Raw genomic sequence first — 102,434 nt, 5'->3', positions numbered from 1 at the left:
AACTTCTTCATTTTTTCATAGTGTATGACGTGATTCATGTACTGCTTTATCTTGGACTCAAATGTAACTATTTCATTTGAAATTTTATTTTTTGCACTGGTAAAAACAGATGGCGAACAGTTGATTTTGCTGTTCGCAAAAGTACAGAGTTCAGAAGAAGCTCCCGCACACTGTCTCGTTTCGGTCACAGTTGTGACCAGTTGTGACCGAAACGTTGCTTTAATAAATTAATTGAGAGTGAGACAGTGTGCGGGAGCTTCTTCTGAACTCTGTACTTTGGGTTATGCCCTCCTCCTACGCACCTGCATCTTCAGGTGTGCTGAGACCCTTCACTCGCTGTTTGCAAAAGTAACATTTCAGATATTCTTCATCATAATCTTGCATAATAATCTTACTTTTACCAAATTGTATAATTCCTGAGACGACCTGACCTTTGTATTCAGCTACTACTGAACTGACAAACAGAAGTCGGATGCAGAAAAATCACACTGTCTTTTCGCCAGACCAAATATTTGAGATGCCTTCCATGTTGCATAAGAAAACACATTAGTATAAACTCCCAGGCCGACTGCACTGATGGATGTGAATGTTACAGGTGAGGTGAGTCAGTCTGCCTCCTGTCCCCAGGAAATCCTTTGTTTAACAAGTGTTTTTGGTCTCATGTACAGTTCAGACCTGGACACTCACACACCCACACCATGACACAAAGTCAAATGGGTACAGGGTGGAACTGGCTGTGCTCGAGCTGAATACATCCACTTCACATCTCAGGAGAGACATTAGTCAAAAGCACAGGAAACTGACAGGACAGAAACTAAAAGTCCCCGACCATTAGTCAGCTCAGAACGAAACGGAAAATGCATTGAGTCATGTTACAAAATTAAGATAAGAATTTGAAATTTCAATTTTCAGGTTCAGTTTATCTGTTTTATTCATGGAAGTACCAAGTTGTTAGCTGTTTACTAATCATTCGATTCGACTGTTCCAGGTTTGACTGATTTTTTTTTTTGCCAATTTCTAAGGATTTCAATGAGGAAAAGCTCTTGTTGACTCCTGTTTTATGTACAGTAGCACAAGCATAAACTGACACTAAAGGCTCCTAATGGCTGTCCTATGATAACATGCTCATGTGTGGAAATAATATTTATCATGTTATCTGTATTCATATAAAACACTTGCTTACAGGCAAAGCGAGCTGAGGGTGATGGGTATGTAAGTTAGTTTTGCAGCTATTTAAGAATCACCAAAGTAAATTCAAGTCTCTCAGGGACTGTGAATGTAAAACTTTAATAACAATGCATTTGTTAGTTGTTGAGACCTTTTAGTCTGGGCCCATAAGCTGTTCATTCATAAAGCCAAGCCGCTTGCAAGACAATAAACATGACACATTTCTGAGTATAAAGAAATGTATCTCAATATAAAAAATGTAAGGATTTTATTGGTAGTTAGTGTCCAGTGGATTTTGTGATTTATCAGTTGTGTCCACACAGTTGTGGTAAACATTGCTGTGTAAAGGATGTTGCACACAAGCTCTACTTCAAAGATGAACCAGGCCCCAAAATTTACTGCCGCTAATTTGTACGACAGCGTGCACCACATTTAGCTCGAACTCCCCCTGTGTTGTAATTAATCAGGGAGCACATGAAAGAGGACAAAAAGGCTGACAGAGCAGTGCGGAAAGAGGAAAGGTCAGGTAGCAGAGACGGAGCGGGGAGAGACAAAAAGACAGGGAGATGGGCAGCTATACTGGTGTACGACGGGGCGAATGTCGTCAGAGACTGGGAGGCAAGAAACCAACTGGGGAAGAAGGGTGAGGAGTTCAACAAGGAAACATAAATATTTGATCAAGGCCAGATTGACAGGCGAACAAAGGCCACAGTGCTCACTGCCTCCAAAAGCCACCTTTCCCACAGAGCAGAGAGGGGGCCTGGGTCGCTCTGACTCTCTCTATACTGTATGTTTGTTATAAGTTAGAGTGGGAGCTGAGCATTCACAATGGGAGAAAGAAGAACCAGCTCCTGTTGCCCATATACTGTGTTTGGTTTGTTACAAAAATACATATTATCCCACTGATTTCACATATTATATCCAACGGGACATTGATTTATAATGCGTGAAAAAACACATATAATTATAAATAATAAAATAAAGTGTGCTGTACAACAAATTACATAATTAGAGTAATTTCTCATCAAAATTATACAGTGATTTTGAGTTATCAGAAGTTATCAGCATTTGTGCATGCACGCATACAGGGAGTGGAACAGCTGAAATGAGACCCGCTCCAAAAAACAAATTCCTCATTGTCCTGAAGTACAAGTAAACATCCAATCTTTCAGTCCACGACCTTGCAGCTTTCTTCAGCTGGCTTCATTTTAAATGATCTTTGACTATTGTTGTTGTTGCAGCCCAAGAGCCCAATACCCACATATTTTCAATTTCTATTTTTAAGTAACAACTCAAGACGTGTCTAGCATATGAGGCCTCTGAGGCACCTGTCATCACTTCAAAATTATTTCAGTCAGTTAAAAAGCACGAACAAAAAACAAACATGTTTGTGTCTTGGGAGTGAAGAACCTTCTTCAGCCAAGAACACGAATATTTTCTTTTTACCACAGCTGTGCCTCGAAGCCTGGCACAACGCCGAGGCCGTCCCCTTTTGTCCCATTTTCTTAACTGATACTCTGGGACAGCACAAGAATGCAGCTTTCCTCTCAGAGCCATCATCGCATGTATTTCATGTTTTCACTCCAGCTCTCTGATTATTTTCCAATGCAGAAGTCTTTGAAGATGATATCCAGGATCTCCTCTGCCCCAACCCGTCCAGTGATCCGGCCCAGGCTGGTGAGAGCCAACCGGACACCTTCGGCTGCCAGAGCGAGGTCAGCGTCGCGGTACCGCTGGTACTGAGCCAGGGCTGCTACACACTGCTGCAGGTGGGCCCTGTGGCGGGCCTGGGTCAGGGTGGGAGCACCAGACAGAGGGTCGCCACACCTAGAGAGGAAGTAGGAGAACAAAATGAACCAGAGCAATAAAATTCTCATTATTTTGTGCTTTATTTGGGGTTTTTGGTTTGGAAAAGATGAACCTCCACTTTCCCACCGCTTTAAAACAAAGGCGTAAAAAAATCATATTTTTACAGAAGCACGCATCGTGTATTATTGTTTTGTTTCATTTAAAGCCACTCGGGGCAGGATTTCAACATTTATGACTGTATGATTATTATTAGTAGCAACGTCTTTTGAAGCTGCTACTAATAATCAGACAGAAATGCTCATTGCAACTGATTCAGTTTAAACCCACATCTGGGAGGCAGATGCTGCATTCATATTAAAAAATATGGAGATAGAATTTAATTCACTTTAAGTTAAAATGCACATTTGCATCAATTTCATACCACAAATTTCGTTGTGATGACTAACCAAGCACCAATTGCAAACGCTAGATACTTTTGAAGACATTTGTACCTCACAAATGTATGCTCATTAGCTTAGAACTGTAGTCGGAGAATGCCACCCTACAAGCCCCTGGAGGGTTTTTTGGCATTCCCCTTCACATTGTTTTGGATTTTATATGTTATATCTTTTTTAACTTTGATATGTGAAAATAAATAAACAAATAAACAAATAAACAAATAAACATTTCACAACCAATGGTAATTTAACATTATTCCAGAGCGTCATTCATTTCCATCAGATCCATCCCAGGAAATCAGTCTTTTGTATAAAACTTTTAGTCTTTGCTCTAACACAAGAGAAACATGACGATGTATCACTACTCACAGAGTTTTGACGCTGCCGTGCAGCATTGCAAGGAAGTCCTGCAGTCCATCATCAGTGTGACAGGAGATCAGAGAGATGGGGGGAAGTCCAAGGACCTGTCTCAACTCCCTGTCCAGCTTCTGTCTCTGACCTTCAGGCAGCAGGTCAGTCTTATTCAGCACCAGGAGACACCTGTCTGCAGATAACACTATCAAGAATAAAGAAAAGGTCATTTAAATAAGTGTAAACGATAAACATGCAAAACCTTGAAATCAAATTGTTGAAGTATTTTCTGCAGGGGTTTAAAAAGTTTTGAGTTAATTCTCATAACTCAACCTCTATAACCACCATCATGCAAGATGGAGCAATAAGCATGTAACTCGTGATTTTGAGCTACAACATGTAATTGTTCTACGTTTTATTTTGAAATGCCTTCAAGAAGCAAGAGCAACAAATGTCTAGAACTTCATCAAACACAAAAATGCTAAACAAATGAATATTATTATTATTAGTATTAATAGTATTACTATCATTTTATTATCATTTTTATTGTACGATACCCGTCTCAGGCTGTTCCTGTGTGGGCAGCACACTCTCCAGGTATCCCTGAAGGAAGGCTGCAACCTGCTGAGCCTCAGTGGGGAGTTGAGCACAGTCCACAACCACCAGGGTCAGATCTGCCTGCTCCACCCTGGAAACAAGACAGAGGCGACAGATGCACATCTTGACATAAACTATATGACACCAACTGTATTTTGCCAAGAATATTGTACTTTTTAAGTCAGCCAAGAGACTAGTGAACTGAATGGAGCATGAGAATCAAACTGATGATCTGAGACAAGGTATAACATTTAATCATTACTGTGTTTATGTGACAAATTGTTTAATCTTTTCCCTTTATTTTTGTTTTGTTTTCAACTGGGTAAAATACATACCTGCATTATCTAATTTTCAATTATACAGCAGGTAGATCAAATCCTATTTTTGGACCATGGAAAAGAATTCAGTGGTTGTCAAAGACCCAATAGAGATTTTTATATTGATTTGGGTAAAGTTTCAACTTCATTAAATCATAGAACTCCTCTTGTAGTGAGAGATGTTCCTGAGAAACAGTGTGAAACATGTTTTCAAGCCACTGCAGCAGCAAAAGTGCAACACATCTCATTTTAAGTGTGAATAATGGGATTTCATATCTTCTGTTATTTTCCATCAATATTGTTCAGGTTAAATACTCTGCACCTCAGCAGCTCCGTCTCGCTGTGAGGTAGCGTCTGCAGTGGCAGCAGTGGCAGCAGCGGATGCTTGTACTTACCATGTCCTTCCTGTAGTGACCCAGGTCACGAGCCTCTGACCTGCTCCTTGCACAAAAAGTTCCCTATAGAAAGCAAAGTGCCCACCCTTCCTACACACTTAACTAAAACAAACAGTAAAACACTTACAGAATATCTGCACTGAAAATGTTATATAAGAATAATAAGACAGCCATACTTTTATGAGTAAATGTTTATAATATTCAACAGCACCATTACCCGCTGAAAAGGTCGAGTCCCTCCACATCTCTGTTTTCTCCTGCACTATATAGATTTCAAGGTAACTGGGTTCAGTGCAGTAATTTAACACCTCATTGCTGTGTTGGATGTTTTATACTTGCCAGTGACACAAGCACTTCAGGAAATATTTGATATTTGCATTTTTGCCATTGAAAAGGGTTGAGGTTTCACAACTTTCATCAGTGAATCAATGAATAATCAGCGTGGGGTGGTGGTATTGTTAGGATCATCCGTTTCCCTCGGTTCCTCTATGTTTTCAAACATGTCGCTGCACATGTATGTGTCCAAAGTTGATTTAATAGTGTGTGAATGAGCCGGCTTGTCCCATCTTGTGCTTGTGTGTTGGCCTGTTTGTGTATGATATGAAGTGGAGATGACAGATCCTACAAGTTGTGCTATTCTTCCCTGGTGTAAACAGTGGAAGCAGCTGTTAGTGAATGACCATATATGTCCACTCTCCGCATCACACATGAAGAACCTCTCAATAGTAGAAACTCTACGACGAGGGAAGGTAACTCCTCATTACACAACCTCCTGAGTGTGTTTGTCCCATGTATTTATAACTATGGCTCAGCAATAATATAAACTATGGAGCTAAGCTAGACATTACAAAAATACAGCATGATGTACAGGGCAGAAGAAATGAATTATTTCTTCCTTTCTTTGTTTTCAGCGACATGCTCCATTGGTCAGCTGGGTCATTTGTTCCGTGTTACATACATGTAAACAGTTGCTGATGCAGCAAAGCGGTACTCTGCATGTACTGTACCATTGTTCTGTGCTGCTCTCATTTATCCATTAATCAAAGATTCACAATGTTAGACTTCATCTCTCGGGATTGTTAGTTTGAGTTATTTGAACCTTGAAAGAAACAAAAATGTTTTATTTGCTCCTCTTACCTTTCTCGAGCTCGGCGGACCCCCTCTCGCTCCACCAGGTCCAGGCTGTCTCTGAGGCCGGCTGTGTCACTTAAGAGGACGGGGAAGCCACCGATGTCAAGTGCTGTCTCCACTACGTCTCTGGTGGTCCCAGCAATGGGAGACACAATGGCAGCAGGTCTCTGGCCTGGATTTAAAACAGGTTAAAAAGATATTTCTGGAGGATATTCCTCTGTTATTAATAAATCCCATTAAAAGACCATAATCAGCTGTGTATAAATGCATATCTTATAACTTTATCACTTCACCTGCAGGCCTGTATTTGTCAGATCCAAAGTCATTAATTTCTACTAAAGGTATTAATCTTAAAAAAATACAACAACTTAATTTTGAACAAGGATGAATCATTTCCTAAAACAGCTGGACGCTCTTATTTTTAGAATATATCCGTGGAACAGAATTTGTTTGGGACTATTTCAGTCATGGAATAAAACACATTTTGTGCTCTAGTGGATATTTCCGGCAGTATAGTTCCCAGTGCAGCTATCTATCTATCTAATCACGTGCAGTTTCACTGGTTTGAAGACTTCCTTCCAACTTGTTTCTTCACCATGTTGTGTTTTCTTTAAAAAATCTGTATAGGGGATATTTTCAGTCAGCCCTTACTTCATTCATTATTCAGGACTTTAATGGGCGGACCATCCCAATGAATCCCACGTCACGGAGCACTAATGACTCATTATTACTTGTCTGTGCTGTCAGGAGAACTTATCAGAACAGGAAAGCATAACAGGATTTTATCTTACATTTGATAGATACCTCTATTATTCTGATAGGAAGCTGTGAGGGGCCACAGCCAAGCTCCGCTCTAGAGTAGCTTATATACAACGTGATTCTTAATGATTTCAGGATACAATATCATAAACAAACGTAACTTTAACAATAAACAGTGTGGGATTCATTAGGCTGAGACAAAACAACTCTAGAGTGAGTTGTGGTCCTGACTAAATTTTGAGAATGAAAAATACTGAGTGTGTGCTACTGTATTTATTTATGTGGATCAAGTATTAAAACACCTGTATCAGGAAGTTAAACTGTATCATGTGTGCAAGAGCAGGTCCAGCTGTTCACAGATAGTGTTCTGTCTTCCTGTACAATGAAGAGATTCTTATAACATGCAAAACAAACAAGACAGATGTCTTTGTCCACCCTGTCTTTTACTGTCCTCCGACAGTAACGTTTAGATAATACAACATGTTGGAAGAAGCAGTTCAACAAACATCACGTAGCACCAGAGTGTTGAAAAAGATGGACATTTAAACATTTAATATTCAAAGACAACTGGACAAACCACAACTGCCGGGGAAGATTATGTGATTTGACTGAAAGCTCCAGAACAACTACTAATGGGCACTGACGTGAGGTTGTTTTATTATAACCCCTCCGTCTACTTAAACACCGTCTTATTTCACACTGCTGCTTGTTTCTAGATTTGTCTCCGCCGTCTTGTCAACTACACATAATTTCACACGGTATTTGCATCTAAATGAATCACACACATTAAAAAAAAAAAATGCTATGGGTCCACGCTGCTTATGGTGTGACAGATGTTGCCTTCTTCCTCTTCCAAACCATGGCTGACAGCGGTATGATTCAACACTAAGGTCTGTATTAACAAGATAGTAAGTCATATTTTCAATATTAATCCCTTCAAAGCATGTGTGTGTGTGTGTGTGTGTGTGTGTGCATGTGTGTGCTGGTATTTTAGGTATTCTTACAAAGTGTGTTAAGGAGGCTACTTTTCCCTGCGTTGGTGCTTCCTGCGATGACCACCTGGACTCCGCTGCGAAGCCGCTCTCCCTTCCTCTCATCTTTTAGGTGTCGCTCCATCTCTGCCTGTAAATTGCGCACCGATCTGTCAACTGCGGGGGAGACAAAGACAGAGGAGGGAAAAGGACATGACGAAGGTTTCATGCTCAACTTCACTTTCATGGCCTTGTTAAAGGAATTTCTGCCCTTTGAAGAAAAAAAGGCCCAGTCCCCCGTCTGACACCATTCGTCTGTACGAAAAATGGGTCACGGTCTCGTCTCCTTCCGCAGACGACTTAAGCGGAAAAATGTTTTTGACAACTCAATACATCAACAATAAATCATTTCAAGTGAGTTAATGACTGTGGCTTCAGATAAACCTTAAGAAAACTTCAATTATGGCCTAAAATGTGGCATTTGCTGTGTCTTTGCAGGTGGCAATGGAGAGTTTTTGTGCCAGATTTTCTATTTTTGGGTTTCAGTCTATTATTATTTGCTGCGCGAAGGCGTGAGCCAACATTCCATGCCACCAAAACAAACTAGTTCCCAGGCTTTATTGTGTCAAAACTTCACAACATCTGAGGCTCTCTGAAGAGCTCTGCCAGTGCCAGACAGCAGGCGACAGACTCAGGGGAGGAGGACGTCTCCTCGTACACACTCCTACACACTCAACCTCACATACACTGAGCATGGGAAACCTGGACATACAGACATCAGTGGGGCTGCGGACAGTGCTGCTGACAGCACTATTCCTGTGAGTGACATGGCAGGTTGCCTTTGAAGGTAAGACGAATGCCTCTACTGTCCCCCCGGCCTTCTATCCACACTTCCTACAGGAAATTGCCTTTTGAGCAGTTTGATGCCTATGGATTCTCCCCACTGTGCAGCAAACGCACATGATGGCAGCTGAAGATCCAAACAGGAAAGCAGCCGGACGGCTCTCTCTTTAGAGAGAAACAGAGCCCTCGGACCCCAACACCTCCCCCTTAGACCCCAGGGAGGACGATCCTGTTATTTTTCTCCAGCAAAGAGGACAAAGTGCACACATACATACATACCTTGGTTTAAGACCCCATCCTCAATGAGCTCATCCTCACTGAAGTCAATGAAGGCCTCGACATGAGCCAGACACTGCAAGATGTGCAAAGCAGAGAGGAGAAATGAGAGGAAGCTGAAATCAAAGTCCTGAGCACTTAACAAAGTGGAATGATACAGTTGGTGCACAAACAGAAAAAATCCAAATAATATCTTATCAACAAAACAAGCTAAAAAAGCATGTTAGTAAAAGCTCTCATCGCACAAACTGCAGGGATGTTTCGTTGTGTAGTGTTGCTGTACAGACAATTACAATTTCTTGGATCCCAAGGTGAAATGGTCAAGTTGCTATATGTTAATGTTGTTTTCCAAAATGCAAATGTTTTCACTTTACAGTGATATAAATTAGAGAGAAGCAGCAACTCTTTTCAAATATTTCAAAATCTTAAACAAGCACATACTTCGTATATCAATGATAGATACCTGTTACCTATTCTATTCTCAAAATTGTTGACTGATCAATCAATCAATCAATCAATCAATCAATCAATCAATCAATCAATCAATCAATCAATCAATCAATCAATCAATCAATCAATCAATCAAACATCAATTGTTTTAGAGCTACTGATTAAGTATTTGACATACGTCTGGTCTGTTTTGGAAGTTTTCAACTAAACATGACATGGGGGTCTCCTTAGGCTGTCAAATATTTCACACACTGGCTTCATTTCATGTTTTCTGTCATTCTTCTCCACCAATAGAACAACTCATTTATATTTAAGGCTTTCAGATTGTGTGAATTTTAACAGTGTTTACCCATCAATATATTTGATAAATGTTAGATTACATTAGGTGAAAAAATTCAAAAGGCTTTATCTTTTTCCACAGCTTATCTCATATCATGTAAATTCAAAAACTCCTGGTGCTCTTTTATATCAACACCAGATTTTTAGATAATTATTTTCTAGTTATACTGGGTATTCATTTAACTCTAGAGTACACAACATAAGTCTATGAACCACAGCACCGATCAGTATCTTGATTGACAGTGCAGAATATAAACACAATAGTAGTATAGCCGCACAAAAACAGGAAGCGTCGGATTCCCATACTTTAATCCTTTCACAAAAGTGGGAAGCAACCGGTTAAAAAAGTGGCATTGTTTGGGTGTCGGCTGCGGGTTTTACCCATAGCATCATACAAATGGTATACTTCTGATTAACTGGATTCCCTGAAATCTGAATGCAAAAATAATGGCACATTCATATTAGTTCTAAGAACTGCCTGTAAAAAAAAAGCTGCTGACACGTACAGAGCTTCTCGAGGGAGAACACCTGGACATATTAGTCTGATCTGGTGCCAAAGTGTTGCAAGATCTGCACTGCTCTACATTCTCCAAAACAGTTCGCAGCAGAGGAAGGTGGAAGCGTTCACATTCAGTCAGTGACCTTCTGCTCTGAACTAATGTGAAAGGGAAACAGTCGAGGTCACAGACTTGATCCCTTCAGCCAACTCAGTCGTCACATAACACCAGTAATGACCTATGAACTTTCATAACAAATTAGCCATTAGTCATTAAGTATTTCAATAAAAAATACCAGGGAACAGACACAATGGTTGCATCTCCTGGGACACAAGCTATATTCCAATGCTCCCTGGAAGGGATGTAAAAAAAAAAAGGGGGTTTACAAATTACATTACCATGATCTTCAGGATATAAGATAAGTATCTGCATACATGCATATTGGCACTATGATTCTCAGTATTGAACAGAAAGTGCACGTAGCCTGCTACACGTGCAATAGTCACATCAAAACAGGAAGCCTCAGATTCCCATAAGTTAATCCATTAAGAGTGAGGTTCCAAAAAACAGAGCGCATTGTTTGGGTGTGAAATGACTGATGCCTGACCTACAGCACAGAACAGACAGGCTCTTTCCTAACACTGTTTTCAGAGAAGTGTCAAATGTGAACATGGACAAAATCTCTCCTGGGAGGATTCCAGGATTTCAGCCTGTTTCTGCCGTCAAGCAAATGCAAAATTGTACAGAATGTTGTTTTTCAAAAGCAACATCTAAATACCTCCTCTGTTCAAAGACTAGATCTGGCAGGGTTAGAAGTCCATGTGATTAAAGGTCTAGACCAAAAAGCAAGCAGAGTGTTGATAAGACAGATGAACGGTCATCAAACATTTAACTGAACCATTCAATTGTTTGAATTACTAATGAAAGAAAACACCAAACATCAATAATATATTATTGTTGTGTGTAAATCTGTATGCAAATCAGAAAAATTCTTACATCTCTTGGCATCAAACAACACAAACACCACAAAATGTAAGAAAAAAGCTGGAGATCTGGAAAAAGGACACTCTCAAACTTTTTTCCTTCTAAATCCAGTCCAGCCCAGATGAAAACATCTGTTTGTTTACTGCCAATCATGAACAGATACCTCTGTCCGCACCACCTGTCTCTGTACAACTGGTCAACCAACCCGTTTCAGTTTGCTGGTCCAGTCCTGGTAGAGGCGTCCCAGTTCTCCTGACATCTGCCTGAGAGCTTGTCTCCTCTGGGCTTCTGTCTCAGCGTGGATCAGATCTCCAAGTCCTTCCACCTTCAAGCAACATTATAATGGTTTATATACCAGTTTGCAACAACATTTTAATTCTGACAACTGTAAAACTCAAACCTTTATCCTGATCATGTGTATGAGTTCTGTTTATTCCTATGAAAACATGATTTTATTTGTGCCACGGGGCAAACGCACCGAGACACTGACCTCTACAGGTATGAAATAGCTGCAGAGGTATCAATCAAACTGATTCCTATGGTGACAGAGGTGGCACCCCTGGCAGCGACCCCCGTGGCACTCTCAAAATTTCTGCAAGGGAATTTTCTAGTGTTCATTTTTCGATCCTGAATTAATTCTTTGTATGTGGGCGAACGGTGAGCTCTGTACGCAGTTTGACTATGTAAGGGAGCACGTTGGTGTTTTGGATTCACATTGGAGGCTGGCTGTGTCATTCTGAGGTTGGGGTTAGACCAAGAAACCTTAAGGTTTGGTTGGGAGAAATTAGGTTAGATTAGGGTTGTATTTGGTTAGAAAGGCCTTGTTGTTGGGAGGCAGGAACTAACCACTGCACCACTGTAACTAATTTTCCTTGAGTTTATTGTTTTCACAGTAACCATTAATGAAATTGTGCTTTATTCAGACCACTCTCTCTAAAGTTCCCATCACTTTTCTTTATAGTAGTGAAACATGACATTGCTGAATAAAAAAAATTGATGATTTATTTCCTACTCAGTAAAAATTTTGTTTGTTTTTAAGATTAAAATGATGGCAGGATATCACAGGAAATCAAACACATTTAAACTGGAGAAGCCGATATAATGACTTCTTGTCCTACATCTGACAGCTGTTTTTTAAAGACTTGACTAATACACTTACAAGCTACTCAATACAACATTCTATGTAGGAAGAACATCTTAAAGATTTTTATTTTTTTGGTTTTTATTTTTTTTTAGTAGTTAAAAAGAGAAAGAGAATAGAAATACAAGAGAAGAGACGATTAGAGAAGAGAAGAGAAGAGAAGAGAAGAGAAGAGAAGAGAAGAGAAGAGAAGAGAAGAGAAGAGAAGAGAAGAGAAGAGAAGAGAAGAGAAGAGAAGAGAAGAGAAGAGAAGAGCAGAGGTGAGGTGAGGTGAGGTGAGGTGAGATTTTTAGTAGTTAAAAAGAGAAAGAGAATAGAAATACAAGAGAAGAGAAGAGATGAGATGAGGTGAAATGAGGAAGAGAAGAGATGAGATGAGGAAAAGAAGAGATGAGATTTTTAGTAGTTAAAAAGAGAAAGAGAATAGAAATACAAGAGAAGAGAAGAGATGAGATGAGGTGAGGTGAAATGAGGAAGAGAAGAGATGAGATGAGATTTTTAGTAGTTAAAAAGAGAAAGAGAATAGAAATACAAGAGAAGAGAAGATTAGAGAAGAGATGAGATGAGGAAAAGAAGAGAAGAGAAGAGATGAGATGAGATTAGGAAAAGAAGAGAAGAGATGAGATGAGATGAGGAAAAGACGAGAAGAGATGAGAAGAGAAGAGAAGAGAAGAGAAGAGAAGAGAAGAGAAGAGGAAAAGAAAAGTTAAAGGTGTTCAGAAATGGCCATTTGTCCTGTTCGTCGTGCCTCCTTCCGTGAGTTTTCACGAGTTTACCCGAGTAAGGAAAATAAATTTGATTGGTCGTTATTGAGTGGGTGGGATATTCAATGTTTGGGGCGAGATCGAGCTCAGTGTGTGTGTGTGTGTGTGTGTGACTCAGACGTTTGATTGACGGATGACGGATCCAACAATTTCTCATGTCGGGGCTTCAATACAAGAGGGACATTACAGACGAGCAGTATGGAGGTATTTGGATGTTTTTTGGTGTGTCTTTTTGGACGAAGAAAAGTGAGCCCCGTTCGCTACCGTCATATGGACATGCAGTGCTGCGCGGACCCACCCTGTAACTCCAAGAAGGCACGGAGGACAATGAAACTTCTCCCAACCCTTAGGGCGCACTCACACTAGGCAATCGTACCGTGCCCAAGCACGTTTGCCCCCTAAAGTCCGGATTCTATTGCTGGTGTGAGTGCAAGTGTTCCGTGCCTGAGCATGGAACACTTCCCTGGCTCAGCACGGCTGGGAGAGGTGTGCTTGGGCACGGTACGCTTGGCCAGGAATGTTCACAAGCAGGGTTACTACGCGACGTGTGGAACGTAACCATTACGTATTTATAAAGGGACTTTCACATCACATAATATCACATCCAGCACAACAACATCAAAAACAATGGCAGCGGCTAAGGGATCGCGTTGGTCAGAGGAGGAGGACTGGTCAGTTCTTACCTTTTGGCTGGAGGATGTGAAGTGTAATTCGCAAGAAGAGCTTTGAAAGCCTCCCCTTTTTCCTGTTGCCTCCGCAAAAACCTTTTAATTCGTGCAGCACGATTAACTGCGAATCGCCGCCTTGCAAAGTCAATGAATCCAGACGCTGGTGAGGGCTGACTATTTTGAAGATGGTTCAAAAAGAAAAGCAATGCCATTGCAGCCGTGTTGTCGGGTTCGCTCTCCATCTCGCTGCTTAACCGCAGATAAACAACAGTCACTTTATGATGACGTAGCGCAATGCGTATGACGTATATCAACGTGATGACGTACGTGTCGGAGGCAACCGTGCTTGAGCACGCTTGGGTTCGAGGTAGTGTGAGTGCGGGCCAGCGGGGGACAGAGGAGGGGGGCATTCGGGCTTCAGCACGGTACGGAACAACTGGCCCTAGTGTGAGTGCGCCCTTAGTCAACATGAGGGTGAGTAGAAAATGAGTTTTTGAAATTTGAATTTTGGGTGAACTATCCCTTTAAGAAAAGAAGAGAAAACAAAAGAAAAAAAGATTGGAGAGAAAGTCAGTTGGATGAGGCCGCACTGCTCCTCTTCCACCTCGTTGGCTTCCTCAGCCCCAGAGAATGGCGGAACCTGGTCCACATAGACTTCCTCTTCGGTGTGGGGGCGATGTCTTCTTGAGGAGGCTGGTTTTCCCTCCTCTCTTCCTCGAGCTCTACGGTCAGCTCATAGTTTCGTAAGAGCTGACTAGAGAGCTGAGATCTCAGCTCCTCCAGATCTTTCAGGTCCTCGTCCAATGTTTTTTGCTGAAGTAAGCTGATCTCTGGGGTCATCTTCTGTTGGAGGGTGTTGATCTCAGCCCTCAGGTTTTTCTCCAGGAGCAGGTCTTCTGTCAACCTGGCAGCATGAGCCTTCCTTTCTTTCTCCAACTCATGCTGCAGGTGCTCAGTCTGCTTTCTGGTGGTGTGGACTACAACTTCTTCTTTCTCCAACTCATGCTGCAGGTGCTCAGTCTGCTTTCTGGTGGTGTGGACTACAGCTTCTTCTTTCTCCAACTCATGCTGCAGGTGCTCAGTCTGCTTTGTGGTGGTGTGGACTACAGCTTCTTCTTTCTCCAACTCATGCTGCAGGTGCTCAGTCTGCTTTCTGGTGGTGTGGACTACAACTTCTTCTTTCTCCAACTCATGCTGCAGGTGCTCAGTCTGCTTTGTGGTGGTGTGGACTACAGCTTCTTCTTTCTCCAACTCATGCTGCAGGTGCTCAGTCTGCTTTCTGGTGGTGTGGACTACAGCTTCATACCTCTGGGCTTCTTGGTATGAAACTCTCAGTTTCTCCAGTTCTCCTTGGAGAGTCACGTTGCTCTGTCTCTCTGCCTTGAACTCTGTGGTGAGCTCAGAGTTGAGTGAGAGACGAGTGTTGAGCTGAGATTTCAGCTCCTCTGACTCCTTCTTCAGAACCAGCTCCTGCTCTAATGTTTTTCGTTTAGCAAGGCTGCTCTCTTGGGTCATCTTCTGTTGGAGGACGTTGATCGCAGACCTCAGTTTTCTTTTGTCTTCTGTCACCCTGGCAGCATGAGCCTTCCTTTCTTTCTCCAGTTCATGCTGCAAGTTCTCAGCCTGCTGTCTGGCCCTGAGGACTTCAGCGTCATTCTTCTGGGTGCTGGCTTTGCTCTTCTCTTTCTCCTCTCTGAGCTCCATTGTCAGTTCAGAGTTGAGTGAGAGCTGAGTGTTGAGCTGGGTTTTCGCCTGCTGCAGCTCTCTCTTCAGAACCAGCTCTTGCTCAGATGTTTTATGTTGAGCCAAGCTGATCTCTTTGGCCATTCTGTCTTTGAGGGTGACAATTTCAGCCCTCAGTTTTTTCTCCACAAGCTGATCTTCTGTCACCCTGGCAGAATGAGCCTTCATTTGTTTCTCCAGCTCATTCTGCAGGTTCTCAGCCTGTTGTCTGGAGGTGTGGACTTCAGCTTCATATCTTTGGGCGTCTTGGTATGACACTCTCAGTTTCTCCAGTTCTTCTTGGAGAGTCATGTTGCTCTGTCTCTCTGCCTTGAACTCTGTGGTGAGCTCAGAGTTGAGTGAGAGACGAGTGTTGAGCTGAGATTTCAGCTCCTCTGACTCCTTCAGAACCAGCTCCTGCTCTAATGTTTTTCGTTTAGCAAGGCTGCTCTCTTGGGTCATCTTCTGTTGGAGGACGTTGATCGCAGACCTCAGTTTTCTTTTGTCTTCTGTCACCCTGGCAGCATGAGCCTTCATTTGTTTCTCCAGCTCATTCTGGAGGTACTCAGCCTGTTGTCTGGAGGTGTGGACTTCAGCTTCATACCTTTGGGCTTCTTGATATGAAGCTGTCACTTTCTCCAGTTCTTCTTGGAGAGTCATGTTCTTCTGTCTCTCTTCCTCAAACTCTGTGGTGAGCTCAGAGTTGAGTGAGAGACGAGTGTTGAGTTGAGATTTCAGCTCCTCCAACTCTTTCTTCAAAATCAGCTCCTGCTCTGATGTTTTTCGTTGAGCCAAGCTGATCTCTTCTGTCAACTTTTGTTGGAGGGCATCCATCTCAGCCCTCAGGTTTCTCCCCTGGAGCAGCGCTGCAGCATGAGTCTTCATTTCTTTATCCAACTCACACTGCAGTTTTTCGATCTGCTTCCTGGAGTTGAGGACTTCAGATTCGTTGTCTTGGTATAAGGCTCTCAGATTCTCCATTTGTTCCTGGAGAGTTGTGTTCTTTGCTTTCTCCGCCTGCAGCTCAGCTGTTAATTTCTCTTGGCTGATGAGATTTGCCACTTGGAGCTTCTCATTGTCCTTCTGCAGGAGTTCCTTTCTCTTCTGCAACATGTCTTTTCGCACCTGAGTGGTGATTTTTGCAGTGCGAAGGATTTCTGTGTCAATGAACCTCTGGAGCCACTCCAGTTCCTTCCTGGTCTCCTTCTCCCTGTTGATACACATTTGTTTCAGGGATTTCTGTCTAGCCAACTGCTCTTTGGTCTGCTCCAACTCTCTGGAGAGTTGAACCGCCAAATGATGTTCTTTTTCGCAGTTGGCTTTCTCGTTACCCAACAGGACATTAAGGGTGAAGATTTCATTTTGGCGTTCCCTTGACGCCATCATTTGGACATGAATCTTGTCCCTCAGTTGTTGGGCTGTTAGCTCTTGTTTCAGTTCTGAACTAGTAACCGCCATTGTGTTGGTTTTAAGAAAGTTCGAAAATGTAACGTCTAAGAATCACACTGTGCGCTCGGAGCAGACTGTCTGTGTGTGTATCAGCAATGTGTGTGTGATGAGCTATCCTGTTTTGTATTGTTTTGTATTGCCTGATGATGTCACAACAGACACTTTGACTTTGAAGCTGAGTGTTCCATTTTGTCATCTTTGTCTGATGTCACTGATGATGTCACAACAGACATTTTGACTTTGAAGCTGAGTGTTCCATTTTCTTTCTATCAAAATTATTAATTAATTTACTTACTTATCTATTTATCGATCTATTCATTGGTCCATTTATTGATCTATTTTTAGTGCCATAGGGCTAACACTCAAATAGCTGTTGATAGGTATAATAGTTTTTTATCAATCACTGTTCAATGACCATGATCATTTTTGGAGATATTTTGAGGTTATAATGGGTGTGTATACATAGAATGCTCAGGCTATAGTGGGTGAAATCATCAGCAAGAGTAGGAGAAGTTTTCTGAAATTGTTTGAATTTTTCTTCTTTACACGCTGCTACCAGCCACAAATTACACTATTACACAATTACACCGGTATGCTCAAAAAAGCAGCGAGACTTATAGAATTTAAAATATGAGCCTCTGAGTGTGGCCAGATCCCTTCCTTCTGCCCATTGACTCCAATACAAAGATTCTCTGAGACAAGCAGATGGGACCCCTGCTTTTAACTCGCACGGGTTTCCAAAATATTTGGCACACTCAAAAAATTTTGCAAGGGACTTTTAGTTAAGTTTTGTACACTTTTTTTTAATTTTTGGGGTGCCGTATGGTGCAGTGAGTTGAGCGGGCGCCCCAAATGAGACTACAAATGCCTCATTGCAGTCGGCCCCGGCTCAAATCCTGCATCGGGCAGGCAGCCCTTTGCTGCATGTCATTCCCACTCTCTCTGCCTCCGCATTTTCTCTCTCTCTCAACTGTGCTACAGGCAATTTTTTTGTTGCATTTTTATTATCTTGGGTAATTATTTAGTATCCAAGTATATTTTGAAGTAAAAGTATATTTCGAATTCAAAATGTGACATTTTCCACCACTGATATGTGAACTTGAAATCCCTGAGCACGCCGGCCCCCGTTTATTCGACATTTACCCTGTGAATTTCCTCTGAGAAGCACAGAGACCACAAATCTGCACAGATCTGTCTATGTGTTTTTACATGTTCTGCTTGACCTACCTCTGTTAAACCCAGCTTCCCTGCTTGAAAGGCCCTTCGCGTGAACTCTCCAGCTTCAGCAGGCCTCATGCCAGGCACACTTCCTGAGAAACACACACGAGCAGCATACAAACATGGAAAAATGTTTGAGGTACGAGGAGAGCATGCATCATACAAACAAAGAACACACACACAAACAGGAGGGACAAACGTGGGGTCAAAGTGTCACTCAGGGTTCAATAGAAATGAAAACACGCACAACTGTGCAGGTTACAGAGGTTACAGTTTCACTGTTTACTCAACCATTTTTCCAAGTCTCTTCAGAGGGAGACAATGAGCACAAAACCATTTGGCAAGCAGAGGTCATGATCTGTTAAGTGGAGCAAAATATCCTATTTCACACCCTGTTGGCAGTTGATCATCACACCAACAGAACTATCCTATTAGTTTTAATACACAAGAATTACTCAGAAAATGTCTTTGACTAAACTCATATACTCTATTATTTAACTACCAGTATTCCTGATTAGAGATAACCTTATTTTATTTTGTTGTTGTTTTTTGTAAATATGTTTTATTGATTTTCTGGAACTTTTTTAGATAACCTTAATGGTGATGTGATTTCATTTCCATTTCTGGTTTATACAACACTGCCCTCTAGTAGGTCAGATGGAGAACTGCAGTAAAAAATATTAAGAGTCAATCACAGGAAGATTGTCATGCTTGTCACATTACATCTTAGAAATAGGAATGCATGTGTCAGTTTTCTCTTTTAAGTCACAGTGACGGACAGTTACCCAACTCTTCTAGCTACTGTGTGCTTAGATTTTTCATGCAGGCTTAGAGCTTCTGAAGTCAAGACTGTGAATCCATAAACAGAAACCCTGCAAAGTAATAATGCATCAAACGAGACTGTGTGTTGTTACTGACATTATATCAAGTTATACTGCACTATATTATTGCTATTTATTAGAAACTGTTTTTCTGTACATTAGTACTATTAGTGGTGGGGTCACTCCATAAGCCCCTTTGGGTTTCTGACCTCACCCGCACACTTTATTTCTATAAAGTAGAAATCAATGTATTTCTACTTTATATGAACTGTTTACTGTTTATAATATATATGTACAAATAAATAAATAAAAAACCAAACAACAATCTCTGTTTGGCATCTTGATGTTACCTAGAGCCTGCAGGACGGCAGTAACGACAGCAGGGCCACCATGGATGTGGAACTCCACACTGTCCTCCCCTGTGAAACTGTGAGGAGCTGATGGGATGAAAACACAAAAGAGAAAACAACAACATCTGAATATTGTTTAGTCATTTAAATACATACAAGGAGCAACATGTTGAGGAATACTTTAATACTTTAAACTGCTTGTATTAGCTTGCAGGTTGCAAAATGGTTTGTATTTTACTCCTAAAGTATCACACCATATATCACAAAGTTTCTAGGTCAGTTCATCCCCTCACTGGTGAACAGAACTTTTACACAATTTACTACTAATCAAGCGTGTAGGACCAAGACCTGGGAACCAGAGGACAAGTCCACGATCCAACACTTCTTTGGACTGGGGGTCTGTGATGCTGCGTAACAGGGCGGTGCGTGGAGGAGGCAGGCTGCGTGTGAGCCCGGCCATGTGCTTCAGTGCTGTAGCTGATGTTGGACCACTGACTCGAACTACAGCCACACCACACCTGCCATGGCCTGACGACAAGGCGAAGATGGTGTCAGCATCAGCCAGTCCAGCTGGGACGCCATCACAGGTGGACAGGGGTCTGCACAGGGGCACTCCTCTGCTGGAGATAAGGAAACAGCAAGGAACAGCATACGATATAAGGACAAATCTGTATATTATTATGGCAAAATAAGACTAACAAGGGCAGTAAAAGCTTAGAAGACAAGCAAAAAAACATAAATGATCATAATAAGATGTCCTAAGAAACAAAACAGACAAAGTTGGACTTACAGTATCTGCACTAAATGTTTTTGTTACTGGTGTATATCTTAATACGAGGAAAAGCTTAAATAAACAGAAACCGAAGCAGAAACAAACCTCATCTTAAGTGTGTGGACAGCAGCTCTCCACATCCCTCCATAGATTAATGGAAACATTATTAAAGCACATTAACACCAAACGTTTCTCTTGTAGCTGCTTTTACAGACTAAAACACTGCAGGACATGCTCTGTCCTTGACGATGTCATAACGTCAACCTTTTCCCCACAGACATGAGTCTATGCCGGGATAACACGTGAGCGTAAGCTCAGCTGGCTAAATGGAGGCAATTCATTATCCGTGAATATTTTTAATTCTCTGTAAGAGCTTCCTCGTTAGACTCATGCCTGTTTCTCCCCACTGTCGTTTACATTCACCACCATGAGTCTGTTGCTCCCTCTGCTGTTTGTGATTGGTTAACGGTTTCTACGACAGCAGCAGCTTCTGGAATCCTGTTTGTTTTCGACCTGTCAATCTAAACTAAGACCCGCCCACTGTGCGCAGTTGTATTAAGTCCGTGTGGCAACTGTTCTTCACTGAATATCGGGTTCCCTACCTCTATCTCTCTATCTATCTATCTATCTATCTACCGTATCTATCTATCTATCTATCTATCTATCTATCTATCTATCTATCTATCTATCTATCTATCTATCTATCTATCTATCTATCTATCTATCTAACCAGCTTTAGGTTTATTTCATTAAATAAACATTAAAATAATATTAGTTTCAGATACGAATGTATTATTATTATTATCATGATTATTATTAGCTACAATTATTATTCAATTATTACAGTTTCAACATTATTTATTTATTTTAAAAAAATCTGATATGCATCTCATTAACATTTTCTGTCAACATGCAGATCAGTGAAAAATACATAAAGTAGGAATTATTTTTATGGTTGGATTTGTTTTGGTTACTTGAAATCCATTCAGTATACATTCAGTACATTCAAGGCTGTTTCTAATATCATCCAATTTATATTATTAAGGGTAGACAAAAATATTAGAAGTAGCCAATCTCTCAACAGAATACAGTTCAACAGCATCAATCCAACATAATTATACAAATCAACACCTCTCTCAAACTGTTTCGACAGGACTGTACAGGCCAGGGCTGTATTTTGATATATAAGAGTCTCTTAAACTTCCAGGATATTAATTTTTAATATGTTAAATGACCACTTATTGTTGCTGCTGTTGTTTGTTTCCATCTTGCAGTTCTTAATAGACTATAAACACAGACAGGTTATAGATGTGCAGTGTTGTGTGTGTGCCCCACTACAGTTTCTTGCAGCTGTCAGCCCAGAGGGTGGTGAGTAAGCACAATTTCTGCTCGCATATGAAGTGCTTCTGAGCTCTGAGCCATACGAAGGGGGAGGGCTGCCAGCCTGCCTCTGTGACTGCACAGCGAAACGCAGCATCCAGGACGGCCAGCCGGCCAAGGAGATGGATTGTGTGCATGGGGAAGCGCCATGGCCTCAGGCCTGGGGAACAATCTTTAACCTGGGATCTCAATAATTTATAGACCGCTCACTGTGTTCACAAAGGTTGACAGCTGCCACCTCACAGCTGTTGAGCACCATCCAAACACATTTGTCTTGTCTGACCAAAAAGGCAGTTAATTAGGCCATGGATCTAGTTAGAGATGATGACGTTATCTTTGTAAGGAACACACACACACACAGCCATCAGTTCAAACTCTTCCACTTGTTGTAAAACTGCATCCTGTTATTTTATGAAAGTTGAGCATAATTCACCAGTCGAGGATGATCAGACAAAGTTGCACCATCAGTGTTTGTTTAAAAGGTTGTAAGTTTGTGTAGGGTGTGTCTTACTTTGGAGTCAGTCGACTATTGTTTGGCATTTTTAAAGACTTATGACAACTGGGAGCGGTGGACATGACAGTTTGCACTTTAGGCAATTGTGTTTTTAAGATGTTGATATGCAAGTGACAGTTTAAACAATGAAAAATAATATTATACAGCCGCTGCACACATAGTGTGTTTTGTGTCCACTGGGCTGTCACTTGTCCCTAGACCTGAGTGTCACTAAAAATTTAATCTAAGATATTTTTTGCATCAATAAATAAGTCATAGTCTATTTAATCTTGGAGGACAGGGCATAGTGCAGTCACACTCACAGGAGAGCAACAGTCCACCTGCTGGACTGCAGAACCCTGCCCCGTCCGACAGCTACCGAGAGGATGACTATAATTTAAATTAAAGGTAGGTGCAAACTGTAGTGATAAATGAAGAAGAAGAGAGGGACCATGTGCATTGGGCATATTGCCACTTAGGTAATGTAATAAGCCATGCATTTGTTTGTCTGAGTTCTTCCAAGCGGATTCTGTTTCTGGCATATTGAAGGCTGGCTGATGGTAGAGGTCACTGCAGGACGATACATGCACATTTCTCCTGGAGGCTATGGGACATGCATGCATGGAACATTTTTAGTATTTTTTTATTACTAGTTTTCATGAAACTCCTCTGGGATTTTGAGGACTGTAGCCTACACGGGACTATAATAGCTACTGTCTGATCTGACTTATTCAAAGCTTTTGTATCTCTCATTAAGAAATTTCCCCAAAAGACAAATCCTAATTATGCTGAGGCCGCAATCTTGATACAATTATTAGACTAACACACTGGGTTGTTGTAAGGTGTGTGTGTGTGTATGTGTGCGTGTGGTGTCACCCAGCCCCCCTCCCCCGCCCTCCCTCTCTTTGTCCCTCCTCTGTAGTCGTCGGAGGAGCGCTCTCCATCTAGCCGCGCATCCTACTCCAGAGTACCGACAGGATGATCCGCCGCTGCACCGTCACCGACAACCTTCACTTCACTTTCACACTCACTTAACCCTTCACTCAGACCCCCGCACCACCCCCAATGCTTTGCCCTGCTCCTGAGATGCGATACCGCTGCACGATTTCCCGGACAATACCTTCATCTTCCGTCGCTCCTCGCTGATAGAGAGCATGCCCGACGCGGGGACGGCAGCGGCTGGCGCTGCAGCCGCGGCGGCCGCCGGTGGTGCGACCGCGGCCGGCGACGGCCCCGAGAGCTCCCGGCACCGACACCGAGCGCAGCAGGGAGACACGGAGAGGCCGGAGCCGGGCGCTGCCGCACCACAGACCTCCTCCGGTGTACTGGGTGAGTCTAGACTGCCTCTTTCCCCCTTCTGCACGATGCGGGTTTAGGAGGAGGAAACACAGAGGACAGGTGAACGTGATGCTGGGAAACGAGACGCGCACCGCACCGTCAGACACTGTTCTTTTGTCTCCACGAGGGCGTCCCGAAATCAACCAATTGATCAGACCTTAGGCCTGTGAAATGTGGCTTTGATTTATGTTGAATATTCGCATGGCGGCGGCTTTTCTTAATGACTGATGTGATGAACATCTCTAGAGGGAAATGGCCACATTTTGGCACAAACCAGTGTCCAGTTTTGACCTTATTCCCGGTCATTGTAGCCTGTGTTAGCCTATACCTGCCTACATGAACCACAGAACTGTTCCTCTGGGTAGTTGTTGTAGTCATTGCTGCTTTAGTTTCCCACAGCATCCTATGGGCTGCTCGTAGGCTATGATTGGCTGTTAGTTTTGTTTTATTAAAGGGCTTCCGTCCAGCTCTGTGCTGTGTTAAGTGTGAGATCTGCCAGCCTTTTTTTCTCCTGGTAACCAAATTTTCAATAACTTCATGATGTCATCCAGGGATTTCTAAACTACTGAGGCCAGAGTGGACCACTACAAGCTGCTGTCTACTTCCACTTTATTGCCTCAGTAGCAGTTGCCATGCAGGGCAGGTGCATGTTTCCTCAGTTTGATGAGGGTTAGGTCATAAAGGCTGCCCTCCTCATAATGATAGGCCCATATTTTGTTCCTGTGTGTGTGTGTGTGTGTGTGTGTGTGTGTGTGTGTGTGTGTGTGTGTGTTGTGTGGTTAATGCCTTCCTACGTTTTTGTTTTTCCTGTGTGATTACCTCGGGAGCTCTGAAATTGTGGCATTAATAAGAACAAACATGTTTTCTGTTGACACTCCATGACACTGATATGAATAGATGAATTGGCCGTATCATAGTTGTGTGTTGTTGGAAGAGGCTATTTTTTGCACGAGGGTATTTTTGGAACGGAGCACAATATTAGCCCGGGTGGAGAGAGAGCCTCAGCTGCCGAGCCAGGGTTGTTTTCCTGTGCTCCCTGCGAGTACTGCTGCAGAGTGATGCAGTGGGCTGTCAGCGGCTGAGCGCTCCTCTCCACACTTGGTCGAGGTAACCTGAGCAGGCTGCTGCTGACTGGCGGAGCAGCCTGATGTCATCCTTGTTGTGAGGCTGGCACCCAGTCCGGGTCCTTGAATGGGTTACAGGGTTGGTGGGTCAGCAAAGATGAGATGATGAGTTTAATTTTCTGCTGTTAATTTATTAGACACGGTGCTAGGGCAAAGAGAGGAGCTGGCAGTAGAAACCAGGCACAAACAGTCCAACGGTACCAGACTCTTAATCAATGGAGGTGAATCATATGCAGATTTGCATACTGACCATCAATACTTTTCTTATTGCTGACCGATCAAGTATTCATGCTGAAATCTGACATTATGACTGATCACATTCATGATATTCTTCCTTAATATTTTATCAGATTTGAAATGAGATTCTGGAAATGGTTTAGTATGGCTGCATGTGTTTTACATCTGTAACCTCGGATAACTTTGGTCTGTATTGAAAAGCATGTTTATATACTGCATATGTTAAAGTGCAGTGTTGATAAAGTGACGCTTTAAGAAAATGACCTCACACTCGCTCTATTCAAGTGCAAAAGTTAAAAAGCTGATAGTAGGTTATGCAGCTACATGATAGCCAACATTCATTAACTGCACACTAATCCACTTCAGTCACACACACACAAACACACACACACACACACACACTCCCAGGCTTTTGGACAGTGTCACTACAAGCTTCAGTCTCATGTGTGAGACTTTTCACACCCACATCTGGCAACCTGACTGCACCTCTAATCATTTAATGAATGCACACATATGTCACATCTAGTAGCAATGAAAACATGTGCAGTTGTACAGAGCCAAATCTGTCTGTGATAAAATAGAATAGAAAAGATAAAGAAAACACAGATGTAGCTACTATGTTTTTATGTTTTTAATATATTTGATATGTTTCCGCTCTGTGGCCAGTGCCCACCCATGCATCACGACCACCTACTTTGTGTTAAATTGCTGTGAGACCCAAATAGCACCTCCTTTCATTGCATTTTGTGTTGTTTTGTTTTTGACAGTGAATGTGTAAACCATAACAACTGACAGTAAGGGGCTGCATGGATCCCCAGACAATAAAGAAAATAAATTAACATCACTCAACATCGTGAGTATGGAAGCCGGGGCTGTGTATGAGAAATGTTGAGCACTGACTGTCTTGTCCTCTTCGCTCCCACTCGACTGTGTATTTTTCTTGCATGGGTCATGACAGAGGAATTGGGTGTGTGGACGTCAGTGGGATTACCATGATATCACATAACCACCCTCACACGTGTCTGTGTCAGTCAGCTCGCACAGCAACAGCACGCCAGGGTGATTTCTCCAAGTGGTTGAGATTTTGGTTGCAGCCTATGAGGATTTTCCTCACTGGAGGCTCGGGATGCTCGATTGTCTCCGTGCCTCCACCATATTTTCCTAATCCCCCTCCACAGTAGACTGGAATGACTTTGATCCTCTCAGCCATCTTCTTTTATAGCTCCAACACTCACCAGCCAGTGTTTCAAAGATTAATTAAGCGCCCATCATTAGAGAAAGCAATGTAAAACTCTCACCAATTAGTTTGCGTTCTCTCAGAGGACGGTGTTGATAAGATTCTGTGTTACAGAAATCAGGTCATGTAATTTGTGGTTGCTCAATCAGCCAGCGCAGAGGTTTAGGATTTAGGACATCTGTGGATGTATACGGCAAGATTCAGTCTTAGTTTGAAAAAGATATATATATAATAGCCTGCAGTCTGAAAATGTGTGTCTTTGCATACCTGTGAATCTGTTCTGATACTTCAAATATATTTTTACCTTTATTTTATATTTTTGCAGGGTTAAGAGTTTTGAATGTGCAGGAAATATGGAGCTTAATGACAACTGAATGGTTTCTGGCTTCAGGAGATTCTCCACAATACATCAGAAGGCAGTGTAATGTAGTATCATATGGGTGTGCTTAACAACAGCTATGACACTAACCCATAATTGCCTTTTGCACAACATTTCATGTCATTGTCTAATTGTAGTTTTTTAGCTCGGTATGTGCTACAGAATACAAATTAGGCTTCACTGCAGGAAACATGAAAGAGTCGACGGGCTTTGTATCTAAAATCAGTCTGAAGCTGGAGTTTGAAACACTTTTTGCACCCCTGTTCTGATCTGAAAGTGCAACTCTGGTTCTGAGACGGCGGTGAGATCTGAGGGGTCCATTTTTATCTATGTAAACTTATTTAAGTCCATCCTTGATGCTCGGCTTTAATAAATGCACTCCACATTCTGCAATATGGATGAGAAAAATGTATTAAGCAGAGATCTGCACTCATCCTTCGAATCTCGGCCAGGACTCTGCTCTGCTCTCGCTCGCACTGCCTCTTAAGCAAGTAGAATACCTCAGCTTTGCCTCAGACAGATTTAGTCAGGTTCAGTGTCACACAGGTTGCTTTAAATACAGCAGCGGAGGGACACTGATGAGAGGAAAAAAGCATAATGCTGAACTCAGAGACTCAAAGACAAACTCCTTTTTGCAGCAGCAGCAGCAGACAGATTGAGCCATTGGTTCTGTGCCCTCCCACAGCTTCATAAATGAAGGGGCTGATGAATGTAATGCAGTATGGTATAATGACAGCAGTGTGTTGTGCCTAATGACTCCAAACTTAATGTCTCTCTCTCTCTCTCTCTCTCTTTGGATCACACTTATTCATTGCCGGCTCCACAGGGATATATTTCCTGTTCTCCCCTTCTCCTTCTCTCCTCCGTCTGGAGTGAGTGCTCAGCTGCACATTAGCTGCATTAGTGATCGCAGGAAATCGCCTCACCGTGAGGTGACCTTGCTGTTAGTAATATTGGAGCTTTATTAACCTCCCCTGATCGGTCAAACACACAGCTGACAGATTACTGTGGTGAACCAGCCTTTGACTCGGAGATGACATTTCATGCTAGAATTAAGCGGACCATCAGGTTATGAAATGAAGTGGTCGGCTCTTTACTGCTTGAACACTTAATATTTATTACGAGCTACTTGGTTTAAAGTTGAGATGGTAACACAGTGAAGTGTCAGCTGGTTAGATGCTGGTAGACACTGCAGTTATTGCTGCAATCATTTTCATTGATTCGCCCTTGATGATATTTGTGTGACTGGCGTTCGTTTCATGGTCTGTTTGCGAGCTGAGTGGTTTTATTTGCTCATGCAAACCGCCCAATCTGATGTTGTTTATGCTGCATCTTATATTGCTGTGAGGATTAAGGCTGTATTGATTCAGTACTTCAGATTTGATTTTATAAGAATACGTTGAGTACCAGACGTAAATACTGTTTTTTTTTTTCCATCAATGCCAAAATTCTGTGTTTACAACATTAAGTCAGGGTCGGCCGAAGAGTTTTCAGTGCCTGAGGAATCTCTGGCCTGATGTTACCCTGCATAAAAATGATCAGCGAGTTGTGAGGTTGGATCCCAAGAGCTGCTATCTTGTGTTTATTCAGTAGTTTCAAGGAAATGTGTCTCACTTAAGATAATTTCAAAAACAAACTGAGAGCAGCACAATTTTGTTCCGTTTTGCGACGGATCCGTGTGGCCGCCACAAACCCCCTGTCCAACAGCTGAGCCCCTTTTTTTTTGTTGCCTGTTTTTTTTTTTTGGCTTTGTGGTTCCACATGCAATACTGTCACGCACATTCAGGGGATGGCACCGCTCCTGTAACTGTGCAGCTGTGAATGTCTATGTCCACAACCGTCGGACGAGGGATGTTTTTCAAAGTTCCAAACACTCCCCGAGTTGCGATAAACCATCTGCCTCGCAAGTGGTGATTCACTTGTCCTAGATTCTCAAGTTTTTAATGGCTTAATCATATCACCCATAATGCCTCTTTGCCTCCAGCCAACCATCTTCCAAATCCCCATTCAAGCCCTCTGGAAGTTTACACTTTTCCATTTATAGCCATGAAGATTATCAAACTGTAAGCAAAAAATGATAATGCACACTCCAGAGCTTAATGCATCTCAAGCACAGAGAGAGAGAGAGAGAGGGAGAGCTCCTGGTGTTGCCTGTCTCCCGCCTTGTGTGGAAGCAGTGACATGTCGCAGAGACCTTATCGCTGAGTTGAGGCTCCTTTCTCTGTGATCAAAGCAAAGTCAATAACCACCCTCCTCCAGTGTGTAACCGATATTGCATTCCTGAGGGGAAAAAAGTAGGATTGAAGTGCATCCGGTCACTCTGTCCTTAATACTCTTTGACTGTACTGACTAGGCCTGGATTTGGTTTCCTTTTTTCTTTTTTTTCTCCTTTTTTTTTGGGCAGTTGCTAAGCGAAGCCCGGAGAAATACAATGACCATGGCGAAGAATGCTGTTTTTAGCCTCAGTCGTGGGGAATTGCTCCACATTAGCCACTCTGCGGCCTCCGGAGAAGACTAAAGGGCTATGAAAGTGTAACGTACAACACATGGGGGAGAGAAGCTCTCTTCTCCTGCAGCTAATAACTTGAGTTATCATCCATGTCAGTGTTAGCACAGAGCCAGTCAATGATAAGCAAGGGGGTTTTAAACCTCCATCTGTCCACAGTAGGTCTTTGTCCTCACTATCATCCTTGTTTTCCTCCTTATAACTCCCCTGTGACTTGTTTTGTGGAGCCTTACTGTTTAGATTAGTTTGGTAGGTGGAGGTGTGCAATCAGTCCTCCTCATCTTCTCCTCATTACCCTCCATAGCCGGCTAAATGGCAAAGTTAAATAGAAAGCAGCATGATCTATTTGTTGGCAGTAACACACACACTCAAAAACACTGCAGCGAACTCTGATGACTTCATGCTTATATCGCTTTTCTCATTTATGTACTTGGCTCCGTGCTTTTATTTAGTTTGGTGAGAGTGGAGGACAGGAAGAGAGCTCATTTAGAGACAGAATACACACAGGTAGTGAAACTGAACATGTGCTACGAAGAGCTTGGAGAGCTTTATCACCACTTATGACTGCTTAAAGTGGAACTGCAAGACTGGTCGCTTTTCCTCTGTTTTGCTAACCCTCCGCCTGGCCATGTGCATTTATTTTTAACAAAACTGGCAAAAAATCAATACATGGAGCGATGGATAATGTTATATACTGTAACATATACAATGTTACAACGTGTATATTTGTGTAGTCTTATCTGTCATAAACAAAAGATTGCCGGTTACAGAGCGCATTTGTGTCGCGGTGCCAAGTACTACACTGATGTTGCAAGGTTGGTTTTCAGCCATGAGACGCCAGGTGGAAGGCAGAGCCTCCGTTCTCACTCGTAACAAGTCACAAGTCATGTAGTTAACTATTACAATTACTCTTTTTAGTTGAGGTAAAAATGTAGCATAGCCAGGGGAATAATCCTGCTTAGTTCCTCTTTAAAGCCGGTATAAAGTATCCCTCCAATTTGTATATTATTCAAAATAACTTCAATGTCAGAATTAAGATGTTGTTCATATTCAAACGATCCTGACCTCACTGTGATCAGTGAAAGAGGTGACGTTCCTTCGCTGTAGAGTAGCACTTTTTAAAATCCAGTTTTCCCTCTTTTATTTCTGTGTCATGTTTACACACTGAGTGAACTGTGCAAACCTCAAACTCAACTCTGCCAAAGGGAGATATTTTTTACTGTCTTGTGCATCATTTCATACAAATTTCCTGCTAATCCATGCAGCCTGACGAATTTGGTATCCTCGAAAACTGTGGGATCCTCACTGGAATTTAAAACAAAGTTCTGTGGGTTTAAACAAAGTCTGGGAGTGTACTGGCAGACAGCTGACCCACTGGGGCCCTAACCCTGACCCCTGGCTGCTGGGATGAAGAGCCTGGAGTGTGTCATTAGCAGCGAGGTATAGCTTCAGTTCTCCCTCTTCTCCTATCTTGTGTAGTTTTGGTTGTCATCCTTTGTTCCTTGTCTGAAAAGCCCCGTCAGGTCCTGTCTTTTGATAACACTTTTTGAATGTGGTGAAAGTCTGTCCACAGCTGAGCAGGAACATTTTGTTCCAGCTCGTATATTTGCGCATCGCCAATGTTGACTGATGAAAAAACTACAGGCCTTTTATTGTGGATCCCTCTCATATATTTTCTCTTGCCTTTAACCTGCTGTGTTTCCTGCACAGTCCACACCATCACGTGGAAAAGAAATGTACAGCAACATGCCTGTTTTCAAATTGGTCAGAAAATCATGGCACTGCTGTTCTTCTGTGTTATTCAATGTTTTTGCTCCTGCTCATTTCCCTTGGCAAAGTGCTATGAGGAAGCTGTGCAGTGTTTCTGATGATGCCTGAGGAAAATTTGCTGTCAAGGAAAATAAACTGCATTGCCACCGCCGCCATAACATCCATATTTGCATTTTGTGAGCGAAAGATCTCCAGTTTTTCCACTTTCCTCCTGATCTGTGTTTATTGAAGCATAGGAGTCAACAGCCTGTTGTTTGCGTGAAGGTCTTTGAGGGTGACTGTCTCCATTCACACGGAGAAAAGTAATTAATTTGCCTCTTTTTTTTTAAAACCTGATGAGGCTTCTCTGACTTAAAGAGGCAGTGGCTTTGAAAAACTGTGGATTCAGCTGCTCCAGTTGGGTTGGATTTGCCCAACCCTGCACTAGTTACAGATTAATCAGCCATAAACAAAACAGCTATGTTACATGCTTTGATGAAAAACCTTGTGCAGTTTGCTACATGTTGTGTGTTACTGACATTTCCCCTGTACAAGCCCTGAAGCTCAACAAATCAAGATGAAATGCTGCATTGATCTTCCTCAAGTTTCTTTTTTTGAAAGGCAACGAGAAATCGAAGCGGACTAATTAATAAATAAATGTCTTCCTCTGCTTGTCATTGAGCAGGGAGGAACGTTGTCGTAATGCACAATGATCACTGGTTCCTCTGGGCATTGATCTGACTTGGAGCCTCGCTCCCATCTATCCTGTCCAGGAATAGAATATCATACCACTGCACAGATCTGTTAGTCCAGCTCCATCAGACTGACCCACTGATAAATGCACCCCTCCATTATCCTCTCTTCCACAATTTGCATAGTGCAGTTTAATTTTGTATGCAAGAGGAAAAAAAAACCCAGTTCACCTGATGTTTATTGGGATGTCTCACCACACTAGAGTGCCATATTATGAGGAATATTATTATCAATGACCTCCAGAGACACTGGCGCTGGATCCTCTCAATTTTGATGAAAGCAGCCTCGTTCCTACGTTTCCTGCCATAATTCAATTAACCTCCACAGAATAGTGGGAGCAGAACTTGCCTGAGACTAAGGGCTGAGTCTGTCTGAAATGACAGCGAGGTTTGAGCCTGGCACAGTCAGTCAGATGTACAGTAACAGGGCTGCATTTGATGCTAATGCTCTCTGTTAAAGCTGCTTAAAAATGTATGAGTCTGTTTTCTCTGAACGCCTGAGTTGGTTGGTCCTCCATGTGACCCTGCGTGTGTGCTCTTTGTAAGAAAAACACTTGTGCCATAGTGATTAAATTTGCACTATAGTACAATGGGGCCCTCCCCTGTACCTGTTTTAGAGAAGAGTTTCAAGAAGTAGTGATACATTTTGGGGAACATTTATTTGCTTTTTTTGCCTCAAGGTGAATGAGTAGATATTAGGGGTGCAAGAAATTGATACACTGAAATATCGCGATATTTCGTTTCATAATACTGTATCGATATTCAGAAGCACTGTAATGATTTTTTATTAACCTGCAAGTATTCACCGCGGTGGTTCATTTTTGTGTTGCATTTAAATGTTAAACAGTTCATGCTCAAGAATTACCTAACTTAGCACCGTCAAAATGGAAAAAAATTACAATAAATCGTCTTGCTTGTAGTATTGCAATCGTAATATATTGCACCGTTGCCCCTGTATCGTGATACGTATCGTATTTCCAGATACCTGCCAATACATACCTCCATGGCTCTCACCAAAGGTAACAAAGTTCTCAGTAAGTGTAAGTCAGCGAAAGTGAATAAAAGTGTTTCCCAAAAGTGGCCCTTGTTGCTATTTCTATCGATTTTCTTTTTTTTAATCCCCAAAGTAGCATCAAAGCTGTCAAACAAACAAACGGTGTGGAGTTGCAGCCAGTGACCTTAAGTTCTCCCCAGACAACACAGAAATGACCACTTGTGTGTGTTCACATTGTTGCTGTGTGTAATCCGTGTCCCTTTGTTCTGCATGTTTATCAGAAAATCCTTTCTCCGCTCTGGCAGTTGCCCACTGCTCAACAAGGAGGTCTGTTCGCTCCACAAAGGCAGCTATTCACTCCACTATATTCATCATCACCACTCGCTTATTCATAATTCGTAATCCCCCCCCTCTCCCGAGCCTTGACAATGCTCAATTCAGCCAGTTAGATAACCAGTCTGTGGTTGTCTGAAGGAGTAGACTGCATCGACCGGGCATGAGAGGATTCATCACTGGCTTCCGTTCATAATTATTACCTGACAGAATAGCACACGGCATCGTTTTCCTCCTTTAACCCCAGCTCGATATGACAGCTGAATCCCTTCCTCTCACCCAAATTAACCAGCTAACCCAGAATGAACCACCGATTAGCCCAGTTGGCAGAAAGAAAGCGAGTGGGAAATGAAAGAGTCAGATTTAGCGACTTAAGTTTGGGGAAAGCAGGGAGACAAAAAAAAGTGATGTAAAAGAGAGAAAGAAGAACGTATGGGGAAAAGTCGTACTTGAACTATTCTGCTGTGGGAAGTGGGAACACTGTGGCTTTTTTCTTCCTACATCGTTTCTTGCCTTGTCCCTCCCTTGGCTCGGGGCCACGGGCGGCTCCGGTGTCACATGTAATCTTTGTTATTTTGAAGCCAAGGACGAGTCTCTATTATCCTCCCTGAGCCTGTTAATGAGAAAACCAGAGTCCTGACATCCACCAGCATTGACATCTCCATCCCATTTGTCACAAAGACAGAACAGACATCTCCTATCTCTTTCTTGTGGAAGAAAACACACTCCTAATCTCAATTGCATCACATATCTTAAAAACACATCTCGAGTAATGTTTTTTAGCCATGCAGCACTAACAGCGCGGCTCTGCAGATGCCAGGTCTGTCAGTCCACCACTTTCATCTGATTTGAAGTATGTCGAAACCTCTTTGATGCAGTGTCACAAAACTCACAATGTTTTTGTACAGTAAAGAAGTTCATGTTCTCCAGAGGATGACTCCTGCAGACTCGTGGATCACTCAACTATTAGCTACGTTGTTGCACCAAACTAAATATGGTGCAGACTAAGGATGAACTGTAATAAGTTTGGTTTTTGTTAAGCATTTTCTCTTAATTTTTCATTCAGTGCCATCATTGGGTCAAATTTTACATACTGATTTGTCACAACTACATTTTGTAATTCAGAGTCTGAGATATGAGGTATTCCCGGCAGCTGTGATATCGGATAATAACAATATTAAAATTCAACATCATTCATCTGATTTTAGAGGAGCTGAACTTTGTTTTGTATCTGAGTTTACTGCTCAACAAAACACTGCAAATATGTTACACAAAAAAAAGAGACGCCAATTTTGGGTAACCATATTTTAATAATACACTAACACACACTAAAGCTGCAGTCTTCAGAGGTTTCCCTGTTCTTCCCTTGTGCTATATGAATGCATCGTGCACATTCTCTTTAACATTTTAACTTTTAAACATCATCATAGCCTTAGCGCCTCTGACTTTGCTGTTAGTCTTGCTTTTCTTTCTTTTACTACTCTAATTTAGAGATACACTTAAATTGCCTTTGGAGGACAACACTGATGCTGTCCTATGTCTGTTATTAATTGGGATGAATCAATGTCATGCAGAGGCTGTCTCAGCAGGATTTATTAATGGCCGGAGAATGAGGTTTGTTAATTAGAAGCAGGCCTTATTATACAAGCTGATTGGGATTACAGTACAGCTTTGAAGCCAACTGGAAACCACTTCTGATTACATTGATTTCAAAAACGCAGAACACAGCTGGCTAACATCGAACCTTTGCTGTTCGTACCTCGCCTTTGAAAAGAAAAGTACAGCCTGATTGTTTACCTTGGTTTACCTTCAGATCTCTCAATGCCAGTATTTACCATTGAGACATCAGCGCTGCGTTGGCTCTGGTTTATTTCCCCCCTCTTCTTTGCCTCTGCCTAGTTTGAAGACATCATCCATAGAAGCAACACGAAGATGGCAAATACCTCTTGAGACAGTCTGAGTGTGAGGAGAGAGGAGAGAAAGAGATAAAAAAGAGAGTATGGAGAGAGGGAGAGACTGAAGGATTCTGCCTGGGGGGGGCTAGAAGAGAGGATTTTGAGAGAGAGAACGAGGCAGGGATGGTAGCGGCGAAAAAAGAGATATAAAGAGAGAGAGGGAGAGACTTATAGGGCTACGATGTGGAAGAGAGGAGCAGGCTGAGGTGGGGAAAAAAAGCAAAAGAGAGAAACAGGAGGAGTGCTGTGATGCAGTGGGAAGACTGGGCTTTCATATCATCTAGGACTCATCTGTCTGTGCAGCTGCCAGCCAAGGATGCAGTGTGCAGTTGGAGACGTTTGCACCTGATTTGGTGCCTTAATGTATGCAGACAGTGTGCATAAAAGCGAGGCGGCCATTACGACGAGCAATAAAGTGAGTCAGTGTTTGGAAGTTGGAGAAAGCAGGAGAGAGGAAATAAGTGGCATAAAGAGAAAGGGACAGATAAGAGGAGAGGAGGGTTATATGGTTTGTATTTTTTCCCCCTCGAGACACGTAGGCTGCTGTTGCAGAATCCACGGCTCGGTTCACATAATCTTCGCAGGTGGAACGGTCTGATTTGGTGTTTTATTTCAGACGTTTCCGCTGCATGATTTGATGACTCAGTGTGCGACCCGCTGTCACCCTCCTCTATACATACTGTATATACATTTGCAATGATGTGATGGTTTTGTGTTTCTGTTTGCATGTCTGTGTCTGAATCTCTATGTTGTGTGTGTGCGTGTGTGTGTTTGGGCATGGAGTCGGGCACAGCTTTGAGCAGGGCCCTGTTTGTCACTTGTATGTGTGTGTGTGTGCAGGATGGAGATGAGTCTAATTAAGGAAATTGTTGGGTGTTTGAACCTGATTAGGCTTCATGTCCCACTTACTGATGTAATCGTTCTAATAGGGTCATTTATATCATTCACACACTCGGTTGATGTGACAATGGACATGTTCTCTGCCTGTCCTATTGTTTGCGATCCGCCCTCTGTGCCTGTTGGGAGCTCTGTCCGTCTCTCCTTCTTTATTACTTCATGGCGGTGCTGTGTTTGTGTCTGTCTATGTCTCGCTCTGTAAGACTGTAAAAAATAAATCAGTGAAAATGACTCACTGCTGTAGAGATACCATCCCTGCTCTGGTGTCCAAAACTCACTACTACCTGGTTTATGTAGCAAAGGTATCTTTTTTTGCTAGAGGTGCATTTGGAGAGACAAATCCTCAGCTTTATATCTGTTGGTAAATCTGCAGTGCAGGCCTCAGAAAGTCAAAGAGGGAAACATTTTGTCTCTAGTGTGCGAGCAAGTGTTTAGAGCTGCTCCACGACAGGCAGCAAAGGAAAAGTATTTTAGTCCTTTTGTTTATTTTTACCTGAAGTGAACCCGAAGTTGAAGAGATAAAAAATCTCATCCGCCTTTGCTGTTCTGTCTGTGTCGGGCGCAAATCTTTTTTTGTTTCACTTTAAAGATGCGTGCTGCAAACCATAAAGCCCTCACTGTGCTCATCACTGAATCTTGCGGGTCATCACGTTTTTTCCTTCTGTTGCACACAATACTGCATCAGACTTTCACTTGTGCACCATATCTCCAGGAATCACATTAGTCTGTAGGTCCTGAGACTCTGTCACACAAAACGCTGCCTGCTACTCAGTTATACAGTAGTTGAGGTCTTTTCTTCATCGTCTTATCAGTTTTTGGAGACTGATGCATTTTCATCTATATAATAGGAATAAAGAGACACTAAACAGGCTAAAGAGAGCATTTACTTATATTTATTTTGATATTTCAGGTATTGCTCAAACAATACTCCTATGTTAAAGGATCCATTAAGCTAATTCATGAGTCACGGCTTGCCCTCATCCATCCGCAAATCACTGCACATAGCCCATGACCCCCACCACCCCTAACATCCGTACTTTACCCTCCTCCCCTCTGGTCGAAGGTTCAGTCAACTGTCCCGCAGAACAACCCACTTCTGCAAAAGCTTTGTCCCCTTTGCCATTACAGCTCTAAACAGCAGGCGGTAGATGTGCCGGTTTTTGTTTTAGTTTAGTTTAGTTTATTGGTTTAAATATACAGAGACAATGCACATTAATAAACATTTCTGTAAACATGCCGGTTTAGCTAAGTTGGCTAATTTTCAACCGTAGTCTCTGGGGCAGGTGAATTGAGCACTACAGTCAAAGAGGGAAACATTTTGTGTTTTGTTCATTTGTATATTATAAATTTTTTCTGGTGCTGGATGTGTGTTGGTGTCTTTGTCTGGAGCAGAACTGTGAAAATGAATTTCCCCTCAGGGACACAAAATCATGAATCTGAATCAGAAGCACAAGATGTCTGTTTGTACTATTCAGAGCTATAAACCTCAGCTGAAAGTGTCAACAATGTCACCGACCTGTTTGACATTACCGGCTCCAACATATATTCAACAAACTTGAGTTCCCAAAGATTCAGCAGAAAACTTTAAACAACCTCTACCTGACTGAGTAAAAATCTTCAAAGCTGACCCAAAGCCGCTCCAGCCGAGCATAAAGAGCAGCCAGTTATCAAACACACTCGCACAGCCAGCGAAGACAGTGAGTGCATCATCAAGTCTTTCCTTAAGTGTCTTTGACCTTCATTTTTAGTGCTTCGCCTGAGTTTCATCACTGACTTGCACCCTATTAATCTCCTACTTTTTTATATCTCAGACTCACACACTTGCACATAGACAAATACCTGCACAGTCACACACACACACACACACTCACACACTCACATAGTAAACACCCCACAGATATGCTTCAGAGAGCGACTCAGATCAGAGAAAGAAACTCTGCATGTTACGGCGGTCTGGCTGCTGTCTGATAAGCTTTAGCCCTGGAACAGGCGTCTCGCTGCGAAGGCCGTGAGTAATACAGGCTTTATCTGTATCACCCCTAGTCCTGGGCCAACCTGCTCTACACCACCCTGATTTCTGTTACGGCGGGCCCAAAAGGGGCATTCAAACACGAAAAATTCAGATTTTTGCCAACATAAACAACTTAGGGGATCCGTTTCTTGTGTAGTTGCTATAGTACAGTATGTGCAAAGATATAACACAGATGGATAAAACTGTACCTCGACTTAAAATCAACCTGTAGAGGATGGTAATCCACAATACACTTCATGTACTAATCATCTGACACTCTGTTCATGGTGAGTGTTAATGAGGTAAAATAAGGTGAAAGCTGTTAATGCCCATTGATTATCCTTGTTAAATGAGATGGAGAGAGGATTGTAACTATATAACTCAAAATGAGCAAAGAGGCGCCCCTGATATTGTGAGTTTTCACCGCACAGCTTAAGTGGGAACATCTATAATCAATATTTTTGTGATAACAATAGATCACATGATTACAGGAACACGGAAGAGGTCGTTTGTAGTGAGGTACCGCAGCTGACTCTGCACTCTCCCTCAGCTATGAAGAGCTTTCCAGCTTTTTTTTATCTCTTTTTATTTATTTTTTGGGTTGTTTTTTTTCGAGCCTGCGAGTTTACTCCTCTGACTCACTGTCACCGCCCTGATCGGTGTCATCTCCAGGATGCAGCAGGCGTCTGCACACCACTTCACAGAAAATGACAACAATATTTTCCATGGAAGCTGAGAGGTTGTTTCGTTTGTGCAGTGCAAAAACACGCTCTTACGCAGACATGGAGGCACCAATCTGCCACACTGGCCTTATCTTTGATGTACGGAAGAGGATTAGGACCACATCTGAAATTTTTTTGAAGTAATTCCTTGAATAAAGTCAAAATTCTTGGAAAGAAATTTGAAGTGTGGACTTAATCCTTTTCCTACAGAGCTGTGATGTCTTGATGGACAGTGTGTGAACTGCCATTTATGTTCATTGACACAACAAACACACACACACACACACATGCATGCATACCATCTGAGCACACGGTCACAGAGCTTATAAATCAAAGTACTGTGGAGGTGTTGGGCCCAATCTGCTGGCTGGTCCAGGACTGTGTGTGTCTATGTGTGTGTGTGTTTGTGTGTGTTGCCCTTAGCAAAGAATACAGGACTCATTAGAATTGCTGTCATGTCGCAGCTCTGCCTGCAGCCAAAGCACAGCAGAGCGTCCAGTCACATTTCAGTGTCTAGAAGTACCACTCAAGATAAAAAAAAAAATCCCAAATACCTTTTTTCTGTTTCCTGCTTGACGGCGTCGTGATGATTGAAAATGTTTTTCAGAAGGGAAGAGCGGTGTGGAACCAGATAAAGTTGTCACAACCTGTTTGTAAGTACTGAAGAGACATCCTTTAAATAGTAATGCTACATCCAAGTCAAGTTGTGTTCAGCTGCTCTGACATGTTTTGAGTCATCTTGACAGAAAATATCATCTTCAACAAAAATACTGTACTGTATGTTGATAGTTGGATTCTTAGAAGAGTTTGACAAGTCCTTAGATACAGTACCCTGGGTAAGTCTTTTATCGTGCTGTGTCGTCTCTGTGTCTGTTATTTGTAGTTTTGTTACACAGAACATTTTTGGTGCAGACTTGGAACAAACCAAGCGAGATGAGGATGTAAAAAGTGCAATATTTGCAGATAAAATATTGCTCGAATATGATTATGGAAAAAATATAAATTATATAATTACACAAAATTAACAAAGAACATACTAAAAGGTGACAAATGTGACTTCTGTGCAGCATTTAACTGCTTCTATCAGATAATACTGTAAAGTTGCTTTGTGTCACCACACAAAGCAACATCAGCATTCATTCTGGCCATGCGATTGATGCCAACTCGACATTCACTCTCCTTTTTAGCTGCTTTTTGTCTCTCAACCAACTCCTGAGAAAAACATCAGTCTCCTTATCAGGTAAATACCTCACTCAGTTTAATAGCTGGTAGCCGACTTTGCCATTTCATACAGGACAGGCATCTCCATTCTGTATATTTACAATGAAAACTGAAACAGCTGAAAACTGCTGGCTGGCAATAAGATGGAGAGAGTTTACAGGCCGGCCAAAAACCAAAACAGACACCCAGCGTGTGCTACAGTACAAGACTGTACAGCTGCAGGGTACTACAGAATTAGAGGAGAAATCTCTGTGGGTTCATCACTAGAAATTACTCTCTTCGATCACACTACATAAAAGTATAGAGTTAATGGCATAGATACTATGCTACATCTGTATGTTGCACACTGATGCTTTAATGTGCATACACATATGTAAACATGGAAATACAATTACATTCTGTGAAAAGCACCGACGGCCTGGGCTTGTTTCTGGGAATCTCCGCTCGGTCCCTCTCTGTCACCGCTGTGCTTCCAGGAAGTAAAAGGGACACACTGATGCCTTTATGTGACAGGTGTTTATTGGCTGCACAGAACAGGGATGCAGGGTGATTACATCATGCTACTGTAGGAGTGGTTAAATTTACAGCCTGCCATGGCTCTGACCTTCATGAGTGTGGATGTGTGTGCATTCACGGTTGTAAACCATATTAGCAGCAACAAAACCAGCAATTGGATCGACAGTAGCAGCGTTGTTTGTGTCATTTTCCCCCGAGTCTTTCAGTGGTGTCTCAAAAATATAGAAATATATGAATGTGATGAAGGTTGTGATACTACAGTAAATGTATCTGTGTGGTAGTGGCCCACTTTCTACCTCCTCTCGCCACGCCTCAGCGATCACAGGCCTGTTGTGGGACGGGCCGCTGTCGTTGTTATTCAGGACCCAGGAAACGGCTCCTACAGAACAAACGGTCCTCTGACAGCTGAGCGGTGTCCGGGTTCACACTGGTTACAGAGTCGCTCAGTCCTGCTGAAACTGTTGGCACCGCTGAACTACATATCAGTGGGAATATGAGACTCTAGAGGGTCAGTGACAGATAAATGAGGTGTGAAGATCCGGGAGTTGTCTTGGAAAATCTAATTTTTCCATGACGTATCAGCGTCCACTCTCAGAGGACATGCAGTATGTATATATACTGTGCATTGTTTACCCACAGTCTGCTGCATTAAGGGGCAGACTGTGTTATAATGTGGCATTACTGTTTGGCTTCAGTGGAGCTATTTTGGGAACTGCTGTTGACTTCAGGAATAGAGACAAGGTAATTCAACACGAGCGCTGACTACACACGTCTGTATGTTCAATAGACTTGAAACTTTTACCTATTGTGCTGTGAAACCTGAAGAGTGATCTTTTATTATTGAAGCTTTGTATGTATGCACCCCTCACAGCACAGTGGAGTGGCTGCAGTAACGTGTTGAGATGATTGATATAAGTGTCTGTGTATGTGTGTGTGTGTGTGTGTGTGTGTGTGTGTGTGTGTGTGTGTGTCTGTGTGTGCAGTGCAGACAATGTGTGGCTTCTGGCCCCGGCAGGGCACGATTAGGTCTGTCAGTGTCGTGTTGAGAGGTGAAGGGGGTGTGACATTTAAATCTGTCCCGTCGAGAAGGACGACTTTGTGTGAGTGTGTGTGCGCTGGGGCAGCAGGGGTAAGATTTTTGGAGGAGGTGGGGGGTTTTCGCAAAATGTTAGAAATGTCATTGCTCTTTATGCTGTTCCACTTTGAAAAGGTGACTCTCTCCCTCTCTCCCCATCTCTCTCCCTCTCTCTCTCTCTGTCTTTCAGATAAGTTGTTTGGAAAGCGGCTGCTGCAGGCTGGGAGACACATCATGTCTCATAAGTCTTGGATGAAAACCGTGCCCACGGAGAACTGTGATGTCCTCATGACTTTTGCAGGTCAAGCGCTCAACACACACAACACATGTTTGTAAAATGTTTTCATGTGAGGAGGTCACTGACAGCCCCAGGCCTGAACCCCAACCATAGCTGTGTAATACATCTACAGGCCTGCGGTGAAGCATCATAACAATATAATGTGATTATTTATTAATGAGATAATTGTTTTGTCTGTGTGCAAATATTTGGGTTAGGTTTAGGCAGATTTTCTACACTAGATATATTAGGGTTAGTGACACTTGATTGGATAAAACAAAAAAAATGCTGAAGATTAAAAACTATGCATCCCTAAAACAAAAATACAGATCACAATTTGCCAGAGCCGAAGGAGCCACATTCAAATTGTTTTGTTTTGTTTTGTTCAACTAACAGTCCAAAGCTTAAAGTGGATCAGTGAACTATCTATTAAGGAAAAGAAAAAGGCTAATCCTCCACCTCCACTGGGAATCTGGAGCAGCTTACACTGGGCGTTTTATTGCTTGAAAAGTGACTCAAACAAAAAACAGAATGGCTGCAGGATAATTCTCTGTCCAGTTAATGAACAGTTTCAGTGCTGGTAAACATTTAATACAGAGAATTAACCCTGAAACCGGATTATAAAGGAGTAAGGGCAGACTGTAATGTCCTAACCTTCCAGCCTTTTTCACTCTCAAGGTCTAAATATTGTTCCTTAGAGAGACAGGGCACACTCCGACTGCTTTTTATTCCTTTAATCCCCTTCATTTAAATGTTTTATAGATTATTATCTGTCTCTTAAACCCCCAGCAGCAGAGAGTTTTCTCAGAATCAATAGCATTACACTCCAATAACAAAAAGGATGATTATTATATTGCTGTATATTATATTCAGCTCTCCCAGCCACAGCCTAAAGATTATAGTAGTAGTTCTCTGATCGGCTTCTTTGAACCAGTTAAGAAAGCGGAGATGAGAAGTCAGTCTCCAGCGTTTCGAGTGTGTGACACTTCACCTCCAGCTGCTGCTCAGGAATAAATAGTACAAGACTGTGGGAGTACTCAGCAGCTCCAGTGTGTACAGAGATGTGTGGGTACGGTTGGGGAAAAAAAATGTATTTTTGTTTTTCGTTTCCTGCTACAGACACTACAGATGACCACACGTTGCTATGGCTACTGAACCACATCCGGCTGGGAATCCCAGAGCTCATCATCCAAATTCGACATCATAAGCACACACGGGTCTACGCGTTCTTCGTCACTGCTACATATGAAAAGTAAGAGGACCAACAACAACAGTTATTTCATTTATTTATTTAAAATGTTTTTTTATTGAGTTTTCAAAAAAAACTATTGAGAAACACAAAACAACTGGAACTGACAAAGAGCCAAAAGACACAGTTGCATACATGGATACAATCTCCTTTGTGCATCGGATATGATGTACATACGTACATACTTCATAGACACTAGTTTTTAATTTATTTGGTCTGATCTGTTATTCACTTAATCGTATGCGTTAAAGACGTTCATTGCAGTTTTCCTAGAGCGCAGGGGGGAGAAAAACATCTGAAGTAGATGGAACAAGTAAATGTTTTAGAACTTAACCCGATAAATTATTCAAAACTGCAATTAATTGATCAGATTCGCTCTAATTGAGAGCCAGAAACATAAAAAAGGGATCAAAAACAAGCACATTACCAAAGATCTCGACCTATCCCCCCACCCCCAATCATAGTAAGTAGTCTGTACACGTATGAAAATAACCTACAGTGTGATTTCTGCGATGTTGCCATCACCCACTACAGGTAGGGTTGTCACTGTAGCTGTGTGAGCGAATTATCCCGTCACCCTGGACAGAAGAGACAGGAAGGCTACAGCTGTAACTTTCCTCCACTGAGACAAGAAATGAATAACCGTGGTGATGAATAATGCAGCGTATCGTTTCCTTGAGTAGTTTGAGGTTTGGTCTATTTTAAATGCTACCACTGGAGTTACAAAAATATCCCTGTTGTTCCGCGCTGGTGTAAAAATTATACCTTCATTTATCATGGTTTTATATTTAGCTGCAGCTATAGTAGGCACAGCAGTTTAGCTCATACACAGTGACCCATTAGTGAGGCTGTCGCGATGCCTGGTGTTATCAGCAACACTGCTCTTCTTCTGCTGCTGCAGGTTATTTAAAGTTTCGCAGAAGGTTGGAGTCGAGCTAAACGGTATGGATCGTACTCGCTCTGATTACGCTGTCCAGACACAGTCTCTTGTTTTGAAAGAATCTCCCTCAGGGGAATGTGCGGACGAGCTCGGGGGTCATTTTAATCTCAGCGATGACTTTGGTGTATAAATACTGAGAAATACGATCCAGCAGATCAGGGGAGCACTGGTCGTTCCATACCGTATTTCACCGCTTGACAAATGTCGAGTCCTCTCTGCTGACTGTGCATTTAGCTTATACATTAGAATAAAATAAAATAAAAGTGAGTCTACACAAAACCTTTTTGCCCATTAATGGATTGGAATTGGAGAAATGACCAGAAGGAAAGACAAAAGAAACACAGAGAGAGAGAGAGAGAGAGAGAGAGAGTAAATGAAAAAGAGAAGGATGGAGGAGCAGAAAGGAAAAGGAAAGAGAGAGGAGAGGAGAGGAGAGGAGAGGAGAGGAGAGGAGAGGTGATGTGGTGGGAGGATGGCGAGAGTGCTTTCTGAAACTGTGCCAGTGGGTTTTTAAAGAAATGCTCAAGGAAAAAAAATGATTCCTGTGTGACATGAAACCACCCCCCACTTCTCTCTCTCTCTCTCTCTCCACACACACACACATACACACACACACACACACACACCTACTGTTGGATGGGATGACCTACATTTTCCACGACAGAAACGATAACCCAGAAAACACACCGTCCTCTCACCTTGGGTAGTCGTTCCCTTTGCGTACTGAAAACACAGTGAGAGTTTTCCTCCCCTTTATTGGCCGGTGTGAGAATAGCAGGTTCTCCAGGTGCGTCATCTACTGCACGCACCGTTGTGTTTTTATTTTGATAAGGTCTGCAGCAGCAGCAGCAGCAGCAGCAGCAGCAGCAGCAGCAGCAGCAGCAGCATTGTTCTCTCCCCTATGTGCTGTGTTTTTGAAAGGGCTCGGTAACCAGTGCAGAAATTCAGTGCTGTGAAACGGAGATGAGACCAGCATCTGAACAGCTGGAGACGTGCGTTTGGTGCTGTTTTTGTTTGTTTGTTTTATTTTCAGAACGGCTCCATTTGTTGTTTTGAGGAAAAACTCGAGCAGAAAACACAGTTTTGGCAATTAGCATACCTGGTGTGACATCCTCTATTCCTCACCTTATATCCAACCCATTACTCATTCCTCAGCTCTGACTGGGCAGTTTTCAGCATGTCGGCCTGTTCTGCTGAGTTTCTACATTACACCTGATAGATACTTTGCTAAATTAGCATAAACCTTATGTGCAGCGCTCCCCCCTCAGCAGTTTGCTGCTCCTTCACAAGGTTGGCTTTGTCCACACATTGCTTTTGACTGCATTGCCAAATTAAGACTGCTTATATTTAGCCAGAGAATGGAAAAGGCAATAAAGTTTTTGATTAGATAAAAAAAAGGGGGGGGATCTCATTACGATTCTTGGCAGCTGCAGAAGCTGCACACCCCTGAAAGGGCCTGTAGTTATTAGCTTAGATTACTAAACAGTTGGTTTCAATAGATACAGCGTTGTTTTTCTTCCGACAAGGACTTTTATTGTGATAGCGCTGCACACTAAGCAGTATTCAGAAGCACGCACCTCGCGTTTCTCCTGCAATCCATCATAGTGCTGAACATACTTCGCTGTCCTGCTCCTCAAAGTGCCCGGAGCTGCATGATGGATGGATGTTACGGGCCCACCAAGGCTGGATTCCTCTACGTGTGTGTGTGTGTGTGTGTGTGTGTGTGTGTGTATACATGCACATGTAGAGAGAGAAAGAGAGAGAGAGAGGTGAGCTGTCAGCCTGTGGGGAACAGAGGGCGTGGTGCTGCATTATTACTGCGATTTCAGCACAAAGCCGCTGGGAAGGACGGCGGGAGAGGAGAAAGGAAGGATGGGATAAAGGAGGAGGTGGAGTCTGGGGGCGTGGGGGCAAAGGAGAGGACTCTGGGAGATAAAAGGATGAAGAGTGAAGGGAGGAGGGAAGAGAGGCAGGAGGATGGAGAGGATGCAGGGGAGAGGAGACACATTGGCTGGAGAGGAGGAGGAGGAGGAGGAAGAGAGGAGACATGGAGGAGGGGCTGATGGGAAATGAGAAGATGAGAGAGAGAGAGTGATGAGGTTAAGACATTAGAGGAGAGTTGAGCTGACTTTAATACTACAAGGGTTCGTTCATCTTTGCTGGTTTCTATGGAAAACAATAAAAGTCAAATAACTGTAATTATTTAGAGTAACATAGCTTAGTAAATAATTCTTTTTTGACAAATTGATCAATGGCTTTATTCTTTCTAGTTAATTCCAGAGAACGAGATTACATTTTAAAATTGCTTGTATCGTCCAACCATCAGTCAAAAGCCCCAAACAATAGATTTTTGATGATATAAAACAAAAAACAAATGAATTTCAAAGTTGGAACAAGATAATATTTAGAATTTTTTGCTTTATAGAGAATAATCGATTATCAAAATCGCTGTTTATTAATAATGTCAATAATAAACAGGAAAGGTTGGATCCTAGGCTCATAGTCAAAGAACAATATTATTAAAAATTGATTATTTTCTTACAAAGATCCACAGTCAAGCAGGAGAGCCCCAGTAGACCAGAATGCATTGCTTTCTACAAGAGATGACCTGAATACCGGGCATGACTGCATCCTCTTGTCAGCTGGGAAAATAACACACTCGTGCTGTTTGCCTGCAATCACTATCAATACTATAGTGCTCTCTCCACCTACATGCTGAACGGTGGAACTGTCAGCCGAGTGCAGCAGCTTCACTTTATATTTATCTGTGGGTTATTTTGAAGAGAATCATTGATGCAAACATCAAGCGGAGGTAAAGAACAGAAAACTTGAGTTTACGTTTTCTGTCCTGCAGTTTGTTGCGGGGCGCTGAGGAGATGGGACTGAGAAAAGCAGTGAAGCCCGAGTTTGGAGGAGGAACGCGAAGCTTCTCCTGTGAGGAAGACTACATCTACGAGAACATCGAGAGCGAGTTGTGCTTCTTCACCTCACAGGTCAGAGTCATTCACACACATTTTCTTTTATCATTGTATTTGTGTATTTATTTATCCTTTGTTATTTTAACTACTTACATTTCTATCATTATTTAAGTGCTTCAACTATTTGCCTTTTTCTGCCTTTTTTTTTTTAACTTTAAAGCACTTACTGGTATAATTGCATTTTGATTTGTATGAAAGGTGGTCTATGCATAAAGCTTGATTGATAAATTGATGGATTCCCTGACTTGCCCCTCTTGTTTGGTTCAGGAGAGGCAGAGCATCATTAAGTACTGGCTGGACAATCTACGTGCCAAACATGGGGAGGTGCTTCATAATATCAACTTCCTGGAGGGCCAGCCAATCAGTAAGCTGCTTCTCTTTATCATAACAGTGTGATGAGACAACCTGATGACATTTCCCCGACAGGCTTTTTAATGAAATCATGTCTCAGACGTGATGGATCTCATAGTTTACTGGAGCTGATAGTTTTAGTTTTGTCTTTATACACTGAGTAACTCTGCGGTTCTCTCTGTTCCTCTCTTTGCATAAATTGAATTTATAGTAATAATTTTTTATTCTCTGCAGTCCCGGAGCTGAGTGCGCGAGGTGTGATCCAGCAGGTGTTTCCTCTGCATGAACAGAGGATCCTCAGTCAACTGATGAAGTCCTGGGTTCAGGCTGTTTGTGAGAAACAGCCTTTAGGTCAGTACAATCAAAACACAACTGGAGACGCACATTAAAATTGATATATAGTACCACCACTAATCTGCATGTACACTCACTAAATATTTTTAACATTTTCACTCGTATGATCGTATTCAGTCTGATTTCTGCTTTTCATTTGTACTTACACAGATGATATCTGTGACTACTTTGGGGTGAAGATTGCCATGTATTTTGCCTGGTTGGGTTTCTACACCACTTCCATGTTGTATCCTGCTGTGATCGGCTTTGTGCTGTGGATGCTCACAGAGTCGGATCAGGTGAGGAGAAATTCTGTTTTTTTTTTTTTGCTTTCTGAAAAATCACAATTCCAGTCCAGATCACAGCGTTGAAGATCTACTGTATGTGTTTGTGTCTTGGGGGTGGTTTCAGACCAGCCGTGACATCTGCTGTGTGGTGTTTGCACTATTCAACGTGGTGTGGGCCACTCTGTTCCTGGAGCGGTGGAAGAGGAGGGGGGCCGAGCTGGCTTACAAATGGGGCACTCTGGACACGCCCGCTGAATCCTTAGAGGAACCACGGCCTCAGTTCAGGGTGAGAGAGTCTGGAGCCTCCAGTCCTTCTGATGTCGTCTTCCCCTCTTCTCTTTCAAGCCTTTTCACTCTCTCTCTCTCTCTCTCTCGCTTTCTTTGGGCAGGGAGTCAAGCGCTGTAGTCCCATTACAGGATGTGAGGAGTTCTACTATCCTCCGTGGCGGAGGCGTGTCTTCAGGTGGCTGGTCAGCCTGCCCATCTGTATCCTCTGTCTCTGTTTTGTCTTCCTGGTCATGCTCATCTGCTTTGAGCTGCAGGTCAGTCAGCTGCCAGCCTCAGTTTTTGTGGTCATAATCACTTCTCCACGCATCTGTTCTTTGCTGAGGGTTGAATTGTCTTGTTGTACTGTTGGTGATAAATGTGTCTCTGCAGGAATTTGTGATGGGGATCAAGGAAATGCCTCGGCTAGCTCGCTTCATCCCCAAAATTATGCTAGCTATCACTGTGACTGCATGTGACGAGGTGTACAGGAAAATTGCCTGCTGGCTCAACGACATGGGTAAGAATCCGGCCTGCAATCTGCATTCACTTTCAGAGCAGAGCAGCCCTTTTAGAAGATAATAACCAATAAAAATGCGGGTTAACGCTTGTAATTGATCTGCTGTAAACTCTAATTAGTAGTATACTTTTAATTTTACAGTGTATTATATTGTTTATGAGTGAATCCAGATGTTCAATAAGAGATAATTTCTACTCCACAGAAAACTATAGACTCCAGAGTGCCTATGAGAAAAATCTCATCATCAAAATGGTTCTTGTGAGTGCCTCTTCGTTACATAATATCTAAAATTCCCATGTCAATTTAGACTCTTATTATTTTTCAGACGACTCCTTTCATAATTGTCTTCTTAATGACGCTTGGCTTTTCCTTCTCTTGCAGTTTCAGTTTGTAAATTCTTATCTCAGCCTTTTTTACATTGGATTCTACCTCAAAGACATGGAGCGCCTGAAAGAGGTAGGCAGCACCTTCGCTCTAATGTTTTCCGCTGTCACGCATTTGCCTCAGAGATTCTCCTGGCTTCCAACGTGTGTTTGTTTGTTTGTTGCAGTCTCCCACCCTTAAACACTTTGCTTTCTCTGCTTACATCCATTGATTTCCATAACCATCCATCCACACATCCATCCATTTGTCCATCTGTGGAAGATGCTGCTGGTCTTGTCTCTGTTAAGGAGTCTGCAGCGGCAGATCCGGGTGAATGTGCTGCCTTCCCTCTTCATCAAGATCCAGATGCTTGTGGGCTCTGTGCCCCGGTCGCCCAGGGCTTTACTCAGGTCTAAAGTATGACCCCTGTTCATCCTCTGGGTCGGAGGTCCAAGGTCCATTTCTGACCACCTCTGTCATGCCTTTGCATGCCACGCTTGAACCACACAATGCACTAGCAGCCTGCATTTTGATTGTTACATTCTGATAAGAGTTTGCAACTTTGGTGGTTTCCATGGTTTCATAATTGTTGGTACAGTAAAGGATCACATCTCTCTCAGCAGCATCAAAGTTTAAAAGTTAATCGTTAATTTCACAAAATCACCACAAGATCAATCAAATCAGACTGTCCCACATAATTTGGAGACAGACTTTCATCAGACAGACGGGCGGCTTCATGCATTGATATTTTTTTAATTGTAGCTGGGAGATAATGTCATTTTTTTATTTTTTTTGCACGGTTGGTGATTGACTAAAACCTCACAGTGAATCCTTCCATCATCCCTCCATTAGGCCTCTTCACCTGCACAGACAAACGTAATTCATTCTTTCCCTTAAGTTTTGCATTGACACGGTTATGTGGGGTCTGTGTTGATTTTTTTTTTCTTTTTAATTCATCACTGGTCTTTTCCTTCCCTGCAGTGGGAACGTGTGAATTTTTCAATACAATTCTCGCAACTCATTCCTCAATTTCTCACTCGGTCTGTCAGTTTCTGCTCCACTCTCAGCTGGAGTGCCACCTCACTCATCTTGTCGTAATCTGTTAACATCACCTGACTTCATGCTACAGACTGAAACAAAAAGCCTCTGCAAATATTTGAAAAAGTAGCTATATTTTGATTTTTGCAAAGTGACCTGCATTAATACATACAAGAAAAATAACCTTAAGATCTATAAGGAGCTGTAACTTGGTTTCTTGGATCCAGTTAATCTTGATAATGTAAATAAATAGTTGCTTCTGAAGGAAGAATAACTTGGCTAAATCGTACAAAAGGACTGAAATGAAAACCATCTGGTGTTGTCAGCTTGATTCTGCCAGAGTCTGACTCTGACATATCTGTGCTGACTGTTCCAGTAGGTAGCCGTGGGAGAGCAGCATCTCATTTTTTCCATTTCCGAGGTCTCCCATCATTGACTGAAAATAACATTGTGTCCATGTCCTTGTCAGGCATTCATTGTGGCTTTGTGTTTGCATCCTGTGCGTCAGCATTATTTGACTTGGAAGCAATTGCTTTTAGATTAAAGGGCAGTAATGTTTGTGATGCAGTTGTTGAAAATGTCTGTCCTCTGGTTGTATAAAAGACACTTACTGCTTGGTTTTTTAGTGTGAAAGGATCGTTCCTGTGCTCTGTTTCCATCATTTTGGCACAAATGCTGGAGTAATTGCTGAGATCAGGGAGCACCTCACCATCACCACAACAAAGCTTTATGAGGCAGGAAATTGAGCAGGTGGTCACCAACAATTTAACTAAAGTGTTTTTTTGGCTCAGCTAAAATGGTGCAAATTGCACATGAAAAAGTTTTGTTAGAGTAGTTCAACAGCAGTTTGATTTTGAAAATGTCTTGATTGTCGATAGTTTAAATTATAATTGTTGTGTTTATTTTGCAAATATCATTAGTTTGAAAACTTTGAATGAGGGTCTGACTGCTCATATTTCTTGCACAGTTGTCCCCTCTCTGTTGTGATGTATAATAAACTAGAATACCCTTTAAGTTAAGCATATTGGTTCTTCCTGCTATGATTTCTAATATGTCTTACATTTGTTCTTCAACATATGAGAATCATTTAGCGGCTTGACTGCACTGAAATGTGTCTTCACAGTGAATGAGTTGGAGCATAAAACTGCATCTGTACTGCTCCCTGTTGGTTCCTTTAAACACATTACACCTGTGGAAACATCCCAGTCATGAAAGTTTTAATGTGCTGGGGAAACGCTCAGCAGCAGTTTTTTTTGTCTGAAGTGATTTGCCTGTGCATAAAGTCTGCATTTGTAATTACGTTTGGATTGATTTGTTCTATAACGGTGTATCCTGCTGCGCTCTCAGCCTATTATTATATCCTCTACACTGTCCTGCCGGTCCTCTTTCTTCCTGTCCTCTTTCCTTTAAACATTTCCACCTGAAGCTGTTTGCATTTTATCCAGGGCATCGTTTATTTTAAAATGTTCTTAAATTGCGTTGTACAAATTGTGTGCGGCAGCTGATTTCTGTCTGTTCTCGTCAGATGCTGGCCACTCTGCTCATCATACGCCAGTTCCTTCAAAATGTGAAGGAGGTGCTGCAGCCTTACCTGTATGAGCGCCACAAGCTGGGCGAGCTTACACTGCGAGCCGTGTGGGACCTGCTGCTCTCTGTGCTTCTAAAATACGCCCGGCTGGCAGCAGGAAAAGCCCAGGTTTCTCCCACGGACCAGGCCATGCCAGGACCTGGACTGAGGGGCACCAGGCCCGGAGTGGGGCAACCTGAGAGAAGGTGAAACATCTTATCTAGACTCTCATTCAATGCATAAATGCAGAAACGTAGTAAAATGCAGTAGAGGCAGTAGAGTAGGTATTAACACTTTGATGTTAAAAGGTGTGTGTGTGTGAAGTGAATCCTTCATTGATGAATTTGAAGCGTGCTTTTAGAGAGTCTCTGCCATATGATCAGTGTGATGAGTGACATTTCTGTGTTTGCTGTTCAACACTCAGAGTGTTAGTCATAACAAACAGACCTGCTTTGGTTCAGATGAAAAGCCACTTAATCTCTCTTTGCCTTTGTGTGTGCATTTACATACGGTCCTGATTGACGCTGGTCAGACACTGAGTGAACAGGCCATAAAGGAGCCGCTGTGCGCTGTTAACGTCCAGGTTTTGTTTGACGACTGTGTGTCTTTTCAACTCCTCTCACAGGGAGAAGAAGTGTTTGAACGGGGGATGCGGGGTGCCGGATGAAGACGAGGGAGGCGAGAAGGACGAGGCTGACAGCGGGAGGTTCAGTGAAGGAGAGACGGAGGAGGAAAGTCTGATCGACTGTGGTCTGAAGCTGAGGAAAGTCAGCTTCATAGAGAAGGTACAATACAGTGTAATGTGTTTGTCAGTCTGTCTGGTACTTTTCTCATTTGTTGAGAAAGAAGATATGCAACTAAAGCGGTACATTTGTTATTTGTAGTTGTGGGGTTTGCTGATCCCTGATGTTATTGCTCAGGTGGACAGACGGCCGGTCTGCAGCGGCCCGCCCATGGACCACAGTTTCCTGGAGGAGGGGAGCCCCACTATGGTGGAAAAGGGAATGGACCCCGCCTCTGTGTTTGAAATGTGCGACGACGACGATGACAACGGCATCCATGATGTGAAGGAGGCGGGTGGGGCAGGGGCGGGGGCGGCCGAGGGAGTCGGTCCTGCTGCTGCTGCTGCTGTCGGTGCCTCTGCTGGTGCCGCTGCAGCCGCCGCCAGCAGCTCTGCTCCGCTTCCCTCCGGGTCTGAGAGCAGCACGTCGGTGCGACACAGAAGAAGAGGCCGCAGCGTAGAGAGACCTGAGCCCAAAGCCAAAAGGGAATCGTGGATGGACCCACCTGAGGAGAGAGAGAGCACCACGCTCACTCAGGCTGAGATGGAGAGCTGCATGCAGACTTACGCTGTAAGAATGAATGAATGAATTTATATTTATTTGTCATGCACCAATTAAGGCACCAATTAAGACACATTTCATATTTAGACAAGAACAAAATCATCAGAGCACAGACAAAACAAAAAACATATGGAAGTCACATAAATAATTCACTTTTTCTTTTTGACCAGGCACTTTTTAATGAAAGTAACTATAGTAAAGACTTCTTTTCTGAAGAACCATTCCAACTTTACCTCATCATCAACCCAAAACAACTCAGGCTTCACATTTTGCATTTTCTGAAACAAAAACTGCCTGGCGTCGTCATATAACTGTAAGAAGGACAGGACACTTTCAATGTGTAAACTGTGCACAGAGTGTTAAAGGATGACTTTTTGTTTTCTTTGAAACCTTTTGGAGATAATTTCGGTATTGTTCCGCCTGGGTCATATTTTTGTCTTTTATGACTATTAGTCATGGAAACAGGTTACTCATCATCTCTGTTGGGAAGTGCAGACTCAGGAAAGAAGTTAATCAGTTCAAGGAGGCGCCCACAGCTTTTCAAAATCCTCTCAAACACTTGTTCTTTGAGCTAATAAACCAGATATCCTACTGGAGAATCCATTTCATGTAGAGTGGCAGGCAAGGGAAACCAAACAACCTTTTCATTTTATATTTGCAATTCAAAAACTTGCCTCATCTCTCATTTGTTACTATGCCTCTAGCGCACACACACACACACACACACACACACATGCTAAATAGAGAGTCAGGTTCTCTTACACTATTGTAAACAAACCTCTGTGTGTGCATGGATTTAGCAGCTGTCAAGTTGACCAGGATGTGGATCCGCTTTTCTTTGTCAGTCACACCAACATTGAAAGGGACTTGTCTCTGTGGTTCATTATGTATGGTCTGTTTCAAAAAGAGATGATTTCAAAATCTCTATAATGGATGAGATGAATGATCTTAGTCATAATAGATAAGAGCATGAGGATCTGCGTCAGAGTGAGTCATCATCGACAGTTGGAGATGGTTCAGCTTCAGTCAGAACAGACAGGAAATGGCTGTACAGTTTTGTGTAATAGAAGATAAACAACTTGGCTACACACGTTCCCAGCTGGGGATTACATGAATGTCTGCATATACTTACTGTAGGGTCATCAGAGTCCTCACAGTTAGACAAAGACTTTACAAGTGCCAAGAGTGACGGATCTAAATTCGGTCATAAATTACCACATGAGTTATGACTGTTTTTTTGCATGTGGATTTACTGCACAGAAATGCAGTCTTTTCCTCTAGCTGCAAAAAACGTAATAAATTAATACTGTACCATCCATTTTGTCCCTCGCAGGACACCTTCCAGGACTACCAGGAGATGTTTGTCCAGTTCGGCTACGTGGTGCTCTTCTCCTCAGCCTTCCCTCTGGCTGCCATGTGCGCTCTCATAAACAACATCATCGAGATCCGCAGCGATGCCTTCAAGCTCTGCACTGGTCTGCAGCGGCCCTTTGGGATCAGAGTGGAGAGCATCGGCCAGTGGCAGGTGAGTGGTGTCCGCTGTGCAAGGTAACATGAGCTCATGAGATTGTTCAGCCAGCCTTTCTCTTAATAGTTGACTGAATTCATTCAATTGCAGCACAAGGAAACCTAAAAATACTGTAGTGATACAGCCAGAAACATGCACTTTGAAAGTTAGTCAATGGTCTTGTAACCTTAACTGCATTAAGTAATGGTGCCATTAAATCAATACAGTCAACTGCTAATATAACAATAACTGATAATAATAAATAACAAGATCTGAACCTAATCTAAATAGTTAAAAGCATAAAGCCATGTCTAAGAAACAGCCAAGCTGAAACCTGTTCCTTTTTTTTTATCTCTTGCCCAGACTGCAATGGAAGCCATGGGCCTGATTGCCATCATTGTGAACTGTTACCTGATTGGTCAGTGTGGTCAGCTCCAGCGTCTCTTCCCGTGGCTCAGCCCTGAGATGGCCATCATCTCCATCGTCATCCTCGAGGTTCGTTCCAGTCTGAAATGCTTAGAGCACTGCCTTTTTGTTAAACTTTTTCTCAGGGCACCAGCATTTTCAGCTTCACCCTCTTATTTTTGTGACCCAGCACAACATTTCTGCTAGAACGTGTCTGGTGCAAACACATGAACATTCAGCTGTTTCACACAAAAACATGTTGTCACCAGTTTCTCTGTAATAGTTAAAGTAAGTTAAGCACCTTGTCATCATCCTGTGATCCAGAGGATTCATTAGAGAAATTATTCACAGGAAAATTCTTACAATAACTTTACTATATTCACGAGAAAACCTTAAAAGATGATACACATCAAACTGTCTTCAGTGTGCCAGTCTTCTTAATCTTAAATAAATAGCTAATCCTCCCTCTGTGTTTCTTCCACTATTTGCAACATATTTTGTTGTTGGTTCTGTCAGCCATGCAGCTGTCTATGTTCAGAAAAAGGCCTACAGCTCTGTCTTGGCCTGGTAAAGACGTCAGGCCCATCAGAACGAAAATTTCACGGCTCAAATGTTTTTTTTTCCACAAGAATTAGTTCAAGTAACATACCCTGAAAGAGTTTTCTGAAGCACTGTGTTCTTTTTCTGACTGGGTTTGTACTTTCATCTACTCATTGTTTTGTTTTTTATCTCTCCTGTCTGTCTGCAGCACTTTGCCATTCTCCTGAAGTACATCATCCATGTGGCCATACCTGACATTCCCACATGGGTCCGAGAAGAGATGGCGAAACTGGACTATCAGCGCAGGGAGGCCTTTAAGGTACATTTTCAAAGTTTCTTCCAAGAGGGCTGAAGTTGCAGAGCTGCTTAAGCAGTTTGAGCAAACCCCCACTAGACTCCCTGTGTAAAGTAATATAATAAAAAATCTATAGCCAGTCTATGAGCCAAACGCTCTGCTGGAAACCCACTGTGCTGCAGCACTGCAGCTTTCTTTTTGGACATTATTTGCTTATTTTACACTGGTGATACTTTAACAACATTGCTTAAGAGGAATACACGTTTTAGACATAGAACATGGAAAAGAGAAGGAGCTGTAATGCACCCTGCATTACTAATGCAAAGTAAGGCGTTTGTTAGATGGGTAGCACTGCAGTGTAGAAATGTTTAGCTGGCTTACTGCTGATTCTCGTAAATACATTGTGGGAATGTTTCCCTTCCTCTGCAGAAGCATGAGCGGCAGGCGCAGCAGCATTACCAGCAGCTGCAGAGGAGGAAGAGGGAGGAGGAGGAGAGGCAGAGGCAGGCGGAGCATATGGCTCGCAGGGAAAGGGAGCGAGACGACAGCAAGGGCGACTCCTCTGGGGATCACCACCACGATAAAAGTCACGGCAGCAAATCGCGGCCCGGGAGCGGAGGAGGGAGCGGCGGGTCAGACAAACCCAAGAGGCCCAGCTCTCTGCTGGCCAACAATAATGTGATGAAGCTGAAACAGATCATCCCACTGCAGAGCAAGTTCTCCTCGGGTGGCGCCCGCTCCCCGCAGTCGCCCACCGGCAGCGAGCCGAAGCTGCCCGGCTTCCTGAGCTTCAAATTCCTCAAGTCACCTGAGAACAAGAAGGAGGGTGCTGCGGCCTCTATGGCTGCCGCCGCCGCCGCCGCAGCCAGTAACGCCACGGCAGCAGCGTCGTCTTCATCCTCATCTTCATCTTCATCATCAGGTAGCAGCTCTCAGGAGCGTTCTCAGTCACCCAGCAAAGCCTTCAACCCTGGGAAACTGTTTAACTTTGGGAAATCCGAGGGAGGGACGTGTGTGAACGGGGCTCCGCTGCCCAGATCCGGAGAAGGATCATCATCACAGACATCAGACAGACAACCAACCAGGTCTGACTTGAACGGCGTTCCAGATGAGATCCCCTCGCCTGGAGGGGAGGAGTCCCAGAACGGACATTCAACAGACTTGGACTCGGCCAGCTCTAAAGTCCAGTAGCTCCAGAGAACAAACTTGTCTTTGGTTTCGTCTCAACTGAAGAAGTGATGTGTTTACTGTGAGGAAAGGCCTGACCTACCCTCTGTGTTGTCGTAGGCCGTGTGTAGAAGTACCGGAAGCAGAGAGAGGGAAGGATGAACCTGATGAGAGGTGACCGTAGTTTGGGTTTGTTTTGTTTTGGCTGAGAGACAAAAAAACAGGCTTTATAAGAAAGACGTAAGCCTTCCTATTATGACCGCATAAAAACACACACACACACACACACTCTCTCCCTTACACACACACACACACACACACACACACACACACATTCACAAACATACAAATCCTTCCTTGTCTGCAATACATGAAGAAATGCATGAGCTGCGTTTCTAATATTTTTAAGCCTTTAAAGCAGAGAGCTGTGTTTCTTGATTTCTTCTAGTCAGAAATTGTAAGAATCTCGCCGGCCTCCCACTAAGGACACAACAGTTTGTTGGGGAAGTAAAAAAGATTTTAAAAACGAATACAGTGGTATGAAAAGATCACCGATTGTACATCGAATAACTACTGAGAGTGTTCTTTAGCTGTCACAACACAAGTGATCATTAGTTATCGTCTCATTTTTAAACCATGAGGAATTCTTGGGCCCCTCACTTTTGTATTGAAGTAGAAAAATGGAAAAGCAATATCAATCAGTGTTATAATTATCCTTCTCAATCATCAAATAACAACCCCTCCCCCTCCCTTAATAAGCATCCCTGATTTATCACCAGCTTTATTTTCAAAGCAGAGGTGATATCTGAGCTTTGTGCACTTCCTCCCACCCTGCGGCAGAATCAGATTTGCGGGAAAACAGAAAAGTAATAAGCTTACAAAGTCGAGCTGTTACACGCCAGTTTTTTTTTTTGTTTTTTTGCCCCAAGAGGAAGAGACAAGAGGGGGGGAAAAAAAGCAAAAAATAAATAAATAAAAGTAGAAATAGACAAAGATGATTTTGAAAAAGTGGAGCATGGAGGCCTGTTGAGTGCTGTTCTCCATCCAAGCCCGCAGAGCACCTTGTAAACACAGATGGTGCTCCGTTCCACACACTCCAACCAGACTTGGCAAACGAGCGCAGAGTTAAAGAAGTAACATTTGCACTAAACCCTGACGCCCTGGATAGAAACGCATCCCTCTCTGCAGGAGAGAGAGCCGACACCAGCCTGCCTCATAACATTATGCAAAAGCTGGATGGTTTTGCTTTCCTCCCTCCTCACAGTACATGCTATCTTCTCCTCACCGCGTCTCTGCTCTCGGCAACTGTGGGATTTTCCTAAATATCCAGATGAGGCTTTTTTTTTTTTTTTTTAAAGAGAGAAGAAAACAATAGTTGCTCTTATTTATGTTGAGCTCCATATCTTTTTTATACGCACCATTTGCTGACGGTTGAGATTTCAGTTTTTTAACCAAAGTGTTATTTTTTCGGACTATACTCTGATCCCGAGATGTCTGCTCTGTATATTCTGTTAATTATGTACTTAAGCGCTGTTTATAAAAAATATGTTCCCCTCAAGTAAGCCCATCACCATCATCATCATCATCATCATCATTATTATTATTATCAGCAGCAGCAGCAGCAGCAGCCATTAACTGGTATATCACTTCTGCAGGGCCTCCAGGAGGTGGCGCCACAGTTTACCTGCACAAGAAAAACGTGGTGAATCTCTATTGACTATTTGCCCATAACATCAGTGTTGAGTCATCAGTAAACAGCAGGGGCAGTGACATCAGTGTGTCTGGCTGCAGCAGAGTAGGAGCACTTTGAAAGGGAAATGCATTATGGGATAAAAAAGTAAACGGTGAGAAAAGTTTCAAAAGGCCATTGCACTGCAGGTTGAGAGACAGGAACATTAACTATGCATTTCCATACCATCACCTTTGGCAAGGATTTTGGCAATAAGATGTAGGAGACTTACATGTACATGTACTGCTATAAGTCTAGACTAACCTGCCCACCCGCAGCACCAGACTGCATTTTCCCCAGCCAGACTCTATGCATCTTTTCTTTCTATCTGCTCACTTTTCAGTGTCGGTAACAGCTCCCTCAGCCCCGTCCGGTCTCATATTTAACGTGAGAAACCTCCCCTAGTTGACACCCAGTTAAAATAATAACCACGTTCTCAACCCCATCTACTACTTTAATCTGTCTCTTCTAGGGAGCTTCAAACAGGTTTGTTTATTTTGTTGCTCTTTCCCATTGTGTCTGTAAGATCCTCACAGTTTCATAAAGTCCACCTTTTGAGTCACATGCCTAAAGAAAATACAAAAACGTACTTCCACAAGAGAGACAAAAAGATCTCACTGACAACAAATGCAATAAGGAAGTAGGACGTTGGTGTGGTCACAGTGTCGTTTTACTGGCATCTACAGTACGTTTTTTTAAATATATATATATATATTTGGAAGTCTTGTTCATTGTACATTTTAAAATGAGAAGTGCAAAGCTGACGGAAATGTAAGACCTTCAAGTGTGTTTGTGTGTCGCTCTCACAGGCAGGTCATTGTTAAGAGGAAAGCTGACAGCAGAACAAACAGCTTAGCAGAGACGGAGATGGTGCAGCGTAGCCGAGCACAGTCTGCTCTAAAGCTTTTTTATTTTTTCTTCTTCTTCTTCTTGCAGCATTTGGATTTCAGGGATGAATGATGCCATGATGCAATAGTCTGTTCATCGTCGTTTGAAAGCGTTTGTCGCAGGGACAAGCAGGTGTCCCAGTAGATGAGACTGTAGAGAGAAGGCAGAGATTCTGACACTGGCATGTCACAGAGTTTAGGTCATGCCTCCGTGTATGTAGTTCCTCCTTATTCAGGGAAACTTTGCTTACTTCGTAGATTAGAAATGGATACCATTAACCAACCTATCACTTCTTTCATCCTTGCATTCTTGGCAGCAGCAACCAATTTTTTGCATATCGTTACAATGGAGGTCTTTAAATAAGCATTAACTCAAGTTAAGTAACAGATGTTGAATAGTTTTGGGTTTCATCGAAAACTTAATCCCACGCCAGTGACAGCAGCACCACCAGTTTTCTCGGGCCAAGCACAGGCGTCCCTCACACAAGGACTCATCAGCCGTCTTTAACTCACTCTCACTGCAGCAACGGTTCCTTCAGGAGTTTAGGCTTACTGTATCTACACTTTCAAGTCAGTCCAATGTGAAATCAGTGGGAGAGGAGTGAGTGAATTTAGTAAATGTTCTGTCCAATGGTCTTCAGGTGAGACTCTCACCACAGCTACATTAAAACCCGACCCTAACCTCAAAGTTTAAGATCAGTCATCTTCATGGAAGCCTCACTTGCTGAACATCATTTGCTCTTCCAATGTACCACTGTACAAAAAAATCTTTTAAAGAAAAATACTGGGAAATGGGACTATTTATTTCTTTTAATTTATTTTGTCATATTTTTGTAAGACCTGAAAAATAGTTAATAAAACTATTTCAAATGCATTTTGTGTTTTGACCGACTTGTTCCTGCATCACTGAGTATCACTGTGCATGTTTTCCTTTCTCTGCCACAAATCATCACCCTCAAGGTTTAGAGAATCGCAAAAAGCCAAGAGAAACATAATATTTAAAATTACCACATCACAAAAAACCCAGTTTCAGTCCAGTTTTATTTCAGCAAAGCTAAAAAGAACATGTCTTATCTAACACACATGAGATGGGGCAAGGCTTAGGGTGTAGTAGAACAGTCTATCTGAGCAGAAGCATAACATGGTTTCACGCTTCAAAAACAGACGGGGGCTTTTTCACTGTAGGTAGGGAGGTGACTGACCACACTGTCGACCCACGCTGCAGCATAGACCGGGAAAAGGACAGAGGAAGGACAGGAGGGCTTTGATGTGACTCTGATGGGCAGTGGTAAGAACATTTAATAATAAAAAGCTTTTTTTTTTCTCAGTATTGTACAGTATATGACACCAATACAAACTGAATCTCTGGAACAAGGCAGGATGGCGACTGCACTTTGCTGTGCATGCTTATTGTGCATTCTATGGCTGAAAATATAACACCACTGTGAACCCCCCACCCCCCCCCTGTGTATTCATCCAAGCCAGTTCTCAGACAGAAACCATGCGGGGCTGCCACAAAGACGGGGAGAACAGCACAGCTATCCCGGGCCCTGAGCTGAGGGAGCAAAAGGGTCCGAACCATGTTGACAGGTTGTTAAGGCCTCTAGGCTAATACCTTCCACAGTCGTACGAGATAACGCCACAATCCCAAACACCCCTTAAAGTTTTACTACTGGTCCAGGAATATGAGACCCACCAGCCGTGAAAACATTAACATGCAAGGCAGGATAACATCCACTGGACATGGGGCTCTTGTCTTTTCTTTCACAGGGGTGATTTTTCTATTGTATCCACAGGCATGTAATATTTTACAAAAAGGCAGACACAAAGTATTTCATTGGATAAACTAATTCTTGTATTGGTAATTATTTACACACAACAATGTATTTGTTTTTTCCCTTTTCCATACATTACTATACATATTTTTCGTCATTATCTGTGCTGTTACCAAGTTGTGCAACTGAAAATCCAACAATATGATAAACATTTTCATACTTGGATGCACTTTTTTTTTCCTGTCTTCTTTTACATCCTTGGTTGACAGAGAAGCTAAAACTCGAGGCCAAACCCTCTCTCACTACCTTCGATCGGCCAGATGGTGGTGCTAGATGTAAAAATATATCTCGGAGACACCGACACAACATCAATCCTACAAGCACAAGTCCCGGAATAAAGTGAAGAGATATGCATATTCACCGTACACACACATCTAAGGGGAAGAGTTGCTTCTACTTTGTGCTGTTCTTCACAGTGCATTGTTGGTTCTGTTGATTCAAACAGTGTGGAGAAATGTTGCAATGCCCCCATGTGGTTGCAGAGTGGGCAGTGAAACTGAGAGGGCGGGCACTGTGGCTGGCAGGAAGCTCGTTGCCATACATAAACAATAATAGTTATAATAAAATTAAAACAGTAACAAAATGTTATCTTTGCACATTATCAGGACAGACTCTCCAGGAGACAGAAGGCTACACATGTCATGTACCAGTTATGAGACTGATTATAAGGGTAGTGTCTGACTTAATCTGTCAAGTCCATCTCTGATCTTATATCTACTCTGACAACTATCCACTCACCTCGGCTCACGCACGCACACACACACACGCACGCACAATACAGCACACAATAAACACACACTCGAGGCTCAGCATGCATACAAACATAGACACGTACACTGACCCACAGAGGGAATAGCCAATATTAATTAAAGAAACACCAGTATAAAGGGGTCCTCCCTGGTGATGGCTCCGTTCTGCCAATGCCAGTGCCTAACACTGACTTTGAGCTCAGTCTTCTCATTAATAGCTGCTTTGTTGTTAGGGATTTCCCTAATTCCTTATGAGTGACTCTCAATTTCAAGACAGGAAAGGCATCCTGCCACAGTACAGAATGGTCACACGTCTTTATTTGGGTGGGGATTGTCCTTTGTTTTTGGTAGTTTCTGTTGGCTACACCCTGTATATGCAAACACACACACACATTCACACACACATGCACGCAAACACACACACACACACACATATTTATGAGTCCTCATGCATTTCTTGGCTATCTGTCCTGGCGATCTTCCTTGGGGGTGCTGGGCTGTCCCCCTCACCTTGTTCCTGTTCCCTTTTCTTTGCTGCGTTCTGTTTGACACAAGGGATTATACAGCGGTCAGTAAAAACAGTTTCTTTCTTTATAATAAAAACATGCACCAAACACAACCATACACCAAAGATTATCGCTGATGATACAGTGAGACCTGGCTGAGACTAGATTACAGTCAATAAATGAAGCTGGGCTTAGGAAATCAACAGAAATGCACACCCTCACCTTTTTGTCCCACTGCTGATGGAGGTAACGCAGTAGGATGTTGGTTTTCTCTGTTACTATAACTGTAGAGCAAGCACACACAGCTTTTTACTGACAGATTATGTTTAAAGCTAAACAGTTCAACAACAGAGTGATGTATTCATTGATAAACGCTTCTATTGATTGATAAGCTTGGCACTTACTTTGTTCAGAGGGGTATTCACGTGTTGGAAGGTAGACAGAGGGCCTCCGATTCTGCAACAGAATAGAAACAGGTTATAAATATGGTCACAGCAGTCTTGATCTTGACATATGAGCATAACTGTTAAACATCCATTCATTGATTAGCAGGTATTAAGTGGGATGCATGAGGAAGTAAAGATGCTCTACTCACAGATGCTTTACAAACAGAGTCTGCATGAAACCTGCTGAAGTTTGTTTTATTGTAGACAGGAAGTCCTTTCAAGAAATCCGCCTGTAGGAAGAGAGTGAGGGTTTATCAAGTCTATTTTTTTTCTTTTCATCTTGCCATGTATTGCAACCTTACAGACTGAACTCCACAGAGATTATACCTTTCTACAAACAGTCTGTCGTTGTACACCTGTGGCATTTCATGACAGCAGTGTTAGTGTCATGTAAGCATTTACATATATATTTTTATGATGACCTTAACATGATGCACTGATTCTCTTCGCGAAATATGATGTGTTTGTCTACTATTTGAGTGATGTGTGTATGTTTTGTAACCCAGAAGATGATAATTTTTCCTTCTTTCTTTTTTTTTTAGTTTAATGGACGATAAATTAGTCTGAGTAATACCGATATTACATTGGCAGAGGTGTCCCCGCATAATGTCTGTGTATTCAAGATAACATTGACTGGGTCGCTGCTGCTGCTGCTGCTGCTGCTGCTGGGCGTTCCCACCATCACAGCAGCTCCTGTACACGGGCCTGCGACTCTTCCCTTAGAAACGACCCCGGTAACCTCCAGTCAACAGGAGGGGGTGATAGTGGTGGTATCTGCTGAAGTGAACGGCAAGTGGGGTTTTAAATTAGCGAGTCAGAGCTGAGCACAAAGCGATGCCGGCTTGGCCTTGGTGGATGAATCCCAACAGGAGGAGCAGGTGTGTGTGTGTGTGTGTGTGGCTAACAGCAGCAGCAGCCACAGCAACAGCAGCAGCTAACTACTACTTAGCAGCCTCGCTATGACTGAACTGTGGTGCAGCTTGTTGAGTTAATGTAAGAAATGTGTTGTGTATGTGTGTGTGGAGTAAGTACCTTCTCCATGATAATGGTAGAAACGTCGACACGCCGCGCTGAGGACTTGGCTTGGAGCAGCAGCAGCAGTGTTGAGTGTGTTAGCTACGATTAGCCGCGCTGGCTAACTGGCTAGTTAATTGACACAACTTGTCCCTCTCGGCTCACGCTCAACACAACAACCGCCTTCACACGAAAGTTGTTTCCATCCTAGATCCCAGTGTCCTCACGACAAAAACGATACCACGGTGACAAAATATAAATAAACGACCCACGTTGTCATGGCATGAGTTAGCAAAGGCTAGTTTCACAGTACTCCTTCTTCTGTTAGCATGGTGGTGGTAGCGGTGCTGCCTTTTAGGCCACGCCCCCCGAGAGAGCGCCCATTGGCCAATCCTGGAAACCACGTGGTAGCAGCTCGGCCGGAGAGCCAATCATCAGGCAGAACACAGGCGAGGTTTAATCTGCTCTGCACATGATGAGCTTCATTATTAAAAAAAAAAAAACATGAGCAGCCACTGATGAGTTTATTGCCCTTCTCTATTATTATTATATTATAATATATATTATAATTCTTTATCATTATTATATATTTATTTATTCTATGCTATGAAAAAGTACAGTTGAACAAAATATAATTTCTCTGAGGCTCAGACAATAAAACTCAAGTGTAGTAATATGAGGCAAATGACAAAATATGTTTGTTTTTTTGTTTTTCGTTTTTTAAGATATATCATTCCACTACAGTGTTAAAAAAAAAAAAATCCCCAAAAATGCTTTTGCTGTATCTCACACATTGAAAAATACAGATTCTATGGATTGCCAAATACAACGGAACTCAAAAGTTTATCTAATGAATAGCTACAAAATGTCTCCTACATCATTCCCAGTGTAGAATATGTGCAACAGGCTTCAGGTTTGCACACCACACTTGTTTTAATTGCATATTGGACCAGGACTGGGCTCAAAACAAGTTTCAAGGTCGATCTTGAAAAACATTGTTTTCACCGGTTCTGTTCTGTCTTCATGAATACCACTCTGCAATATGAAGGCCAAATGACAAGCAAATACACATTGCAGAGGGTGACTTTAAAGTTGTTTGTCCTTTTCAGTGACTCTCTGTCCTGACCTGATTTTCTTTTATGCCAAAATCTATGCAATCTCACACTACAGCACACTAATATCAATAAATCATACTTTCTGTCAATCATAGTATCTATAGATAAACTATAGGATGGACCTTAATGTTCTGCAGTTGGTGGAGACCTAATTTATGCAGTCACCGGCTTTTGGCTTCACTGGGTCTTGATTTCTGCTCTTACCTCACCCTGGCACCTGCATCCTTTGGACTCCTAACAAGTAGTTACCTAGCAACAACAGCCATGGCAACCGCCACAGCACCAGCTTCTTATGATGCTGCAGAAAAGAGAGCTGTGAGGATGGAGAGTTTGTCTGTTACAAAAAACATTGAAAAATATAACAACATATAATAGTAATATATTACATCAGTAGTTTTACATTATAAGTCAGACTTTATATATTATAGCCTATAAAATGTAACCCAACAAGCTGTTTCTTTTAAACCGTTTTCTTCTTATTTTTCACAACCTGGCAACCCAAAAGTTGCTGTCATGTAGGTAGGCTACAAGTGATCTATGAAGCTTATATTATTTATCCAGTTTTGATAAACCATTGATCTCATTTAGACGTACATGCTGCCTCCTTGGTTGTGGTCAGTTTTCTGTGTAACAGCCACAACTTTTGCAGTGTACCTGAGCTCATAAGATTACACATGTATCTACACTGTGAAACTCACTGAAATCAAGGGAGAGGAATGGACTTTAATGCACCACTGTACCTGTGGTGTGTAAAATGCAAATGTGGGGTAAGACTCATTCATTAGACCACCATAAGAAGACTTTTTGATTGGATATAATGTGAGTAGTCTTTACACTATACTTCTGACACTAAAACATTTTTTTATGCTGTTTAAATACATTTATTCATAATTTATTGGGTTTTTTATTCCACTGGTTGTCTCGCGTCACATGGCAGCAGGGGGCAGCTCTTCACATCCACGAACTGAGCCACAGTTGCCGGATAGAAAACACCGTGACATCCCGCTGAGCTCCGGTGAGTCTCCTCCGGACTTTTTCACCGTCCCATACAGTAGTAGCCTACCACGCACCTCCGTGGAGCCGCAGAGCTGGACCATGCAGACACACGGATCTTCCTGTGAACCACAGTCAGACGTCCAGTCCTGTCAGGCTGGCAGTGGCCGCCATGTGGAGGCCACCTAAAGGACAACCGAATCCAGATAAATTAGATTATTGGATTGCCTGCAACAGATTATAGCTCTCCTACTTCCTCGATGCTTCATAAGAAAACCACATCAATCTGATCATATTTAACGCGGACTTTTCGGGACTATAGAGGTAGGTATTTTACTTTACTCTTTCATATTTTAGTTTTTTCTTGTCCTGAGATTGTTTTGATCTGCACAGCCTGAGCACTGGCAGCAGACACGAGGGAGTCCGCTGCTTTGCACCAAGATAAACATGTTGCTCAGTGTTTTAGTGTTCAAATCCACCATCAACTTTCATTTGCCATTCATCTAAACTTCACTAAAAACGAAAACATTCTGGCACTTGCCTCATTTGCTGCTTTTAGACGACAGTGAGTGTCCTATTCAACGCGCTTTTATTGTCATTAGTGAATGGATGGGGCCATGAGCTTCACCTGCTTTTCCAGGTAAACGATGTTTTTCTCCATTAAAATTAGCTCCTATTATTTCTTTTGCGAAAAGTTACTTTCCATACTGCTCAGTTTGGTGACAGATTATCACAGGTAGCCTAGGTGATGTTTTTGTATAATTCGGTTAATTATGCACAAAATATGTACTTGTGTAAATTTTTTGAATTAATGTCATTGTGCAGAACTTCATCGAAAACCTGGCTAAATGCTTTCTAAATTACTTATTTCTTTCTAAATTGCATTATTATTATTATTATTTTATTTTATTTTTTAATCAGCTCTGGCTATACAATTTGTCCTCATACAAACAGTATCCTGGCAGTGAGGGTTTATATGACTAAAGATGTGTGTTACAAAATGCTCTAATTCATCTCCTCCATGTTGCATTATTTTTCCATGCATGAGAAAAGATGCATGTCTCAGGTGACTCTAGGGAGCAGGTGCAGTAGGTAAGGATGTTTAAAAGTCAGACATAGTCCTAACTTTGATGTTTAGTGACAAATAATTCAGCAGGCTGGAGCAGGCTGGCGTCTCTAAACAGTGAGGCTGCAGCACTGTACTTGTTTTTAATCTCCATGACAGAATCTGCTCTGCGTTTCTGGGCATCCGCTCCCACTGTGATTGTGTGTGACATGCGTGAATCATTATATAACAGCTCCCCTGCAGCCGCCGACAGCAGAGGCCATGCACACAGAGACTGCAACAGGAAGTAAACTCACACATAGATAGTGATAACAGTGCATCACAAGATGTCTGAATGGAGGTAGTTTCACAATGATGACATTCATGTTTGGGATATAAGGATAATTCAGTGTTTTCTTAATGTATCATTTTGTTTTATTTTAATATTTAGTCAGGGCTTGTTATGATTGGTTGTCACTTTTGACCTGACAACTCTGAATGTTTACTCAACAGGAAGCACTGAGGTGTTTTATAGCAACACTGCTCCAGTGGCCAACAGACAAAACACTTGTAGTGCTTCCCAGTAGTAGTAGTTACTTCCAAGCGTGGTTGTACAGCAACTGAAGGAGAGTGCCAGTTTGGGGAGCCCACAGCTTTGTGTGTGATTTTCTCTGGTTTGTAATGGTAATTATTATCAATGATCTGTTGAAAGACAAGACTTTGTGTTTCACCGATGAATTATGATATGCAACATTACAAGTGGGACAAGCAATTACAGGGCATGTTTTTTCGTTGTGTTGCTCTGTGGTGTACCCGCCTGCAACCCTCTTACCCATACCCCTGCTTCTCTGCTTCTCTGCATATTAAATAATATATGCAGACTAGATAGAAAAGAGACTGTGTGGAAAATGTGGCGTGTGACATTCATGGCAGGACTGAGTCTTATCACACAACACCATCTCTGTATTTGGGAACTGTCACAAAGAATCAGTGTGTTTTCAAGTTGACTAATATTTGCAGCATTTTAAAATTGAAAGAGGTTTTCAGCTGGTTTAGACCACATTAGTGATTCATTCATGCCTATGTTTTCAATGGGAAGAGAAGCTATGAATTGTAGTATCACTAAATGGCATAAAACAGGACATAGAAAAGAATTGCATTCATAAAGGTCCCAAGGATGCCCTTTTGATGCGAGAGCAACATTACAGATGAATGCGCCGTCCCCCCGGTGATGTCCAAATGACCTGCTCGGCCTCCTACAGCACTGCACAGCCCATGTGGTTCGGATAGAGGATGTGCCACTATAAGCACAAAGGGCATGAGAATAGCCAGCAAAGCAGGAGCACTGTATTACATTGTGTCGATAATCCCCAGATGAAAGCAGTGGCTGATGGGCAGCAAGTACAGAAAAAGATGCAACAAATCACACAAAGGGTAAAAGTGTTACTGCACAGTGTCACTGTTTTCACCGAGAGATAGACAGATTGTGTTGTGTGGACGTGTATAATCCCCTCCAGCAGGGAGGGGAGCAACAGGAAGGTAGGATAATGCCACCAGTGGAGAGACTTGCAGACCCTGCCTGGCTGCTCTGCTGTTGCCATGGCTGGTAATCAACTAACAAGCTAACACAGACTAAATACTGTTCCTGAAATGTACACTATAGCCTACACAGTCTCAGCCTGGATATTAACCCGTCGAATTGTATGTTTTTCAAAGGAAGTAGTTTGTAGTTGGTGGTTGTTACAGGGTAATCATTAGTAAATCAATACTTCTCGATGTGCACATTTGGCATTTCTCCACTTTCTCACACATGAACACTCCTGTGACGGAGATTTGACCAGCAGTGTTGCAGTGTGTGTGTGTCTGTATGTGTGTGTATGTGTGTGTGTGCTGCTGCAGAGTGATCACATGGCAGGCAGCTTTAACTCACAGAGCTATTACTGTCCCCGGCTATTAATACCCCCAAAGGCCACACTGAGGGCCGGTGCTGCTCCGTTACGTCTGACAGAAAGTCGCAAGGGTTTAAATTGTAATTAGACGTCAGATTGTAAAGGCACAAGAACTTGTTTACTTCTCTGTGTGATCAGGTTTCCCACATGGACATTTGATGTAGTAACTTGAAGTTCTTATGGGCAATTACACAAACAGTGTGATAAATTATACACTGAGTGATGTTCTTTTAGCATACAGTATAGGCCTACATAAATGAAGAGTAAAGAAACTATCTCACTGAAACAAAGTCATGCACTTTAAATATTATTATCAGGCTCTATCACACATGAACCTTTTTTGTTATTTCAATTGTAGGTATGTTTGCTGTCTTTAGGTAGTCTTTTCTTTTTTCACGCATTTTGTGGTGATTTCTTATGTTATGAAGCATTCATGATGTATTTAAACACCACTATAAACTAAATTCATTGTGATATTTTTTATATTTATGATGACTAGCTAGCTAGCTAACTAGTATTAGCCAGTAGGCCTACTAAGATATGCTGTATCTGTTATTTTGGCTCAAAAAACACTAAATTAATTAATTGATGAATACATAAATAAACACATACATCACCTGATGTGTTTGCAGATGTTTCAAAATAAAGTTTGATTTAGTTCTTCTAATTTTAGGCTCCACATATTTTTTTCATCTCTTACCAAATTTACAGTCCATATAGCTTTAAGTCAAATAGGATATGTGCTTGTAACTGAGCGTCCTGTTATAATTTATGTACCTTTGGTTTTCTGTGACCTTGTATCATTCACATTTGCGAGTTGGTGCTGATTTCTGTGTTTTTTTTTCTGTGGATGTGTTAGCTCCAGCCTGGCAGCCATGCTGACCAGCTTTATGGAAGGCCTTTTCTGCTGCCTGACCTCAAAGTCTGCCAACGCTGTAGTTCCCGTGGAAACCTCTGAACCTGCTGATGGCTACGAGTTTGTGGAGGTGAAACCAGGCCGTGTCCTGCGGGTTCGACACATCATTCCTGACCGGCCGGTGGTGGAGGAACCCACCGGGCAGGGAGGGAGCGTCAGCTGCAAACGAAAGATCACAGTGTATCGTAATGGACAGCTGTTCATCGAGAATCTGGGCGACAGGGCGAGCGCAGAGCTGAAAAACTGTCCAAACGGAGAGACAGAACCTAACTGCACTGTAGAGGTTGAACTTACAGACTGTGGTAACTCCTCACCGCCCGTCAGCATCCCTGAGGGCAGGTCAGACTCCATCTCAGCTGGGAACAATGGGGCATCTCAAACGGGAGCAGGAGGAGAGGCTCCTGCTGCTGGACAGACTGACCCATCCCAGCCGCCCAGGAAACGCAGGCGGAAGCCCAAGCGCACAGTGGTGATCGACTGTGAGAGGAAGATAATGTCCTGCAAAGGGACGCACACAGATGTGGCTCTGTTCTTCATCCACGGGGTGGGAGGCTCGCTGGACATCTGGGGGAGCCAGCTGGACTTCTTTTCTCGCCTGGGCTACGAGGTGATCGCCCCGGACCTGGCCGGTCACGGAGCCAGCTCAGCGCCACAGATATCTGCAGCGTACACCTTCTACGCCCTGGCTGAGGATATCAGACTAATCTTCAAGAGATATGCGCGCAAGAGGAATATTCTCATCGGGCATTCTTATGGGTATACATTTAAGATCACATGACATGACACTTCAATGAAAGGATCACTAAACAAACAGATAAGATTATCCTGTTGGTGCCAGTCTGTCCTGTAACCAGATCTTCTGTTCTCCTGCCACAGTGTGTCCTTCTGCACGTTCCTGGCTCACGAGTATCCAGAGCAGATCCACAAGATGGTGATGATCAACGGAGGTGGTCCCACAGCTCTGGAGCCCAGCCTCTGCTCCATCTTCAACCTGCCCACCTGTGTGCTCCACTGCCTGTCCCCGCTGCTGGCCTGGTGCTTTCTCAAGTAAGACAGACTGCAAATAGGCAAAACAAGTTTATATACTGTATTACATATGATGATAATCACATGATGCATCTTGTGCTTTTTATTGCATAATCAGTTATAGCTTGTAAAGTAAAACTCATGTAGCTCATCAGTTAACTGTACTTAAAAGCTGATGCATGTAACTTTCTTGGATTAACATTAATTTGGAAATAATGAAAATAAATGTTTGAATTTGGTGGAAAAACAAGGTGCTTGATAAACATGTTAGAAGACAGAGGCACATCTGTGTTGACAGGATGCTTTTAGTGCCAGATAATGTGTGTTTATTTCACCCGCTGTTTGGTGTCAACAGATTATTATTATTTATTTTTTTTAGCAATTTGTAATTTCGCTAAATCTCCTTTGCTGTGTTCCCTGCAGGGCCGGCTTTGCTCGGCAGGGTGCCAAGGAGAAGCAGCTGCTGAAAGAGAACAATGCCTTCAACGTGTCGTCCTTTGTGCTGCGTGCCATGATGAGCGGGCAGTACTGGCCTGAGGGGGATGAGGTCTACCACGCTGAGCTCACAGTGCCCACCCTGCTGGTTCATGGCATGCATGACAAGTTTGTTCCTGTTGAAGAAGACCAGCGCATGGCAGAGGTAACAGGGCTTGTTTGGACCCCTGAGAACCGGATCCAAACGAGGAAACTGACTCAACCTGAGACACTGCTGTCACAGAATGAGACAAACATTTGGTCACATGGACCTGAGAGAATCAGATGGTCGTAATTAGTCTAAAAAGGATTTTAAAAAGGAATATGGATTATATGAAATAACCCAAATCGACACTGACCCTAGATATAATTTTATTTTCAGACATTTTAGACCGTGAAGAGTGATGCCATTTGACGGATGATATTTTAAGACATTTACAACAACTACTGTGGTTAATAAGAAAGTAGAGAAGTGTGGCCAGCTAATAGAAGTAAAAAAAAAAGTCCCCTATAGGCCAACACACTTAACCACATACATGCAAAGTAAATTTGTGGTTTGCCATTTCCCATCACTCTCTCTCTCTCTCTCTCTGTCTGTCTGTCTGTCTCTATCTGTTTGCCCTAAAAATGTAGGTAATGGGTTACTGTAAAACAGTGAAAAACTACCTATTTGTTTGGAGTTACTGTTTAAAATCAATTGCTTAGAGAAAATAAAAGACTCCGGACTTAACATGCCTACTGAACTTAAGATGTCTCCCTCTAAAATTACAGGGCTTAAATTGACATGACAGGTCATACTAACTCAGAACATACGTAATTTCCTCCTACTACATTAGTACTTTGGTGGCATGATAATTAGACAAAAAAGTATATTTTTTCCACTTTATAATACTATGCTACTGTATTTGAAAAAATCCGTGATGTGGGCAGAGGTGCAGAGGTCTGGGACCAAGCTGCTGCTTTGGCACAAAATATTAACTATTTTGTTGATGACCCCGAAATTCAATTCAACTTCTTTTTTTATTTGCTTTCAACTTTTTTTTGTCAGATCCTGCTATTGGCCTTCCTGAAGGTGCTGGAGGACGGCAGCCACATGATCATGATGGAGTGTCCCGAGGCCGTCAACACACTCCTGCACGAGTTTATCCTCTGGGAGCCCGCCACCCCTCCACCGCCAAAGAAAGAGTCCAAAGCGCGTCCAGAGACTGCCAAAGCCGTATCTGACAACACCAAGGCATCGTCTGAACCCGGCAAGGTCCGACCTGCAACTGCCAGGCAAACCTCATCAAACAGCGGTGATGAGGAGACGCCAGACAGCAAGGCCAAAAAATGACTGAAGATTAAAGCCGACTCAGATTAAAGCTGAAACTTCCAGTGGTTGTTATGCTAAATCATGGCTGGCCATGCATTCTGTGTGTCCTGGGGAAGTGGGCTGATTGGAGCTGTTGAGGCTGATGATGAAAGGAACCGGTTTATCGGAAATGGTCCAGTTGAAGGTTGGATTTAATGGAAGTGCAACACAACAGGGGGTTCATATTTGATTCCAGTTATGTCAGCTACAAAGCTGAAGGACAGAGGAAAAGGATTTCCAATAATGGAGTGAGACAAAGATGGTCCATTCTTCAGTACACCTCTCCCTGTCCCTGTTCCTGTCCTACATGCAGGGAAGATATGGATGTGCCTTGAAGTGGTGTGTGAGGTGGTGATGACAGGGTGGGTGGGGAAAGAGGTGGAAACACGAGGCTGAAAATGAGCAGTTGTGAAGCAGCAAACGTGGTGGTTTGACTTCTGAGGAGACGAGCCGGCCGCCACACAAAACATACATTTTCAAAGGGATGATGCTTGAATGACTGCTCAGACTTCTGCCACGTCTCAGATGTCCGAAGGAAAAGCAAGACGACCTGTTGGTGTGAACACACGCCTCAGGTTGGCTACCTGTGTAAAGCAACAGCAAGAAGCGAAACTTTATCAAAACTAGCTGGATGGAAACAAGCCTCATGTATTTGCCTCCTTGAGGTTTGCAACAAAATTAAAGTGACACTCTAAGCCAGGTGTGAAACGTTGATCTGTGTGCGTGTGGGTCAGGGGTTGTTTTGCAGCAAGGCTTTCCATTGCACATAATGATAATTGCAAACCTCAACTTTTAGAGATGAATTTAAAAGGACAAAATGAAATGTTGAATGAAAATAGCACTGAAATCGAATGCAAAGATTTATTGATTTTTTGTTTATTTATTCTTGAACATGTGTTAAAAGTGAGCTACTGTAGAAGCTGTAGACGTTTACAAGATAAGGAGTAGCCTTACATCCGATTGTAGTTAAGGCATTTGTATAATTGCCTCCGATAACAGAAGCAGATGTTTTGTGTGTGTGTGTGGGGGGGTTGCTTTGTGACTTGTCAAGCTGAAAAAGTATGACCAAGTGACAGAAGTGGAAGTCAATGTGCTGCTTCCTAGAATTCAGGTAAATATGTGTTCAGTCAAGTGTATCCCTGCTAAGTAGGCTAAGCAATGAATCATAACATAATGTGAACAGAAGGAACCAAAGATTTTGCACAAACCAAACAAGCATAGTGATGTTAAGCCCATAATAAGAAGGAGTAGTATTGAGATACAATCTGCGATGTGCATGAAATGCACATGAGCTGATGCTACTGTATATGACACTATAGGAGAAAACATAAACTATTTTTTTTAATGTACAGTAGCTATGTGCTGTAGCATTTTTAATCCACACTATACAGTATATTACAGTACTTATTAACTTTGCAGTGTTAGAAAGCACTTGTTTTACTGGTTCCTAGTTACTGTAGAGCACATTATGTATGCAGCTTTTGAATATACCATAATAAGTAATAATTTATTAGCCTGGGTGAAAATTTGGCGAGAGGTTTTTGATTATTGTGTGAACGATAATCATTCTTTTCTCATCAAAACTACACACAATGATCAATTCTACCTTGAAAAGTAAAGCAGTATGCCTAGTAAATATATTAGTATATAAGTACAAAACCTGTATTTTGACACATCTGTACGTATTGCTGAGTATTGTTGATTGCAGAGCCAGAGAGCCAAGAGTTGGGCTGAGGAGAAGTGTCCTCATGCAGTGCTTTGATCGCATCCATGTGTCATAACACTCTGCGTATTTACAGTTTATTATGAAGATCTGTGACTGTTTTTTCGACCACTACAGTAGCGTGTGTGTACGTGTGTGTGTGTGTGTGGTGTGTGTGTGTGTGTGTGTGTGTGTGTATCTTCACATTAGCTGACATGTTCTCAGTACAATCAGTGGTTCAGGTATTTGTAACATTTACAAAACCTCTCTGAGCCACTTACATAGAAAACACAGAAGATGTGGGTGAAGCACAGATCTCATCGTCTTCTCTCAGTTCAGTGTATTTGATGTTGTTGTTTTTTATACATAGAATGTACTTTTTATACATTGTACCTTGATTTGTGATGGAAAATTAGATTGATAAGAAGCTGTAGCAGGGAATTCATTAAGCTCCAATCAGAGAAATGCAACAGGCTGTTTGTTTATGACTGTCCTGAACTTGTGAAAACTGTCCATTTTATATCTTGTGTGTCTTACATTTTGTAACTGTTTGCCTTTGACAACTATTATATAAACACAACTGCTTATTTAGAAGTTGATATTTAATTTATCAGAGTAAATTATTATATGTTGTGAATTTTTAATAGTTTTGTTGTCTGTTTTTTGTTAACTACTTTTATTTCTTACTTTTATCTATTTATCATACTGGTATAAGACTGGAAACTAATATTAGTCACATCCTCTTCTTTCAGTGAATGGAGTGAGAATAAGATATGACTGATGACTGAGACCCTGTTTACTTATGAAAGTAATATACAGGACACATATTGATACTTCACTGCCCTTGAAAACGTGAGCTTAGTTTCAGATCTCCCATGACAATAATTATTTTTGCCAAGTAAATAAGCAACAATTAAAGTGGAGAAAAAGAAAACTTACGGGCATCATTCATTAGGAGTTATACTCTCAAACTTTGTTGGCAGCATTTAAAACATTTTTGACTTTAGTGAATCAAATCGAGCTTACAGCGAATCTTCAGTGAAAAGCAAAACTTCATAATAACAATGCTTAATAACTAAGTACTCTGCGTAAGTAAGACTTATGTAAGCTTCTTTTAATGAAACGACAGTGTCACATGACAAATGTTTGAGCTTAACAAAAATATTCAGTGAAACCATATGTGTGTACAGTATGTCTACTGTAATTCAAATAGAGATATATATAGCATTTTTTTTATTTAGCAGGAACAACATAACATAAACTAACTCAAACTCAACATGCACTCATAGTGGGTTTCAAAAACAACATACCTAAGTATTGTATATTTAAAAGCTAGTTTGATGACAGCATCCAGTAAACTTTGCTCACAGCAATGATTATTTGCATCTTTGCATTCATACACATGACCCACTGAAATATTTATAACTTAGTTTAAATCATACTTTTGGATATTGACATAACAAAACATTTGATCAAATTCTTAAAGCATGCCTCAAATAGGATCACACTGTGTTAAAGCTTTACAATACATTTATACATTCATAAAGAAATGAAAAGAAAAGCATTCAACCGGGACACTTATTCCAAAATGTAAAATGCGAGGCCATGCACCTGTTGCCCGCCTCAAACCTCCACTGTGACTGTGGGGCCGTTGCTGGTGTCCTCCAGCGGCGTTGTCTCTGTGGGAGCACTGGACTCTTTTGCAGCCTCCTCTTTTTTGTCTCCGTCAGCCACCAGAGGGGTGTTTTCTGCCGCCCCCTGCTGCTCGCTGCTGGTAGTGCTGGCCGGCTGCTCAGCCTTCTCCTCTGCCTTCTCCTCAGCCTTCACCTCAGCCTTCTCTTCAGCCTTCACCTCAGCTGGCTGCTCCGCTACTTTGGTTTCATTGACAATCTGGACAGAGTCAGCTGCAGCGGCTTGTGCAGTTTTCACTTCCCCATTCTGTACGGGGAAGAGACCCTCCAGAGCGTCATACAAGAACTGGTACTGCTCCTGTGGGAGACGCAGGCAGATATGAGTGGAAACGTGAAGATATGGTTCATTGGTGTAGGTTCTAATCAGAGTAAAGATTTCTTTTTACACATTTCGTTCACATTTTCACACATAAGTAATGATGCCAGATAAAAAGCTTTAAATAGGAAGCGAAACCCTCTGATTCCTCTGACCTTGATCAACTTGGCACTGTCATTTATCTTGAGTCAATCACACATGGACCCTCCTGCTGCTGTGAGCTCACCAAAGCATAAAACCTAAAGCCTAAAATAGCCCAGAGAAGGTGTCTGTTTGAGTGTACTGCTTATTTAACTGATTTAAAAATTAAATTATATGTAAATTACTTGTTTGTTTTTTTTTGTTTTGTTTTTTATAGATTTCTATGTTCAGCAGGAACTCATGGGCTTAGGTCTGAGAGCCACAAACAGGGTAAGAGGAAGTCATGAAGTACTGCAGTGTTACTTTTGGTACTTTCACAGCTTATTGGCATAAACTGAAATGTAGAAAACCATTTGTTTAATTCTTTCTTAACACTATTATGAGCAAATAAACTGAACTGAAGTAGATGATTTTCTTTTACAGCAGTCAAAGTGAGCTAGAGTAAGACTAATGTGTGGAATAACATTAACAACACATTAAAAAAAAAATCCTTTGATCTTTGTCTCTTGCTTAAACCAACTACAAAAAGCCTATTACTGACAGACACTGAGCTTGTCTCACGTACCAGACTGGTGACCATGTTCTGTCTCTCCTTGCGTAAGCTCTTGACCACCTGGAAAACATCCACCAGCTTCTCAGTCTTAGCGCTGTCCAGCAGGTTCCACATGGCACAGAAAATACCTGAACGAGACGAGCCATCGCTGGAGGAGGAGAGGACACACACACACACACACACACACAAAGGTTAAATCCCTCTTACTACACCTTTACAGGTTATATAATGTAATAAATGGTTGAACAATGTATCTTGTGTTCCAATCTGGTTTTCTTTTGTTTCCAGATTGTCTTTTTTTTTTTTTTATCAGGGAGAAACATACAAAGTCATTTCAGTACCATTACACTCATACAGAGCAAAACAAAACATGTATTTGGACAATTGTGTTAACATATTCTCCAAGCTATTACTCTCCCTTTAATTTTACAATGTTTTAAATAAGAACCATATTGTCATTCTTATTATATATATATTAGATTGCTGTTACTAATTGCTATTGGAGATCTTAAGGATTTTGCACACATAAAAGTAAAGTTATTATATATTGGTCATAGTCAGTAATCCTCCAGCATGATCCTCCTCCCTCAGCATTATTCACCTTTTATTAATTAATGAGAATGACAAATGAGAAATGACAGGTTTACTTAATTTGTTCATATTTAATTGAGCTGGTATCGCTCAACGTGGCCTGGTCAAATATTACAGGTTAATATAAAAACCTCAGAGTATTTCTCTCTGTACTGTATACTTTGATTCCAGAAATCTATGTGTTTGTATAGCCTGAAGTGTTGTCATCACAACATGAGTCTGCCCTGCAGCTCTGGGAGGTGGGAAGTTTTTCTTTTCTTCTTCTTGAGATTTGAAAGCTTTGAAATACGTGTGATTTAAAATGAAAAAAAGTGAATAAGATGCCGTTGTAATACACGTTGCACCTGTTAGATTTCATTTCACCATGAAGCTATCTTACTTGCAGTGGACGACGGCGGTCTGTGACTTGCTATGTTTTATTTCCTTCATCATGTCTGTGAGATCCTGAGCTTTCTCCGGCACCTCGCTCTTCCCCCACTTCAGGAACTGGAACTGCTTCACCGAGCGACTGTCTTTCCTCTGTTGACAGAAGAGGGTGTGTGTGTGTGTGTGTTTTGGGTTAAAGCAGCTTGTGATGTCGAAATGACCGGTAATGTCATCATAGGTGCTGGTGCTGACAAAATGTGGGAACAGAACAGGTGGCTCTTGTGTTACCTTGACATGACGGATTAGCATGTTGCGGCAGATGAAAGACGGGGTGATTTCTGTGCTCTCAACCTCCACCTCAAAGTCCCCGAACGTCTTCTTCTCTTTATCCCAGTACGCACAGTCAGACTCCTGTGAACACAAGGAAACAGGAGCATTAACTCTCTGTATGTAATATACATTTATAATATAATAGCATTATATGTGCATGCCAGGCTCTGCAGGTACCTGATCTTCCTCGCTGCAGTCTGAGAGCATGACAATAGTGGTTGCTCTCTTCTGGTAAACCATCAACAGGAAGTCAGACATGGTGTCTGGCAGAGGAGTCTGTGCTGCGATGAAGGCACGTTGGCCCCAGTAGCCCTGTGGAGGCAAGAACACACACACATCCAGGCAAAAAGAGATGATAGATTCAATATGTTAGTCACAGCTTCTTCAACTGACTGTATTAAAGATGTTAATTTATGTTGACTTACATGACATAACATTGACACGGTTTTGACTCAGTTCAACCAAGCTCACTTTGTTTTGTTCTGGTGTCTTGGTCAGTTTTGTGCAAGTAATAAAGATGAAAGCAAAATAGCATACGTGAATGTAGGAAGCATTGATGTATTTAGTGGCGTCTTCGTCCTCCTCATCTGAAGACTCTTCCTCTTCATCTTCATCAGGTTCACTATCACGACTGTGTCCCTCGTCCACTTTTAGCAACACACGGTTGTAGTCATCTGAGGGCGGCAGGTTGGATTTGTTTCAACGAAAGTGACAGTGTGAACACACATTTACTCTGGGACATGAAAGCACGTACAGAAAACCACTACACACACCAGTACACTGTAGCTGCTGCTTCTGTAATGTAAAATATCATTTGTTGAACTGAAACTTACATGGCATGACAGCTGAAGTGCGATTCTTCTTCTTGTTTTCCTCTGTGACACCAGTGTTGGACGTCCTCCAGTTTTTATAAGAAGGGAGTCGCTGAATTGCAAAATAAAGATTTTTTTACTATTATTAATTTATAGTAATGAATAAAGGTTTGAGTTTGAGTTTGAGGTTGTTTTTAAATGTGTTTTTATATTATAAACCCCTGTGATTCACTTTGGTTATATCAAACATAATCAACTTTATTTAAAATGGCTCCTTCAGCCCCAACAATGAATCTAATTAATGATAATAAGAGAAGAAAGTGACTGTACCTCAAACTCATCCTCCATTAGCGTGGGTTCATCACTTTTCTGTTTGAGCGTGCTCAGTGTGCTGTGGAGCTCGGACAGAGAAATCTCCGTCTCTCCAAACTGGTTGTGCTCCACCAGAGCCTGGTGAATCAGGATGTACTGGGCCTAGGTGAAAATAAAAATACTTACTAATAAGTACGTACAAAAGAAACTGCACAAACGCATCAATTTAATGTAGGAAACAGTGTATTGCTCCTGCTATGCATTTTTATCTGTTGCATTTTATGTTTATCATCAGCCAGAACATAATCGTGTAAATACAGCAATAAAAGTAACATACAAATAGTCAAATAATATAATCTGAACTGGTATTTTACCTCTACTTGAACCATGAGACACCTCTGTCTGCGGAGTCTGACTACGTAGCCGTAGACGTCGACTCTGCCCTCCGCCTCCAGACCCTCCATCATGGCATCAATGCCAATGTAGGTGCCTGTTCTACCCACGCCAGCACTAGACGAGAGAGAATGACATCGTGTTGATACATTTGGTTTGAGTGGTCTAAGAATAACTTGAAACTTGTAACAACATCTCTGTTTTAACCACTGCTTTAATCTTTTATAATGTACTTGTATGTTTTATTTAATTGTGAAAAGTAAACATTAACTCTGTTAGGTAAATATAGCTGATTATAAAGTTAATTTATGAAATGCTTCAATATGACATGCAAGCACAGTACCCAAGTAAATGTGTTTAGTTATGTTAGTTTAGTTATATTTTTCATGTTGATACTTGGGAGAGCTGACCCCGGGCTGGGACCGCGTCTTTACCTGCAGTGGACGACGATGGGGCCGCTGAAGAAATTCTTGAAAGCATTGACACGACGCCTCAGCTTCAGGAGGAGGTGTGGCTCCCCCGGGACGCCATGGTCGGGCCAGCTCATGAACTGGATGTGGGTCACCTCCCTCTCTGTGCTCTTCTCCCTCTTCTGCAGACAAGACCACATATATCAAAAAATTTTAAAAACAAGGAGCGCTTCGTGGACTCCTTTCTCAAATCTAGAGGTGCTAAGGGATGTGAAAAACAAAGAAAAACTCTCTCTTGAGTAAGTAAAAATGCCTTTTTTTTTTTTTTAAAACAGCTTTTTGCCTTTATTTGATAGTACACAGTAGAGACAGACAGGAAAGGGGGAGGCAGCGAGAGGGGGAATGACATGCAGGAAAGGTCTGCCCGACACGGGATTCGTGCCTAATTAAAATGCCTTTAATTAAATTTCATTTAAATCAATTAAAGGCATTTTTACTTACTCAAGAGAGTGTCTTGGAGTTTTTCTTTGTTTTTCACAAGACCACATAATATATTATGGTATGTAAACGTGTATAAAAACATACACATCTGATATCTCATTAAGTTGAACTCCTTAGACAGGTCTCTTAAACTTTTATCCTCCTACAAAATGTTTAGGTGTGGTTTGGTGAGGAATCTTCTGTCCAGGCAAAAATAATACTCATGTGTATTGAAATGAATTTGTAATTGTATCGATTTTGTCGTTGTTGTTGTTGTTGTTGCCTTTCTTTTATCCTTTTTTGATTGATTTTTTTGTTGTTTATGTTATGTTGTTCCTTGTATCTTTTCCTTTTCTGCTTCTTTTCCTTTTTTCTTTTCCTATTGTTTGATTTTGTATTGGAGGGGAGGATTGTATATAAGCCCCTTGGGCTTCTTTTCCTCTCCTTTTCCTCCTCTTATTTGCCTTTGTATCATGAAATATAATGTTTGTTTTTATCATTGTGCATATAAAATAAAATAAATAAAAAATGTATTTGTTGAGATAAAGATGGTCTTTGCCACACAGCCATGCAAGCACACAGTTTTATCTATAGAGTTGTAATGGAGACTCACATTAATGAGGGTGAGGTGGCGGATGGTGTAGTCTGGGCAGTGGTCCTCTGACGTCAGCTTCACTATAAACTCCTCAAAGATCTCAGTCTCACGGTCTGGAGACGGCCAGTACTGCGCACACTTGACCTTTGACACGACACATGGGACAAGATACGGTGAGTAAAACCCAGTTTTGCAAATCAGGAATAAATAAAATCTGTTACCAAAAAAGGTTAAAAGAGCTCACAATGAAAGTATTAACACCACTGTCAGAACAAAGTTTAAACTACTGTTCTTACCCTGTTTCCCTCTTCGCAGCGGGTTACCATAACGATAATAGATGATTGCTGCTCCCAGACCATCCTCCAGAAGTCGCCCACAGTCTCTTCTTTCGGCCCTACAACATAAAATACAGACAATACAGTATATAGACACAGCCATGCAGACCTGGTAGTGATAATGCAAGAGAGCCGACCGTGTGTATAAACAATATGAGAACGTGAGAACATGACTTTACCTTGGGCTGCAATGTACTTTTTGGCCTCCTTGTAGCCCTGCAGTAGGAAAACAAGCAAGTGGTGTGTTCTCAGTGAGAGGTTTTGGGCATTGTGTCTATTTTGCACTAAAGTTGCCTTTAACATGGCTGCTTTTGCTATTAATTATGGATTTTTATATCTGTAACATGTTCTGAAGCTCAGTTTTATCATTCTCATTCTCAAAGACAGGATCAGTAGCATCAATAGATGAAGTAGCAGTGAGAGCTGGATGTTTTACATACGTCAATGTAGCTGGCGTTGATGTAGTCACATCCTGGGTCGCCGTTTCCTGTGCTCAGCTGGACACGGTTATAATCATCTGGTCCGAGACAGAAGAGAGACACACAGAGATGTCATGCTTCATGTGGATGACAACTTTCCATCATTTTACATTTCTGAGGTTAAATCTCACCATGAATGAAGTCCTATCAATAAACTATTATCACAAAACAATCACAATGCACCATTTCTCACAGTGTTTTAAAATATAACCATACCATATTAAATACAGTAGGAAAAACCTGTGATCACTGATAAATCTACTTTGTTGTAGTTCTATTACTGTATATTAACAGGTGGCAATGTTAAATACAAAGAGTGGATAAAAGAACACATTTGCTTATAGTGCTCTTAGGTTATTTATCTACAAAGCTTCATGTGTTGTTGCAGACTCTTTCACTCACATGGCAAGATGTCCACATAGCGGTTCTTGGGGGCGTTGTAGGTCTTTTTGGCCTCTTTCACTGTGAACCTTGAGAAAATCCTGGGGACGCTCTGAAAGCCACACATAAATGATGTGATTTGTCAGTGAGAAAATAAAACAATATAGAGCAATTGCACATATTCCAGTGCAAATCCAGCTTTCTGCCTTGGACCTTTAATACACATCATGTCCCTCTTTGTCACAGTAAACTAGATACACAGATATAAAATTTACCTGAAACTCAGCCAGGAAAAGTCTTCCCTCGTCAGCGAGCTTCCTCTTGTAGGCCTCCAGCAGAGCCTCTGCTGCAATCGGCTCGACAGGCATCAGGTTCTCCTCATCATCTACAGCAGCAAACGAAAGACACTTCAGACACAAACAGGAAACTCTGCAAGGTCTTCTATCAATATTATTATCCTTTATTCTAGATATTGTCAATATCTGAATATGAATCAGAATGAAGTATGTCTCTTGAAAGAGGAAATCTACTCACTTGCTGTTGATATAAGCATCATGTTTTCAGTCAGGTCGCTGCAAAGAAAAGAAAAGGATTTAAATTACATAGAATATAGTATGGAGTCATGATTTGTCTGTCTAAGATGTATTTCAAACACAAAACTAGGAATAATATAATATAATAATGATATAATAATATAATATTATATAAAGGTATACTGTATAGATAGAACCATATCAATAATCTGCAAGTTATTTTGTGTAAAACAAAACAGTAACAGACACAAACAGATGCAAGAGATGAGTTGTATGCAGTAATTCTTACTGAGACTGCCTGCGCTTCAAGATGAAGATTTTGTAGATGACGAAGAGCAGAGCCACAGTCGTGAGGATGATGAGAAAGACAAGGAATCCAATGACAGCTTTGTCGTTGTCTGTAAAATGATAATAAAAGTAAAAAAAACAAGTGGCATTTCTGTTAAGGACACAACGTTTAGAAATGGATGTGTGAAGAAGTGAAGAAGTCTGAACAAAATGTGTCAAATGATTTCATTTTAACAATGTGAAGATAATTTGTGGTTTTAATTACAATAGTACATACAGAAAGTTGCAACTTCCTTTCCAACGGGGTCACTTTCAAATTTGCTGTTGAAAACAGTCAGCTGGAAAGACAGAGAAATCCTTTATCAGTTTTAACAGCATATGAACAGAAGAAACTGTATGAATAATAAATTGTTGATTTTCTATTGAAACTAAAAAGGAGGATTTCACAAACCTGCACTTTGTAAGTCGTTGAATAACTCAGGTCTTTGAATTCAAATTGGCACTTGGTTCTGCTTTCTACCCTTACAACTTTATCACCCAGAAGAAGTTTTGCACTGTATTTAAGATTTTTTGGATCGTCATTCAAATGTGCATGATAAAATCCACAGCTAACATGAATTACATTGTGCTCCGGTTGTGTTGTTTCCACTTTATTTTGAATACGTTCTGGTTCTGTAAAAATGTGAAGAAAAACATAATTAACTTCAGATACAATAATGTGTACATATTCACAGAGAGAGTGATATTTTCATTAGTTTGAACCACAAATGAAAAAAGCATAGTTTTAGCAATTATTAACAACATTACTGTAAATACTATTATGTTGTACTTGTCCTGTGCAATTTATTTCTATTTCATTACTTTCATAACTGTATGAGAAAACAAAATAGTTATTTCGAAAAATTGCTGATACCTATTGATTTCTTATAGATTTATCATTCACGTTGAAAGTTTATTCAACTAAATGAACTTGAATGTTTCCTAGTAAATGATCAATGTACCACTCTTTAGGCTCTATATATTGGACAGTGATGAACAAACAAGTCAGGACTGACTGAAGCTGGTAGATTTCTACAGTGTCACAGAGAAGAACAGAAAATAACTACTGATGTTGGAACTTAAAGTTTGTGGTTTTTTCTGTAATTCTGGTACATATTATGTACAGTACACAGCTTCTACGTCACTCATTTATTGAATAACTTTATAATATTCATTGTAAGTAATAGCATTGAGAGTGTGATTCATTTTTAAAGTGCACATTTTATAATCATAATCAATAATTCTACATCCACTTAGAATTACAATAAGCTATCACGAGTCTCTTAATTAATAATAAAATTGTAAAAAAAAAAATATATATATAATTATAAAATAAAATAGTTACATACAGTGTCAAAGCTGTTTGGTTCTTGTTGTTTCACACAGATACTTTTACTGACACACGAGTAACTCCATATTTAACATGTACAGTATGTGCAGCACAGACTTTGACTCAGAACAGTTTTTGTGTTACAGATTGACATTATAAAATCAGCTGTGATCACTTTGTTGGTTACTTACTTCCAATACCAGTCCTTTCCCTCAATTCAGTTTGTGTGGCATCCCTCTCCATGCCTTTGTAACGGGGACGGACTTTACAGGTGTAATCAGTGAATGGTTCCAGTCCAGTGACATCACATGTTCCTCCTGGTTGATGGTTGCGAGGTGTAACTGTACCTACTGTAAGGTTCACAGGCCGTTAGTTTGTTTTGTTGTTTTACATAGCAACACAACAACATCAAGGGTTTAGAAAACAGCTGATTGTTGTTTATTGGTCAAGTTGCCCTGACAACAGAAAAGACTTCAACCAGTGAATATCTTCTGCACATCACTTGTAGATCACCAGTTCTGTCTCTAAAAGTTACAACTTTATGTACTGATAGGAAATCAGACTGTTAAGACAATTAACATGTGGAAACTGAAAACGTTCTTCAGTGATATGATACAATCACTGAATTATTTCTTTGTCAAATGTCATGTTAATTATTTTGAATCCTCTTCAACAGATGGTGAATGATGATGTACAGTATGATCTCACCTCATTTACACCTACCAACAAAGAACATGTTGAAGTGTTGGTCTGGAGCACTGTAGCTCCATGAATGAGTCAAATTTCAAATTGAGATAAACTGAATCTCCAACAACTACCACAAATACATTTCTGTTAAGAGAATTAAAAAAGAGAGATCAACAAATCATTTTACTTACTGTGTCTCTTAGGGTGGTGTAACTCATCACACGAACAGTCATATGAAAGGTTATCAAGGACAGGTTGACACTTCTGACTGGTTGTGTCCCAGGTGAACTGAAGAGATTTATTGGTTTTGTGCTTCAGTGTGTTACTTATTTTAAAATCTGTAGGAACATCAGACATGTGTAACAGACTTGAGTACTGGTGTTTCACAGTAATTTACTCCACAGTTTCTGAGTATAAAAACTTGAGGTGAAGTGAACATCAACGTACCACACTTAATCCTGACATCAACAGTTGTGTTTGTTATGGTGATGTTGTTGTCGTCCTTGATCTGACCAGTACAGCTGTAGTCTGTGAAAGGCTCCAGCTCAGACTCCTTCTTAGGCTCATCGTATTTGCCACTTTCTGAGGAGACATGAGGATGACAGCATTTCTTCAGTAACTGGTATTTATACCTCAGAGCTGACGAGTGTCTTTTGTAATCAGGTGAAAATGGGACTCAATCAGAAAAATGTAAATAACTGTTTTAGAACTGATTCACTGAGACCAGAGAGTAAGACCTCAGCTTCAAACTGAGATGTCTACCTGTTTCTATGTAAATCCATGTCTAATACTGGTGACACTCAAAGTCTCTCTACTTCTAGTTTCATCACTTACCCCAGCAGGTGTAATCAATAGAGAGGCCTTTACAGTTTGGAGGTAATTTTGTTTCTATTTTTGCAGGAAGTTCAGTGGGAGCAGTTGGAGTTATTTCAACTCCCTTTAAGAAATCTGTGGAGAAATGAAAGAGTTAACAAACACAAAACATGATGGACCAAGGTCAAAAGAACATGCATTTCAAAATAAAATAGACTCTTTTAATACATACCGACAGATATGTTTGTGTTGAGGCTGAAGGCAGAATTGGGACAGTTTCCTGGTGTGAAGGTTGTAGTAAAGCTGGAACAAATGTCGTTGTAATCAGGTTTGACACAGAATGTTTTATCACCACATTGCACATCAGGACTCTTATTTGGTGTTGACTGTAAAGAGCTGATGTCCCAGTCACTCCTGTAACAAACATGACCAGGGCTGCAGCTGATGTCTGGTCTGATGTCATCTTTACCTGAAAAACACAAGTGATAAACAAATGTCTCCACTTTTTTCCCCACACAGTTTCAATTCTTAAAAGAAAGTGAAATACATGACAACAACATGAATCATTTTTACTCACTAATGTCAGTTGTAGTTCTAGTTTTATTTGCAGGATGGTTACAGGTTACAGGTCCACCAGCACCATGATATGTCACATCATGCTCATATTCAGTACAGGGCTTCAGGTGTTCGATTTGATGTGAGCTTTGATTGAAGAGCTGGACAATGATTCCTTCTCCTGGTTGGCCTTGTTCCTTTAAGTTTATGGTGTAGTTACCAGAGGCAGAGCTGGTAATGTCGATCTGGAAGCCAAACTTGATGGCTGTTACAGTGTAAGAACCTGTACACAACATCAGTTGTTAGTGTTAGTTAAGTGTAAAACGGTAAATCATTGTATAAACATACTGTCACTGCATTCTATGCTTTAGTCACCAGTGCTGGATATAAATAAATTAACTACAAGTGTTGGAAAACAAACTGTAAAGTGGATGATCTTTCAAACTGATACTCACATGTTGGAGGTGCTGGAGCAGGAGGATGCATTTAAAATAAATTAGAAAAGAGTAAAACAAAACATTAATATTTGTTTATGTTTCAAGAATCATTTAGTACCTGCGATCTCTGAGTGACTAGTAACCCAAACCTCAGCAGTGCTGCTGTCACTGTCCCCTGTTTACACTCACATGAATAAAAAAAATCTGAACATAATCCTTTATAATAAATGAGGAAGTTCCAACCTTGGGTGGTAGGAGGCACAGTGATGTTGTTGTTGGTGGTGTTAGGCTGGGTGACTGCAGGTGTGGTCTTTTGAGAGTCTGTTTGGATGCTGGGATTGATTGTGGGAGTAGGAGTGGAGGCTGCAGGATGGAGAGCATGCTAGAGGTCACCTTCAGGTAGGAATAACTTCACTGTCAACAGTCTTACCTGACGTGATGCTACCATGAACTACTACTACATCAGGGTTTGATCATGTTGCACTAGAATAGTTATAAACTTGAGACTGAATACATTACCAGAGGGACTAGTTGCATTGGATGTCTGATTTGAGGGGATTGAGGTGTCGTTTGTTGCAGTGAGTGGAGGTTGGGTGTTTGGAGTCATGGCAGTAGTTGTTGCCATGATGCTTGGAGGTGAGATCCTGTTTTGAGAGTCTGTTCGGGTGCTGGGATTGATTGTGGAAGTAGGAAGAGCGGCTGCAGGATGGAGAGCATGCTAGAGGTCACCTTCAGGTAGCAATAACTTCACTGCCAACAGTCTTACCTGACGTGATGCTACCATGAACGACCATATCAGGATTTTATCATGTCGCACTAGCATAGTTACAGTACAAACACATTATAAACATTACCAGAGGGATTAGTTAGGATCGGGTTGGTGTTTGGTGCAGTGTGTGGAAGCGTGGGGCCAGTTGGTTGGGGGGCTGAAGTCATGGCGTTGATGTTTGGAAGTGAGGACTTGACAGATTCGTCGGCTGCTGGAGGAGCAGTGGGTGCGGCGTTTGGAGATGTGTTGGGTAAATCCTCTGCTTCCCAAGAAGAAGAAGTCAGGGCAAACACAGTATTGCTACATTCCCCTCATTTGCGTCGACCACACATCAGTTTAACAAAGCAAAAGGAAAAAGGAGTGATTGCAAAAAGAAAGTCGCACAAAGCAAGAAGCAGAGATCTATACTCAGAGGAAGTTAGACAGTGTTCAGCTGGATGTGTTGAGTACGACTCACAGCGAGTGGAAAATAAAGCAGGTTGAGCATTAGTGGAGAGTTGTGACAAGATTTCCTGTTTTTTTGACTAAAGCCTTTCTCTCTCTCTCTGGCAACACGCTGCAAGGTTATCTCAAGGTGGTGATAGTGGTGAGAGGTGCATTGACTCATTGACTGTCTTAGTTTCTAGTAAATATAGCATAGTAAATATGAGTCAATACTGTATAAACTCTTAAATAAACTATATAGACTCTATATAGATATATAAACAGTGAAGATACAAGCAGAAACTGATCCTTCTAATGATTTATTTTTAACCTGCTGCATAATCAGCGACTTATTTGTTTCTAATGATGAAAAGAGGAGAATGAAGATGTAGAGAATGGTTCCATGCATCTAAATACCGTTTCAGCAGATCTAAAGTACAACGATACAACCTGAACAAGCTGTTAATAAAGAAGCAAACCACACAGCCTGAACACTTCCTCACTCACACACAGGAGGGAAATAAGGTTCATCATAATAACAAGCAATTGATTATCATGTGACTTGATAAATGTATATATCATGTATAAAGTCTATGTATATTATACATAGTTGATTGAGTGTAGTTGAGCTGCAACTGTTCAGTAGAGTGGTTAGAAAATGCTGCAGAACATCATTTTCACATCACGTGGCTAATCAAGCTTGTTAGTTTACTGTAAATATGTTGTGTTATCTTTTCAATTTAAGCCTTGGTGCATTAAATACAGACACATGATAATCAAACTGTTAAATGTATATTTCTGTTGTTCCTTGCTGCGGTGGCTGCAGAGATAGGAGATGGCCTGAAGAGGCAGCAGGAGGCTGAGGTGAAGGTGCAGCACAGTTTGTGACATGATTAGAAAGAAACTTAAAGGTTTTATTAATTATAGTGAAATTAAATGCATATAAGTTATGTATGCATTGCCACTCACCTCCTGACGTTTGACCTGGAAAAGAGAAGAAAAAAAAATCAACGCCTATTTTGTCATAATATTTACACTGTAAATGAAAAAACATCAGTCAGTGAAATCTTCATCATGGGTTTTATTCAACCTCCTGCCATTTGCCCAATAAAACTCCTCCTGTAGGGCCGAAGCATGATCGGGTCAAAAAGAGGAAAGCGGCCAGTTTCATCTGAAGTCGTTTGTATGAGGTAGTGCTGTTACAAACCTGGTTGCCATGACGATGCGGCTAAGAGCAACAATTGCTATTTCAGAAGACAAACCACTATTTCCTGCCTGCGCTAAAGCCCAGAACAACGCCATACTTACTAAACCACCCTTTAGTTTGGACATGTCACTGGCTCGTAATGAAACTTTTCTCTATCACATTTCCATTTTCAGTTATTACTCATCCAAAGCCTGGATTCTGACACAACGTTACTTTTAACCAAGTTAGTAAAAACAGAGAAAAATTAAACTGTAAATGCAGTTTGATGACGCTGCTTCAACTCTGATTCTAAGAAGACATTTGTCTTTGTTGTCTTATTCATATAATTTCTAATCTGTAATGGGAGTGTTAAATGAGGAGCGGGGAGGTGATGGGGGACAATCAAAATGAGAGGATGTGGTTTGGCGCGTTTCACTGAGCAGAGCTGCATGCTCTCTGCAGTGACATTTCACCGCCCTGCGCAGCCTCTTTATGTTTAGAGGTGACTAATTTGAATTGCCTCTATGAAAGGTTTGAAACAAGCAGTCGTGCTCTGTGACTAATTCAGATATGACAAAACCTAAATGTCATTCCTATCATGTCAATAATAATTACATTTGTTTCACTCACTTTTACCCCGGTAAAGCAAAAGAAAAGAAAGAAGCCATTTTAGAAAAGGGAGGAACAGCACTCCCTCTCTTTATTAAGTTTTTATATTTCTTTTAGAATGACGAAACTAGTTTTAAGTGAAGCCTCTGTGTTCCTCTAGGTACTTTCTGTCTTCACTTTCAGGGTCTTCTGGAGATTGAGACACAGAGGTGTGAAATTCACACTCTTACATATCAGCCTCTTCTTCAAAGTCACAGGCATTTTTCTGTGTGAGAAACTGAAGTGTTCAATGATAACAGCAGTTATAGTTGATGTAGATGTGACAATCGCAGCTCTTATACCCCCACATCCCTCTCCCTAGAGCCACGTGTTTGTCCAACATTTCATGTCTCCATAAGTTCTTTTTATATTTCTTCTTTCTCTTTCCTCTCATTTTGCATGCACCGCAGACCACTGTCCCCTGCTTTGCGACAAGGACTGACCCCCTCCTCCCAGAAACTACTTTAATTGTGCAGCGTGTTTAACATTTCTGACCTCACTTCTTCATTTTAGACACCGCACTTCTCCTTTTTTTTCTTCATGCATTCTCAAGTCATTTACTTGTGCTTCGTTTCAGTCTGCTTGGCCCATGTTGATCTGCTCTGCTCTGCTCTGCCAGGAAATGAATGCATCTCAGAATGGAACGCGGAAGTGGTAAACTTTTTTGATCAGACAACTCTGCTGCAAGAGCAGGCTTTAAAAATCTTAATTGAAGGCAACAGGTCTGACACAGTTGGTGTAAATGAAACCGCTGCTACATTCATCTTTGGCTTTCAGGGTCGTTCTGACCATGAGTGTGTTCAAACGGTTCAACAATGGCAAGGACAAAACCGCAAAGAACAAGTTGAGCAGTGTTTTAGATAAAGAATTCAAGACTGACTAATGTTGTGTCAGAACTAAGTTCTGTACCAAATACAAATTTTATGTTTCAAAAGAGGATACATTTTTGTTTCTCTGTTGTCATTGAAATGATTTCCATCTTAAAGAGTGGTGGTTACAGTGGTTACAAATATAGTATTGTAATATTTACTGTATTAATAAGTATAAAAGTACAAGTATAAAAGATTATTATGTAAAATTATGTACATAAATTCAGTGCTATATCATGTTGTGGTAGGTGGTGAAAGATGCAATTCTTTACTTAACAACCCTCTGAAAAAGTGAAGGGCTGTCATTAAAAACTATATTTACACAAGTGTCACTTGCATGATTGCATCATTTACCTCTAGTACAGTATTCAAACAACAAGCTCCTTATGATACATATATTATACTAGAAAATAATATTACAAATGAAAATAGAAAATTATTACTGATGCTTTTACATAAACAGCAAGTTGTTTACAAAGTCTTTGTCTGTGAGGTGGTTTAATTTACTGTAAAATAAAAAGCGCCATATTTCAAATGGCGACGGGAGATTTTTGAAATCCTACTCTGAAAAGTATAAAATGTTGAAAGAAAAACAATCTGAAATATAGAATCAGTAGTATAATATAACTAGATTACTGAGGCACATCAAAATGGTACTAGTGTGCAGTACTGGGGTAAATGAACTTGATTAGTAGGGTATCCATCACTGGTTAGCGAATATTAATACTAAGAGCAGTAATTGTATTAAAAATGATTTTAAACTCATTGTTATGCTAAAATATTTGTGTTTCTGAATCATGACATTATTCTGATGATGGGAAAGTAACGGTTGATGAATGGAAAAGCGCAGATGCATAAATAATGTTTTTTATTACGGTATATCATGATGATTCATCACACACACACACACACACACACACACACACACACACAACACGACCTGAGAAGTTCTGTGTGTTGGAGACAAATTAACAAGAAGTGACCCTGAGAAATGTTCAAGTCGACCGAGTGGAATAAATAGAGTGAGGGCTTTTTCTCAACTGGTGCACATGCAGACATCTAAGCTGAAAATAGCAGAAAGTGCTTGATGTGTTGAACAGTAGCAGAACTCAGAGTGATGCTAGAGGCACCGAGCTGGGTCTGACTTAGCACATGCACACACACAACCACACACAACCACATGCACACATTCAGATGTGTATCACACAACACCCACAGCCACTAGGGTTGAAGTGAAGAGCTTGCAGGGACACACCCCGAAAGATTCTCTCATCTCTGACAGACATATCCCCCCCCACCCACACATACACACTTACACATATACACACATACATACACGCACACACACTCGCACCATCGCACGCATACACACAAAATGTCGAAGCAGAACAGAAACATGATTGCAAAAATTCCCATAGCTTTTAACCAAATGAAAGTGTGTTGTTTAAAGCAGGTTCTTCTTATTAACAGCACTCTTTGATTGAACGTAACTGTTTATTCTTTTGCCAACGGGGCTCACAAACCTGTCACTTTTGGGCTTCGCACATCACAAGTATGTGCTTGTACTGTCTTGTGTTCTTGGGTTTGGAAAGTTTAAGAAATGCAAAGTTGCACAAACAGAGGCGCAACTCAAAGACGAGATATACTGTAGTTTTGTCATTTCTGCCCTCGGTTTTTGCTTTAAATCATCACGATTAAAGAGTGGTGATGTTTTCCGGTTTTCAAAAAAAAACAAAAAAAAACAAGGCAAATTGTCAGGCGTCTTCCACTGACAGATTCATGTCTCTATCTCCGGCACGGATGGTATTTTACCTTTTCTCATAAACACAACCAAACCCTCAGCAACCATATGCTTCAACTTCAAAAAACAGTTTCATTACGACTTCAGAATAAGAAACCTCATCAACTTCAGTTGGCTATCATTCATTTTTTGTATCATTTACAGATTTTTCTTGTAGGCCTACTTCTTACTGTAATATCTTTCAGATAACACATGCAAAGACACAACTTCCTAATTTACCACGTTCCCCCCCGCATTGCCCTCATAAAGAAGGCCCCCCCGATAACGTGGCGGATGGGTACTTACATTGGCAAAAACCGATGATCCCAAACCAGAGCAGCAGGATCTTGAGACCACAGAGACCTGCCATGTCCAGGAGTCAGGGTGTGTATGGCTACACACCATACAGTATTAGTCCAAGCAGGAACCAGCAGGCAGATATTCGCACGCCCAAATCGTAGCTTTATTTCCAATTCCTAACTCAAATTCTAAAAGAGAAGTAAGTCAAAACGTTGTCCTGTTTTATGCTTCATATGTTTTCTGTCTTATCGGTTTACGCAGCTTCCTGGACTTGTTCCCCAAACCATGGACTTGTTCGTCTCTAGTTTCAAGTCAACTAAGTGGGTGATGTCACACCGAAAAGAGCCAGCCTTCACCTTAACGTCTAGTGACAGGAAGCTTCATTTCAGCTACGCCACCAAGAACAGGAAGTCTCTCATCTAATCTTCACTTGCTTTTGCTCAAGTGTGAAAACCCTCTGACTTCTGAAAAAGACAGTGTAGTTTAGCTTTAGAGTGAAGCCTTTTAATTTAAAGGTTGTGACTGACATATTAGGCTTTTGGATACATCCTGAATACATGGATTTTTTTTTTTTCAAATTGACAGTCTAATCCTATATCAACTGACACAGAAATGAAAGAAATAGTGATGTTGACACTCATTGAGGCTTGCTGGTTAATGTCTCCTGCCACCTTAATTTCCGTTGAAGTGTTCAAAATCAGACTCTTAATGAGAGATTCTACGTCTGAGACATGAGACGTATAGTACAGTGAAACTTCTTAGAGCTCCTCTTCTTTCACACTGACTCCTCCCTGTTCTTACGCTTACAGGCCTACAGTCACTCAGCCATGTAGCCAAAACATATGAGAAGCTAGCACTGCAATGTGCCAAAAAAAAGATGCAACCTTTCTTTCCTTTAACTTTGTTTTCGTGCTTTTTTTTTTTTTTTTTTTTGCTCTTAGTCCAAAGAGACAAAACATGTGGCCATTGGCTCCAGAAGTGAATTTCTTCATTTCTGCTGTTCATTCTGTGTGAAATACGTTCATATGGGATGTTAGATCTCTTCAAAGTCATTGATCGTGCGTGGTGTTTGATCATCGTGCCCTGCCTTGGAGCCCAAAATGCTTTACTTCTGTTTACATACACAAGAAAATAGGGGATAAAAGAGGAAGGAGAGGAGTAGAGAAATTCTCTGGGGAGTGCAGACTCACACACTGGGTGGTGAGCTGATGTGAATCTGGATGAAACACAGTCAACTATCTTATGCAGTCGTATGAAAATAATACATGAAACTAAGCAGATCCATTTTGAGTTTAGACAGTTAGGTGAGGTGTTGAACTGACACAAGTTTTAACTTAATCTTACCACAGTTACACAGTAAACTCTGTTGGTGCGGTGGGGTGATAGGTAACTACAAAACAATGACAAGAACATATAGAGCCTGTCAAACCTTCGGTAACATTTGTGTTTACACACTGATCGCTTTCTCACTAACTCACACAATTTTTTCTCTAGAAATAAGTCTGAATCTGAAACTCGATCGGAACGGACTGTGTTTTCAAGAAGACATCGCATTGTTACTGTGACGATCTATATATGGATTTCCTCCTAGACCTGTGAAACACATTTGGCCATTTCCACTTCTGATAGTATACTGTAGACTCTTGTAATCAGGAAGTGGCACTTAAGCAAGCGGCATCATGTTCATGCAATCCAAATGACACTGTATTCACTCTTTGTTGTTTAATGCTGTCAAGTCACACAACAGCCATGTCTTTTAACGCTGTCATCTGCCCAGGTATGACATAACATTGCAAAGATGCACAATTTACACTAGCGTCGCTCATTAGATATGTCAACAAAGAGCAGTTGGGACGATTAATGGAGCCAATAAGCAATAACTGACTTTCTGGAAGATAAAATTGTAGCATGGTTGCAACTATGGCTGCTGCTGCATGTACTCTCAGGGAAGGGGGAGGGTACAAACATGAACTTGTTCCTTTGTGGTATGATGCAATCAAAAAGTTCTAAGGTCAGTCAGTGTCTTACATGCTTTTGGTTTGCTAACCGCCTTGAGAACAATATAATCATCATTTACCCCAGTAACCTACACTGCTAATGCAAAACACAGTTTATCTGTATTCAATAAGTGTTTTTCCATCATCTAGAGTATTGTAGTTTGGGGATTTCTTATCAGTTCCTATACCCAACTTAAATGTCAGAAAAAAGCCAGAGTGTCATTACTGCAGACAGAGGGAAGTAGAAGTAAACTACTTGGTCAGAGCTGTTGATCAATCAGTGACAGGGCTCATAATGAAACATGGGCACATCTTATTTTTTTCCTGTGATGCTAAGTTATCTCCACAACTGCCGATTCACCCTGCACTGAAATTCATTAAGGATAGTCATGGTCGCCAATCTCGCCATTCCCCCCAGACACTGACTCGAGATTTACTGTAGTCTTCCAACTTGACAACTTGATCCAATATTTATTTGGGAACTTTATGCTTATATCAAAGAAATGTAAGGCAAAGAGACAACAGAGAAACAACAGGGTATTGGGAGAGGTCCCTGGATGGATTCAAACTTGGGGTGTTGTGACAGTGTGGCGCTGGAGATGGCAGGTTCCCTGAATGCTTAACTGAGATGATGATAAACGTGGACCAATATCAGCATATGCATTTTTAACGGTTTTTCTTCAGCTATTAATTGATATGTGCAAGGTTGGAAATCCCCTACAACAAAGTCATGGGACTAAATATGTCTATATGTGTGTGTGTGGCTACAGTGGTATTTGAGTCTGAACGAGGACAGCCTTCCTCTAGTTCCTCCCCCTTTCCCCAGTTTCCATAAAAAGTTGATACAAAGTCAAAAATGAACAACTAGAGACTGAAGTGAACAGAAACTGGACAGTTCCAGAGAAACAGGTCATCATATCATGATATACACTGACCATTAACACTATGCTTTGGTTTATTGCTTCAACTTGACTTTAAGGCACGATTGGTTTTAGCCCTTCTTATTTCAAATACTGATAGTGAATTTGTTCTTTCTTTCTAAAAGCACACGATAAAGTGACAGTGTTGCACTTGTCAATTTGTGTTTATCACTTCTTTTTTTTGCAGGCTAACCACAAATTGAAGTCACATGGCCTGACAAGTGACTCACTTACTGGACAGACTCAGCTCGCTCTGCAACACTTTTCTAACTTTAGAAATAGATGAACATGACTGTTGGTTGAAACCCCATTTGTATGGTACGTCACTTGGCCAAGTTGCATTGTGCAGAGCCATTTGTGCCATATTGAGGCCTGCGAGTCCACTACATTCAGCATGACAAGACATGGCATGAGCTTTTTCAAAACGTTCCCTCCCTCCATTTACTGTATGTTGCTTCACAAACTACTTTCACATTCATTATACTTTTGTTTTTTTAATGAAAAAAAAATTATATTTATTAAAACTCAAAAACTGAAATCACTCGTTTACAAAAGTATTCAGACCTTTACTTCAGCACTTGGTTGCTTTGGCAGCATTGATTCATGGGGGCATTTTGGGCAAATCTCAGTACGCTCTGCACACCTGGATTTCAGCTGTTTATCCTAAACTGTGTTGTCACATTGGATGGGATATAATCTGTGAACTGCCACCCCAGTGTTTTCTTGGACATTTGCTTTGGGGACTTGTTGCACTGAAGGGTGAACCATCAGGCCAGTCTCAGGTCATGTGATCCGCAGAGCAGGTTTTCATCAAAGACCACCTTGTATTTAAAGGGATAATTCAACATTTTGGCAAATTGGCCTATTGCCATAATCCCTATAGTCATAGCAGTAGGTTTGTTACCTTTAATTGTCAGTGCAAGTTATTTTTAGAACGGCGGAGCAGAGCCACGAGCTGGTCAGAGCTACGCTACAGAGGCTCAGGGGATTTCTTGGTTTCCCTCATCAAACTCATCAAGTACACAATCCAAAAACTCCAAAACGCTCTCATGGACAAGTTGTGACCTGCACATTCACCACGCTATGAGATAATAATGGAACGTTACAAAACTGAGTTGTTTTTGAGGTAAATGCAGAGACCGCTTGCTGAAAAACTGCCCCCGATGGCAACACGCATCAGCAGTTTTGCATGAATTTACCTCGAAAACAACTCTGTCTTGTAACGTTCTGTTATTATCTCATAGTGTGTGCAGTGCAGGTAACAACTTGTCCACGAGAGCGTTTTGGAGTTGTTGGATTGTGTACTTGATGAGCTGAGCACCAATAAATAAAGGTAACAAACCTACTGCTATGACTAGGGATTATGGCAATGAGCCAATTTGCCAAAATGTTAAACTATCCCTTTAACGTTGATTCGGACCAGTCTTCCTGTCCATGCTGCTGAGAACCCGCCATAATATTTCATGGTAGAGATGATATTAAGATGAAATAATGGTGTTCATGGACTTCTGGGCCTCTGTTGGGTTCTTGATCACTGTTGGCCTGGTGGTTAATCCTGGTTTTTGCAAAAGTTTTAAAAAAGTATATTTTTTCTCCAGAGCTTGATCTTTATGGCCCTGTGGATGGGCCCAATGTACAGTATTCATAATACCTGTGGTTTTGGTTTAGATTCTGTCATGCTATTAGTCACTTTTGACATTTATATCATTCAACACTGACCAAAATCTTCCATAATCAGGGAAGCGTTGTGGTTTTATATGGGTTTAGTTGCCTTTTTGTTTGTAACTTGTAACACCATGACAACTCCTCTGCTCCTCTCCTCTCCTATTGTCAAATTCTCTTCGTTCTTTAGATCATTTTGCTCAATGAGGGTCAGATATCCTGGTCAGGTATCGAAAAGCAGAACACATTTTTGAGAGGAAGTGGATTTATATTTAGATTTAAAAATCATCTCGCCCATTTTGTCATAAGAACAATGAACATGCCAAGAGTGAGAGACAGAAGGAAAACACATATGGGCAGAAGAGAGAGAGAGGCTAAGACTCAATTTTGATCTGATAATCCAGCCTTCATCCATCCATTCTCTATACATCCATTCCCAGCTAACCTAGGGTGCAGGCAGGGTACAACCTACAGAACGACAAACAAAACACACACACAGTTTACAGTACAGCAATTTAGAGGGGCCAATCAACCTAATGTGCATGTTTTTGGACTATGGGAGGAAGCGTGAGAACTCAGAGAGAACCGACGCAACATGGGTAGAACATGAAAACCCCACCCAGAAAGATGATACCGTGAACAGTAATTCAATGTCATTTACTTGTTGTGACGGTCACAGCTGACGGTCACTAGGCTGAACCTCAGATTAACCTCATATGAATGAGTCTGCTGGTTTAAACACATGTAGAGCCCACGCAATGTACACACATTCGTTGTCAGAGAAGGGTACTGTGTGTACACCCAGCGCAAAAATGGTACACAGTTAAATAAAGGCAGCTCAGATTAGAGATAATTTACAGATTAGTCATGTATCAGTAGATGACAGGAAACTTAATTTGATTAATTAATTAATTAGTTAATTAATTAATTAAGTAATTAGATTAAATACGTGTTTAAAAGAAGATCGGTTAATGTGAAGGTCTGTTACTGTGATTTTGTTTTGGAACAACTGGAACAGCGCTTACACATATAATTATTGTGTAACCCTATCCCTGACCCTAACCCTAACCCTTACTATCACTAAACTAAAACCATAGTTATTGTAAGTGTGGGTAGGTAAAAAAAAAAATAATAATTGTGTTGTTGTTATATCAAGAAAATTACAGTTTATATACATTGGAAGAAGCTAAAATCACATGACATAAATCAAATGTACGGTTTAATTTAACCTAAATTAACCCTGGTTACTTTCAGTTGCTCCCTGTTTCACATCCATCAGAGGGAAACCTGCGAAGCTATGAGGTGAAGGGAAACTAGACGATGTGTTTCCTTCCACATAAGAGAACTTCCTTTGTTCCTTATAAGCCTTCAGGGGAAATACTGATATTACCTTCCTGATGTTATTACAAGTGTATAAAGAAGTGAAACGTGTTGGGCTAAAGGTATAACTGAAACATCCTCTATTAACAACAGGCTAAAATGAGCAGAGATAGGAAGTCGACTGAGTGAGGACAAGTAGTTTTCATTCATATTCATTTGCTGTACAGTGAGAAAGTATACTGTAATTATTGTTGCTGACAGTAAAAGTATCTCTGGTCTCTATTTTCGGCTATAGGAGTTTTTATAGGGGTTGAGGAAGAGGTGTGGTTTGGATGAGAAACTGTGTCATAGCTTCCCCATATTCCCCCCCCCCCCCTTCAATTTATATAATTTGAGTTTTTGCTCAAAACTTTTATCTTGCTTCATCTCCTGTGTCCTCCTACATACTCTCTTCTCCCTCTCCTCTCCTCTCATGCCTTCTCCACCATTCTCATCTCCTGTCCTCTCCTCTTCATTGTAAATGTCTAAGGCTTCTCACAGTGGCAGCGAGGGCAGTGGAGGAGGGAGGAGGGAGGCCATAGACTCTCTATTGAAGTTCATGCACTTAGTTCCTCTGTGCAGTCGCAGCTGTGACCACAGGGAGGTGAGATAAAAATGGATTGCAAGAGATGCATGCGTGTGCCTTTGTATGTGCGCGCTACACCCAGATGCACAAATTTTTTCCTCCACTGTCTGCACGGTGCACCTACAACTTGTATGTGGGTTGAGGGTTTCAGTCGCTGTCATGCTGTAGTTTAACGTTTTCAACATCTGCCAGTTGTTTTGTGAACACTTTTAACACTTTGAAACATAAAGATAATCATAACGATAGGTATTATAAAGATAGCAGCTATTAGGGCCAACATATGCAATCCTACTCTGCTTGACTTCATTTATATAATTATGTGTTTAAAGCTGTTTTCCAGGAAGAAAATGAGTTTTGAGTAAACAAGAATGATTAAATCTTCATCAAAAGTTTGAGCAAATACAAACTTTCACTGAAATCTGTACCATCATCATTGTTCCATTCGAAAGTCTTTGTTTTATACATAGTTAGAACTGGGAAAGTACATGATATTCAATGTGAGTCAAAGATGATATATCATAAAGTCATAAGTGTATTGTAACTGTTGAACATTTAGCCGGTGTGTTATAAAGCTGAGAGGCTCTGAATGGCATTTGGTGCTTAAGTCTGCACATGGTTACTACTGTATAGCCAGTAGAGCTGAACATCTGGCTCTTCACACTGATTCCAAAAATAAGCAGAAACAAACAGCATTTGAAATTAACTACATGTAGCTACCCAACCAATTTGTTCTGTGGTTGTGCTTAAAGTATAAAAAACTTTACTTTAGACTAGACTGTATGTAAGTGAGCAGAACAGAATGATCAGAAGCATCCACCTATAAGCACACACAGAGAAAAATAAATTATATCTTTAACATTCGCACTTTGATTCTCTCCAGATATAAGTTAAACTTAATGGAGACAAAAAAACTTGTGTTTATCAGAGGGGCAGTGCCGAGTGTTAGATTATTGTCAGAACAACCTCTTTTACACTTCCCCTTTCCCCTTCCTGTCTGCTCTCTTTAGCACATTGTGTCATTTTCACTGTAACACTTTTCAGCTATTGTGCGCCCTCTCTTACCGTATGACTAGACAGTTTATATAAAACCATATCTGACGGTTTTGTTTAAGGACAAAGATCCGAATCTCCAATCTCCACAGTAAGCTGCTATAGGCCCTCATGCCGTGTTACTTAATCAACAAAGTCAGCCCTTCCTTATCCAGAGTTTCACAACACGTCTGTGCTGCATGGTGGTGAAGCAACTAAAAACCACTGGAGGGCAGTGTGGCTTCATGTTGCACCACAGCCGTTTCCCCTTTTCACACATGTTCCCCCCTCATGTTTTTTTTTCTTTTTGGGAATAGCCAAGTGGCTGAATGCATCTTATACACACGCAAACACGTGTACACACAAACACACACACACACACACACACACCCGCTCAGTGTTGCGATTTGGACTCCTTTTGGTTCCTCTCTGCCGATGACTGGCAGGTTCTTAACGAGAGCAGCCTAGAGCGTTTGCCCTCCAGGCCTGTACATCAACCATCAACATGCAACGCACGCACACACACACTCGCACATGCACGCTCACTCCCATATTTATACATACACACACACACACTCTCTCTCTCTCTCTCTCTCTCTGCAGACATCCTCTGTCCCATTTCTCAGGCTCAATCAGTTTGTCCATTGCTGAGGGAGCGTTCGACAGTCACTGGGAGACGGTTCAGGTTTAGCAGCGTGATTATGTTTCTATGAAGCGGCCTCATTCAGCAACACAAGGAATGTCAGCTGCACCATTGTTCAATAAGGTGCAACACAAACACATTACAACACCACACAAGACAACCACAGGGTCAGTTGGAGTTACACATACGTGGATGTGTATGTGTGTGTGTGTGTGTGTGTGTGTGTGTTGTGTTGGTGTGTAGTTACTGTGGACCACAATGATAAGACGGCATAGCTGGGGAAGTGAAGATGGAAACCCAGAGCAGCATGCTTTCTACCCCCCTCCACCCCTCCATGATTCATCCCTCCTCTCACCTCTGTTCACTCTCCTTTTTTTTCTGCTGAGGAGAGAAAACCCAATTAAAATACTATGTGGATGGATACGATGAAGAAAGACATACCTCCTCCATGACATTCTCTCTACCCCCCGTGTGGTGACAGATCTGGTGCATTCAAACCGAGGTGAAAAAATGTGCTGCTGGCTCCCACCCTCCTGCATGCCGCCATTAAATGTTGATGTATAATATCAAATATATATATATATGTACACACCACACGAGGATGAATGTATAAATCAAACTCTATCACAGATTCACCCCACATACATGCATGTGCTATATGTTTGTATGTGGCTGAGGGAGAGAGGGATTCCCATACGCCAAACAAATACCTGATGCAGCAGGAGGTGTAGGATGGATCCGTTTTTTTTTTTTGTATATTTCACACACACACACACACACACACACACACACACACACACACACACACACACACACACACACACACACACACACACACACACACAGCTGGAATCATGTCCTCCATGTATATCTCTCTCTCTCCTACCCCTCTTCTCTTCCTTCGCTCTTGTTTTCCTCTCTTCCTGACCCAACATCCGTCCGTCCCAGGAGATCCTGCTTTCTGCTGCCAGACTAGGCCTGTATAGTGCACACACAACACACACATACGTACACACACACATACACACACACACACACACACACACACACACACACACACATACGTACACACACACACACACACACAC

At 41.6% G+C, this 102,434-nt stretch overlaps 6 protein-coding genes across 10 annotated transcripts; 2 read left to right on the top strand and 4 right to left on the bottom strand.

The window, feature by feature from the left end:
- Positions 1-1,230: 1,230 nt before the first annotated feature.
- Positions 1,231-20,688, bottom strand: gtpbp3 (GTP binding protein 3, mitochondrial). Of its 3 annotated transcripts, none has more exons than XM_085774786.1 (11): positions 20,334-20,688; positions 19,805-20,076; positions 19,457-19,543; positions 18,295-18,377; positions 11,529-11,648; positions 9,057-9,129; positions 7,968-8,111; positions 6,211-6,376; positions 4,322-4,452; positions 3,783-3,969; positions 1,231-2,994 (listed from the first exon to the last, which is right to left on the bottom strand). In XM_085774786.1, exons 1-11 carry the CDS (start codon positions 20,390-20,392, stop codon positions 2,763-2,765), a joined length of 1,554 nt encoding a protein of 517 aa, XP_085630912.1. In that variant the 5' UTR covers positions 20,393-20,688; the 3' UTR covers positions 1,231-2,762. The 3 variants fall into 3 exon arrangements, with proteins under 3 accessions (XP_085630912.1, XP_085630913.1, XP_085630911.1); XM_085774787.1 differs by having other exon boundaries at positions 19,805-20,073; positions 20,334-20,679; XM_085774785.1 differs by having other exon boundaries at positions 2,567-2,994; positions 3,783-3,957; positions 20,334-20,567.
- On the bottom strand, positions 14,467-17,177 carry LOC146988971 (uncharacterized). The gene has a single exon (XM_085775287.1). It carries the CDS (start codon positions 17,074-17,076, stop codon positions 14,467-14,469), a length of 2,610 nt encoding a protein of 869 aa, XP_085631413.1. The 5' UTR covers positions 17,077-17,177.
- Positions 20,689-23,018: 2,330 nt separating the features above from the next.
- Positions 23,019-60,061, top strand: ano8b (anoctamin 8b). Of its 3 annotated transcripts, none has more exons than XM_085774782.1 (20): positions 23,019-23,430; positions 41,338-41,448; positions 42,544-42,676; positions 46,468-46,606; positions 46,859-46,955; positions 47,177-47,293; positions 47,447-47,574; positions 47,687-47,848; positions 47,952-48,104; positions 48,220-48,346; positions 48,549-48,604; positions 48,728-48,802; positions 48,992-49,126; positions 51,273-51,520; positions 51,940-52,099; positions 52,235-52,666; positions 53,991-54,182; positions 54,528-54,659; positions 55,318-55,428; positions 55,834-60,061. In XM_085774782.1, the coding sequence occupies exons 1-20, from the start codon at positions 23,256-23,258 to the stop codon at positions 56,593-56,595; spliced, it is 3,645 nt and encodes a 1,214-aa protein (XP_085630908.1). In that variant the 5' UTR covers positions 23,019-23,255; the 3' UTR covers positions 56,596-60,061. The 3 variants fall into 3 exon arrangements, with proteins under 3 accessions (XP_085630908.1, XP_085630910.1, XP_085630909.1); XM_085774783.1 differs by lacking the exon at positions 23,019-23,430 and adding an exon at positions 38,907-38,988; XM_085774784.1 differs by lacking the exon at positions 48,992-49,126.
- Positions 60,062-60,210: 149 nt separating this feature from the next.
- Positions 60,211-64,086, bottom strand: dda1 (DET1 and DDB1 associated 1). Its single transcript, XM_085774780.1, has 5 exons — positions 63,756-64,086; positions 62,873-62,953; positions 62,682-62,733; positions 62,500-62,561; positions 60,211-62,312 (listed from the first exon to the last, which is right to left on the bottom strand). Exons 1-5 carry the CDS (start codon positions 63,762-63,764, stop codon positions 62,208-62,210), a joined length of 309 nt encoding a protein of 102 aa, XP_085630906.1. The 5' UTR covers positions 63,765-64,086; the 3' UTR covers positions 60,211-62,207.
- Positions 64,087-65,922: 1,836 nt separating this feature from the next.
- On the top strand, positions 65,923-73,625 carry abhd8b (abhydrolase domain containing 8b). The gene is made up of 5 exons (XM_085774779.1): positions 65,923-66,169; positions 69,705-70,511; positions 70,632-70,802; positions 71,205-71,421; positions 72,304-73,625. Exons 2-5 carry the CDS (start codon positions 69,715-69,717, stop codon positions 72,586-72,588), a joined length of 1,470 nt encoding a protein of 489 aa, XP_085630905.1. The 5' UTR covers positions 65,923-66,169; positions 69,705-69,714; the 3' UTR covers positions 72,589-73,625.
- A 1,783-nt stretch (positions 73,626-75,408) lies between these two features.
- Positions 75,409-93,468, bottom strand: ptprc (protein tyrosine phosphatase receptor type C). The gene is made up of 30 exons (XM_085775337.1): positions 93,157-93,468; positions 89,163-89,351; positions 88,030-88,203; positions 86,761-87,021; positions 86,416-86,652; positions 86,205-86,318; positions 85,818-85,952; positions 85,562-85,708; positions 84,875-85,024; positions 83,766-83,986; positions 83,592-83,652; positions 83,316-83,424; positions 83,028-83,065; positions 82,769-82,878; positions 82,515-82,605; positions 82,074-82,150; positions 81,813-81,849; positions 81,595-81,692; positions 81,317-81,442; positions 80,248-80,405; positions 79,795-79,930; positions 79,439-79,582; positions 79,130-79,220; positions 78,834-78,970; positions 78,474-78,608; positions 78,255-78,377; positions 77,980-78,119; positions 77,022-77,157; positions 76,160-76,297; positions 75,409-76,123 (listed from the first exon to the last, which is right to left on the bottom strand). Exons 1-30 carry the CDS (start codon positions 93,218-93,220, stop codon positions 75,932-75,934), a joined length of 3,969 nt encoding a protein of 1,322 aa, XP_085631463.1. The 5' UTR covers positions 93,221-93,468; the 3' UTR covers positions 75,409-75,931.
- Between the last annotated feature and the right edge of the window lie 8,966 nt (positions 93,469-102,434).

This window comes from Trachurus japonicus, chromosome 4, assembly GCF_045865225.1.
Source record: "Trachurus japonicus isolate A0001 chromosome 4, Traja_1.0".
NCBI classification, from domain to species: domain Eukaryota; kingdom Metazoa; phylum Chordata; class Actinopteri; order Carangiformes; family Carangidae; genus Trachurus; species Trachurus japonicus.
Note: the sequence above shows the minus strand (reverse complement) of the source record. Positions and strands in the feature narration are given on the sequence as shown.

Coding starts and splice junctions, on each gene's coding strand:
- ptprc (XM_085775337.1), bottom strand. CDS start 93,220: ATGGCAGGTCTCTGTGGTCTCAAGATCCTGCTGCTCTGGTTTGGGATC. Junction 85,953..86,204: donor TATTGATTACACCTGCTGGG/GTAAGTGATGAA, acceptor ATGTCTCCTCAG/AAAGTGGCAAATACGATGAG. Junction 85,025..85,561: donor ACACCACCCTAAGAGACACA/GTAAGTAAAATG, acceptor CAGTAGGTACAG/TTACACCTCGCAACCATCAA.
- abhd8b (XM_085774779.1), top strand. CDS start 69,715: ATGCTGACCAGCTTTATGGAAGGCCTTTTCTGCTGCCTGACCTCAAAG. Junction 70,803..71,204: donor CTGGCCTGGTGCTTTCTCAA/GTAAGACAGACT, acceptor TGTTCCCTGCAG/GGCCGGCTTTGCTCGGCAGG. Junction 71,422..72,303: donor AAGACCAGCGCATGGCAGAG/GTAACAGGGCTT, acceptor TTTTTTTGTCAG/ATCCTGCTATTGGCCTTCCT.
- gtpbp3 (XM_085774786.1), bottom strand. CDS start 20,392: ATGTTTCCATTAATCTATGGAGGGATGTGGAGAGCTGCTGTCCACACA. Junction 19,544..19,804: donor ACTTGTCCTCTGGTTCCCAG/GTCTTGGTCCTA, acceptor TCATCCCATCAG/CTCCTCACAGTTTCACAGGG. Junction 18,378..19,456: donor TGCCGTCCTGCAGGCTCTAG/GTAACATCAAGA, acceptor TGTGTTTCTCAG/GAAGTGTGCCTGGCATGAGG.
- dda1 (XM_085774780.1), bottom strand. Junction 62,734..62,872: donor ACTCTGTTTGTAAAGCATCT/GTGAGTAGAGCA, acceptor ATTCTGTTGCAG/AATCGGAGGCCCTCTGTCTA. Junction 62,562..62,681: donor TGAATACCCCTCTGAACAAA/GTAAGTGCCAAG, acceptor CTTGCTCTACAG/TTATAGTAACAGAGAAAACC.
- ano8b (XM_085774782.1), top strand. CDS start 23,256: ATGCCCGACGCGGGGACGGCAGCGGCTGGCGCTGCAGCCGCGGCGGCC. Junction 52,667..53,990: donor GCTGCATGCAGACTTACGCT/GTAAGAATGAAT, acceptor TGTCCCTCGCAG/GACACCTTCCAGGACTACCA. Junction 55,429..55,833: donor AGCGCAGGGAGGCCTTTAAG/GTACATTTTCAA, acceptor CTTCCTCTGCAG/AAGCATGAGCGGCAGGCGCA.
- LOC146988971 (XM_085775287.1), bottom strand. CDS start 17,076: ATGGCGGTTACTAGTTCAGAACTGAAACAAGAGCTAACAGCCCAACAA.